Source organism: Cryptomeria japonica, chromosome 10 (genome assembly GCF_030272615.1).
Source record: "Cryptomeria japonica chromosome 10, Sugi_1.0, whole genome shotgun sequence".
NCBI lineage: Eukaryota > Viridiplantae > Streptophyta > Pinopsida > Cupressales > Cupressaceae > Cryptomeria > Cryptomeria japonica.
This window is the reverse complement of record NC_081414.1, coordinates 560,398,554-560,542,732: the sequence shown is the minus strand read 5'-3', so window position 1 is coordinate 560,542,732 and position 144,179 is coordinate 560,398,554. Positions and strand designations below refer to the sequence as shown.

The following is a 144,179-nucleotide window of genomic DNA, read 5'->3' as shown; positions in this document are numbered from 1 at the left end:
GTATAAATCTATGGTGTTATGGTGTTCATCTTTGTGGTCGCATTATTACTTATTGTTATCTGCCTTTATGGATACTGTTTGTTGTGTTTATAAGGTTAAAATTAAACATTCTAGTAGAACACTGATTCCCCCCCCCCTCTCAGTGTTCTTGGATCCCAACAATTGGTATCAGAGCCTAGTGCCTCAGAATAAGTCTAACAGCTTGAAGAAGATCCTATATCCAGAATCTATGGAGATGAGTTTGAGGAAGGAACTTCAAGTAGCTCTTGAAGACTATGATGCTAAAAGGTTGAGGAACGTGAAGCTACAAGATGAGCTGAGATCTGTGAAGGAATTCATTTTTACTCTGCAAGAGAGGTCATCTACACAAGCTAAAAGGAAAGAAATCTATGATAAATTACAAAATCAGGATGATGGAGAGAAAAATGCTTTAAAGGAACTATGTCAAAAGCTTAGTCAAAAAATGGTGTCATGAAAAATGAAATGCAAGCCCTAACTATGAGGATGTCCAAGGAGATTGAAGATTGGAAGAATGAAGAAAATCTTGCCAAATCTCTGAAAGATAGATCTGAAGAATGCATTAGGTTGGCGCATGAGAATGATATATTGAGAACTGAATTGGTACAATCTCAGAACAATGAGAAACAGTTGGAAAGAATGGCGACAGTCCTAAGAGGTGATCTAGATGCTGCAAATGAGTACAAAGATAAGTTCAAGGTTAGTTCTTCAAAGCTTGATGAGTTATTGAGGAATCAGAGTGACAGTGGAGACACTAGAGGTCTTGGATTTGAGCCTGGAGAAAGCTTTGGTACTGTAAATCAGGATGATACATCCAGTCAGAAGAACAATTAGGAGAATCCAGTAGACAACTGGAATCAAAGGTCATCCGTAAGGCAACCCAATGCACATAAATTTAATGGTAGATGCTTTGTTTGCAATAAGTTTGGTCGTATGGCAAGTCAATGCAGAAATAGAGTCGATCAAAATAATAATTCAGGTGTCGGTCAGTGTTTCAATTGCAAAAATCATGGTCATAGGATAGCAGATTGTAGAATGAATGTGAAATGTCATACATGTGGAAATTTTGGACATATGGCTAATCAATGTAGGTCAAGGAATGGTCAAGTTTACAATAAGGCAATTCAAAAGAACAATGTCACTTGTTATGCATGCAACAAAGTAGGACACATTGCTAAATTTTGCAGAAGCAAGAACCTACCGGCAGGAAATGACAAATCTAATGAGAAGGGAAAGCAAAAGGTTGATGATATTCAAAAGGAGCATGAGAAGAAGTGGGTTATGAAATCTGAGGATCAATCGGCTAAAGCATATACCCCGGTTACTCAACCGTCAGAGAAAAATTTTCTTGCACCTACAGGAAACTCATCTATTATCTAAGGCATTAGCCTTAGGGGGAGGAAAATTGAAGACAGATCTTGCATTTCCCCTGGTAGTGATCTGAAAACCTGTTTTAGATTTTGGAGAAGTCAGTTTGAAGGTTAATCGGCAAAGATTTGTTGGATCTTGGATCTTGGATTTGGATTGGTTTAACGGTAAGTCATCTTATGAGTTATGGTTTGGTCATACATCTACAGTTAAGTATTTCATAATCTTTGGTAGTGAATTGGAAAGTTTGATTTTAGATGTGATGAAAGGATATTTCTTGGTTATTCAATTGAAAGCAATGCATATAGATGTTATAACAAAAGATTGCAGAAAATCATGGAGAGTGTTACTGTCAAGGAGGATGAGTAGTACAGAGGTCAAATCAAAACTTATGAGAAAGAACCAGAAGTGGAAATGATCATAACTGATCTCGTAGCACCTGTACCAGAACAGAATGTTGAACCAGTTACTCCGGCAGTATCAGAAAATTCAACAATAACTGAAGATCAGAGCAGAGAAAGAGAAAGTCAGAATACTCCTAGGTATGTAAGGTTGAATCATTCAGAAGATCAAATCATTGGAGACAAGAGCAAAGGAGTGATGACAAGATGAAGGTTGGCAACTAATGAGGTATGCTTAATTTCTCTAATTGAACTAGCATCAGTAGATGAAGCATGTAAGGATTAATGTTGGATGAAAGCTATGGACTTTAGTTCCTCAGCCTTAAAATAAGAATGTTATTGGAACCACATGGGTTTTTAGGAATAAATTGAATGAAGATGGTCAAGTTGTGAGGAACAAGGCTAGATTGGTTTGCAAAGGATATTCTCAGAAGGAAGGAATTGATTATGATGAATCCTTGCTCCGGTAGCTAGGATTTTCAGGTATGGTTTATGGTTTATGATGACTTTACACTATGTGCATATTCAGATGTTGATTGGGCTGGAGATATAGATGACCGGAAAAGCACATCTGGTGAAGTTTTCTTTCTTGGAAAGAAACTTGTTTCATGGATCAGCAAGAAACATTCATGTACTTCTTTATCTACTGCTGAAGCTGAGTATGTTGTTGTTGCTATTAGTTGTACACAAGTTCTATGGATGAAGAAAATGTTGAAGGATATAAGGGTAGATTGTGATGAACCGGTAGTTATTAAATGTGATAACTCTGCTGCTATTGACATATCAAAGAATCCGGTATTTCATTCTAAGACAAAGCACATATAAATCAAGTATAACTTTTTGAAGGAAAAGGTGGAAAAAATAAGTCAGACTGGTTTATGTGAACACTAAAGAGAAGATTGCAGATATCTTCACTAAACCTTTGCCCAAGGAATCATTTGAGTACTTTAGAGACAGATTGCGGGTCTTTGCACCTCTGGTAAAGACTTAAGTGATGTTGATTGGCATCACTCTGGTATGCATTATCAGAACTATCATTCATTCAAGATTGATGAGTTGGTGCTACTACTCAGGGGAGTAGTCAGTTGTTTGGTTCAAAGGATCTATGGTTTTTCTTTGATGTTTATGTCAGATTTCTGGCATTGATGTCGAAGCGGGAGAGTTATTCATGTGAAAAATAGAGGTTAACAGAGATATCAATCACAGGGGGAGTTTGGTCTATGGGTTGGTTATTTGGTTCAGAACTTCAATGATATATCATTTGTGGGAGATTGTTGGATGTCTTCCATTGGGGGAGACTTGTTTGGCATTTCTTGGCACTTGGATGTTTTTCACATCTAGTTTTGCCATCAATGACAAAAGGGGAGATCGTTGGCAATTTGGAGGAATTGATTATGTGTTGCATTGATGTTTTTTATTGATGTCAACACTAGCTTGTTTGGTTGTCTACCGGGTTCTGGTAGAATGGTTGGATTGTGATGTTGATCTGGAGATCATCTTCGGTATTCTCTGATATGTCTAGATTGGTGGAATAAGTTTGGTTCGGTCATTCATGTCATTCAGATGCGTGTCACATTCATTTGCTTTAGGATTTGGTGATCTGGAAGCTATCATATGTTCTAGTAAGCCTTTTGGTTACCGGTAAGGGTTCTACTGACAGAGCTTTATTAAAGATCTTTTGATGGATTCGATAAGTGGTTTTGGTGCGGCTTCTAGAAGGTTTTCAGGATGTTGATGGTTATCAAGTTCGTGTTCCATTTGATCGATGGTGTTGTATTTAGCACCGGACCTATTATGTGTTATTTTGTTAGGTTATGGACCGATTTATGTAACGTGTTGGTGGATGCTCCCGATGCGTTACCGGTTGGATTTATTGCTTGGTTAATGTTGTTTCGGTCTTAGGCCAACTTGTGTTATCATTGGTTTGTGGGTTTATGTAATGAATTTATTGTATTATCTTTTAGGTGGCTGACCTAATTGTTTAGGTCCTAGGCTGGTATAAATACGATGTAAGATCTCTTTGTAGATCGTGGCATGTGGTCGTGGGTTATGGGATTATCTGTGTGTGAATAAATTTATAATCATATGCAGAGGTTTTGGTCGATCATAGGTGATCGAATTAGGTTTGTGAAAGAAGTTTAAGACCTTCGGCATTGAGCTTAAACCGGAACTGTACTCAGACATAGGAGATGATATTCTAGCAGTTCAATCTTCATTTTGGATTGTAGTCCAAAGTTTTCTATAGTCAGTGAGACTCCATTGGTGATGAGTAGTGTGTTCTAGGTTGTTGGCCTTCCTGCATGTGGAAGCCCCTTATTGTGATATTTATTCATCTTATCAATGTAAGATATTGTGGGTCTCCAATCCCACTGTGGTTTTTCCTCATTGGGTTTTTCCACGTATAAATTTGTGGTGTTATGATGTTCATCTTTGTGGTTGCATTATTACTTATTGTTATCTGCTTTTATGCATACCGGTTGCTAAGTTGTCGTGTTAATAAGGTTAAAATTAATCATTCCAGCAAAACACTAATTCACCTCCCCCCCTCCTCTCAATGTTGTTGGATCCCAACAACTCCTTGGGTGGAATTTTGACCCAGTCCTGGATTTTACGTAATTTCATGAATTCCATGGTACATGGATTTTGTAGCCCTCCTGACTCCTTGGGCAGAATTTTGACCTGGTCCTGGATTTTACGTAATTTCATGAATTCCACAACTCATGGATTTTGGCACCCTCTTGACTCCTTGGGCGGAATTTTGACCTAGTCCAGGATTTTACGTAATTTCATGAATTCCAAGAGACATGCATTTTGGTGCCCTCCAAGGATATGGGCACCATTTCACAGTGGCCAAGGATTTTACATCCTTTTCATGAATTCTGGACCACATATCAGGATGACATGCTTGGATTTTGAAGTGATTTTCTAGACATAGGTGATTTTACAGCTTTCCATTCATGGACTGAATATCCACACAGCCAAATTTCAATCACCCTGCCTGCTCTTTGATTTTCCAGATTTAGAAATGATCATGCATATATAGTCTTTAGTGTCAACTTGCAAGGACCTGTCATAAGCAAATTTTCCAGAAATAGAAACTTTTTCAAACTGTTAGCATTAGAGAAAGACGAGATGCAAGGACACTTTCTAAAAAATAGAAACTTAATAAAAATAGAAACTGCTAAAAAAGTAAGTTTGATTATCGGTGAAATGAAGACATTCCAGGAGGTAGTGAAATCCCTAAAAAATAGGAACTTTATAAAAATAGAAAGTTGCTTTGAATTTGCTCAAATTTCACATGTCAGATCCTTAAAGGACCCTAATACCAATTCTACGCTTATTTTTCTCAGAACCCTAAAATATAGGACTTAAGGCAAGAAACCCTAAAACAGTCAAAACAAGCCTAGACTTAGCCAAAATTGCCCAAACAAAAAGTAGGCTTCATCAAATTGATCCCACTCACTTGAAGACTTGGAGGATTGAAGAGACTGCCGCAAAGAGACCCAACAAATAAAAGCCAAAAGACCTAGAGGGCCTAAAAAGTAGGGAGTCCGCTTTTGCAATGGGGTGATGTGTGAAAACGTCACAACAAGTAGAAGGTGTACAACTTCCTCCACTAAGAGAGAGTAAATAGAGGGGGTTTTGAGAGGTGCATCTTCCAGAGTCTTTTTTGGGTGAAGGGTAGTATGATGTGATAAATTTGTAAGGAGGACTTATAATTGTAGAGGGACTTATGAATCTCTGAAGATCTCTTCAAAGAAGAGCATGGGATAGATTATTAGATGGCCTATGAGGATTTTACCTTGGGAAGAATGGAAAGATAAGAGGCTTAAAAAAATTCTTATCAAAGAATTAAAGAAGATCGAGGCTAGATTGGATGCAATAGAGATGGAGCAAAGAAAAGAAATTAAAAAGGATAGAAGAAAGTGTGAACAAAGATTACATGAAAAATGTATGATGACTAATGAAAGGTCTAAATTTGAGATGCATGACGAGAGGGTAGAATGATATCTTGAAGAAGGAGAAGAGAAAAATATCTCTCGTGAAATAGAGAGATCAAGTAAAGAGGGTAGCGAGAAGAAAGATGAAATTATGCATTAATAAAATCCTATGATGGGAAGGTTTTGGAAGGAAGAACATGTGGAAGAATCCCACACAATTGAAGTTGAAGGAAAGCAAGAAAGGAAGAGAAACATAAAGAAATAATGTATAAAGAAACAGGAGAGAAAGTAGATAGAATTGAAGTAAATGTCAATTTTTCAAATTTTGTTGAGTTTGGAATTGAAGTTAAATTCTTTTTTTTGAAAGAAATGGTGAAAGAATGTGGAGAAACAAGAGTGGTTAGGTGTAACAATCACAGGTTGCAAGATGAGCTACGGCGAGATTCTATTCATTTTGTTGACCTAAAACAAGAAAAGAATGAAGGAGAAATAGGTGAGAAAGATGTACAAATCATTGATTGCATAAATTTATTAGAGCTAATTTGTATGCAGGTGTTGAAGATATGAGATGGAGTGGGAAAAAATAATATTGGTGGGACTTAGATTATGCTAGATTGAATTTCATAAAATAAAGAAAGAGAGGAAGGATGATAGAAGGGAGATACATGAAGATACAAAGGCGAAGAAGAAAATTAAAAACAATAAAGAAGAATGGTGGATCCAAAATAAGCATACGGTTTTCAAATATTCACAAGTTACTCTCATAAGCATTTCTTCTTATCCAGGTTGTTTGATGTAGAAGCATCTGGGTGCACAAGCAATCTTGCACATCCAAAAATATGGTTTTTTTCTCTTTAATTATTTTTTTTTTGTGCATTGATTTTTTTGGGTCTTGCATGCAAATTTTTATTCAAATTTTACTCTCCTCTAGCTCTATTCAATGTTATTAAAATTGGGAGGTTATTTGGCTAAGTTGAAGCTAGTTATAATTGTCACATTTTATTTGTTATTTTCCAAAGTTGCAAAGGAGAAAAATCCCACGCCAAGGAAAGTCAAAGAATGGGGCTTTAATTTATACTTTTGAGCCATTGAAATTGGAATTTCTTCACCTATTTTTTCGTATGGACAACCCCAAATGCCTAGTGAAGGAGAGAGTTGAGCGTGCACATATTGGGCAATTCAGTGAGTGGTGCCAGAAAGATTGATGGAGGTAATTGTGTGGAGGCTTAACTAGGGGGATTCCCACACCAAGTAGAGGAGAAATGACAAATAATTTGCTAGTCTTGATAGAAAAAATTTGACACCCATATTGGGGAGACAAAGGAGATACTGGAAGTTGTAAAACAAAGACAAAAGAAGAGTGGAAGGTAGGAGCCAGTACTTGGGTGTGAGGAGGAGAATATACAGAGACAAATGAGTGAATTTTGAGTTGCATGTAGCTTTTTTTGGTGTGTTTAGACCAAATTTGCGGATAAGTTTACAACGTTTTTGGAAATGGCTTGTAATGGTTTCATGTAGCTTGTTTTGGTTGTAGAAATTGTGATTAAATATTTAATGCAATAAGTTCCAGCAAGTTGTATAGCCTGAGTTGCCCTGGTGGTGGAGAACTTGTGCTCTTGAAAGATAGGTCACAAGTTCAAATCCCACAAGGGAGTAGGGTATGTACACCTCTCCTGGTGCAGGCCAGGCTAAAAAACCCTGCGCTATTAAATTATCAAAAAAAAAAAAGAAGTTCCAGCAAGTTTATTTTCAAATTTGAATATTTTTTTTATGGATTATTATTCTTGCTCAAATTCATATATTAGTATTCTAAAATTTGAAGAGTTTGATTTCACTATTGCAACAATTGACAATCCTTCTTGATTTCTTAATTTTTAAATTGCTTCACAAACGCAGATAAATAAAAAATACACAAGCAAACATGCACGATGATGAAAAGATAATCATAATCTTGTCCCTAGTCGAACTAAAAACTAATTGATTGATTGACTAATGATGATGATACAATGTTGTTGATGTGGGAAGGGAACGTCCCAAAAATGTGAGGATTGGGAAAGACAAACATGATGATGATATTTGTAACTAAAATGGATCAAGGTTTACAACAAGATTGGAAACAAAATTAGGGGTTGTTTAGGATGATGCGTTAGATTGCATGGATTAGGATTGTTACATTTGGATGGACTACTTTTGGGATTGTCTAGATTGTGGGGGAATTTTTGTATAGGAAAATTTAAATCTTAGTTGGTGACAACGAGAACCAATTCCTGCAATGAGGATGAAAAGATAAGGGATTTATTAGGTAGAGGATGCAAGGATGATTAGGTGGTGAGTAGGAGACATGAGGATTATTGCATAAATTATTTAGGATGTGATCTCTAAGGACTATATCACATAGTAATAACTTGTTTTATTGAGGATATGAAGTTGGATAGTGCAATATAGGCAATGGCATGACTCTGAATGGTGTATGACCAAAGAATGGGCATGTCAATAGTTTGCCAGTGTAACACCCCGCTATGAGGCCCAGAGAACTTAAACAAATAAATCAATGGAAAAGCGAATGATTTTTTTTTAATAAAATATGACATACATAAGAATGGAGTCACATGATACTACAAGATAAAGATAAGATGTACAAACAATATCTAGCATTAGTCCTCAAGGCCCCACAATGATGTTACTCAAGAATAACATTAACCAAATATACAAGAACATATGAAACCTCATAAAATATGATAGCACTATCTACTACAAAAGATCATGATACATAGTACATTTCCATGAGAATATACATATGATCATCGGTTACATTATAGGTTATCCATAAGGATATAATCTCCAAGAGTACAAACAATGGAGTGAATACATAAATCTGGTACATAAAGGAAGTCTTCAATCTTCTCACGAGCCATCGCAAATATGATGCAAGATGAACCAAAACCCAATGGGTGCGAATAGCACTCCACCCAACCATGTGGTACCATTAGGTCCACCCCCCGTGCTAGGAGGTATCAGCCAAACCCAAGAGACCAAAGGAAGAATAAGAGGATACATATAACTCACACGAGGCTCACAAGGCTACTGTCACAAGAGACTCACAAGGATAAAATCACAGGAACTCAAAATTAAATCAACCAACTTCCAGAGGCCCAAGAAATCTACAGAAGGGCAAATCCAAGAGAAACCACTAGGTATGTAATAGGGAAGAGTGTCATCACTAGGTTGTCATGGGTTACCCTGGTGAGTCTTCACTAGGTCTCGGCCCCCATCCTGGGTTACCCCGGTAACCTCTACCAACACTTGGCCCCCGTACAAACACTAGTGGACCACACCAACCTTTCAAAGGGACAAGATTGGTAGATGCCATTCCAGGACTTCTCTCCTTACCCCAAACCTAAACAAGCATTTGAGAGTAAGAGAGGCACCAATTAATCTTTTTAATGTGATCTAGTTACCCTCCCCAGTTCATTATTTTAAATTTTCACTTGATTATAAAACTCTCATTGAGTTACCCTAGCGACCACTTTGGGTCCTGACCCCCAATGAAAGCCACTCCCCCTTAACTTGCACCTAGGAATCCAAAATTCAACACAAGGTCTATGACACCCAAAAACACCAAGAGTTTATACCCCTCAACCATATCAAGGTTGGTTGACTTGCTAGAACAGGATTACAAACAAGGAGGTCCTATGCAACAAGGAAAGATTTACTAGCATAGAAGTCATGCAGGTCACCAATCATAATGCATAAAAAGACGAAGAGAAACCATACACAATTAAGAACTCTAACATTATCCTAGCCTCTGGAACCTAAATGTATTTAGTAACATAACTGAGTATCCCACAATAATAGACAAGAATCAAAGCAATTATAGGGTCTCAAAATGCCAAACATAAAAGAATCCAATCTTAATATAACACTAAAAAGTCCAAAATAACTTCTATGCAACCATTAATTCAAATTAATATTAATTCCCAATAAACCAAATTTAAATCATCATAACTCATTTTATTCCTATTAATTTGCACAATAAAACTAACGTTTCATTATTCAAACATTTAAGATAACGTAATACATTATTACCATTTTTCTATCATGATTTTGATCAACAACGTATTAAAGAAAGAATCCAGAGTTCAAATGATAAAGTACATATATAATTGCAATATAAACATTAACAGATCTGAATTTGAACACATAAAACTGTGAAATGCATAATACCATAAGATCACACACACACACACACACACACACACACACACACACACACACACACACACACACACACACACACACACACACACATTTATTGTTAAGCAACTGTCAAAATTACCCAAACAAAATCGCAAACCACAGATTCAAACCCCGAGACAATGTCACAACGAATGCAGAGAGGGGAAGCCATGGGGGGTTTACCCATGGCTATGGGAAGATCCCTCCCCACGGCTGTGGGAAGGCTCCCCACTATTGTGGGTAGAGCCGCCCACAGTCATTGGTGGGATCCCCATCCATGGGCTCTCCCCACAGCTATGGGAATGGCTCCCCCCAGTCGTGGGTTTTCCCACGGCTGTGGGTCGTACCACCCACAGTGTGGGTAAACTCCCACGGAGCCCCACACCAAGCCGACACAAATAAATTTGTAGAACGAGAAATAATACACGAATTTATATTTACATAAATATGTATGTATGTATATATATATATATATATATATATATAGAGAGAGAGAGAGAGAGAGAGAGAGAGAGAGAGATTTTAACACTTAACAGACATAGTTTTCACAGAAAACATTCTGAGGTAAGAATTAAAAAAAAAATTACAAATCAAATTGATTTAACCCCAATTTTTTAGAAACAATTTAAAACTTACAAAACGAAGCCTCAGATGAAATCTTTTCCTGATAACAATTTTAGGCCCGGTATTAAAATTTGGAAATCTATAAACTCCAAATATCCCATAAACAGACAATTCCTTTCCATTTTCTCATTTCAGTAAAACCAACAGACTGATTTTTAATCAATTAAGAAGAAATTTTACATGCAGAAGAAAATAATCAAGAACCCTAGCTCTTTACGCTATCCAAAAAAATAGAGGCAGAAGCAATAATCGCAAGGCACCAATCCAGGATAGCTCCAATCCAAAAAATACAAACAAAATCTTCCAACTCCCTTCCTTTTGTTTTCTATTATCAATTTTGCAAATTCATTTTCAAAACCAGATTTCCCCAAATTCCTCTACTAAAACCACATATCCAAAAATCATACGCCCAGCAAATTCTTCACGGGAAAACCAAAAACTTTCTTCCCCCTTAATTTTTCCCAAAAACCAAAAGATATCCTTTTTTCCCAAAAGTAACTCCCCATACAAAAAGCATGCAAGATTCCTTTAATTAATTCCACTAATTTTATTTTTTTTGTAACTCCCCGCACATGCAAATTTGAATTTTGAAACAATTAAATATTAATTACCTTTAAAATTAATTTTCCATAAGAACAATAAAATCCCAATAATAAATATTTAATTTCCTTTTAATTAATTATTTTCAAAAGATAGAGCAGGTTAAATCACTTAGTTAATGTAATTGGCTTAATATAATATTACCCAATTTTTCCATTTTATTAATTAATTAATCATTAATACTCAAATACCTTTATATATATTAATATTAATACTTTCTTGCTAATATATAGGATAAACATCAAACTAAACACAAGGGTAATGGATAGAGTCTAACAAACATGAAAGGTCGACAGTATTAACACTGACATAACTGAACAACCAAAGTACAAGGATACCTGACAAGGATCTTGTTCCCGTAGGAACGATGGTCACATCAAGGGTCTGGTTGATCCACATCACCATTGGGTCATAAAGCATGCTCAAACATGAAGATTTAGGTGGAGTCGATGCTCGGTACTTGCAGCTGCATCACCAAAAAAACACATACATTTCTCCTATATTCACAGGCACACCGGTGGAGGAGAGTCGTGACATTCTGTGTCCCTCTGTGGTGGGTGATGGAAGATCATCCCTTCGCATCCCAAGCAGACTCGTACCAAAACAAGATATATCTCATACATAAAGTAGATATGTCAGTCCAAGGTCAGTACATAAGCATATAATCTAACATCTAAACATCCATAGAGATCAAATGCATAACCAATATAATAGCATAGAATCATGATAAAGATTATTACATTAGAGAGTATCATCCAGTCACATAAACAATAGAAGAGGTCAACTAGAGTCAAACTGGGTTAAAGAGAATTTGATCAAGGGAGAGGCATTATAGCCAAAGCATGTTTTAAGTCCTCAATCCTTATCAAGATCAAGTTGGTTAAAGAAGATATTTGAAAATGATGTGGGATGAATGGATGGAAATGTCATGACAACAAGTGTGATGGATGAGATAGTTTGCCTCCAAGTTTAATAATAACAAAGATAATATACTTTACACATGACATTTGTTTGTCAAGTTTTCATCATAGTTCTTGCCAAAAGCACCATGAGAATGGTTTTCACTATTGGATGATTATTTATCATTAGCTTTTTATTTTTTATTTTTTTTATTATCAAATATGACACATTTGTCAAGTTTTCATCATGGTGACTACTCCAATGTGTCATATCAATGGTTTTCACCAAAGGGCAATTTTCATCTTTACTATTTTTTTATATTTCAATGGCATTGATGTTCAAATGATCATTAACTATTTTAGTCCTCTTGATGGTGTTGATATAGATGGTTGTGTCATGATATGCCAATAGTTACCTGCATGAAGGAGTTGTTAAGATCATGATGCTTGCATGCAACCCATAGATGTTATCATGATCCTAGTTGATACTAGGGTTGGCCTTATCCAAATGTGCACATTGTTATGGAGTTCTAAGAGAGTCCTTATGATAAAGTGTTGCTACCAAGTGATGAATACTAAGAGGGGGGGGTGAATTAGTATGCCAAAAATCTTTGCACTTAAAGACTTTGCAAGATTGACAGTAAACTGATAAAACAATTTAGCAGACAAACCAGTTAACAAATATGCAAACCAAATAGCTAATAATGCATTCACCCACAGAAGCACAAACACCATAACACAAGAGATTTTGACCTGGAAACCCAAATGGGAAAAACCACGGTGAGATGGAACTCACAAGTAACTATCTACAGAATAGGAACCAGACCGGTTAAGATTAGACCAATTAAGGTCTTACAATGTTCTTTACCAAAACAGATCCTGTTAGGAATCTCAATCTCTGTTAGGAGATAAGTCCGATTAAAGACTACCTTGCTAGAGGCTTTTAGATCCACAGATGTGAACCACCTTGTTAGAGGATTTACAAAAGGCTTTTGGGCCTACCCAATTAAGGGCTACAGACTTGTCAAAGATGTGAGTAATCAACAAGTGTTTGATCTAGCTAATAGCACAGACTGCTCAGTTAGATCCTTGATAGCTTGTTCTTAATGCACTCCTGCATTACTTCAATCTTATACACATTCATATTCTCTCCAACTGCTCAACCACCTTAAACCCTAGCCGCAATAGCAACTATCGCAACAACAACAACATCAACAACCTAAAACCCTAGACGTGATGTCCTTATAAAGGAAACTGATTTCATGTCGGTCCAATAGGATTACATTACAATTTACTAGGTTCAATGAACCTAGACATACTTGGTACCACGACACAAAAAGCACCGTTAATGTGTTGGCACCATCAAACAATCGGTGGATGGTAACTCATCACAAAATTTCGGTTGGTAACTCATCACAGAGTATTGCCGGTTCATACAAAATGCCAGTTGCCGGTTTGACAAAAATGAAGACTGGTAAAAATGTGTTATGCCGCTTTAATCCCTCGAACCGCTTGGAGTCAACGTGCTGCTTCAGACCGGGAAACACATTATACAAAACATCAATAGTCTAAAGACTAGAATACAACATACCGGTTGGAACAAATACCGATTGTGCTCTAACTCATACATATAAAGAGGATCTCAATGCAAGTGTGTGTCCATCAATGACAATCACAACATAAACATCAAAAATGCCAACAATCTCCCCCTTTCGCATTGATGGCAACACTTAGGAAAATAAAAATTTTGACATCTAAGTGTTTTACAACAAAATCATGCCATTAGCAAAATTGCTCCCCCTAAGCATATACACTATCCCTTTAACAATACAATGTATATCACTTTTGCATATAGAGCATAAACATTGAGATATTCAGAGCATATAATCAAAATTTTGATTACCAGATACTTCTCCAAATAGAATTCTTCTCCCCCTTTGCCAACAATGACAAAGTACAACTGAACAACCCTGTTTTCATTTGATATTAAAAATAATAAAAGTTTATGACAACAAGGAATGATACTTGTCAAAAATAGATTTAAAGTCCTGCAAGAATTGTTTCATCGACAAAGACCAGGACTCAAGTAGGGAGGTGGCTACTTCTTGCTCTGTCTGCATCTGGGAGACCTATTCTTCCATGGCATCAATTGTGCTCATCTCCTGTGTAACTGTTAAGGCATCCAGGTTCAGATAGCGCTTCTGAAGAATTTGCAATCGTGGGAGTAGAGCTAGTTGTAGCTCCTGCAAATCTCTAGACCGAGTGTTGATCTCTTGCTCCATTTTTGCTGACTGGATGTGAAACCGTGAACAGTTTGCCCATAAGTTGTAAAGGAATCATAAGGCGGCTTGAATGTGCTTAAGTAGGATTGCAAGTCCGTTTCAAGTTTTTGCTTTTGAGCTAGCACATCATCATAGAACAAATGGGGTTGGCAAATCTTGCTAAGTAGCAAATTCCCCTCATCTAGAGCGTCCCTTATATCCTTTTGTTCTTTCTTCAGTTCAGTCTGGAGCTCATTCAACTTCTTCACCAGAGCTATATTAAGAGCTTTTTGATGCTCCTTCTTGACATTAGCCTTTGCTGCCTCTTCAAGGCTCTGCACCTAATCATCCACTACTGTGCATAGGAGCTTGAGTTTAGCTAGTGATGAATCAGTGTTAGGAAGATTTGTACCGGGTATCAAACCAGTAAGCGTATCCACAGCCGCTTGAATTACATCCTGCTCCTTTCGTCGAATGATTTCAAGGTGCTCTTGAGCTACCTTGATGCTCTGCATTAGCTCCGTTTCACTTGCAGACTCGAGATCGATAGGGTTGGAGAGATCAGTTGGTTTGGCTTGACTCTCGGTTGCCTTTGGAGTCTCCATCTAGGTGCTCTTCTCCGCTTCTCCTGCCTTGTCCTCTTCCACTTTCTTCTTCTCTGCTTCTCTCCTCTTCTCTGCTTCCTTATCCTCCTCTTCCTTCTTCCTTTTCTCTACTTCTCTCCTCTTTTTCTCTTCTTTTTCTTCCTCTTTCTTCTTCTTCTTCTCTGCTTCCTTCTTCTTCTCCTGTTCATTATCTTCTTCTTCCTTCTTTTTCTTTTCATCTTCTTGCTTCTTTTTCTCTTCTTCATCCTTCTTCTTTCTCTCCTCTTCATCTTTCTTCTTCTTCTCTTCTTCATCCTTCTTCTTTCTCTCCTCTTCATCTTTCTTCTTCTTCTCTTCTTCATCCCTTTTCCGCTTCTCTTATTCATCTTTTTTCCTCTGCTCTGCCTCTTCCTTTGCCGCTTCCTGTCTGTCCTCGGCTTGCTTATCAACTTGTTTAGCATGTTGCTTTTGTCCTATTGCCTCAGATGGTGTTTCCTAAGTAACATCCTCAATGTCCAGAGCATCGACATCAATGGTGTCGATTGGTTCAACTACCGGATTTCCTTCATCATCAAATACTTCATCCAGTTTGGATATAACCAATTCTTTTTCAACTTGTCGGTTGGCTAGACGCGCTTTGTGAGTCTGGATAGTGGTTCTCATATACAGATGAGTGTCTTTTTCGACATCATCAACTCTACCTTCTAACAGCCAGAGTCTTCTTCTTCTAGTGAAGAAGAGTCCTTTATTTTGGACAATAACATCAAACAATTCAGAATTTGACAAGTCGGGAAAGTACCGTGCAAAAATTTCTCCCTAATTTCCTGTTCCTTTTCTATGGCAATGCGTCATCTATTGTCTAATGACATATATAAAGAATCTGGTGTCTAAGACTTAATCTCTGAGGGTGACCGGTCATTAACACATAAATACTGAATTATTTCCTTTTCAACCGCTTCCTTTTCATCATCATTAAAGTCATCAAAACACTCAATTAAGTCATTTAGCACTTTTCTCCTAACATTATTTATTGTTCTTTGACAATGTGTCAAAGGTTTATAGGAAGATATATCTATATTTACCAGTGCAGATGATGTCGGTTCATTCTTTGTCTTCCTCTTTGCTTGACGTGTTTTCTTTGGCTTTTCCTCAGACACAGTTTCTTCTGAGTCTGGAGAGGTATTCCTTGTCTTCCTCTTTCTCTCAAACACTTTAGCCGGTGTTGCTTCCGGTTTCTTCTTGGCTAGTGACCGCTTGGTCACTTTTGGAATTGCAGTAGTAACTAGTGTTGATGTTGCAGGCAATGCCTTTGCCTTCTTTACTGCCGGTTCTTTTTCTTTCATTGATGGTGGTTCCTCAACCGGTGCTATCCTCTCTAGGTAGGTGTCGGTTCTCTTTGCCTTAGGATCAAGCGGTGAGGCAATAAGGGTAGAGGCATACCCTTCCAGCATATTGTACATCACCTCATAGCCCATTGGCTCCACTTCTTCCTGTCTAGGCTCAACAGCCTCCATTATGCATTTATCTACTTGGATGGTGAAGCATATGTCGTCTTCATATTTCTTGACGATGTCACCTGATATCCTCACTCTTTGGCTCATTTTCCTTCTGAACTCATCAAAGTACTTGTTCAGAACATCAGAGTAGCCGGTTCCAATTGCTTCAATGCTTTCCTTGATTTGCTTGGTAATTGGTTGGTCACCAGACCATTGGACATCTCCTACTCCTGGAAAGTAGCCTTGGAAATAGAAGAACAACCCAACCAGTAGTTGTCCAAACTTGAACCTAAGTGCATTATCCTATTTGATCAACTTTAGATTCAACAAGAGTTGTCTCTGCATACCGGTGCACAAATCAAACGATGCATCCTCCTTTATCATCCGGTAAGCGGCATTTACCACTGCAACAAATACAGAGTTAATTCTGCTGGCTAAGAATGTCTGGTATCCAATCACCATGCATGCATACTTCACCAGATCATCCTTGATAGAATTTACTATCATGCCTCGTGAGTCGCTCACTGAACTGGTGAGCTTGGAAATTTTAGTTTTGCTTACCATCCTCAGGGCTGGCACTTCCCCTATATTGTAGAATCTGGTGACTGCATGAATTGCCTGTGGCATGATATCATATGTTCTCTCCAAGTACATCTTATCACCATGGACTCTGCTCAGAATGATCCTTATATGATCCTCTGTAAAATCTTCCAGGAAGTAAACAGCATTGTGGAGCTTTTTCTTCTCCAAAATATTAAACTCCGGTTTGATCTTCTTATGTTTTCCACAAAATAAACCTAACTGGGTGTGGATAGCTAGAGACCCTAGGTCTTCTATCTTGCAATCTATGTAGTCAGAAATTCCCTCTTCTACTATCACACCAGCTGGAACTTGTGATAGGGCATTATACTTGGACTTCCGTTGAATAAAACTTGCAGACTCGACAAATGCACTAGAACTAGTATGAGATGCGGAAGCCATGATAGAAATCTTAAGAACTCGAGAAATACCTTTTGAAACACGTGAAATTAGGGCTTGCCGATTCTCCTTCACTTCACACTCTGTCGGTTGCTGAATCACCGCTTTGTGTTCTCCACTTGACCGTTTCCAGTTTGAATTTGAATGTCCTTCGCAGTTTCTCAATTTCTCAAAATCTCTGCTCAAATCGCCTTTTCGTCGCTCTACTCTTTGAAAAACTTTTCTTCGCTCGAAAACTGATAGTGAGAAATGATTTGAAAAATACTTTAAACATATTCCTCACCTACCGTCATTAATGCTCCTCCATTAGGGCGTAAACCCTAATTTGCCTTTTTACCATTTTTGGTCTTCTGCCAAACGACGGGTATCACATATCGGTTAAGGTCTTTTACCGGTGTAAACCGGGGGTTCGAAATATTTCGCCGTTTGCTCCCCCTAAGCTTTTCTGAAGCTTAGTTTGTCAGTTCCGTGATTTCCACACTAGGTGCAAAAATCGGTTCCTCTTGTAGCACCGTTGGTTTCTCCTTCCAGATTTTGTTCATGTCCGCTTGAACAGTGTCAACATCAATGTTTCCTTCTGGAGTGACCGGTATATCATCAGATATGTTCTTTCTTGACCTACAGAATTTGGCAATGTGACCTGGTTTGTTGCAGTGATAGCAGACCAATCCAGGTGCTCTCCAAGGTCCATTGTTCATGTTTCCATTCTTCCTTCTGCATGTTGTAGCAGTGTGACCATGACCATGATAGATCATACAATTTTCTCTCCATCTGGTTGCCGCTTGATAACCACCGCTTCTTAGCTGATGATTGAAGGCATTAAACCGGTTGTGATTCTGGTTCACAAAAGGTTCAAGACCAACTCCTTGGGTCCTCTGAGGATATCTTCCAGTGTTATTCATAATAGACCTTCATTCAGATGCTCTATGCCCATACTTGTTGCATGCATAACAGTTACCATCAAATCTATAGGATCTAGGCTTATCATTTAGGAAATAAGGAAAATTGTTGTAAGCCTTACTCCTACACACATTTGCAGTGTGTCCTTCTTTAAGACAGATGAAACAAACAGGTTTAAACTTTTGCTTACCTTTATCCTTTGATGTCGGTTGTTTCTTTGATGTTCCAGCATTTGTACCAGAGGTCTCACCTTCCTCATGACCGGAATAACCAAGTCCATTGGTATTCTTGACCAGTTTGGCAGATTAAAGCTTTTGCTCTAGCTTGACAGTACTCTTGTTGAACTTAGCAAGTATTTCCTTTGACTCGAAGAGTTCTTTGGAAATAGCAGCAATTGTTTCCAATAGGTTCTCATTCTCAGAGATGGCAGTGTTCAGTTCTCCTTGCATGTCTTCCTTTTCCACTTTGCTTGCATGGAGTTGAGCATTTAGGGCACTCATCTCTTGTTTCAGCTTGGAGATCTCATGATCTCTTTCTTTCACCAAATATTCAGCTTTCCTTCGGTTCTCAAGCTCTTGACACATCCGGATAGTCAATCCTTCCAATTCCTTTCTCAGGTTGGAGTTTGATTCATTCAACTTATTTACTTCAGCAATTAGGGCTTCCATGTCTGCTTCATCTGAAGAACTATTTTCAGATAGCTCCATCAACTTTTCTGCATGTTCTCTCCTTTTTGCTTAAGATGCCTTGTATTTGACCATAAGATCATCATAGGCTTGCTCAAACTGAGTGAGCCGGTGGGTAAGTTCCCTCAATGTGTATTCCCCCATATCTCTTTCCAAGTGGTTAAACTTATAGAAAGGTAGGCTCTGATACCAATTGATGAATACTAAGAGGGGGGGGTGAATTAGTATGCCAAAAATCTTTGCACTTAAACACTTTGCAAGACTGACAGTAAACCGGTAAAACAATTTAGCAGACAAACCGGTTAACAAATATGCAAACCAAATAGCTAATAATGCATTCACCCACAGAAGCACAAACACCATAACACAAGAGATTTTGACGTGGAAACCCAAATGGGAAAAACCACGGTGAGATGGAACTCACAAGTAACTATCTGCAGAATAGGAACCAGATCGGTTAAGGTCAGACTGGTTAAGGTCAGACCGGTTAAGGTCTTGCAATGTTCTTTACCAGAACAGATCCTGTTAGGAATCTCAATCTTTGTTAGGAGATAAGTCCGATTAAAGACTACCTTGCTAGAGGATTTTAGATCCACAGATGTGAGCCACCTTGTTAGAGGATTTACAAAAGGCTTTTGGGCCTACTCGGTTAAGGGCTACAGACTTGTCAAAGATGTGAGTAATCAACAAGTGTTTGATCTAGCTAATAGCACAGACTGCTCGGTTAGATCCTTGATAGCTCGTTCTTAATGCACTCCTGCATTACTTCAGTCTTCTACACATTCATATTCTCTCCAACTCCTCAACCACCTTAAACCCTAGCCGCAATAACAACTATCACAACAACAACAACATCAACAACCTAAAACCCTAGACATGATGTCCTTATAAAGGAATTGATTTCATGTCGGTCCAATAGGATTACATTACAATTTCCTAGGTTCAATGAACCTGGACATACTTGGTACCACGACACAAAAAGCACCGTTAATGTGTCGGCACCGTCAAACAATCGGTGGATGGTAACTCATCACAAAATGTCGGTTGGTAACTCATCACAGAGTATTACCGATTCATACAAAATGTTGGTTGTCGGTTTGACAAAAATGAAGACTAGTAAAAATGTGTTATGCCGCTTTAATCCCTCGAACCGCTTGAAGTCAACATGTCGCTTCAGACTGAGAAACACATTCTGCAAAACATCAATAGTCTAAAGACTATAATACAACATACCAGTTGGAACAAATACCAGTTGTTCTCTAACTCATACATATAAAGAGGATCTCAATGCAAGTGTGTGTCCATCAATGACAATCACAACATAAACATCAAAAATGCCAACACCAAGATGTGATAGATTTGTGAGGTAGAATTTTTGGATTTTAAGCAAGATCTATTATGATGGAGGTGTTAGATATTGAGGGATTATGTGGAATTTTGGAATGTAAGATTTTTTGTTTTCCAAACTTAGGATGGTGAACAATGGAGTTTAGAGTTGTATTGTGATTTCGTTGCCCCTTATATGAGCAAGGTACCACTAACATTGTTAAATTTATTTTTCAATGAATAGTCGAGACCTTGACATCTAGGATTTGCACAAAACTTTATTGGCTCTAAAATTCCTTGTTCATGTAGGCCTAATCCTTTTCCTTGATATATGATTTGATGGATTCTATTTTCAACGGGTTGATTATTGTTTTGGAAGAAAGATTCTAACCCATTGTCGTGTAGTTGGAAACCATCAATGCTTGGTATATTCTTTTCAGCAAGAAACTCTTATTTGAAAAAATTAGATGATTTTAGTTGATAGAATATTGGATGTTTATCCTTATTCATGCTTCTTGTTGCTTCATCATTTGGAATTTCGATGCAATTTGTAGTGGTATGTTTACATCCATTCATTAATTTGATTATCTATGTGTCCAAGGGAGGCAAGTGTCTCATCTTGAGAAATCAAGGTTATTGGAGTATTGATGTTATCAACTTCAATTTTGTGATCATGGATGTGATATAGATGGATGAGGGTATCTTGGATTTCTTGATCATATGTAGGATCATGTTCAAGGATTGGATGCACTTGGATGTCATAATCACATTAGACTATCATGGATTTCTTAATCATAGATAGGACCTTAATTGAAGATTGGATTAATAAAAATATCATGATGATCTATGGCGGATTCTTGGATGGACTCAAGATTTTGGAATGGCAATAATGGATTTTAGAGAGGTCTTGAGTAGGCTTAATCAATTATGAAGTGCATGATGGTGTTTGGTCTAAGGTCTCTTGATCAAGGACAACATCTTGATTTAGGATATGGTATATTTGGGTATGCTTTTCATCAAGTTTTTGACACATGCATATTTTATTGGATGATGTGAGTGTATTGGCATTTTTTGTTACTAGTGATTAGTATGTGAAGGGACTCTTTAAGTTGTGGAATTAGATCGGATAAGGAACTTTTATGTTCATGGATGTTGCATCTAATGGATTTGATGTATGTGAGAGGTTTGAAATTGAGGATGGCATACTTAACGAGATGTTTGGATGGGATAAGATTAATAATGTGGTGAGATGGCATAACCTTGCTTGTGTGTTGGAGCTTCAGATCTTTCACTACTAGTCCTGGAGAATACCCCTAAAGGTGTATTTATTGGATAGGTTTTTGAATTAGGACAAACTGAATTGCAAAGTTATGGATGAAGGATTCGAATAGGATATGGAGGCTACAAAGCTTTCTTGGTTTGATGGTGGGGATCGGGATTTGTGATGTGGATATGAGATAGGGATTAGGGATATGGTTTGGATTTGGAGGAAATGTTGGATAAAATATGGGTTTCCCTTATCAAAAGTGGGAGAAGGAGAACCAATGGATATATGTTAGGAATTAGTGGTGTAGATTGTGCTAGCTAGTTCTTGATATTGAGGTTTTTGATGGATGTGTGATTGAAGCTTATGACATTCTTTCTTAAGGCCATCACATCTAAGGATTGAAGGTATTCTTCTTTATCCATAATACTCTCATAGTTGTCATTAGACTCTGGTTGATCCACAAGACTAGCATCATCATCATCAAAAAAAGGGGTTTTTTATTGAACTGGGAAATTTATCAAACTAAGATGGAAGCAAGATTACATATTTGGATTAGGATATGCAATGGGGTAATTTTGAATATGGATGCAAGATTTGGTTGGATAAGTTGGTAAATATTTGGATTTGGATGCAAAGAATCATTAATCCTGGTGTTTATGGAGTGGATTTGTTAGGTGCGGTGGATAATGGTTGGTTTCTAAACCTTAATGAGAGATAAAGATAAACAAATAAGTATTTTTTGGTTTTTGGTGTTTGGATTTTTTTTGTTTATAAATTTTAAAGTCTTAAAATAAAAAAATAGATTAAAAAAACTATGGCTCAAAGGGATAGAGTATCGTTTTGGCTTAATGTGGAGATTCTAATCTAACAATGACAAACATGAAAAACACATGAACAATCCTAAAATTATTTAGGTGGGAGTTTCAATCCTTGTGGTCTCACAAATATGTTGTCTATCAAGTGGTGGATACTAAGGAAATGAAAGTTCATGTACCACCTACGCACACCTTACCTTGAAAGTCAAAGCCCTACACAAAGTAAGCTCCATCTAGCCAATCTAAAAGCACATTATGAGTAACTTCTTCAGCCTAATCGATATCCAATGATTGAAAGTTGAAAGTCTTAGACTAGGAAAATATTTGGTATATTGCAAGGGAATGCGAGGTTTAATCCATGAAAATGGAATTGCTATAATGTCAAATAATAGAAAGACAATGGTAATTGACCCTTCTCCTTCACTTCCCCAAAATATTAAGTTCTTAGAGGCTTAGCTCAAATAACAAAATTACAACTTCCAAGAGGTGTGCTTTCAATTCACCTTCTATTGTTTATACACTGGTAGAACATTAGAGTTGAAGTTGTCCCCTTGATGATGAAAACCAAGCCTTCTAATAAGAGACTTGGTAAAAAGTGGTATTTCTTTTTTTCAAGACCAAACAAGTGTTGAGAGAAAAGCATACACACTCACTCCTTCATAATTAAGAGATTGGTTTATCGATTAACCCAATTGAAATGTGAAGGTATGTTTTAATCATACAAATATGTGCTTTGGAGAAAATACAAAACGTACATAGTAAATAAAAACAAAAGTCTTCTTGAGGTCATCTTATAAAGCCACTAAGTCTTATAGCTTTTGTTCTTTGGCTCACAAGAATAATGATTTTCAAATTTCAATCTTTGGCCAAGGAAGAATGTTGCACTTAAAGGATTAGTCAAAACATGAAACAAAATATTTCAAAATAAAAAAATAGACTACACCATTAGATTATTCAAAAACAAATTGTTTTTTTATAAATCATGAAATTTTAATTTCATATGCAAAAGTTATGCTCAAAATAAAACACGTCTTTTGAACGAAAATATCTTCTTGCAAGTTCACAATGTAGAAAAGTAACAGTGTCTACCATGTTGGTCTCAAAACTAGCTTTCATATACCAATTTCATTTCAAACCACAATAGCGAGATTAATATAATGACTAGCTTGTTAGTGGATGTGGATGCAGCTAAACTACATATCAATATGGACTTAAATAATGGATTTTGACATAATAGACTTGCATAAAAACTTGATTGTTGTAAATGATGAAGGAAAAATGGTACTTGTAAACTTTTTTTGAAAATCAAATGGATGGATGAGGATAAGATTATACTTGAGTTAAGTAGATAGATTGTGGAGTCAACTCAATTGAAAATGAAAATTTGTCATTTTAAACTCTAATAAAGAAATGTTTGATGTATTAAATAGATAAATGAGAAGAAACTTCTAATTCGAAGACAATGTTTTTGATTAAGTAAAAACAGGTTTTTAAGGGACCCGAAACCTTGTACAAAATAGGTTTTAAAAGGGGTTCCTGCAACCCACAACATGAGATATTCAATCAAGTTCACAAAATGAAACAGATCCAAGACAAGACGAAACAAAATAAAGAAAGGGTATAGACCCCAAAGAGAAAAGTTGCTTGAAAAAAAAAACCAAACCATGAACCAACTACAGGCAGACCATAACAAACAAAGGGCAATAGAGAGAAAAAAGCAAAGAAAGTTCCAGCTACCCACGGGGCTAAAGACAACCCCCCTAACTTAGGATTTCCCTATGGAACCCTTCTTGTGGGATCAAAGGGTCATGTCAAAAGAGGGCGAGGACCGCTTAGAATGTTTGTCTTTAACCTTAATCCAACCGTCTTCAACTTTAGCACCCTCATCTTGCCACTCCAACGAATCTAGCGCTAGAAACCCAGCAACCATGGAGTGATCAGCATACGACGCAGCTCCAGTAGGGCTCGAGCAAAGGGACCGCACCAACAATCTCCCCAAAGACAGGGACAGCCCTAGCAGACCAATCAAATCCAGTAACCAAAGAGCCAGCAACATCGCCTTCATTCCTAACAGCAACAGGAGGGACAACCTCAACAGAAGAAACACCGGCCTGCAACCCACAACCCCTAGCAGCCACCTCAAGCCGCGAGGAAACAGAGCCACCCACCATGGGGGAAGCCACCCCATCTGTCAATAGTTTTGGTGAAAAATAGACAATGTTAACTAGTGAGAAAATAATTTAAAAATGGAGTTAATAGGTGAGGTGAAAAATAGACATTTTATTTATTTTCAAAAATGGATAATTAGCTCTCATAATTAAAAATAAAATATTATTTAATTAATAGGTAAAGTAAGGTTAGTGATAATAAATAATGTGATAAATGATATTTATTCATTAATGATAAATGATGTGATTGATGGTAATAAATTATTTAATTAATTAATGATCTAATGCGTGGCACTTAACGGCATCATGACTATTAAAATTTGAAATTGAGGAGAATAATTTGTGTCTACAACACCAACAAAGAGTATAGAGAGTCTACAACACCAACAAAGAGTATAGAGAGCCTTCTACTCACATTGGACATGAGGACCAAGCAAAATGAGCATATCTACTTAGCATGTTGAGTCCAAGATTCGACTGAATGCAATATTTTTCCTAATCAACCCTCCTTTCAATGCTAGATAGGACCCATGTGGGATCATATCAACCAAGATGGAAACCCTACCATTTTGCTTACAATCTACAAAAGTAGGACAAATCCACACAAACTCTACTACTCTAATTTCAAAATCTTTGTGAAAACCTGCAAATGTTAGTTATAGATGAGAATGGCCTTATTATTATAACTAGTATTACATACAATTAGTCAATGTCATGTACTATCATTGTGTGTTCTCTTTCAAGTCAATATGTGAATCTCAATGGATGATAACGGAAGCATTTTACGTTTTTTTTGTAATATTATTTATGATTAGATCTATGCAAAAATATTGTAATATTAATATAAATATATATATCTTCAATACTTATTTTTCAATGGATGAATTGATTTGTATCTATCAAATCTAATACAATCCTAATAATTAAATATGTAGGCTTGCAATGAAACATTGTGCAGCATCTTAGGTAATAAGATTAAACATATTGAAATTGCTTTGTGATAGAAGCATTAAGAAAAGAGAACGTATGGAACTAAGCTAAGGACTAGTGACAACAATCTAATATATGTGTGCTTGCATTAATCCCTAACAAGTGTTTAAAGGTGCTTGGACTAATTTCACATTGGTTTAAAATTCTAAATAAAATAATTATCAAAGTCTTTAATACTTTGCATGGATATATGATTTAGTTGTACTAGTCTTAATACCACAATGGTTAAACAAAATAAGTGTGATTATAAGGCAATATGTGATACAAATGCTTTGACAACTGAAAAAGAGACTAGAGGATGAAAAGCCCAACAATAAAACATTCACCTTCTTTCCTATGGCTAAAAACTATTAAAGGTATTTGTGCAGTAATTCAACCCCTTGACAATGTAGTGTGCTAATTGGGACCCCTTGACATTGTAAGTGGCAAATGTAGGGATACTTGTGTGCTAAAAGGATCTCATGTGTTGTTATCACCAACAAACAAATTATTAGAGGTTCTTATATGCTAACCGGGTCACCTTACATTATTATCTCCTTACTAATAGATGCTCGAAAATGCTTCTATGTTAAATAAATCCCCTTCACAACCAAAAAAATTTTTAAAAAAATTTTAAAGATCTCATACTAACAAATGCTTACAAATATTTGTGTCAAATGCATGCACTTGCATAGTAACTATTATCATGCTAGATGAAAAAATTAATGTCATTATTATACATGACTACATATTGCAATGCAAGCTAATGAGCCAATTGTTTATATTAAGGTGGGCACCAACTGCTGAGTGTAATATGCAGCCTTATTTGTGCTTTGATTTTTGATTTTTTTGTTTATGAATGTGTTTGCAATAGTTTTGTGATACCAAATAAAGTGCGGAAAATAAAGTAGGTTGCAGCAATTAAATGACTCATCAATAGAACAAAATTCAAAAATATATGAAGCTGATAATTCCAAAACTTATTTCTTATTTGATATTACAAAATTTCTCAAATATAAGAGCAAATCAAATCATTAAATAGCATCACATGTCTATTTCAAATATACCCAAAAAATGTAGCATTGAGATAGCATGAGTTGTTCATAAAATTTGCACTTTAGCACTCCAAAACTGGACACCACTCTTCAAAGACTTATCTAAAACTCTTATGGATGATAAAATAGGTTATTGCAGGTCCAAACACCTCCACAATAGCAACTTAACACCTTCCAAACTCTAGTCGCTCAACAAGCAAGATGTAAGAGTGTATGACCAACAAAAAGGGACTAGCAAACACACAACCACCTCAACAAATCTCCTTGTTCAGCCATAATGAATATTATCCAACACTCTAAAGCCCTGAGAAATGAAGAAGAAGAAACCAGAACTCCATTAAAGTTTAGTTGTGATCTGTGTATGAAATCAGCAAGTTATTCTCCAAATTATGTCTCTCAATAACGTGGAGAATGTTGTCTACAAAGTTTTTCGTCCTCACAAACCAAAGAAAACAATCTTCCTGAAAGAAATAACTATATCCAATATCAATATCAAAACATGTTTTCAAATGAGAACCCCAATCCTCCGAGCTATTTTAGGAAGAAAAAAAATGGCTGCTTTTTCAAAAAAAAAGTACTTTTTTGCTATTTTTGGAAGAGCATTTTTGTTTTTTCACAATTTCTTTGAAAAAGTACTTTCTTGCTTTTTCACTGGTTTTTCATAATTGTGTTTTTTTTCTTTTTCACTATCTTTTCATAAATGTGTTTTTTACTTTTATTTAATAAAAGTCACTTTTTTTTTAAACTCCCAATTTAGCATTAAATAATAAAGGTACAATCATTAAAATAAATAATTTAAAATAACAATAAAATTAAATCTTTAATTTGACTTTATTAATTAATAACTTATCATTATTTTATCTAAAACCACCAATTTATATAAAATGTTGAGATAGTCATCAAAACTAAACCCACGAACAATACTAAAAATAGTAACCTAATAGCTGACCCAATTGAGGTTGGCTTACTAAAAATAGGAAGTAATGGAAGACTAACCCAACATCACTCCAAAAGAGGGCATTCCACTCACAATTCCGATGGGAGCTCAACTAACCATCCATACTATCAAACTGTTGGATAAATTGTCTCCAAGGTTTCTTAACCCAAACTCAATAGCCTATGGGAACCAAGCGAATAGGCTAAACATCCACCAACTAAACTGATTAAAAGGGAACATTGCATTCGCCTTGAGATTGGGTTGGTTTTATGTGAAATATATGATCTCTCTATTTTGTCTATTGTAAATATTTTTTGGACACTAAAGAAATTAAAGCGAGTGTTTTGTTATAATTCCTTTTGCAACTCAATTAGCATTTATACCTATTAAACTCAAGGAATTGTTTTTGGATACTAGAGAAATTGAAGCAAGTGCTTTCTTATAATTCCTTTTGCAACTCAATTAGCATTTATACCTATTAAACTCAAGGAATTGAGTTGTATATTTTTCTTCTTGTGTTGATGGTTATTGAAGTAGAGTGGTCCCTAGGGGGTAGGTCATTAGTCATGGTGAAGTGTTTGTTAGTGTGTAACCTCAATTCAATTTCTTTGAGGGTTGGCAATCCACCTAGTACCATATTTTCAACAAGAGAGAGAGACGTCTCTCCATATTCAATCTCATGTTTACTAATAGACGATGGAGAAGTTACCAATTCTATTAAGCAAGCAAAAAAATGGCTATTGAAATATAGCTGCAAATAAAGCTTTGATAGTTGATATAAATATTATGGATCCCTAAAGAAAAACTTGACTAGTATTATTTGAATTCTTTGGATATTATTTAGTCAAGGTTAGGGTAGGCATTAACCATTCCCTTTGTTGTCTCCCTTATTGTAAGGAATCACTTTGGTGGAAAAGATTCTTCCAATATGGTTCCAAGAGATCTCCTTGATGCATATAACCATATGAATCCTTGTGAGCAATAGCCTATTGAAAGATAAAACATGTGATGTTTCCATGAGGGGATTTTGGCATATGGGCATCCTCACCATTTTTTACAAGAATATCCTTTTTTTCTTTTGATGTTGATTGCTTACAGAAACGCATTGCCTTTTTTCCTGGTCATCTCTTCTATTTTTGCCATCTCAGGGACATACCTTTCAACTCTGAGTTATTAGCTATTCCATTTGTTTGCACAAAATAATTTCATGAACAAAATTATCACAATTCATGTAAAATAGCTCCCAAAAACAAATATAACAAGTCTATAAGTCTTTGCAATACTATTTATAAGATATCTCTAAGGTCTTAATGAACAAAATCAAACCGCTTCTTCCCAAGTTTATCAGCCCTTCTCAAAAAGGCTGTCCCAGGTCGTCAAATCTTGGATGCGGCCATTGCTACTCACGAAATTATTCATTCCATAAACTAGAGAAGATCCCCAGGTATGGCCTTTAAACTGGACATCTCAAAACCCTGTGATAAAGTCAACTAGTGTTTCTTGTTTTAAACTCTCTCAAAATGTGGCTTTAATCCAAAAATTGTTGATATGATCCGGGAGTGTGTGTCTACGGTTCAGTTCTTTGTCTTGGTGAATGGGGTTCCTAGGGGTTACTTCAAAGCTGAAAAAGGTATCAGACAAGGAGACCCCCTGTCCCCCTATCTTTTTATTATGATTGCGGAGGTTTTGGGCAGAAATTTCTCGAATATGGTGGTCAATGGGAGAATACAAGGAATCAAAGTTGCTTCTACTATCCCCCCTTCTGTGATCCAGCAATTTGTGAATGACACCTTCCTATTTGGTAAATCCTCTGTGATAGAAACTAAACACTGGAAGAACCTGCTTTCTGAATATGCCTCTGCTTCAGGTCAATGTATCAACTACAATAAAAGTAATCTTTACTTTTTCAACACCCCTATTGACTTGCAGACTAAAATTCTTAATATTCTTGGGTGTCATTCTGCCAATTTACCTGGGTCTCCCTCTTACTGTCAAAGAGGTGACTCCGGCATTCTGGAATACTATCATTGAAAGAATACAGAAGAAACTCGTGGGTTGGAAGGGTAAATTCCTTAGTAGTGTGGGGAAGCTCCAGCTTCTTGCTACTTCCCTCTAGGATATCCCTGTTTATTTCCTTTCCCTATTCAAAATTTTGGGCTCTATAGGGGAAAAGTTTGAGAAGATTCAAAGAACCTTCCTCTAGACTGGTATGGAAGAAAAGAAACGCCTCTCACTGGTTAATTGGGATATTGTTTGCTTGCCTAAGACTATGGGTGATCTAGGTATCAGAAAGATAAATATCTTAAACAAGGCCTTAATTGCCAAAGTGGGCTGGAACTTGGCTAAAGGGGAGGCAAATTGGTGTAACATTATTAGGGCTAAGTACTTGGAAAGGGAACAATTTTGTTTCAACTTGGGTTCAATTGGCTTACCTTCTGGGTCTAAATTATGGAACATACTCAAGCTTAGACCTATTATCAGAGAGGGACTGAAATGGTGGATTGGAAATGGAAGAAAGATCAGATTTTGGGAGGATATGTGGCTAGAAAATAAACCTTTGGCTGAAACCCACTTCTACCAATTAATGTACATCCTAAAGGACCAATTTGGTGATTATATTGCTGACTACATTGTGCTGAGAAGAGGAAAGTGGAAAAACATCTCTCTGATCTTCATTGATTGGCCTAACCTCTTGCCTAAAGCTCTGGAACTCCAGGCCCTCATGCACATGTGGCAGATACCTCTGTCTTTCCATGAGGATAAATTCATCTGGAAGGGGACTCAGTTTGGGGATTTCTCGGTCAGGTCTGCTTACAGAAAACTTTTGAGATTCAATGGGGATATGGAATGCTGGAAAAAGATTTGGAACCCGCAACTTATACCAAAGATTATTTTTTTCTAGTGGACTCTCATGCATGTAAAAGCGTTGACTCAGGATAACTTAAGGAGAAGAGGCTTCCAATTACCTAACAGGTGTATCCTCTGTAAATCTGAGGAAGAATCTATCAACCATCTTTTTATCCACTACCCCTTTGTTAGACACTTGTGGACCATTATCTTTGAAAAATGTGGCCTCCAATGGGTTTTCCATGGTGACATACACCAGTTTGTGAATGAATGGTCATCACCTTCTCACCACCCCCTGGTCATACAACTATGGAAGCAGATCCCTCCTCATATATGTTGGAGTGTTTGGAAAGAAAGAAATAACAGAATCTTCAGAGATGCTGAAAACTCCACAAACAATGTTTTTAATAGTTGCTTCAAGATGATCATGGACAATATCTCGGTGGCTAGATGGAAAACCCCCTCCAACCCCCCTAACCCAGCTGACTGGAGGATTGTTGAACATTGGAAACTCCCCCCAGAGTTTAAGTTGTTCAACAACACTAAAAAGATCAATAGAAAAATGACCAAATGGAAAGCCCCAAGTCCCTCATGGCACAAATTAAACTTTGATGGGGCAGCCCACAATAATTGGCAAGTCGGAAGTGGTGTTATAAGAGATCATTAGGGTGGTCTTATCGCCGCCTTCGTTGGAAGCTTGAGGAACCATACTGTCAACCAAACCGAGGGAATGGCCCTTTTATGGGGAATGAAGTTCGTCATTGCTATAGGTATCAGACAACTTGAAATTGAAGGTGATTCAAAATAATTGTGGAGGCTATCAGTGGAAGATGTGCGGCGGGTTGGAAAGTGGAAGCGATGTTGAGGGATGTCGGAATACTCTTAGCTAACCTTGATAGTTTCACTATCCGCCATATTTACACAGAAGGGAATGCAACTATAGAAGGGAAGGCTTAGGGAGAGAGAGATTAAGTGCTAAAAATGTTTTCTCCCCCTCTGCTTTACCTCTTAATCTTTTGTAATCTAATGAGGATTATAAATTATCAAATTTTGAATTTGAAGTCGGAGCCCGCCAATTGCAGGGTGGATATGCCACGTGGCAGCATATGGCCTAGTCATCATTCCCAAAATAAATCAAGGGGGTTGGATAATGATTTTATCGAGAAAGGCAGTATTTTTTTAATCATCCGAATGATTGACATTGGCGATGACGAAGGCAACAACCTGTCTCGTCTAAGCAACATCGGGCGGATTGATGATTCACACGAGTGGAATAGATCTCGAGCTTGGGAGATTTGTTTAAACACAACTTGCAACAATCACGACGATTATTGCACTGCCTTATTTCGGAATTTGTTGGGTCTATTTCTGGACTCTTCCTTAGCTCTTGAGCGGCTCTGTATTTCCATTTCCCTGCATCCCATTACTACCATTAAGCTGGAAGAAGTGGATATGGGGGGGTGACAAACTGAGACTTGAACTGGATAAAACGGATGATTTCAAAGCCAGGCCAACGGTTTGGTTTGTGTGCATGGAAGGAGGGAAAGATAAGTTCATGGAGAGTATGAAAGGCAATGACGAGAGACTGTCTAAAGAGTTTGTGGCTTCCTGGGCGAATAGAAGGGTCACTATGGGTGGCATTTCGTTTGAAGTGAATGAGGAGATTATAGCTCAGGCGACGAACCTTTCCATGGAGGACCGAAAATGGAAAAAGCAAAGCCGTATCTCAGACACCACTAGTCTGAATCAATTCTTTCGCGATGGTGAGAACCCTGTGAAGCAAGCTGGTGGGTTCAATCATGAGGAGCTTCCACCGTCGTGGGACGAGATGTGCTACATCATTATGAAATATTTTACCCTCGAAGGGCGGTATGGAGTTTTCTATTACTACCACCTCCCTTTTCTCAATCATCTTAGGAATAGGGATCTTATTTCTATTCCGTTTTTTCTACTGCATTCTATGGTTGCTAATGTGAAAGATGTTGCTGAAGCAAAGAAGAAAATCAAGGATTATACTATTCTCCATCAAAGCCTTATCCTTCGCCTATACAATTTCCACCTAGCACTTTGCCCTCCCTACACGATTACTGTCCAAAATGTGCTTGAAAGCCAGTCCCCGCCCATGGCCACTGCTAATCCTGAAAAAAACCCTACTCTTTTGCTCGAACCTAGCTCCTCCAACAAGAAATGCAAAAAACTTGCCTACCACTCGAAGGACTCAAAACCCTTTGAGCCCAAAAAGGTGAAAATTTAGCAAATTGACTCTGATGTGGAGATCATTGATGAAGCTAACACTCCCCGTTGCTCTATGAGACGCATCCAAACCCCCTGAAAAAGATAAACCCTTAAAGGACCCCACCTCATCCCATGACACGGGTGATTCTGAGAATGCGGGTGACGATACCAACCCCTCTGGCAAAGTGGCCCCGTCCCACTCCACCCAGGTCTCTGAAAGCCTTAACAAATCTGTGAACCCGGCTGTTGACCCCAAGTCCTGTGCCAATTCTTCGTCCCCACCCTTAGGATCGAGAAAATGGTTATTGGGGAGGAAGCTAGCAGTATCAAGGAAGAAGCGAACGGCAAGCTACTAGAATTGGAAAAGAAAGTGGACGCCCTGAATGAGAAAATGCAAGAAATTGTCAGCAGAGCGGATTTCATTGAAAAAAGGCTTCATGAGGTCACCAAGTTCACGCTGAAAGTCATGCACAATTATGCGACCACCCTTTGTCTTTTGCAGAAGAACACTCAAAAAGGAAAACGAAAAGAGGAAGAGGACTACAAAGACCTCTTTACATTTCTCACCAAAGAATGGGCTAGGAGACTCCTACCCAAGATCAATCATGGCAAAAAGAAATAAAGATGTTTGCTACTTGGTGGTTTTTTGAGTTTTTGGATGGCCTCGATGGGCTTAGCGTTTTTAGTTATGATTATAATCTTTGTTGGTTAATCTCGGACTTGGTTATCTTTAACCCTGTGTGGCATATATTACTATTTACTAAAGACTCTGTTAAACTCTGTTAATACGGTTAGTATGTTTAAGGTTTTTGATAGAGGAAAGTTTTTGGAGGCTATGACTTTGCTGTTTTTCTGCTAACAGTTGTTCTTCTACTGTTAATGTGACTGTATTTGGGTCAGCCCCCTAGTTTTAGCTGCTTTTAATATCAAAAACAAGCCAGAGCTTCAGCAGAAGGTATAGAATGCATAATAAGAATCATTACCATCATTAACATATATCACCTAAAATTCCAACAAGATGGTGTATCATGTTTAAATTTTATTGACTTGTGTGCCTATAATCACACATTACTTAAAGCATGCTATAGAGAACCCTAAAATTTGGTCATAGAATAGTTTAAGTGCATAATAAACCTGTATCATCATCAATAATAAGATCCCCATTTCTAAATCATCTATGATGATTGAAAAAAACTTCTTCACAGTCCTTGGAATAGTTGAATTTTATATTACATCTAGAATATAGGTTAGTAATAATTAACGTTAGTTGAGAAATAAAAGTTAAGCTCACAAATTATTAAGTTCGGAGTTTTTTCCCAAAGGCAATTGAATAGAGTGGTTGATGCAAAGGAAAAATTAAACAACTTTATAAGCCAATACATATGAACAATGTAAAAACCCCAATCAAATAAATATATTATATAGTATTTTATATCTGCAACAATGGCCTGATAATGGTGTAATAAAATATGTTTTTCTCTATCAATTTCAATTTGGTATCAAAGCCTTAATGACACCAGGCCTGTATAAAACCAATGGAGATGAAAAGTTTGCTGGCAAATAAGGATGTAGTGGCATTGAAAATTGTTGTATGCTGAGAAGTTTGTGATCTTGGAATTTGAAACTTATACCCTGGTATAAAAAACCTATATGGTGTGCTGGAATTTATTGAGAAATGAACAATATTTCTAGTGCTAGGCATGAAAAATGGAATAAATGTTGCTGGGAGATGAAATCTTTTTAAAGGCATTGAACTTGCTGATAGGCATTTATTCTTATTGCTTAGCATTGAAATATATGTTTAAATCTACCTGGTGTGATAAAAGGTGTGGAAGTCTTTTTTTTCGCTTAAGGTGTTGAAATAGTTGGTGATTGTTCTATTTATGCTCACAATGGCTTTTGCCACTTCAATTATTGAGTTTTCTACACTTTCTACAGAGGCATTAACATCGGCTGGTAAAAAATGTGAAAACAGTTAATTAGTTGCTGGTATAAGGCATTGGAACAGGTGACACATCATAATGGAGTTTTCAGAATTTGTCATGTCTAATAAGTTAAACTATGTCCAGCCAGAGCATATATGCTTCAGAAAGGCATTCACATTTGAGGATTGGTGTGAAAAAAAGAGAAGAATGTAGTTTCAATGGTGCAAGCATCCCATGAGTGCACAACAGAAGCTTGGAAGCGCTTCAATGGAGATAAAGCGCTTCAATGGAGATAGAGACATAGGCACAGACTCTGTAAGATCCTAAAAAATGCAATAGTGAAGGTGCATCACTTTTATCATGATGTTTTATATTTCTTGATGATTTAGGGATTGTTTGTTTTACTCCACCTCTCAAAGTCACAGTAAAACTGAGACAAAATTTGTTATTCGGAATGTTCAAAGAGATTGTTGGCTGCATTGGTAAAAGCATTTACTTGGAACTTATAGATATAAGATGCAAGCTCCTTAGATCATCTTTTATGCACCATAAAAAATACATGTCCATCCATTTGGGAGGTATAAGGTTTATAGTTTTGCCATTCTAAAAAATTATTGTAATTAGAGATATAAAGTGATTAGCATATGGATGTCTTATCAGTCGAAACTGACACCTGTTATTTTTGGCATTTAACAATGGCAACATAGTGCTTGTACTTTTGAGGTCATCCTCGCCACACTTGCAGAGCCTCCAAGACTCAACATGATTGCACTATCGGAGTGTCTATTGCAACACTGAGTGGATAAAATGTAACAGAGGCCACAGAGGAGTCTGGAAGACAAAGAAGGTTGGAGGATTTCCACATCTTGAGCTAGCTTCTTGCTCTGAGACGGTAGATTGTTTGTGAAGCACCATCACATTTGTGTCCCTTCATGGAGTAAGGGAGGGCTTGGCAGCTTCATTTGTTGTATCTATAAATATTTGAGTATGTCTCAATCCAAAGACTTGGTGATTTATATTTATGGATAGTTGAGTATGTCAGATTTCATAGACCTGGAGGTGTATACCTGTGGATAGTTGGGCATGTCTTGATCCATAAAAGAAATGTTGTTCTGGATAAACGAGTATACCTTGATTCACAAGAGGAGTGGTGTACTTGTGAATGGTCAAGTATATCTCAATTCACAAGCATTGTTAGACAGTCAGGACATCAGCTAATATGACCAGTTTGGTGTGTTCTGAGTGAGTGAGGGGACTTGGTAGGGGCACTTAACAAATTTCCAGATGAGCTGCTGAGTTCAGTCCATGTAGTGTTCTGTCCTTTGTTCAGATTGATGTAATTAGGGGGTTAAGGGGGGAGGTTGGATTCTATATAACATCTAGAATAGAGGTTAGTATGAAACAATTGTAAGATTAATTGAGTAAAGTTGGTAAAAATTAATGTTAGTTTCGCAATCAAAGCTAAATGTTAGCAAATAATTAAGTTCGGGGTTATTTCCTCTCGGCAGTTGAATAGAGTGATTGCTGCACAGAAAAAATCAAATGGCTTTATAAGCCAATACATGTGAACAATGTAATAATCCAAATGAAATAAAAATATTATATAGCATTTTATGTCTGCATTGTGCAACAGTAATCTGATAATGGTGTAATAATCTATGTTTTTCTCTTTCAATTTCAATTAGAATGAGTACTGGAATGTAAGTTCTGTTCAATTCCTACAAGCAATGTAAAATTTAATACGTTCAAACTCTAAACAACAAAAGCCATAATTTTCAAATTTCACCCAAACAAAGGAACAGTTTGTAACTTGAATTCATATGACAAAATTCTGCTTATAAATGTAATATATGCAATAAATAATAAATCGTTGACTGCATGTATTTGAAACTTATATACATGTAAGATCATTATAGCTAAACCAACCTCAATACAAAAGATATCCAACAAAATTACCTTGTGTAAGTGCACTGATGCTCAAAATTTACATAGTTAAAAAGTATAAAGTGGTGCCAGTTGCAATATTAAAAAAAGGGGAAAGCCTTAATCTTAGGTGGCTTGTGACAATCAGAGCGAGCCCATCCAACCTTACTATAGCCATTGTCATAGACGACCATGTACCCCTGCAAAGATATGTCTGCAAAGCAAATATTGCAAATTCAGAAACTTGAGATAAAGCGTAACTGTTCTGCCACCCTATGTGTTGAAAAATAAGGTAGTTTCAAATGTTGTACAAGTATCCAGAGAAACAAACATTACAGACTGCAAGTATCTACCCTCATGTTTACCAGCATCTCTTGTATGTGCGGTCAAAACAAGTACTACAACAGAAAGCATGCAAGTTCCAAGCATCCTAAATGAGCGTCTCACCACACAAGAAGGGATGCAAAAGAGATGAAACAAAAACATATATTCCCAAAACATATGCTAAGATTCCTAATTAATTTACCTCCAATTATGTTGTATTCCCCATTATTCACTCGACTTCCATCGAGTATCCCCAAACAGACATTACCCTGTGACTGTTAAAAGAACAGTAAGTTAAGTACTAAAGTTTGAACATATACCTTCCTATAGTAGGCTCGTACATGTATAAACACAAAAAAATAGTATCGATGATATTTATTGAGGTTTCTGCATGCTTACACTAATGACCAAATAACCTTCTGGGAGAATGTCAAATTTCTTAGACTTGATAAGCCAAGGGCTGCTTCCAAAATCCAAAGTTAATGGCTTGAAATAATGTCTCACGTCTGCTACAGACCTGTTGTGTTACAATATTAAATCAGCATGCATAAATTTTGTACAGAAAATAACAAAATAAGATGAAGATTACAGGAACTTCAATAGTTACGTATGTGAAAAAAAAAATTCACTGTCCATCCAATTTACATACTTGATAGGATGAGGACCTTGCCAACAAACTGGCAAAGTTGGATCAGATAAATCTTGTGTTAACCTTCCAAAAAGGCTCTCTTTAATCTGTTTGATCAAGTAGTGAAATTCAAAATAAGGCCAGGGCAGATCACGTTATTGATGGTATATTGTTATACAGTTATACTTGACTGATGGTACTCACCATTGAAACAAATGCAACATAAGCTTGATGAGTGAAGTATGTAAAAGAGCTGCCACTATCAAATACAACTCCTCCTAGGTTGCTTTCAGTGCCAGTATAAGCAAGCAGCCTATTTCCAAGTTTCATATTTGGATAGCCCACGTGATATAGTTTCCTGACGAACACAAATAAATATTTCATTGGAAAAGAAATTTGCATATTTAATTTAAAATACTATGACAGATTTGCAAGTATAATTCAACTTACATTGAAGGCTTGCCCTGCATTTGCACCCAAGTTATTCCCCATGGTACAAGGTCGTTGCCAAAAAACATGTAACCTCCACCTCTTTCATCTCCAGCAATACAATGACCAATCACATTCTTAACAAGTCCATTCCTAGCCAGCTGTGATGGCAGACTGATCTGAGCACTGCTAAGCCCCAAAACTCCATCTGTTTTTGCAGGTGAAGTTGCCAGAGAACCCTGCTGATCATATGCACACCTGTTTCAAAATTATAGACAATATATTTAGTGTCAGCAAATACTGTCTATAAGACCTTCAAAAGACATCATCATTTCATTATACAGTTTGATAATGTCTGACAAATGCTTGTCCTACCCAAAAGCCAAACTTGTTCGAACGATGGAGCCATTAGTAAGTAAGACTGTAGCACTGTCTTTTACAAGGACTCCCATGGAAGAGCTATGATCAGCATACTCTATTTCATAATCACACTGCTGAGCAGGGCTTTTGCACTCATAGTTGTGAGTTGCTTGCACACCCATACAAATTGGAGCTGTGCAAGATATAAGTTTGCCTCCCTTGGGATCGTACAAAGGGTGTGGTCCCTGTATAGAAGGCTCCACTTAGATACCCTGCATAAGTATTTGCCCACATATCTAGAAAAGATGCCAATTCTTTACTACAACTTTCAAAATTAGATTACTACAACTAGGAACCAACTTATCTCCTAAATACTTGCTTTCATGGAATTTGCTTACTAATGACTTGCCTGTGAATATTAAAATTTAAAATTTATACATGCCTTAACATGGTTATTCAAATTTAGCTCAAAAAGATGGAAAATAGAAAATGCAAGATACTCCTTAACACCAACATCCCTATTCTCACATATTTATTGCTCAAAACATACCACAAAATCTTGAGATATTGAACATCTACAATCAAACATCAATCCATAAACTCAAGGATTTACCTTGGCACAACTTCTGCAGGGAGCAGCACACTGAAGCCATGTCAAATCGCTACCAGTATCCACATCAAGGTGATAGGGCTTTGGTGGATTTCCAATAAGCATAGAAACGTAGTAAAGCCTGTTATAAAAAAAAAATCAACCCAATAAAGCTCTACAAGTGTTACCATATATAAAACGAAAACGCTACTCATTACTGACATGCAATGACCAAGTTGATTGTCTAAGCTGCATCATCTCTAAATTATTGTCTCTCTAATATTTGATAATAGAATGGAATTTTTGAAGAATTTTTGTAGTTAAAACATTCAAAAGTATTTAACAAAAGAGTTAGTTCTAACTTTAATTTTTAACAATAATTACACATTTTGATAGGATCCCAAGAAATTTCCAGGAAGCAACACTCTAAATCGATAGAATCTAGATGTGTTATATGTGGAATCAAATATTTAAGAATAATCAGAAACAATAAATAACATTCATGGAATAATGCATATGAAGTTATTAGACCTGTAACAGCAAACTATATAATTTGAACATTCTCGACATGGTATACTCTCAAATAGATGTATGGCTACATATCTTCTTCTCTCTAGGTCTTGCTTATGCTTATTATCCATCTAGAAGTATATACACAATCACGCAATGCCACAAAAGAAAAAGAATAATTAGGGAAGATGAAACAGTTGCTCTTCCATGGGCAAGTCTTCCCCTTCCATTGGTTCAGCTGAGCTCTGACGACTGTAGTGGTCATATGGAGGTCTCCATTCCTCTAAGGACAAGAACAGCAACAGTGTTGAGACTTGGTGATATCACATGTATAGAGTTGACTTTAGTGGCTTAGACCATAAATAGTTGAGGCCATGACCTGTCCAATGGTATATGTCATATAAAGTTTGATATGCATGCCGATGGCACCATACTCTATCTTCCTAGGATGCCCTACATCACTGGAACTATAAATGTGGCATCTAGTGAAGAAGGAATAGTGATCTTGGAGGTACTACAAACCACTAGAGGCAGTTTTGAATTGCCACGAACCATAGAAAACGAGTTTGTATTGCTGCAGGCCGCCATGAGAATGGGCTTGGTGGTATAATTGGGGAAAGGTTTCGAAATAACACTAAAAACAATTTTTAAAGGGGGCATAAGTTTGTAAGTATACAATAGATTGGCATAAATAGCGTCCTTGCAGCAACATCTAGAGGTGGAATGGGAAAATAAATGTTCAACCTAGAAAATAATGCTTTAAAACATGAGCAAACCACAACCGGATTGATCTTAACAATTCAAATTGGATTTTCCTTTATCTTGCATTCAAATTAGACTTTTCTAGGATTCACCAATTAAATTGCTTCTATAATATATAGAAACTTCGGCTGCAGACAATAATTTGTAATGCACCCATCTGGTACAGAAAAATGGAGATTTTATGAAATGAAATTAAAACTTGCAAAGCCCCAAAACAATAGAAATTACAGCCTAATAAACAATATGAAGTACCAAATTTTGGTTTTTCTAGGATTTGAGGAAAGAATATATTGCAGAATGAGATGAAATCCTGTATCTAATTTATTTTCTTCACATTGGTCTTGCTGCTGGTAGAGGAGCCTAGCTGTCTTCAGGGGCATGGAAGAATGGCTGGAGAGGAGAAACACAGGAGAAAGAGAAAAGTTGAGATATAATTGAAGAATTATGCCATAAGATCAAATATTTTAATAAAGGAAACCTGGATCCAAAATTTTCACAAAAAAAAGGACACAAAGGTCAATAGGTGATCTATAAGAATATTCTTATGTGCGATTCACGAAGATAAATATACATTTTGTGTCGTTCCCAAGCTCTATGATACTGAAACAACTAGGATCCAAATTAATATTATTACAGCTTTATGGCTGCTATCTAGATTACCATATCCATTATGCAATTGTGTACATGATCACATATATTGCCTACATTCATTGCATGGCATATTTCATATTCCTATGCTACTACCAGCATGTGAGTTCTTTACAAGACCAATAAAGCTTCATTATTTAACTTATCTGAGATTAAATTTAACTTCTATTTGCTGCTATAGAAACCACTCTTAAGTGCTTGAGCTAGTGAAGGAGTTCTTGGAATGAAAGGAAGCAAGATATAAGTCTCAAACATTGAAAGAAAAAAAAATGTGGATTTAGCCTGGTGAAGCTGATATGGAAACTTCAAAAGAGTGAAGCTATGCTTCCTTGTCTCCACGGTCATCTTGCAATTTCTTATAAGCCAATTGCTCAAATTGTTTCTTTGCATGCATTGCAACTTTTGTGAGAAACTTTACAATGCTCTCAATTGCTTCTTTAACCAAAATTATTGACTGTTACACTTAGCTATTCTCAGCTTGCACAGCTATCTTCTCCCTCCTGAACTCTGAATCAGAGCCCCAGTTCCCTCTTTAATTCAGCAACCAGCCATTGAAACCCCTTCTTTGATGTCAAGAAGATATATTTAAGGGAACGAGCAAAAGAGTCATACAGAGAATTCTTCTAAATGCCCTCCTTATCGACTCCTTCCTCCCTGAAGAGACAAAAGGCAAAATGCTTCAACTTTCTTTTGGACATTTTTTTGCTGTGTATGCCACATGGAATGGTTTCATATCCAGTCAAACACATCTTGGTAACCTTGTTCAATGATGATGGTTGCATGCTTGGCCAAGATTATCACTCGAATTTCATTCCTAATTGAATTACCACTTTGAACCTTTTTCTCAATCAGTGTGGCTCCATCAACAATAGGATGGAAGACCCAACTTATTATGTTCCTTTAGATTACCAATATTTGTCGTATCCCATTGGGTTACATGTAGTTTGTGTGTAACCTGCACTTATAATTGTATTGGATTTAAAGCCCTAATAGGCCAGCCGTCAGCCCCTATTGTAACTTCTTGATAGGTGTATAGAATCTATATATAGAAACAATACCTCCGACTTTATGAAAGCAATTCATTCAATTGTGTGATCATTTTAATTTTTATACAGTAAATTCTTCTTTAGGCATCTCTCAAGTCTCAACACCTCCATGTATTGATATTCTTAAATTTGCTTGTGGAAATTCTTATTTGATTGAATATGGACCTATATTTTAAATCTCACATGGTATCAGAGCATAGGGACTAAAACTCCTTAGGTGTCACTCCTTTGCTGCTGAAGATCCACAGAGAAGGGACAAATCAACAGTGCCAAGTCACAATTTTATTTCTTTGTAAAGCATTGATTTTATTAAGAATAATGAGATCCAATGAAATTCATGGGCAAAGGGCATATTCTGACCACTAACCTGCATTCCTTGAAAAGGCTGGAAGCAGGAGGAACTTGTTCCAACAAAATTAGGTTCAGGAGGCTCTCCTGACACCGTATAGTCTGTTTAGGAGAATTCAAATTTCTGGAGGAAGTCTCATGAAAGTCCAGCATCAGTAAAATCTGATTTGATATTTGGATACTTGCCAGAAAATAGCAAGGGTCCATACATTGTTTGTGGCAAATTTCATTCAGTTAGGCCTCCAAAATTGTCTCAAGAAGAGTTTTACGGTTAGTAGCCTTAGAACTAGTAAGTGGTTGCATTAAGGACCAGGTACAAAGCTATTCAACGAACAGAAACATATTATATTATATTAGTGACAACCAAGAGCTTCAAAATTAGGCACAATAGTGATCACATGTGTGACCATCGGCAGAGGGTAAAGGTGCCACTGGTGGATTTGTCACTGACAGTTGAGAAAACTGCTGTTTGCCTATACTTAGCTGAGCATGTGGGCATAGTCCACTTGGCAAGCATTTCCAAGAGAATTCATTAGGGATAAAGGCCAAGGATTCAATCCATACCAACCCCCTTGGATATTTTGTTGGTCATGCCTGCATTGACAATGAAATGGTGTGGAAGTGGCAATTTGTCAAGGTGCCACATGGCACCATCTAATTAAGATTGTATAGTCAAGGTGGAAAATTAGTAAAATTTCAAAAAATCCTATAAATTTAAGATTTAAAGGTTGACATGCATCTGAGTAACACCGGGCCAATTTTTGAAGAATAATACCAGTTTACCTAGTCAGCCCAGTCAGCAAATAGCAATAGGACAAGTGGTAATCTAGTCAGCAAGAGCTAGATAGCTAAGTCAGCACATAACCAGTCAAGAGTAGGTTAATGAATTAGAGTGTGATGATTGGAGAGCAATAAGTGGTGAGATCAAGCAATTTCCCATCATTTTCAAATTTTGAATTTTTACATCTTGAATTTGAAACTTGTATTGTTTTTACGGGGAGGTTACCATTTGGTACATGATCTTTCAGAGGCCATATAACTTGTTATATGGACTTTGATCAAACATATTTTCAAAATGTTAGAAAGAGATTATAGGGCGCTTTGTAGTTATACTGTTTTGGTCAGCATACATACTTCTTCAGTAATCTTAGTTTCTGTGAAGATGGAGATGATTCCAAGGATCCCTGTGTTGACAGAACATAATTATCAGGCATGTGAATCTTCCATTCAAATTCCTTTGGAGACCAAGGGACTGGAAAGAAGATGCTTATAACAACCGAAAGGATCAATCTACTGGATTTTTGTCCATCCTTATTTCAACTGAGCTCAATTTCATCTTAAGGAATCAAAAACTCTTACAGTTATGTTGTATCTGTTGAAGAAATTGTTTGGGCAAGTTGATGAGCCAAGGTTTCACAGATTTAAATGTGAGCTTTGTGTTCTTGATGCACTGGTGATTAACAGGACTGAAGATTACTTGGTTCATTTGAAGGATTTTGTTTTAACTAAAGGAATACTGCAAACTTACAAAGATTGCAACAAGGACGGTGAAATCATTGAGATTGTCCATGGGAGCTTGAAGTCATCTTCTGATATTTTTCTATGTCCATTCTTCTCTACAGAATGAATTATGAAGATGGAAGGAAAGACAAGGTCTTTTGTTAGATTGTGCTCTTTACTAGTTGCAGCACAGGAGCAGCTAGCCAACAAGAGTGTGCTTGGTTCATGGTAGCAAGCTCATTTAAGGCTAATTCAAGGGAAATGTGAAGTAAACCTTTAAGATAAACCAAGGAAGTAACAGCAATGAGAGCAAGACTAGTTCTCACAATGGTGATCTCAAGAGTGATCAAAAGGGCAAGAAGAAGAAGCAGATGGAATGTACCTATTGTGGCAAGCTTGGACATGTTGAGAGCACCTGATAAAAGAAGCTATAGGATTTTACAGGGGAGTTCAAGGAACAAGGACTGCTAGGGAAAGGACAATGAGTAAGTTAAGAGAGTCCTTGTAGCTTATACTTCTCATGCTTTTCATACACAAACATCCAAGCGCGAGTTTGTTTTGAATTCTAGTTGCACACATCATATGGCCAATGATGGAAATTTGCTCCAAACACTTGGCAAATCAGATGATTCAGCTCTTCCTATTGTTCATAGTGATGATATAGTGCTAGAAGATGATACATAAGGAGCTTACCCACATTTTGAATTTGAGCATATATTTATAAATAGTTTATCAAATAATGAAACCAGGTAGTATAAGCAACAATTTTCAAGTGACAACAAGTGGTAGTCTTGACGAGAAAACTAAGGCTTACACATTTAAAGATTTCAATAATGTTCCAAAGGATCAAGGTCTAGATTCTAAATGCACTAGTGGCTAATGCCCAGAGCACCTGAATTTCATAAGCATGCAGCTAATTCGCTGAAAGGATATCATCCATGGATTACCTTTTGTTGATCCATGTTTAGTCCTAAATGTATAGTTGGTGGATAATCAGTTAACACAGTATTCCCTGCACATACCAAGCATTCATGGAACAGAACAATGTACCTTACAACATTTGATGCCAATGATAATAGATAGACCAGAAAGTTATATCTTTATTCCAATGTCCAGAATTGTTCATACATAATCCCCCCTGCCGAGGTTCCAACCCAACAATATATAGACCCGACGGTGCCAACCGTCACCAACTCCCAACTACCCTACGGGAACCTCTCGGCAACAGCAAAACATAAACACACTTATAATTATTATTCGTACTAACATACGTATTTACCCCTAACATTAGCCCCCCCAAAAACATAGTTGTCTTCCAGACGACTCAGACAAGAGAAAATGAAAAACATAGCTAAGACCGAGAAGAGGGAGGAGGCGTCCCTGTAGTGGTCGCGAGAGGCAACTGCTGTCCGGCCTGGAGTCTCAGGTTCTTTTCTGCTACTAACTGCCGTTCCTGAGCTTTCTTTACCATGTGAGCAGCTTCCATTAGCTTTTTATCTTTTTGCTCCAACTGGGAAGTGAGCTCCACCACCTGGGTTGCCAATGCATGTGCCTCCTTCTCCTGCATGCTGCAGCGGGCCTCACATGTAGTCATCTTCATTTCCATCTCCTTTCTCAAGCTCTTTTCAACTGTGACCAACTCCGTCTATTTCCTGCTTTCTTTTTCCAGGGTTACTATGTACATCTGTTGGGCCTCTTTCTCCGCTTGATGTTGCCACATCTGTAAGTACACCTCTCGAAAAGTTCCCTCCATACTGCGGAAGGTGGTGCCTAAGGTGCCTGAGCCTCCTATCAAGCGCCTATAGGTCCAGTTCTGAATCATCTCAGGTGTACTATTATCCGGCCATCCCTGCTGCTCAAGATGCTGTGTGAACTCCTCTTTGCACCCCTGGGCCATGAAATGGCACAGTTGTGTAGCGTCCGCTGAATTACCGGCCTCCGTCTGTCCAATAAGCTGAGCCATGCCGCGTGCAATATCCGAGAGTCCTTGTAGCTTTGCCAGGAATCGTTTGAGTGAGCCTGTTGGGTCATTCGGATCAGGTAGTGTGATGTGGAGTCCAGTGAGAGTCCCCTCCAGGTCACTGCTCCGCCCGTCCCTTCCCTACTGCTCCTGATCAGTAGGTCTTCCCTCATCTGGGACAGTAACCTCTCTATCTAGAATCACGCCTGGCCCGATGGTCATGTTATGTGGTGCGGGGGAGGGGGGAAGGTGTGGGGCGAGCGCGAACTGTCCCAGCCATCCATCCAGCGAAGCGTCTATATCCTCATCTGTCATAGTATCCAAGGCTGCCTCTAAGTTAGCTGATGTCGTACCAATCTCTACTGCCATCGTACCAGTCCCCGTTCCCGCCGTACTAGTTCCTGCTGCCGCTGTACCGGTCTCTGTTGTCATCGTACCAGTTCCTACTTCTGTCGTACCAGTTTCTGATGTACCAGTTTATGTTGCCGCCATACCAGTTTTTGTACTAGTACGGCTAAACTGATCTGTGGCAACGATACTCGTCGTTGTGTCGGCAGCTCCCCTTCCCCAATCTTCTGGAATAATACCCCCACGGGTCGTACATCTCCTACTAGGCTGGCGACTGCAAGCGCCTCCTGAGGTACCAAGTGTGCCGAGGCCAATTTTGAGGGCGTAAACTTTACCCTCGTGCTCTTCCATTGTGCTCGCAATCCCCCTTGTTGCTCCCTCTTCTTCATCTTCTTCCTGTTGACACGACTCTGTTTCCTCCTCCTCTACGGTGGTGTGTTCCGACAGATGGAATCCTTCATCCCCACTTTCCAGTTCTTCCGTTTCTTCCGCTTCCTCGGACTCCTTGGCACTGCTTACCTCTTCCACTTCCACAGATGTGTCTAGCTTCCTCCTCTTCCGTGTGGGCTGCGCTATGTCGCCAAGGATGTCCAGGTGAATGTAGTAGTACATAGTGGGTTTATTTGGTTCGACCCGTCCGTGAGGTTCAAACGTCCCCCAATCCTCTAGTGGTACCTGTAGGCGTACTGCATCTAGGAACAAACTGATGGCATGATGGCACATGTAGAATGCTTTGTGCTCTAATCTCAAGAAGTCGTGAATGAGTTCTGCCAGAAGTTGCCCCCAGTTGTACACTTTCCCGCATCAGATCCCGTTCATTAACCCAATCATCCATATGGCGATATCTGAGGCCTAGCTGGCCCCTATCAGGCAGCTTTTAACCAAGTCCATCAACATCCTCCACTCTCCTAGTGCGATAAAACCACGCTTCATTCCTCTATTGTCGACCCAGTCGCTCTTCCACTGTTCTTCTATGAGGTCGTCTCGGCACACCAGGTCTATCAACCATTTTTTCTTTTCTCTGATAAGGTTTTTGGTTGGTTTGGCAGTAGCTGCTCCTTTATCCGGTATGCCAAATACACGCCTAAAATCCTCAAGTTTAAATGAAACCCACACTATGTGCCCTTGAAACTGGATGACCGAAGCTCGTTCGTGAGGGTTATACCTAGATACCATAGTCCGTAGGACTGGAACTCTTTAATGTTAAATATGGGCATCTGCACAGCGTGGTCAACCTGTGCTTTTTTAAGCGATTCCTTCATCACATGGTCTGGAGGGTTTTCCTCCCACCAGGTACGGCATTCACTGCCAGTCACACTCTCGAATGCTACGTTTGCGGCTATGAGTTCCTTTGAGTCCTTCGTTACCTTCAGTCTGCTCTTGGTTTTCCTGCTGCTGGCAGGCTTTATGGCAGTCATGGTTGTACTGCAATTGCCTTTCTCTGCTCTTCTACCCATACCTCTTTCTGAGTTGATATTATAACCGCCTGACAGATTGTCTCGCCAGTTGGTGCGGCCCATTGTGTCACTTTTCGCTTCCTTGTACGGCCTCCCTATTGGTCCTGCTGAATGCCTACCGTACGGATATTTTTGCCTGTCCACCTAGTACCTTACGTCGTACGGATCTCCCTGTCTATCTGACTGATGTCGTACGCCGTACGGACTTTGCCTTATGGGTGGGGTTGATGCTGATTGTCGTACGGATGTTGCTGGCCGTACGGATACTGTTGGTCGTACAGATGTTGCTGGCCGTACGGATACTGTTGGTCGTACGAATGCCTCTGTCAGTCTGGCAACTGTCACTGCTTGTTGCCGTACGGATATCTCTGTTGCCGCTGTTGATTGCTGTACGGATATCTTTGCTCTGTACGTACTGGCGAAAATGGGTTGTACACTATACGGTGGGGGCTGCCTTTGGAGGTTATGGACGTACGGTACTACCAGTTGGTAATGCCTTGCTTCTCCTAAGCCATACTTGTACGGCAGGTGGTCTACTTTTCCTGGTCCAATTCCAATCCCTGTATGTCGTACACCGTACGGAGCCTGTGTGTCGTGCCTGTGATCCCCTTCCGATGAGTGTTGTATACTGTACGGTATGACCTCTGTGTTGCACTGTGGACTCTTTCTTGCACGTCGTACGTAGTACGGTATAGCCTTCAGATTTTCGTGCCCTCTTGATCGTTCACTCCATGCACTATGCGGAATTGTCCCCTCATGTGCGTTCGTACACGTACTCCTGACTGTTGTCTCTGTCCTTGCAGCATTCCCCTGATCCGTACGTTGTACTACTTCCCTTCGTACGCCCAGTCTTGTCTGTCTGTCAGGTCCATCATCCTGCGTTGTGTCTAATGAGGCTTTGTGGGGGTTTTTATAAGCTTTTCCCTTCGCCAAAATTAGGGTTATGTAAAAATGCCTTATCAATTTAATATAAAATAATTGTTTCTTCAGTAGTCTTACTTTTTCCCTATTATTTTTACTTCTACTTGCCTAGTTTTTTAATTTGTTCCTACCTGCTGATTGAGTTTCGAACGAACTTGCTTTTTTCCAGTACCTCTCTTCCTCACCCTTCCAAGCCTCTAGTTTTTCTAGTCGTTTTGTTTCTTTCATCTGGCATGGCTTTTTCAATATTAGCTTCCACGCCTTTAATTTGCCCAAGTACCTTTTGGCCTGATTGTGCTCTCTGGCTGGCCTCCTGCAAGTTCCTGGCCAGTTTACTATATTTGTTTTTCCAGTTGCAAAGTTTCCCTGTCTCCTTTGTTTCCATCTGGTTGGCCTATTACTTTGCTCTTTCCTCCCTTCCTTCCTTGGTTCGACATTCCTCGTCTTATCCTCCTTCCATTTCTTGTTTAGTTCCCATTCGGAGTCTCCCTCCTCATTGTTCCTCCTCTTCACTCCTGGTGTATTGTTGGGTGTCCTCATTTTTATTTCTGAGTCATGCAACCAAGTACACACATGTAGTAGTCTTTTGTAGCATTCTTGGGCGCAGCAGGTCCCTACGTATTCCAGGTCCCATATTTTGTCCACCAGTGGTGCGGGTCCCACACCCTTGTAGCGGTCATCAATGTACCGGTCCCCGTATTGGTGGTACCATTTTACTATTTCTTCGTCGATTTCCGATGGTCCAGTCGGGTTGGGAATCACCCGATATAATGAGTTAGGTCCGGCTTCCACCTCGCCTGCTCCGAACGCGATGACAAATAGATCCTCTGTCTTCAGTACCATTTTTAAACATGGTCCTAGGGTTGCCCCATATTCTTCCAGGTTGAGTTCTTCCTCTAGGTCTCCCAGCTCCCCTTCTTTAAGCGGGTTCTCAATTTTCCTCCGAGCTTTTGCTTCTTCGTCAATGTCATATGCCACGTACCCTTCCCGAGCTCCTTCATATGGCGCCCGTTTTTTCCAATATCCCGAGACCCGTACCCACACAGCTGGGTCTCCGAAATACGCATTCGTGAGATGTTTGTGAATCCTGGGAACTGCTACACCTTCCACCCTTTTTGGTACAAGTCGTTCTTCCATGGCCGATAAGGGCTTTGCCCAGTCTTCATCCCTCTGGTAGGGTTCCTCTTGTACTACCGGGTCTTCCTTGATCTCCTTGTCTTGACCAATGGTCCAATGTCCTCTCGTGGCATATCCTAGCATGTTGATCCCAATCACAGGTTTATTTCTTTCCCTGTAGATTTTTAACTTGGAACCATTCATAGGGTCCCTGATCGGATTGTTATCCAGAGTTGCGAGTTTCACTGATCCGTTACTGCCGACCTCTCTGATTTTATAGGGCCCGAGCCAACGGACCTTGAACTTAACTCCGACCGTTATACTTCAAAACTAACTGTCTCGGTCGGAAGTTGGCTTTCCGCAAATGCTGGTCGTGCCAATGCTTTCGCCGACGTTGTGCCACCTCAGTCGCCCATTGTGCCATCAGTCTCCGTTCATCCAGCTTTACCAACCCATCCAACCTTGCATTCATGCTTTCGGTGTCCCCGCCACCCAAAGGCTTGGCACGGTGTACTCGACCGGTACCACTACCTCCTGCCCATACATGAGTTGGAACGGTGTATGCCCGGTAGTGACTTTGTATGTTGTACAGTAGGCCCATAGCACGGCTGGTAGTCTTTCCTCCCAGTCCTCTTGTTCCACCCCACATGACTTGTAAATTATTGATACCAACACTTTGTTGGTTGCCTCTACCTATCCATTAGCACAGGGATAGTACGAGCTGGATAGGTTATGGAATATTTTAAATTCCACAGTCATGGTACGGATTACCTGATTGACGAAGTGCACTCCTCTGTCACTAGTGATTCGAAGTGGTATCCCGTACCTGGTGACAATCTGTTCGTACAAGAACCGTGCCGTACTCAAAGCTGTGTCATCGGGCAAGGCCCTAGCTTCTCCCCACTTAGTGAGGTATTCCGTGGCCACCACAATGTACTTGCACCGGTGTAGGCTACTCGGTTTCAGGGGTCCCACAAAGTCCAGACCCCATCGTTCGAATAGTTCTTGCGGCTGGGAAGGAAAGAGGGGCATGAAGTCCCTCTTGAGAGGTTTTCCGGCTCGTTGACAGGTGTCGCATCCAATCACGCACTCCCGAGCGTCCGTGTGTAGAGTTGGCCACCATAGCCTTGCCAGAAGCACTTTCCTGGCGGTTGCATCTGGTCCCATATGTCCACCTGCCAATCCGTCGTGTGCCTCCTTTAGTACACCGCGAACTTCTTCCTCCATGACACACCTCCTCAAGATTTGGTCGAGGCCCATCTTATATAGAAGTCCATTAATTAGTTGGAAGGTTTTGCTCTTTAGTGCCAATTTCCTCACTTGGAAATGTGGAAGTAGATAGGTACTGCCCTATCTTTTCATACCAAGTTGGTAGTATTGCAATTTGGAACAAGTGTGCATCTGGAAAGTCTTCGTTTACTCCCTCGGCCGGTTCTCCTGATCTGATCCTTGATAGTTGATCTGCTATCACATGGGACTTCCCTGGCCGTATGACAATGGTGAAGGTGAATTCTTGTAACAGCAATAGCCACCAACTTACCCTCCCTTGGATGATTGGTTTATTCAATAGGTACATTAGTGCCTGGTGGTCCACATAAAATGTGAACGGTGTGGCCAACAAGTAGTGTCGGAACTTCTGGAGTGCATATACCATCCCTAGTGCCTCTCGTTCCGTTGTGCTATAGTTTCTTTCTGCTTTTAACAGGAGTCGACTTGCAAAGAAGACGGAATGGTCTAGTCCTTGTGCCCCTACCTGGGCGAGGGTAGCACCAATTGCAAAGTTGGAGGCGTCCATGTGCACGTGAAATGCTTTGTTCCAGTCTAGGTATACCAGTATCGATGAAATCACTAGTCGGTCCTTCAATTCCGTGAAAGCTTCTTCTTGCTCTGTACCCCATACAAACGGCTCTCCCTTCCTTGTCAATTTATCTAATGGCCACGACACCTGCGCAAAGCCCTTAATGAACCTTCGGTAGTAGCCCACGTGGTCGAGGAATGATTTCACCCCTGTTACATTCGTTGGACTTTCCATGTTGACAATTACTCCTATCTTGTCTGGGTCTGTCTTCAATCCTTCCTTACAGACGATGTGGCCTAGTAGTTTCCCCTGTGGTACCATGAATCTGCACTTCTTTGGGTTCAGGGCTAGCCTAGCCCTCCGACATCTTTCCATGCACTCTCCCAAAGCCTTCAAATGGGTGTCCTAGTCGCTGAAAATCGACCAGTCATCCAGGAATGCTCTGAAATTTCCTACTGACATCTTGTCAAAAATGTGCAGAATTATTCGCTAGAAGATGGTGGGCACACTGCATAGCCCGAAGGGCATGCGGTTATAGGCGTACACTCCTTCCTCCACCACGAATGTGGTCTTCAGCTTATCCTCCTCCGCGATACTTATCTGGTTGTACCCGGAGAACCCATCCAGGAACGTGTACATCTCGTGCCCGGCGACTTCTTCCAGGATACTGTCAGTGAATGGGATCGGAAGTGGATCCTTTATGGTTACTGCATTTAGGTACCTTAAGTCCACACATATCCTTATCTGATTAGCTTCTTTTTTAAGGGAGATGACTATTGGGGAGACCCAGTCACTTGTCTCCACTTTGAATATAATCCCTGCTTCTAGCATTTTGTTGATCTCCTCATTGACTCTGGCTACGTAGTTTTTGTTCATCCTATACGGCCTCCTTCGTACCGGTTGGGCTCCTGGTACGAGGGTTATGCGATGCACGCATAGCTCCAGCAATACTCCTTTCAAGTCTTTGTAGGTCCAAGCGAAGACATCTTTATATTCCAGAAATATCTTGAAGGTTGTTGCCTTCAATACCGGGTTCCAGTCATCTCCTACCAGTATCATCTGAGGTACTGCTTCGTTGCCTAGATTAATCTTCTCCACATCTCGTTCCTCGTACTTGATGGGTTTATCCCTTTCAAACTGGTGTGCTGGCGTGTCATCCACTCTTGCCATTCCTTCTTGATATCTACCATACTATGGGGGAAAGGATTGTTCCTCCGTCCCCCCGCTTGCTTCTCCTAACTCACATATTTGTAGCATATGACATTCCGGGTGGAAGACCTCATAGTCCTCCATTTGCCAATGAAAAAGTCCTGCCATCGAACTGGCTCCATCCTCCAAACACCCGTCTAATTCCAGTACTACTTCGTCGGGCTCTTTTCCGCCTCTACCTCCTTCAAAGCCCCACTCCCATCGATTGGAATCTTCTGAATCGAAGTCTGATGACGCGAGCTCTTCACTGACGGACTGGTTCTTGAGATCAATTACATACTTATGACCGTCACTCTTGATTGAGAGCGTATTTCTTTTCCAGTTATGATTAGCTTTAGCCATGATCAACCACCCCCTTCCTAGAAGAGCGTCGTACGCTTTCCTTTCCAACGGGATGACTACAAAATCTAGGAGAAACTGTTGTGTCCCGATTACCACCTTTTGTGCCATGAGGGTGCCGAGGGGCTTGATGCCATGTTGGTCGGCACCCACCAGGTGGAAGGTTGGTGGCCAGAAGGTAGGCTTGCCCAGGCTTCGCCAGGTACCCTCTGGTAGTACGTTGACTCCGGACCCGCCATCAACAATAGTGTTAGTAAGCTTCTGCCCCATTATATCCATCTCTACTACTGTTGGTTTCCGTCCAGCGCCCACCGCGAGTAGCATAGGATTCATGGCGTCCGTACCAGATTCCTTCACTGGGTCTGTACTACATGGGTCCGCCATTGTTTGGTGTTCCTGTCTAGGGGTAGTGTCCATGGTTATATTCATCAAAGCCATCCGTATCTGTGGCATGGTCTACAGAAGGTCGTACACCCGTACGGGTACTATGGTTTGTAACATCTGCTTGATGATAGTTTTTTTTGGTTCCTGCCGGAACGGCGTATCGGCGACCAAGTGCGAGGCCCTCCGCTCTTCAGCCATTGCCCGTTGGATATCTACCCTTGCCTCCTAAAGTCTTTCTTTTTCTGTGCAAGGGTCGAGGTACATGGCTTTCTTGCTTTGCAACCTTGTGATTGCCAGTACGTCTTCCTTTGATCCCTCTACATCGAGCATGTTCACCCCTTTTTGCTTTGGACAATCTATGTCCTCGTAATTCCCTGGACCGCACCATCTACACAACAAAATTCCTCCATCGCCTCCATTTTGGCATTCTTGGGCAAAGTGACCCCATTCGTTGCACTTCTTGCACTGAATCATGGGTCGTCCCTTCCCGTCGTATTGAATTCTGCTCCTTGGTGTGTTATTATTAGATCTGTTGTTCCCCCACTGATTGTTTCTGTACCCTCCGGGTGAGTCGTCAAGGTTTGTTGTTGGCCTTCGAGGTGTTGCTAGTGGCGTGGTTTGGTCGGGCTAGGCGTAGAGCACTTGTGTACTCCGTGCCTTCAAGTTGTACGGCCATTCCTTGGTGGAATGTCCCGTTATTTGGCAGATGTCACAAAAGGCTTTACAGGGACACCCTCCTTTGGTGTGCCCTTCGGTCTTGCAGCCAGTAAACCATAGTTCTTTCCCTTCCCTACTACTTTCTTTGTCCCCTTTTAACTCCTTCATCATCCTTATCATATCCTTGCGGAGTGCTTGCACTGTTTTTGATCCTCCGTCGCTATCGTCGTCTGTACTGTCACCATCGCTGCTCCGTCGCTTCCCCCAAGATATCTTGTTTTCACTTTCAATATCCATGGCGCGATTGTATGCTTCATCGTACAATGGCGGAGGTACTACTTTCATCGTCCTTCTCAGGAATGGTACCAATCCTTCCACGAACCATCGCTTCTTGAGGCCATCTACCTGCTGGTTCTCCATTTTGTTCAATAGTTCCCTCAATCGTCTGTTATAAGCACGTACGCTTTCGTTTTTTCCTTGTTTGGTGTTGTAAATTTCCGCCACAATCTTGTTGTCGTCCCGTAGGAGTTTGAATTCTTCCTCAAAGGTCGCCTTCAGATTGCTCCAGGATGTTTTATGCTGAGCATCAAGGTCTGTGTACCAGTCAATAGCTATTCTTCGCAAAGTGGTTGGAAATGCCTTCACCCAGTAGTCCCGGTCGTCCTGGCCATTTGCTTCCCAGATGGTGATGCATGTCTTGCAATGCCGTACGGGATCCTCTGATCCATCACCCATGAATCTTGGAAGTTTTTGTTTCTCCGAGGTGTGTGCCATCGTTCTTTTCTGTGCGGTTTTATGTAGTGCCTGGAAATGGCTATATGTCGAGAAGGTACTATGTGTCTGGGTGGTGTCATACGCTCTTGGTCTGGTTGGGTCCCTGCCAACTGGGCTTTGATCACCTTCACTTCTATAGTCCCTCCTTCCCAGGGTTTCCAGATCCGATCTTCCTATTTTGATGCCTTATGACAAGGACAAGTTTTGAATACCGAACAACGATGCTTCGAAAATAGTGGCGATTTCCTCGTGCAGGTCTTGTACCGCCTTCTCTCCTTGTTCGGAAGATTCCGATTGGGAGCTTTGTGATTCGGTTCCGGAGTCTTCTCCATTCAACGTCGAGTGTGGGGCCTGGTTGGCGAGATCTTCCTCCGCTACATCTGGAAGTGGCAGGTTCCTGGCGACCTCGGCCAACTCCTTCCACATACACGGTTTTTGCCTCTCCCGACTACGACTCCGACTCACACTCTGACTTTTGTTGGGTTTCTCCGAACTCCTTGAGTCGGCAACCTCTCTTAGTCGCCGTCTCCTATCAGCCTGTTCTTTTATGCGGAGGGATCGCCATACAGTTCCCTCATTTACTCCTTCGGTAGCAGTGGTACGTCTGTCTTTGTTCGGCCATAGGGGCATCAAGTGCCAGAGGTACGGCACTGACTGGCCTCCCTCTCCTCTTCCTCCCTACGTCTCCATTCCTCGTACTGTCGAAGGACTTGTTGCCGCCGAAGTTCCTTTGTTGTTTCTTCTCTTTGGTTTTGTCGTGCAATCAAGTTTCTGGCAAGTAACCTTGGAATGCTCCCAAGGAGGTCAAAGACGGGGGTGCTGACGGTGAGTTCACCATGTACCATGCCTTCCGAGACGACTCTCTCCTGAGCCTCCCGCTGCACGTACTGCGTGACCGACACGTCCCACAACTCTAGCAAGTCCGCCGTCAACTGATCCTCTCGTTCCTCTTCCGCGGTATTCTCCTCGTACGTGTCGCTGTCCACGACAATTAATTGCTGGTCGAACGGTCGGCCCATTAATTGCTTCCGCCTGCCGCCATAGTTATGTCCAGGTTCGTTCAGGCAACGGCACCAAAATGTTTAGTCCTAAATGTATAGTTGGTGGATAATCAGTTAACACAGTATTCCCTACACATACCAAGCATTCATGGAACAGATCAATGTACCTTACAACATTTGATGCCAATGATAATAGATAGACCGGAAAGTTATATCTTTATTCCAATGTCCAGAATTGTTCATACATAATCCCCCCTGCCGAGGTTCCAACCCAACAATATAAAGACCCGACGGTTGGCCAAGATGCCAACCGTCACCAACTCCCAACTACCCGACAAGAACCTCTCGGCAACAGCAAAACATAAACACACTTATAATTATTATTCGTACTAACATACGTATTTACCCCTAACAATCCATCCACAGACGTGCAAAGGATGTGTTGTAACAAGCATCATCAGCAAAATTTCAAGAGGAGGAAGGCATTGTGTGCTAAGGTGAATCTAGAGATTGCTTATTTTTATAAGTGCACTATGAATCACCCATCTCTTGCAAGGTCAAGGAATATTCTGACCTTCACTGATGATTTCTTTAGGTACACTTAAATTTATTGCATGAGACCTAAGTAACAAGCTTTGGAGAAATTCATTGGGTGGAGAACTTTGGAGAAATTCATTAAGTGGAGAGGCTTGGTGAAAAACAATCCAAGCATATCGTCAAATATGTGGGATCAGACTGTGGAGAAAAGTATGTTAATCAGACATTAAAAGTGTATTGTTCCAAGCATGGTAGTGTGACCGTTGCCCATAATTGCCAATCAAATGTTATTGCAAAAGGAAGAATAGGCTTTGGTTGAGATGGCACGTTCTATGCTACAAGCCAAAGGATTACATGATAGACCTTATTCCCAAGAAAGTTGTTCATGATATGATACCATATGAAAAAAGGTGGTTGCAAACTTATTATTGGTAATATGATGGATTCATTTAAGAATTCTTCCAAGCACATGGATACTCCCATCCAGATTATTAATGCAGATATGCATCAAACACCCAATTCCACCAAGATTACTCTTTATTGGGGTATATTTATAAGTTTATTTCTCATTTTCTTTTAACACAAGAGAAGCCTGTTCATAGGCTAACAAAATCATAGTGACATTTCATGTTCCCCGAGTACACATCCCCAAGACTTTTACCCCATTCCCAGAGCAGGGTAGGCCCCCCTACCATCCCCTAGATGACACCCCATGTAAGAGGCCACCCCTGTTTCAACCCAATTTTTTTTTCCCTGTTTTGACAATGTTTGACATTCACTGTTCTGTAACTTCTGACTAGCAGATTCTGGGATATTGTGTTCTGAGATCATATTGGAAAGTGCATCACAGTTTACTTAAGACAGATTGCAGAAATAAATCTGTCTACAGAGTGGAAACAATTACAAATTTAAGTCTGGTATGTATAAGCTTGTTCTCCAATGACTGAAATAAATATGGACATTAACAGTTTTGAGCAATGAAATGGCAAAACAAGTCTGTTCTGGGAATCGCTTGTAAACTGAAAACACAAAAACAAGCGTAATTCACAAATCAACACCATAAACATCTATTCTCCTACCTCACATCTGCCCAGAAAAGAGTGTTTTAGACCTTAGGAAATCCTTGTGCCTGAGAATGAATCTGGAATCCTCACATCCCTTGAAAGACATGCCCATCGACTCCAAACAAAATTGCCAAGCTGAAGGGAAAGATCACAGCCAAGGTATGTGTTGATGTGCTTTTCTAGCACAATCGAACACAGAATAAAATACCAAAGGTATTCTATCCTCTCTTGATCAAAATCTGCTCCAAAAATCTTTCAAAAATCTGTGGCACTTTTCTGATAAATGATAACTGTGCTTGCTTGGGAGACAAATAAACAAAAAATCCAATTGGATGGTTGATCAAATGAAATGATCAACCATCCTCTTTATAGGCATTAATTTACTTGAATTGATGTGTCTTTTAGTTCTCTATGTTCTTCTCAAAGCCGACCTGTTTTCTTTTAAAATGTTTTATTTTATTTAAATTTCCTTTCGAATTTTCCCATTGCACCGATTCCCAATGATGATAACTGATATTGATATGAAATGTTTTATTTTATTTTAAAGTTTTTTTAGCGATTTTGAATTTTCAATGCCCTTTTGGTTAAATGCGATGTTCTTTATCCTTTGGGTCCACGTTGGCATTTCTCTCCTTGCTGGCTTTCTACGTTAACCTTAATTCTTTTCCATCCTTATCAGGTGCTTTGGAAGGGGAGGTAAGATGTGATCGGTCTTATTATTTATTTTTTTAAACATTTCTTTTAATGTGTGAGCCCTTTCTTCATCCTAGCTGGCGCAAATTCTCTTCCATGCTCGGTGAGTGCTTTGAACTTAAGCATAACATGCAGCAGTGGGGGAGGCATAAGGGATATTGATAGAGCACATGCCGCATGGAGAGAGGTGGTCAAGGATGTGCTTAGCAAATGTGCCACTATCAGGAGTTGGAGAGGATGTAAGGAAGGAACATGCCACGATGAGAGAGAGGTAAGGAAGGTCAGTGAGGAAAGAGGTGTCGTGGTGGAGAGGAAGCAAGGGATGTGAGGTAGGGATATGTCGCGGTAAAGGGGTAGGTGAAGGATGTGGGGAGGAAGCATGTGTCGTGAGGAAGATAGGGGTGCGGAATGTAGGAGGGTGATGGGGTATAAGGGAATAAAAGGAGTTGGCGGTGGGTGTAAAATGGAAGTTTGGGAGATATAAGGTAGTGAAGGATGGGATGGGGTATATGGGGATAGTGAATTAAGTTCAAGATATGATGGGGAGTGAAGGTAGGAGATGGGGATAGGTAGGTGAAGTAAGGGTAAAGGGTATTGAGGTGAAAGTTTAGGATATGATGTAAGAAATGGAAGGGTAGTGGTAGGTGAAGGGTTAGGATAGGATAGGAAGGTAAGTGGGTTAAAAAATATGGTAAATGGAAGATGGGAGGTATAAGGGATAATGAAAGGTAAGAAAGTAAAGTAGGTTAAGGGATGGGGATGGATGGAAGAAGGTAATGAGGGATGTGGAAGCGTAGAAAGGTAGGAGGTTAAGGGAAGGGAGAAAGAATGTAAGGAGATAGTAGGAGATGGAAGTGGAAGTAGGAAGGTAGGGGATGATGAATGGATGAAGGGACGATGGAGGTGGATGGACAGAAGGGAGGATGAAGGGAAAGGGATGAAGGATGTCACAGCTAGGGAACATGTGAAGATATGGATATGAAATGGAGGATATGGGATGGAGGGAAGGATGGAAGAAAGATGTGCTTCATCTCTTATAATCCAAAACTTTCTCACACTTAGGCAATTTTCACATGACAACACCACTTCAAGCTCAAGCAATCGAATTCGAATCTCTCAAATAACTGCCTCTCAACCTTGATCGTAATCACCAATCCAATTTTTCTAGAAGCTAATATGACTCATTTCATCCTAAGGAGAGACCTGGAATACTACTAAGCTGCCCAAAACTTGAAACTGCCAGCAAAAAGGGGGTCTCCATCTGCGATGGGGCGATGTGTGAAATAGTCACAACAGTATGGTACTCGGCACATTCATGCCATGACGTAAAAGTTACTTCCAGCCAATCAAAATGCTCAGCACCTAGCTCCCACAACTTCACCAACTTCAAATTTGTCTTTATTTTATTCAAACCATTCTCCTTTTTATAGTGCCAGATATGGAGGGCCTACGAGTTTGTCTTATTTGCTGGTCCTTGACTCTTTACCTCTGCGGTAGACTTCCAATGCCACGTCCTGCTTCAATATTCACTTTTAACTTTACATGCGCGACTCATACTGTAAACTTAGAACCACGCAACCTTTCCAGCTACCAAGCTCAACTTATCAAAGGTAAATTCTATCTCAACAACTCACTGGATGAACCATATTGACCCCTTATCGCTGCTTACTCATCCATGACTCTGCACAAATTGGACTCACATCCAGATTGAAGATTTTGGTAGCCTTTATTTTGTTCACAATTTGGACAGCGGCCTTAGTGGTATGACGTCTTGCTAAAGGTGTTGCGCCTATTTCCAAAAAAAGGCCACATTGGCAGATAAAAGAAATATTTCAATCTCCCTTAATGAAATCAACTCCCTTTATTAACTTCTTTTTGTGGTGCATCCTTCAAAACTTAGAACGGTTGGGTTTGCCAAGAAGTTAACATAATGTTATATTTAAATCCTATTCTTCAGCACCTCAACACAAGAAAGCTTCTACTCCCACACATACACACAACACAAAAATCATTCATTTATTTTGAAGACAGAATTTCTAAACCTGGCAACCTGAAATGATAAATCGATTTCTTTGAATCCTGCAAATTTCAACACAAATGTGAACCCCTTCTGGATTCGCCCTTGTACCAAGAACAAGGGTTTTCGTTTCCGCTCAAACTTTCAACACCCTGTTGATCCCTGTGTGGAACTGCTCTGTTGAAGATAGAGGATTTTCGTCCTTAGCTCCAATAAACCATTGGAGTTTTTGTCCTGCTAGCAAGAGTTTTGGCCACAGGCACAAACCTCTGAATCTCTGTAGAGGAACAAGTAAGCTTTTGAATTCTTCTATATATAACAAATGAGACCTCAACCTTCTTTTATAAACATCCTGAGAACTTTCCGAAAAGTGCAATATAAAATCACTTTATATCTAATTAAGCCTTATACCCCCGAAAAGTGCAATATAATCTCACTTTATAATTTAATTAAGCCTCATATCCCCGAAAAGTGATTTATTTAAATATTTAATTACTTTGGGCACTTGAGTCACAAGGTTAAGCGTCCAAAATTTAAACTTTCCATTCTCAGTTCTACGAGTTATTATACTAAGGTGCCCATTAAATTATTTTAATTAAAATGGCAAACTTAGTAAAATTAATTAAATATAGCTCAATATTACACGCAAGTTGTGGAAACAGTCGAAAAGCATCGTAATCGAAAACTAACTACACGAGTGATACCGAAAATGAATGATGATAATCAGACCCAACCGACAGAGTACACTCTAAGGAGCTTGAAGCACACACCAGAAGCCAAAAATAACCTCAGAAAGTGCCCTCTAAGTCCTCTAGGCGATCTGAGCTCGCTGGTAACATCAAATAACTACACTGTAAAGGCTGATACACACCTAGAAGGTCAGAGCCAATTGCAAAGCAAGAGAACCCAAAAATGGGGACATTACATCTATTCCAACTTTCCACCAACTATATAATTTATTTCTAACTCCCTTTTATAGTTAGTTTAAATGTCACATATATTATTTCTAGCTTAATTTATATCTTTCCACTTACTTTTTTTTTTAAATCTATAAACCCACTTGTATATGGTATAACAATACTTAAATCACTAATCTATCAACCGACTTGTCTATGGTATAACAATACTTAAATCACTAACTTATAAATGCTTCATCACTCAAGGTGGAGGCTTCTTCAATTGTGTGCTTTGAGCAATGTTCCCCAAGTACACGTCCCCAAGATTTATACCCCATTCCCAAAACAGGGATGTTCGCATGGCAACAAGATAGGGACAAAAGGTCACCCTGCCATCCCCTGCATGACACCCCAATCAGGACAAATCCCCAAAATGGCCTTGCATATACAGGGATGTCCTTGGGGATGTTTCTCTCTAGGGGGGCATCCAAGCATCTCTTGCCATCCTTGGGGTGGTTGGGGAACATACAAATGTCCTTTGACTGCCCCGAATACGGGAGGTCCCCACACATTAAGAAAACAGACTTCTAAATTGGAAAAACAATTAGAAGTTAAAAGAAAAACATAAATTCTTAACCCTGAACCTAATAGATGATCTCACCAAGGCCCCCCAAACTTACAAACTTATAAAAATCCTAGCCTGTAATCTATTACAACTGCCAAAAGAGGAAGAGAGCAAGAAATCATCACCTGCAGATTATAAAAAAAGTCACTTAACTGCAACATAAGTCACCTGGTGGTGGTGGATGATGATGACCAGCTAATCTGGAAACTTACTGCAGATGGTAAATTTTCTGTTGCCTCTCTCTATAATCAGCAGTTCTCTAATCAGGAGAGCCCTTGCTGGGCTAAGGCTTGGGTGAGAGGCCTTATTCCCAAAATTAATATTTTTTTCTGGACTGTCCTTCAAAATAAAATTTTGACTATTGATAACCTCAAAACTAGAGGATTCTGTATGCCTAGTATTTGTCATCTTTGTATGCAGAATGAGGAAACCATTAATCACTTGTTTATCCATTGTCCCTTCTCTGCTGATATCTGGGCTAGATGTCTGGATAACTTCAATATCAGTTGGGTCTTTCCGGAATCAGTCCAAGATGTTTTTAATTCCTGGCATCACCCTTTGAGGAATAAGTCTGTTATTTTGTTATGGAGATTGGCGTTACCTCATATTTGTTGGGGAATATGGAAAGAGAGAAATGAAAGAGTCTTCAGAGATAAGGCTTCAAAAGCTCAAATTATTTTTGAGAAAATCAAAAGATATATGGTGGAGAATATCTACATCACTGGTGGAACAGCCAACCCCAAAGATCAAGATGAACATATCATTTTCAAGAATTGGAGATTAAAGGGAAGTGACATCTTTCAGGCCAACCCTAGAGAAGATGTGAAATGGGAAAGCCCTCCTCATGGATGGCTGAAAATTAACTTCGATGGCGCTTCCAAGGGCAACCCTGGCAATGTGGGGTGTGGTGTGGTTTGAAGGGATGAATGGGGAATATGCAAAACCATCAAATGTATTCCTATTGGTAGTCAAACTAATCATGTTGTTGAGGCCATTGTTCCTTATCATGGGTTGGTTCTTGCTAAGGAAGCCAATTGTACCAGATTTTGGTTTGAAGGTGATTCTTTGAACATTATAAACTGTTTGAATAATGTTTTCCCGCCCTCTTGGTCTATACACAATGCCATCAAAGCCGCGAAGGAAATTAGTGAAACCTTTGATATGTGTGTTTTTACACATGTTTATAGGGAAGCCAACACGTGTGCTGATTGGGCTGCCAACCTGGCTTTGTCGTTCTGATAAAATCATTACCCTTTATGGTGAGAGTAATCTTGCGTGTGAGGCGAAATCTATGTTTGAACTGGACCGTATCCAGATGAAGCAACGTGGCATCGCCAATCATAATTCTTAATGCCTTTTCCTCTTTTTTTGATGATTGATCACCACGGCGGTGTTGATTATTTATTTAATAGTCATTTCAAATTTACTAGGCACGGATTCTGGGTTGGTTTTCAGAACAAGAACAGATACCAAAGAGGAAATAATTGAGCCGAGATTAGGAAAACCAGTGAATTCGAGGGAAATATGGGAGGTAATAAAAAGAGGTTTGAACCTACTTCTTGCTCGGACTGGAAGAAAAACAATGATGTCTGGGAGATTCTTCAAGAGGGAGGCTTAAGTGTTTTCATGGAGAGGCTCTGCGGCAAAGACCCTACAGTTACCAAGCATTTCATAAAAAATTGGAAGAATGGCAAGGTTCTGGTTGGTACCCAGATGATGATGGTGGATGAAGACATCATTGCTGAAGCTACGGGGATGGTTAAAGATGGTATCAAGTTTTATAGAGATCGAAATGTTTCTGATAAGGCGGCGGATAGATTTCCTATCCGGATGGAGAAAAAAAGAAATTGGTGAAGGTGGATAACTCCTACCACTCCCCTAAGTGTATTTGTAGGCCATGGAGGTTTGTGCTGTTTGCTACCATCAGCTACATTACTCTGGATGGAAGATTCACAAGGGCTTATGGGCACCATTTTGTGTTGCTCAATCAATTCCGCCATGGTGAAAAGGTAAGTCTGCCTTATTATTTAGCTTGTTCTATGGATCATACCATTAAAGAAATGCAGAAAGACCCTCAAGGTGACCATGCTCTCCATCAGGGTCTTATGGTTTTAGTTTACAAGTTATTGAAAGGGAAATCCATTGAGAAACCCATTAGAGGTAAAAATACCAGGGATGATGACACGGAAAGTGAGTATAGTGGTTTCAACCTCGACTCAGAAACTGAAGGTGAGTCTAAGGACCTCAGCAAAAAGGGGAAGACTAAGGGGAAAAGAAAGAGGACTGTTGTCGAATCTGACCTCTCGGACTCTGAAGATGAGTCTTTTGATGAGAAATTCATTAAAAGCAAGAAAGGAAAGGGAGTGGGAAAACAAACCCAAAGGAACAAGAATACCCGTAAGAGTACTAACAAGGTTAAAAGGCAGATACTGATTTCTTCTGATGAGGATGCCGAGGCGGATAAAAATGACAATATGAAGGGTAAGGAGGAGGATGAGATTCCAGATGAGGATTGTGGTGAGGATATGAGTACTCAAGGTGTGCAAAATGAGGGCCAAGAGAATAAAATGGGAAATCCAAGCGACTGTCATGGGGATAATGATGGCATCAAGGGATTTTGTGAAACTATCAGCAAAATGGCGAAAGATATTAGCAATCTAAAGACTGACCTTAATGTTATTAAAAATGCTACGATAGGCGAAAAGCCTCTTTCTGAAAATGTTAAAGAATTAGTGGTTGCAATTAACAATGTTGAAGCTATTGAGGCCATGGTCGGTAAAATTCTTGAAACAGAAAAGAAGGTGAAGGAGCTGGAAGGGAATAAAGAGGCGAATGGGCTGGAAACTGCCATGAACAACCTAGCCAATAGAGTCGACAAGATGGAATTAACTGTGAAGAGGATTGCTGAGCAAAATTTCCAGATTCTTAAGGCCTCTGTGGATAATATGAATATCCTAATTAACAGATTTGATCACATTAAAGATAAGGAGGGCAACAAGGACCAAATGGAGAAAAAGGGTCATGAGAAGAGAACTAGGGCCAACACCAGGAAACGGGGTGACATCAAGGGACGAGAGCTGGATGAATTGAAGAACTCTGCAGACAACATGAAGCAGATGGTGGTTCATGCAGAAGATATTATAAAAAATATTTAGCTGTCTCTGTCTCTGTCTTTGTACTTGTGTTGTCCTTTTGCTATCCTTTGGCTGTCTTAGTGCAGCTTTCTGTGTTTTGTGTTCCCTTTTTGTTTTGGTTGGGAACTGTTTCTTGTTTGGGCGATCAGGCACGGTTTATTCCTCTTTAATGCTTTATCTTTCTCTTGGTATGTATTAAGGTTTCGGGTTCCTTTCAAAAACCTATTTTTACTTAATCAAAACATAAAAAATAAATATTAAATTGAGAAGGGTAAAAAAAAAAGCTACATTCCATAGGGACACATCCCCACCCTGTTGTCCAATGTCACAGTCTCCACTGCTATCCCAAGGACAACAAGGGTTGTCCCTAGTTATCCCAGCCACTTAACTATAGCCAAAAAAAAAGTTATGTTCCATAGAGACGCATTCCTACTCCTCTATCCCATGTTGTTGTCTCCAATGCCTTCCCAAGCACAGCAGAGGATGTCCATAGCTATCCCCTGTCCTCTAGGGAAATTGGGATACATCCCTGTTTTTTTCAAAACAATCAATTATTTTCAAATAAAAAAATGAGAGAGAGAAAAGTGTAAAATTCTTCATTTTTTTCATTGTGTTGTAAACTTGGAGCATGGTGATGTTATGTTCATCAAGAGAACAATTTGGATTGTTGAGTGGTATTGTTCAATTGTTTGAATTTATAGTATAAAAGATTGGGCATATCATATGTTCAATGCTTCTATTTTTTTTGCTAAAGCTAGGGGCCATTGTAGTTATTAAGTATACATTCTTTTGTCTCCATCACTATTTACAATATATATCAGAGTTGCCGGAAACTCCTTTGTCCCTCCCCGGGAACGTGTTTCCCTGTATCCGTTCCCGTTTCTGAAACAGATACGTATCCGATACAGCCCAGATACACGTTGAATATTGTACCCACGCATGCCCAAAAATCCTAGATTTCCAACCATGCTAAATACTAATGTGATTTGATTTTTTTTTTAAATTGACATAAATCTTCCTAAATTTAATTTTAAAAAACTTCTTTAATGCATTTTTTTTAAAAAAAGGTATCAACAAAACCTACACCAAATGAAATGTTTTTCTATTTCAGTGAACCCATTTTTTGGGTTATCTTCCAATGCAACTCTTCTATTTTTGCATATTGTAAAATGTTAAATCAACTTATCATTATTTATGTAGAAATTATGTGTCTATATTGCTTTTGAAGTAATGAAAATCTCCTCAAATAACTTAGAAAATTGTGTTGAATATATGTGTATGTGTTTTTTATGAATGACGTGTCCAGCCGTATCCATATTGGGGGTCTTAAAAAACAGCCGTATCCATATCTGTATCCAATACCGTATCCGTATCCAATACCGTATCCGTATCGGATACCATATACGTGTCCATGCAACTTTGATATATATACTAGGTATTTTGCAGCCAAATATTTTAGATCTTTATTAAATGTGATATTTGAGAAAGGTTGAAGCTTAAACATAGCTTTCATTTGCTAAACTCGAATTAGGTATCATCATGTTAGACTTGAAATTGGATGCTGCGATTCAACAAATGTTTCATCATTTCTTGGTTACCATCAAGATACACCATAAAGAAACTATATCTTCTTGCATGCAAACCATTATGGCCTTAATCATTAATGAAAGTGATGCTATCTTCGAGCCCATTTTATCTATGTTGTTGGTTGTTTTGAAGCAAAAACGGGATAATTCTTCAACTGCATATGAGTTGGTCAGCAATGTGTTCAAACAATGTGAGAAGCTGAAACATTATTTGGTTAATGAGGAGCAGGTGGAAATAAAGGAGTCCATCACAAAGCATTTGGATAGAGAGATTGCCTCATCTCATGAGGAATGTATTATTGAGCCCCAAGATGACTCATTAGGCATGTATGCAGCTACTGTCGATTAGATTGTGCATGAAGGAAAAGACAAAATGGCAACTTTCAGTACAAGTTCGGATTTATCCACTGAGGTTTCTGAGACTATTGACAGACTTCATGATTACAGTGGAGCAGATGTAAGTGATGAGTTCACTAATCTATTTTCAGATGAAGAACGTGTTGAAGGTGGGAACATTGAAGTTTATAAACCAGCTGATAGTGACAATCTCTTATCACACTTTAGTGATGACAGCTCAGTGGAGTGTTTGGTTGACTTCCAAACTAAACCCATGGAGGAGAGTGTTCATGATGACATTAGTATTGATGACTTGTTGAGACATTTGTTTAGAGATTCAATCACACATGAGGTTCATATTTTCTCTGAACAAAGCAATCAGCCCTTAAGTCCTTTTTGATCTGGGTGTGTTGGCACCAGTATGAAAAAGAACCTTCTTGGGATGAATTTCCTTTTGATTATAGTGTTGTTCCAACTTCATCTCAATAGTTATGTATGGAGGATGGCATTGAGGAAGCTGATTTTGAGAGGTTTAATCTTGAAAACATATCAGACTTATTATTGCATGGAGCTGATCTTGAGCAAAGGTCTACTGATTTGGTTGATTTGGATCCACAACTTACTGTTGAAAATGGTAAAGGAGAGGCACATGAGACTTGGGACAGCCATGGAGTAACTACTAGAAGGTATGAAGAGAGTTCAGATTTTGGTATTCATCATAGCAGCAGTTCACTATCCTTGCATGATCATGATTGAAAGAATCAATTCTTGGTGTTCGTTAAAAGTGAAGTGCAAGTTTTATCTGAACTGGATGGCACACATAGGCTTGTGGGAGACTTGATTGAAAATTTATCAAGAAGTCAAGTGAGCAGATTATCTCCCTTGTTGATTTGCAAAAGATTAAGAGTACTATGGAGGAAGTAAAATCAGCCTACTTGCATGTGATCCATGATAGAGATATGGCAACCAAGATTGCAGATGAAGCATTATCTATGTCTAGGGGGGGCAAAGGGGGAGGTTAGCGAGCTCACCATTGAGCTTAATTTCATGTAACTTGCTTTGGAAAGTGTCCAAAAGGCACTTCTTGAAGCAGAAGAACAGCTCTATGAGGCCAAACAATTCAAGGAACAGAAGAATAAAGAAAGAGCAAGGGAAATTAAACAGGTAATTGAAGAACTTAATAGAATTCAAGAGGAGTTTGAACTAGCACATTGTCCCAAGAAATCAGAAAATGTAAGTTTGGAGCATAAGGATTATGATAGCAATTGGTTGGTCGCTAATCCATTGTTTGAAATGGGTGCTGATATGACATTTGATTATCCACTCTTCGAGTTGGATGAGGGAGCTCTTTCCAATTTCAGCAATGTGGTTGGAGTTGATCACAGGATTTGGGACCCAAGTGCAGTCTTCAACTGTGAGATGTTGACTAGGGATTGGAGTTGTGGACAAAACTCTAGAGCTGGTACTGCTGTCCACTTTCCAATCGGCCTACACAGGACTTTCAGTTCTTGACACGCAGATGAGTTTGTATGCCATCCCAATCCAATAATGGAGAATTTTGTGGTTGAAATTGGTTCGTAGAGGTAATTTGATTATAGAAGAAGTCTTTTCAGCCATTTCCATGCTCACATCTCCTATGTTTTCAGGGTAATTGAAATTCATATTGATAGCCGCTGCCCTTGCATTTTCGTGCTATTTATGCCGACTTCAATCTACGAGCAGATAGATTTTGAGTGCTTGCAGGATTTATGGCAGCCGGTTGAGGGAGTTGTTCTGGACATAGTTCAGTTATTTTTTTCTTCCAACTTGGTGAGTGATGGATATCACAGCCAATTTATGGTGTTGGTATGCATATCTTTAGATGATGCTTTGTTGATTGCAGAGGGTTGGGTGTGTTGGTGTGTTTGGAATAACCCCTTTGACACTTGGAGATTTAGTGTCAATGATGTGTTATTAGTTTATAACCGTAGAGGCAGTCCCAGGATACCTAGTTTCAGGATTGTTAGTGTTGTCATCTTCTTTATCAGCCACTTGTCAAGGATTGATTTGATTCATTTTTGGGACATCATGTGGAGATATGTTGAGGATTACGTTTTGGGGTTGGGAAGGTTATCTTTCCTGTTGCCCAGGAAGTATAAGGCAGTGAGATAGCAAATGCAGATCTTACTATGATGTTTCAGCAGAAGATGTTTCATGGTATAGGTTTCAGTCCTTACAGGTATTCAATTTAGGTTTTGATGATGGTTACAATTTGGGGTTACGGGAAAGGAGAGTGAAGGTTTGACTCGATGGATTTATGGATATAATCAAAGCGGTGTAACATCAGCATGGTGGGATCTTTCTGACATAGACATAGAACCCTGGGATCACATGTTGTAGTCTGGATCAATCTAGTGACTTTGATGTTGTGCAGGCATAGCTTGAGGACAAGCAATCGTTGGGAAGGGAGGACTATAATGTCCCCATTTTAGGGTTCTCTTGCATTGCAGTGGGCTCTAACCCTCTCGGTGGAGGTTTGCTCTAACCCTCTTCGTGGGGGTTTGTCTTCTCTAAGGGGTTATTAGATGTTGCTAGTGAGCTCAAATAGTCCTGAGGACACTTATGCCAATTTTTGGGGTGATTTCCAACTTCTGGTGTGTTATCTCAAAAAATCTTGGAGAGGGCGTCTATTTATAAAAAGTTGCCTGATTGGCTTGATTTCTCATTATTCTTTATCAAGATCACTCCAATGCAATCAGATTTCAATTCTGAAGCTTTCTTATGGTTTCTGCAAAATGGGTGCATTAATGGCTTTATTTTAATCATTTTACTAGGGATGCTTAAATTTTATTAAAATATTTTAAAAGCACCTTTGTGTTATAGCTCGTTAGAACTGGGATGAATTTTTTTAAATCATGGATGCATAAAACAAGGACCTTGCATGTTAAATTATCATTAATAAAAAGGTCTTTCCGGAGCTAAAATGGAGTTTTAATCAAAAAAGTGAATTTTAAATTGTCTTTTCTGGAAGTTTGGCGAGAAAAAATATACAAGGCATTTGAAAGGCTCTTTTGGCATTATGCAGATTGCGTTATTTCTCTCTAGTGAAACCCTTGGGTTTTGAAGATTGAACACAGTTCGCCTCAGCCTTTTGGAGGTCGAAAACCCTCTTGAAGAAGATTGGCTACGGTTGTGAGAGATCCTCCCTAGTCAATGTTGTGTAGCTCATTTAGAGTTGCAGCTTGAGCAATACAAAGATTTGTGGGCAATGATTTGATACTAAAAGAGAAAAAATTTCTAAGTTTGCTTGTGCAAAATAAATTTAAGGTTTTGAGGATTTGGATTTTTGGTGAGAAGATTATATTTCCAGTTCAATTCATTTTGCTGAAGAGATTTCTCGATGAAAGGGATGATTTTATCATACATATATACTACTGTCTTAAGCTGCCAGCACCCATTCATTGGATTAATATTCCAAAAAGGCTGACACGCAATTTCAATTTACCTTTAAAGAGTCGACATTGTTTAAGATATTGTTTCAGCTCTTTTTAAAAAGCCAGGGGTGCTCACATTTGTCTTTTTCTGTGATGTGGATAAGAATGTTGATACTGAAAGAAGATTAGATGATGCCCCTCTCATCATATTCCCACCGTCAGATTTTGCATTAATATGTGAAAGGTTTATTTTAAGAACAGCAGCACTTCTCTTTATGGGCCATGAGGAATTAGTAGAGGTATCGTGAGGTGAAGAATGCTTATTTGTTGGGGGTGATGTGGAGGTGGGTGAAAAGGAAGTGATTTGTTGGAGAAATTACAGCTGTTGTTTGGAAGAATTTGTATGATTTAAAATTGTCTAGGTGGCACAATAAAGTTATATGCCTAGTCTTTAATCCCACCTAAGTATCGTCTCGCAAAAGAGGCTTGAGCATCAGCCATAAGGGAGTCAACTCCGTGCTACACACAGCTGACAGAGATACGACGTGGAGCCCCTTTCATCAAATCACAGCTCAGCAAAGGTAGTCCACCAAGGGAGGTCATGGAAAATAAGGAGGATATACTTGCACCAAGGCTGAGGACTTTGACCATTGCCTCAACCAAGAATTAATTACTGGATGATGTATCTTGCAAGTGGTGAATGAGTGAATTTGTAGAGTTTGAAAGGCATGTGAAAATCATAATTCTGAGCATAACCTTCCAGAATAGCAGGGCGCTGGTTATTAAGCTACAGCAGCAAAGAAAGGGACAGTTCAAACCATTGTGAGGTTAATCAAGTGTTAGTGTAAGGAAAGAGCAAGTCATGGGAATTTTCTGAGCATTTCCTGTGGTTGGGTGCAGACCTGAGCGATTTCCCATTGCTATTCCATTGCCAGCGATCAAGTCTACGCTAAGTTATTAGCTCTGCAGAGTCACATGGCAGATACAAGCAGAAATCTTTCTGCCATCAGTTCCATAATGGTCAATTGAAGAGGTCAGAAATATCAAATTGTAACCTGTTTTTTCTGAGTATGAAGTTGCTGTAATGTTCATTTGACTAAAGTAAATCAATTATGTTATTTGGGCAAAGCAGTCTTAAATCTGAATTTAATTGTCATTGACTGTATTGCATCCTTTCTAATTCTGAGCAACAAATGCTGATATCATTATATCAACTTCTAAACTAGCAACACATGGTGACAAACTGAAACGCTCATCCTTGCAAGCAAACCATACATTTATGGAGGTAGGCAAACTGTTTGACATTATGTCTGAGGACTGAACTCGAGAAGAGGAGAAAAAAATTGGTTAGCAAACAGGATATGTGAAATTGTTTTTGGGCAAGAAAACCCCTTCTGGAGTAGTTGCAGCATCAAAAATAGCCACTAATGGCACATCGAGTCATGTAGGGAGGTAGGTGGGAGTGAGCATAGCAAAAACACTGGAATTTTAGAGTTTAGGGGTCGGAGATACCTCGTGACTCTTACCACTTGTTAAAGATCGAAGTTTGAGGATACCATAAGAAAAAGGTACTCAGATAAGGAAAAGTTAAAAACTCCAACAAAAATGAGGGAAAGAGAGAAGTTTGGCGAAAAGGGACGACAAGATGGCAAACTCCAAAATCGCAACAAGATAAAAAAAATGAAGGCAAGGAAAGATATGGGAATAGAGGACATGACAATAGGTGGGAGTGAACACAGCAAAAAGGCGAAAATATCGGAGTTTTGAGGTCACAGATACCTCATGACTCTGAAAACTTGTTAAGGATTGAGTTAAGGGGTACCACAAGAAAGTTACTTGGGCAAAGAAAAGTTTGAAACTTTAACGAAACAAGGGAAAGAGCAAGGTTTGGCAAAAAGGGATGATATGATGGACCACATCGAAATCTTGAAAAAAGAGGGGAATGTTCCCGATTCGTGGCTGGGTCGGCCAGCACCAATACCATTAATTAACTAAATAATAAAGTAAATTTATGAAAAACTAGAATTATTAAATAAATTTTATTTCACCTAGCCGAACTGTTTTAGCCGCTCTTGGGTAGGTTTGGTTTTGGAGCCGACTTATGTGGAATTGATATATATAGGTGATTGCTGGGTTGTTTAGGCATCTAAGGTTTCTTATGCCTCTTGCATTAAACAAATGCATTGGATGCTCAGATGCAAACCTGAGTGTCTGGAACTGGTAGCACGTAGCCCCTGCCAGCAATACCATTAAAGTTTTCCATTGTTTCATGCCAATGCTGTTATCCATTATTACATTAAAAAATCTGACTATACCTGATCTACGCACTACACACGTTCAGAGAACACGGAGATATTAAGCAAAGCGGACTCGGCTACAGCTCCTGAGGAGAATCTGTGTTATGTTCCAGACTGGGTGCGAATTGGTGATTAATTATGTTTGTAATAACAGATCTGGTTGGGCTGGATGTGAGTGGAATTGAATCACCCAAAACTGAAGTCAAGGAGATCTCAGCTACTGCCTGCACCTCTAGACGCAAGCACATTTTTGAACATCATGCCCGGAAAGTGGGGCTCAATATTACTTCTTTTTGACATTGACTGAGTCAGTCTTACAAATGTGAGAATTCTGCATGTTTGCTGGTGATTGGTATGTCAGGCTGTATAACTTCAGAATTGCCTCTGTAGTAAGAAGTTTCTGAACATTGGTCAGATATATGTATATATCTTCTAAAATATTACACAAGTTTTTGTAGTTTGGTACATCTGCAATAATATTGTGGATATGTTGAATTAATCCATTGCATGAATCTGAGTTGTAAGGTTGTCTCTGTTTAAAGAATACTATCTCAATTTCATATTTTTAATCAGGATTTGCAAAATAACAAATTAATATCTTTCAAATGAAGGCGGGGAAACTTATGGGAAAAGGGTACATGACAAACTTCTATCACCTCATATCATTTTCCTGAACCTAGGTGTAATATCAAAGTACATCTCCAACATTAAAAGCTACTCTGATTGTCATAGAGCTAAGTTACCGGTTTGGGTTTGGGCTCAGGTTCGAACATGCGAACCCGGTCCGTGGGTTTGGCAAAAATTTTTTGCCCTTTGGGTTCGTGGATGGGTTAGGTATTGTCAGCTGACATCATATACAAAAGCACCAAACACCATAAACCCATCAATAGCTGAGTTTAGGTCCCCAGCCAAGTAATCCTAGCACCCATGTGCTTAGTGCTAAAACCATCATAAAAAAATTCTCAAACCAAAAGAATCATGTATAGTTTATTAACAAGTGCAAGGAATTTCCATTAAAATCATAAAACTTACAATGCTTTCCCAGTCCATAGATGGTCACCTTTTACAATCAACCTCGAAGCCAACTAAAAATATCCTTAAGGAAAACCAACGAGTATGACTCAAATTCACCTCCTAAAGGTAGGAAAAAACATATACATGCCAATCAACCCTGTACCAACTAGGATCTAGCAATGTAATAAATTAATACACAAGCCCTACATGCAACAACAATTCTTTGGAACGAATGAAATCAAACTTATCTCAAGTCCCCATTCCAAGATTATTGCATTATAATCTTCAATAAAACAACCCATAGAAACAAGCACACACCCATGTGAAGATTTCATAACTTCACCTGTGTCATGTGCCAATGCCCTCGAAAGAGAAAAGGAAAGGTATCATGAAGAAGAAACTTCCAGATGAATGAATGAAATTTCACCCTTAAATCCCTTCACGAGCAATAAATTCCATTTAGAACTTAATAACAGGCAAACTGATATTTCACAATTATTACTAGAAGCATTGATAGGAGGGGAAGCAATCTTTTCGTTCAATGCAATCAAGTGAAACTGGGTGGGAGCCAAAATTAACCAAAGGCTAACAGAACACCAATATGAAAGAAAAGGCAACATCACATATTATTTAAAGATTTTGCCAAGCCAGCTTGGTGGTAGAAAACATTTTCATTCAACATATGGATATGTAGTTCAATAGATAAGAAAAACTTTATTTTGAGGTCCTTAAGACTAAGAGTAAATAGTCAAGGTTGGAATTCAACAACTAAAAACATATTCAAAGGATATCAAAAGTCACTTTAGAACAGGACCACACTCTAAAATTAAACAAAAAGATAAGGAAGAAACAAACAATAATGGAATATCTAAATAATTACTTCCCTCCCAAGGGTTGAGCTTAATTGGTTGAAACATTGAGTTCTCATTGTGGAAACCCAAGTTCAAATCCGAAAGGGGCATCTAATATGGAATTTTAAGTTGTGAAACTTGATCTTCCATAGTTGGCTTCTAGTGTGGAGGTGGTTTCTAAATAAGTGGATTTCTAAGTTGTGACTCTTGGTCTTCCATAGGTGGTCTCTAGTGTGGTTGCTCAAAAGGAGCTAGCATTAGTCTCATTGTTGTGCTCACAAGAGCTTGTATTGATCTCATGTTGATGCTTGTATGAGCAAAATATTTGTAACCAATTATCAATATAAAAAAAATATTGCTTCTACCACTACACAATCAAAATGAAGATTAGTGGACCTTGCTACCACTATTGATTTACGCTCAAACAGGTTTGGGGGATTTTTTGGCCCCAATGAGGTTTGCTCAAAGAGACAAGTGTAAGGCCCCCAAAACTAACCACAAGCAATAGAAGAGGGGGAAAACAAACAATGTGGAGAACCAAAGACACAAATAAGTCTCAATTGTCTCCCTTGCAACCATGCCAAGAATCACATATAACAAACCCCAAGGGTAAAGAGTAAATTGTAAGGAAGAATTGCGATGCACCTCATTGATTCTAGCAACACCCAAAGCTTCATTGACTCAAAGTTGGTGAAACCTATAGGCTTAAAGACTCAAACTTGATGACATTTGTGGGCATGTAGCTTGCTCTTCAACACTAAGACTATAATTGAATGTACCAAGCAGTCGATGGGCTGAAATTGTAGTTGGATAGCCATGAATTGAACTCTGATTTTATTGTGAAGCCAGAAAAAGTGAATGTAGTTATGCTGGCAAAGTGTTGAAATCTTTGAGAAATTTCAAGTAGATCTTGATAAGTTGTATATGAAATTTGAGGAATGACAACATCTGATAAGAGTTAGAGGTCTGCAAGAAAATCTGAATAAACTAATTGCAACTCGTACAATAGGTATATAACTTGAAAAAGGCTTATCTTGTTATACTTTTCGATTTTTAATTTTTTAGTTGTACAAAGGGCCTACATGAAATGAAAGTTTTTAATTATGTTCACAAGACCGAGCAATCTATGGGACCTAAGAATTGATGCATAGCAAGAAAAAAAAAAGTCCCCAACAACCTACAACGCTTATTTTTTTTCTGCTAATGGATCTTTTGCTATGAATTTTGATCAAGTAATCTACTATTTTGCTATCCACTCCTCTTCAAACAAAGTTGTTAAAGATTGTACTTTTAGAGTATTAGCATAGTTGACTTGCATATTCTCATGTGTCATATGCTCCAAGATATAATTCCATTCCATATCCACTAATCCTAATGTGCAAAGGCAACAATGTAATGTCCCTTTCTGAAATTTTTTATGAAATAATGGATTTGAAGCACGAGCAACCATATTCACCAAAGAACATACAAACAAACTATATCCCACAGCAAAAAAATTATTAAACTCATCACACACACACACACACACACACACACACAAGAACATACAAACAAACTATATCCCACAGCAAAAAAATTATTAAACTCATCACACACACACACACACACACACACACATAACTTACACATTTGAATCATAGCACTCATATTGATATCAGCACATTAAATGGGATTGTTTACAATCATTATAACAGGAACACACCACAATAACAACAATGCTCATACTAACTCACTAAACTTTCCTACAATGCCTTGAAGCTTTGATGCACTCCCTAAGTGTGAATACCCTAATAGAAGCAAAGGGTTATAGGCCTATGATTCCAGAATCAATGGGGATTCATCCACTATTCAGTCTCTTATGGAGTTTCATCCATAGAAGATTGAACACAAAGTGCCCAGAAATATATAACATAACCTCCTAATTAAGCAAAGTTTCCTAGTTCAATATGCTATCCATTCAAGGATTAATTAGATGGCCAAGACCCAAGCGGGTGCCAAGGCCAAAATTTGAATGTCACACACTACCATAGGTTGACCTCACGACCTTCCAATTTTCCTGCCATTCCACATGCTAGAATTCTGCCTGACATTCCACATGCTACCATTGCTCCTTTTGTCTTTTTGTTTGTCGGTCGCACCCCAAATCCCCAACTTGTGTTTCTTAGGCACGTGTCGAGCCTCACCCCCAACCCCCAACAAGCCTTTTAAAATTTGCAATTGTAGATTCGGGCTCTCTCTTCTCCCGACTTGGCACAAGTTAGGTTGAAGCCCCAACCCCCAATCCCGATGTGTCATTGAGTTGACTCCCTCCTCGTGCTCTAGCATGGGTCAAGCGATATCCCCAAACCTTAATCCCCAACAACCATCTACCATGAGTCAAGCCTCGACCCTAATCTTTGATCTCTAACATTTTCTTGGTGTTATCCCATTGGCATCCAGACGTCTAATCGCCGATGTCTTCCTAGTATAAGTCAAGCAGCAGCCCCAAACCCCAATCTCCAAAAAGGGGCATGAAAAGTCCTCCCTCCCCAAGATTTCCTCAAACAATGCAAATTGGGATGCTTAAGTATCTCATGCTAATGAGTTGAATCATGATACTATTCATAGAGCCTAGATCTTGTACCTGTTAGATGATGCATCTTCTGCCAAAGATGCCCTATGCAAACCTGAATGTTTAAATGCCACCATGCCAATATGAATCCTACTGTAATGCTCATGTAATCTAGATCGTGTACCTTCTTATCAAGCAGTGAAGGCAACCAACTACCCATATCTGGTGAATGAGCATATCCACTAACTCACATAAGACCAAGAGCTGCTCTATGCATTTGCCACCATGTTTTTGCTACATCGATCTGATCTCTAGATAAGTACAATAATAATTCCCTTGAGTTCCAATGGATCCTATCATTGTACTATAGGCTGGGACCCTTATGAATGTGGACCACTCAGCGTCCATATCAAATGGAATGAAGTTGCAACAACCAAAATTTATTCCAAAACTCATACAAAACAACAGCGCAATAGTTGAAACAATTGTTTCTTGCAACTGCTATGACTGAAAAATTTTACAGACAACACAGTTCATGAAAGTTTTCCAAAAATCTGCAATCCAACAGCTGGATGTGATTGACAATAACAGTCTAAAATCAAAAACCTTGAAAATTAGCAGTATTAAAATGGTACAATAGTTGCGATACTGAAATCTCTTGCAAGAATCAACAACATGGAAACTAGAAACAACCAATACAATGCCTCAAAATATCCCAACAGCAACATCATGGTGAAAACCACTTAATCCTATGACTGAATACACCTGTATGGGCTCCTTGCCTTTAAACTTTATCTTTATTATGTATCTTTCAAGGGGATATGACCAATGTTTGTCAATTATGATATTCACCTTTCCAAACTAGTGTAACAAGATTTATCTGGGACTCCAAAGACTCTTCCCATATTGCACCAAGCTTTACCACTTGAAAGATGGTCTATATCAGATTGTATATAGGCTGGAAGATGGCTGTCACAGTCATATTTGGCTTGGAATCTCCCTTCAAACAATGGACTATTGGCACTTAATATTCCCAAGGAATAAGACTTTTAACACAAGCATGAGGCAAAAGGATCTTCCCTTAAACATCTCTGTAATAGTACATTTCTCCACTCAGAATCAAAAATGTAACAGTTAGAAACCACCCTGTACTAGCTGCAAACACCTCAACAATGATAGTGGTCTGGAGGTTCCACTGTGTGACTGAAAATTCTTCTTTGGCTGCTAGGAAAGTGTGCAAATTTACTGGAGATGCTGTGAGTAGCACATCCAAAATCTAAAACCATACTTCGAATGGCCCTTGGCTCATATCTTTTGCAACCAATACTCATCCCAACTATGTCAAATTGATGTTCCTCAATCGAGGAATTCCATTCAACATTTATCCTCTTTGGTGGGCAATTTAGAAGTCCAATATTGAGCATGATCAAAACAGGCCAAATACTACTAAAGTCAAACACCTTACCATTGGAAGAAATAGTGACTGTCACCAACAATCTTTCATCCATGGGTCCATGCAACTTTTGAGATCTTCTTCAGTGCCTGAAAGTTCTACCCCCTCTCCCTTGGGTTTTAACTCCATAGTGGACTCTATCATTGGATGTATCCTTGGCATGCCCCATATTATGTTGAACTATCCTATGACATACAAGTCATTGTACTCCATGAATCCATCTACTACGCTGCCATGATGTTGTGCCCACTTGTTCTTCTTATGTGATGAAAGACCTAAAACATCTCGCTTGAGCTGGAAACAAATCATCACAGTTTACTTGGCACCTTATCCACATCAGTGCTAGGATGGTTGGACCGATTGCCCCCATAACAGAGCCTTCCCACTAGCATTACCATGCAAGGGAATCTTCTCAAAATGTATCACTCCAGTATTGCCTACAACTTGAAACGTCAAAACCAACACTATTAAAATAATGTAACACCTGTAAGTATGACAAAACTGTGCAAAAATTGGCTGATTATTGTAAGGATGGTAAATAGCCATACATAGACTAAGAACTCTCCATTAGAAGCTACCAACTATAAATTGCTCTTCATCATAACTAGGAATCCTTGCAAAATCACATGTGAAAGCCAATGGAGTAAATGAAGCACCTGCTAACAATGATGGCAGTAATATTAGGACTGGAAACTAGATCCATCGCTTTCCTAGGAATGCTTTTGCTGGGGTGTAAGGATACCATCTTATCATAGCCCCAATGCCTTGTGCTTTTTTGGAGATCAAGCATCCCATGTTGCTCATGTTGTGCTACCCTCTCATACGACAGAATTTCTCCTTGGAACCTTCCAATGAAAACACCATGCATCCTCAACTCGTGATGATATTCTCTGCTCAACAATAGCCTTGAAAAATCAAGTGTCACACAATTCCAATCCAAGGCAAACCAAGTACAGCTCCTGATAGATGATTTACCTTTGAATAAAATTGTAGTTGTTTCCAAATTGAAATTCCACACAAAAGTCTTTGCATATCACATGTTCACCCAAAATGGTAACCAATCACTCTACTTTTGTGATGCTTGGAATTTGGGGTGTCTCGTTCTTCATGAATCCTCCAATTTACTTGTAGTTTGAAATACAGAACACCATACCAAGCTTAGTCACAAAATCATGCACATCAAAATGACACATGTTTTTCTTACTTCCGTCTAGCATCAAACTCCCAGAGTGACTATCTCCATTTGGCCTTTAGGTGTAGTGAAGTGACAACTTGGTGAATGCCTCCATTGCCTTTCATGTCCATGTAGGCCTCTCTTGGATCTATCATGTGTGAACTAGTGGTCCCCTTTTCATGACTACCAAACTAACCCATCAACAAGCTCATCAAAATTGGAGCAAAAGAGTTTGAATGTTTCCTAATCAACCTCTATGTAGCAAATGTGTATCATCATGGAGTTTCCTTCCCTCATATCAGCAATTGCCAAAAGGGCAAAGGAGTTGGAAATTGTACAATCCATTTTGAGCAAATATCATTTTGCAGATCTCCATCAAGCCTTTGATCAACCTATAAGATCTCATTAGGAGGATGCATCAACATGCTAGTCCCATAATATAAGTCTCCATACATCTCACACTTGCTCATGATCCTGCTTAACCCCTGTGTTGTTGGTGTGTAAGGGATGGAAAGTCTAAAATCAACAGTAGAGTAGCTCCATCAAACACATGGTCTCCTAGATCTCACGCCATTGCACGTGAATGTCCTTGATCCTGCTAAAAATAATCCCCACACCCCAAGCTAAAGGGGTATAACTTCCATTTCTCCAATGTAGGGTTTTCATGATCAACTTGCGATTCCTCTTCATCGAGGTCAATCAAATTCAAAGCATAACTGATATCTTGCAAATCATCATCACATGGTCCAATCATTCTCATACAATACAATTCATCATTACATGGCGCAATTATTTCTATACCTATAAATTGGGTGGATGTTTTTTTGACATCAATTGCAATTAATGACACATCTTCAACACACAATGCCGACTCTTCATTAGAGACGATGCTAGTTGAAATTGAACCTCGCTATCTTCTATTATTGAAGTGTCCTCTTGTTTGACATCCTGTGACTCTGTTTTTTCTTCTTGCTCTATTATCACAACTTCTTTCTTGACCTCTTCTTGTGTTTTTGGCTTTGGTGTATTATTCACTATTTCAAGTTCCACAATCTTGGGCTCTCCCTCTTTCAAGAATGATCCTTTTGGCTCTTGCTCCTTGAACTATTCTAAATCTTCCTTCTTTTTTCTCCCTCTTCTCATGTAGTTTCATGTCATCATCTCATAATACTCAACAAAAGACATGTCTTGACCAATGGAAAAATCGAAGCCCATATATTTAGCATGATATCTCACCAATGTTGTATTATTCTCCTCTCGTTTTAAAATTTTGGCTTTGAATCTAAATGTCATTAAACCCATAGCTTCTTTTTCTCTTCTCCCAATTTCCCTATCACTTATTTGCATGACCTCCCATAACCACACACTCACAAGCTAGCAGGAAAGGTGCTTTGGTACCACTATAATGTCCCTTTCAAAAAAATTTAATGAAATAATAGATTTGAAGCACAAGCAACAATATTCACCAGATAACATACACACAAACTACATCCCACAGCAGAAAATTAATTAACCTCGTAACACACAGAACTTGTACAATTGAAACATAGCACTTATATTGATATCTTCACAATAATTGCGATTGTTTATGATCATTATAACTGCAACACACCACAATAACAACAATGCTCATACTGACTCACTGAACTTTCCTACAATGCCTTGAAGCTCTAATGCACTCCCTAAGTGAGAATGTCCTCACAAAACCAAAGGGTTTTCATCCTATGATTCCAACAATCAATGGGGTTTCGTCCACTAATCACAATCTCCTATGGGGTTTTGTCCACAAAAGATTGAACGCAAAGTGCCAAGAAATACATAACATAGCCTAATGGTTACAATTGCAAAATTTCCTAGTTTTAATATGCAATCCATTCAAGGATTAAATTAGTCGGCCAAGACCCAAGATGGCTCCAAGGGAAAAATTTGAATGTCACACGCCACCACAAGTTCACCTCATGGTCTTGCAATCTTCCCACCATTCCACACGCTCCTATTCTTCCTTTTGTCTTGTTGGGCATGATTGCGTCCCCGATCCTTGACTTGTGGTTCCTAGGCACATGTCAAGCCTCACCCTCGACCCCCGACAAGCCCTTAAGATTCTCAATCAAAGATGCAAGCTCTCTTCCCTCTTGACTTGGCATGGGTTAGGTTGCTAAGTCGACTCCCTCACACTCTAGTGCATAGGTCGGGCAGTATCCCCAAACTCCAATCCCCCAACAGCCATTTGGCATGCATCAAGCCTCGACATTGATCTTAAATCTCTAACATTTTCCTAGCAAGACCCCAATAGCAATCCCGACCTCTAATCGTTGATTTCTTCCTAGCATGAGTCAAGCAATAGCCCCAATCCCTAATCTCTAAAAAGGACCATGACAAACAAACCCTATCAACCCACTCCTCTTTGAGTATTTTCCACCTCCCTATTTTGCACCTAAAATGGTGTGAGCTAGTTCTTAGCTAGGTTATTAGCATTTTAGCTTTCCATTTTATCTCTACTCATATATGGTGCTTTTGCTCATGGTCACATGTGGGATTGAATTGCTTGACATAATATGCTCTTTTTCACCCAAGTTGTTTTGTCCACGTGACTACTTTGACTTTCTCTCTCACAAACCTTTTGATTTCCACATATGCATTTGGGCACTCTTGCATGTTAATTCCCCATTTGCACATCCACTTCAAATTTTGCTTCATCCACTTGTTCTTTATTTTATTTAACTTTTCCTCCATTGATATTGTGAGCCAGCAGTGTCCTTCCATGTTCTCTATTCTTTTCAAATATCCAAGCAGCCAAGTCACCACCGCCACTTCAACTGGAAAGGCTCCAGCCTTGGCTAAGACAATCTCATATGAGACCTTGGCTTTTATTTTGAAATTGTTTGTAATTAAATGTCTTTGTAACCTTTCTATTTGCCTCCATTTCAATGTTGATGCATTGCTACCCCAAACTTCACACCCATATAGACCACCAAAATAATGTCTTTTTTGTTTTTCAATCTCATAGCTTTTCTAATTTACATATGTTTTGAAGTATGTATACAGCTTTCCATTCCCCTTGTATCTTTTTTGTTCTATAAGTCTCCCAACTAAGGCTGTTGCAAAAATCAAGACCTAAATGGTTGTCTTCGTTTACCACTTGCAAAGGGCTTCCTTCAAACTAAAAATTTGTTTGCTTCTTTTTTCTTCTCAAGGTAAAAATCATGACCTTGATTTTGTCGATGTTCACTTGCATTCCCACCTCCTATCATAATAGTTCTAGAGCTCTTCTCAAGGTAAAAATCATGACCTTGATTTTGTCGATGCTCACTTGTATTCCCACCTCCTATCATAATAGTTCTAGGGCTCTCTGGTGTTCTTGCAAACAAAGTGTCATTTTTGCCCTTAAGATGAGGTCATCCACATAGAACATTAACTTCACCACAAATGTGGCTACATGAACATCCCCACCATCTGACGTGTCTATCCACTCCTCAAACTTATCTACATATAGACAACACAAAGTGAGGAAAAATGGGCACCCTTGTTTGACTCTGAAGTCACTCCCAAAACACTCTGATAAACCATCCTTTGTTCTAATTTTGGCTTGAACCTGATCATGTAGCATATGGACTACTACCCTATATTTTTCTAGTATTTCCAATTCTTCCATTCTGCCCTAGTGCTTACTTCTAGGCACCATGTAAAATGCCTTTTTCAAATCAGCAAAACAGCGAACAACCTCTTCCCCCTTGTTTTTACCAAATGTCTCAAAGTGATGTAGTGGTCAATTGTAGAGTGCCTTAGCTTGAAAGTTGTTCACCCTTTCGCCCTCTTACCTTCCTTTTCTGCCCAAAGGCTAATTTTACACTCCATCATACTTGCAAATAGTTTTCCAAATAGTAGATTAAGCATTATAGCACAATAGTTTGTAGGGTTGTTGGCATCCCTAATTTGAGGAGACGAATGACAACATTGGTGGTCAAATTTGTTGGGAAACTATCTCGAATGACCCCATTAAATATTCTTTTGATGTTCAATGCAAGAGCTTCCAAGCCCCATTTCAAGAATTCAACCTATAACCCATCTATGTTCCAAGCTTTGTCCACCACGAACTTTTTGATTCCTTCTTTTCTATCAATTGTGGAGAAGAGTTTAGCCCTAGTAAATCTTTATTTGGGTTTTTTCATATAGCATTTTTGCATAATTGAGCCACTGGACGTCTATGATACTGTTCTCAGCACTTGTTTAGTCTGCTGCAATTCTGTCCAAAAACCTTCGGATTATGCTTCCTTAAAGAAAATAACTCCTTCCTCCTTATTTTCATTATTCTTCTTTTTCAGTTCCCTCTATTTTTTTCCTACAATCTTTTACTCGCTTTTTTCCTTAGATTTTGAACATTATTTTTGCTGCCTTGCAATCTTCATCATACCACAGATTTGCTGGAAAGATGTCTGATACCTATTCTGGCCCTAGTTCGTTTGCATGTAATGAGAGATTTGTGGATTATTACCATCAGTTATCACTGCCAGTATCTTTTATTTCCTGTTGCTGTTAGTCAAGCAAAATCTAATAATGTGAAAATGCAAAATCTAATAAAAGGAAATGAAATGCTGCAGCTGATTAACGAGTACGCAATAAGGCTTTTAAAGTTTACGATCTCTAGCACAGACTACCACCAGTTAGGAGGCAAAAGCACATCATCGGGTTGATCAATTGACCAATGCGTCGGTACTTCAAAAGAATGATTTTCAATCTACATCACAGCTTTCCAAACCCATCATTCCCCCTCTGGATTCTCAGAAATGCTACAATGGAAACTCCTGAAATACAACACACAGCACCGTAATTGCTTGGGACAGAGCAGTTCAAGAAGGGGGGAATGTTACAATTTAGAGATAGTCAACTTCAATATTAGTTTTATTCATGTTGTATGCCTCCATTGCGAACTCTATGTGACCATTGTAATCGTTGCTAATATCCACACATTATATTTATTTTTATATCCCAATAAACAATATAGATTAAAATCCCCTTCCAACACTCATCCAAGATCCCATACAAACTATATTCCTAAATTTTCAAACCAGTACAATTAAACATTTTCAGTTTTCTAATTGAAATATAAACAAATTCACAAACTATCACCTTATGAACAAGCTTCGACAGTCCTCAAAAAAACAAAAATGAACGAGCATAGACAGCATGGAAGGGATCTACGACATACCCATCTGGAAAGACATCGCCCTTGATAGGAAAAACAGTAGAAGAATTCACAGAATCGACAGATGAAACTTTAACACCCTTATTCCTGACCACATCCCTCTCCACAAACATACCCAACTTAAATTGAGGATTATCTCCCACGGGACCATGATAGTCAACTCCATACTTAGGATACAGCTCATACACCCCGGTCTTCTTATCATCCTCTTCTTTGTTGGATTCATCAAAATTAGAAGACCACTGCCAAATTGCCAGGGCTAATGCCCCAGCCAACAGAATAGCAGGCACCTTCCTGAGATTAAGGCCCCTCCTGCTTAACAAATACCTTCTGGAATTTGAACTGGGTATCTGCTGCTGATGAGGAATTTGCTGCTGACGCCGCAATACAGAACCCCATCTGACAATAAAAGCTGACCAAATTGTTTTTCCTTCAGATGGATTGTCTGGAGGGGGCAAGGAAATTATGACCACCCCTTTCAATTCAGGCTGCTGCAATGACGAAGCCATATGGGCAAATGTTTATACACAGAATATGTATAAACCCCACTTTAGCTGACCCCCATCAGAGGATGAATATACGCAGGACTTCAGTAGTACCCAAACTTCTTATGTAAGACTTCTGACTATTTCCCGCCTGGATGAGAGAGTAGCAAATTTCTACGAAATGTAGCCTTGTGGGACCCACTATGTCACACTCTGCTTCCCGAATTCACACAGGTGTTTTAAGCATGACGGGCGTGTAGCCATATTTGAACGTTTTAACTGTAAAAATACAATCACAAATTTCTTAACTCTATCAATTGAATTATGAAATCCAACTCCTGACATGGAAATTGAACCAAAAATGGTATGTTTGCAGGCATATTATTAAGACATTTTTGTTATTATTAGTTCTTAACAGATATATCGGGATTAATAGAAATATTATTAATTGTAATAAGGTATGGAGTGTGATGGTGTGAATATATTGAAAAAAAAATATAGCTTAAATTTCACAGCTATTTATATGCCATAATATTGATATTTAATAAATAAATTGAAATAAAAACATATAATTAAAATCCTTTTTTTAGGAAAAAAAATATATATATTTTTTAATATAAATTTAAAAATAAAAACAAAAAAAACATTTAAGTTGTCATCATCAAATGATAGTAATTGCTATATCTATCTTTAGAAAAATCTATATAAAATTAAAAAATATCAATTATTTTTATCAAAAAAAATATATTTTTATATTTCATATGAATGCCATTTTTAATATTTATTTTTAAAAAAATTAAAAATTTAATTATATTTTATTTAACACGAGAGATTTATGTAAAAAAGAGTCATTTTTATTTACTTAGGAATTATTTTATAGTTAGTATATTATTTAAAGTTCGTTTTATTTAATTTTATTCACTTGATAGCTATTTTATGATTTTAATTTTTAATTTTTATTATTTTTGTATGTGGGCTCTATAATTTTTTTAAAATAGTTTTTGTTAACACACTCACATCTTACCTAGTCATGTAAAACCCCACAAATAACCCTAAAAGATAAGAGCAAAATATACAAAAAATGCATGGAAATACTTTTTTGAAGTAATAAAGTGTTATCATGCATTGCATATACAAGTAAAGTGCTCAAGCTCAAGATAAGGTCAACTATATTTTAACCAACTATGTGCATGTGGAAGTCTAAACTCTTGAAACTCCATCTGAGATAGCTCAAGTCGCCTCTAAGGGTTCCCTGGCATCGCCACCTTAGCAACGCATCCAAGACTGGATCAACAACACATGACTCAATAGGAGATGACTAAATCAACCTCCAACACTAAACCATGCACATTTATGTTCATTTTAAAAACACCAATTGAAATATTCCTATGACAACATCATGATACATCAAGAATAGAGAAACATAAGAGATCATACATCATACCTAATTCCAACACCGGTGCATGTAAAGCAATACCAATACATATCCAATGATAATTATTACATCCATCTCCATTTGGAGTGTTTCAATACATACAAGACCAATGATACAACACATGTCTCCATATACAAATGATTACATCATACGAGAAAGAGAAGAGAATGAGAAGAATCCAGTGTTGAGGATGGAGGTAAAATCCATTGAGCGAGTTATGAACCAAATCCTCTAATCCTCAACGATGGTTGGCAACGCCACCCGACCATGTGGTACCCTTAGGTCCACCACACATGCTCATGGAGATAGTCACACAGCCCAAACAGACATACAAGGGAGAGCAATGGGTATACACAAGAGACAAACATGGAGCAAGTACTCGACATGAACATAACACCCAACAAGAGTCATAATGCCACAAAAATATGGAAATTCCAACAATGCATTAGGGTAAAAGTACCGATCGGTGTCACACTTTGGGCCAACCAAATAGTTCCAACCGGAAGGGTTCTGGCTGGACCTATGTGGCAATGATGTGGTAGCTGCGTGGCATCAGGGTTTCGGTCAGAATCAGAACACTGGCAATATATAAGGTCCAAAATAGGGTTTACCCCTTATTTTCCACTGAGCAGAGAAGAGATGAGCAAGCTAGGAGGAGAAAGGGGCTAACGGGGCTAATGTTTTTTTTAATAGTTGACTTAAAGATTTTGTTTTTGATAGATAATGGGCCTTTGGCCGAATAATTGTAGTAATTGAATGAAATTACATAAAGTTTACAACCTGATTCAGCTTGGGCACCGGTAGGAAAGAATCGAGCAAAGAAAATATCTGGTCTTGCCCAAGGAATAAATTTCCTGGAAATAATCAAATTAAATACAATAAGTGGTCGATTGTCGTTCCAGAACAATACATTTGATATTTCCTATCAAATACATCATACTAATTCCAGTGATGATGGTTGCAGAATTTAATTGCAATAGTGCCATATTCTGATAATGATGGGATGGGGCAGTTCTGATAAAACATGTCAAATACCTCCACCTGAATCCTGCAAAACCAAATTGCCAAAACAAACTATGCATACCTCCTACATACTGTTAGACTAGTCTCAATCAAAAAGTATATGCAACTATAACCAGACATATTGAATTCCTCTATTTTATCTAAATAGAAACATTTTCCATAGCTTTCCAATGTGAAAACGCACCAAAAGATTGCCCATAAAAGATCATATTACTCTCGAGCCAACCTGGCCAATTCTTAACAACATATACAAGAGCAAATCGAAGTATAAAAAGTCCCAAAGAAAGATTTAGCTAGTAAGATCTGTTGAATCTAAGTAAACATAGTATATCCCTGTCTAAGGCCATGACAGTCGTAGACTAATTTAAGAAGCCTAGCCAAAGTAAAACTGACAAAGAAAGCAAAAAAACAAACCTGCAACAAACTACAGAGGAGAAAAGGATATATATGTGTGTGTGTGTTTGTGTGAATATAAAAATATAAATATATCTCTACACATAAACAAAGATGAAGAGCAAACAAACAAATAGGGGAACAAGAGCCAGAGCAAGTGTCAAACGGATGTATGAACATGTTTATATATATATTCACAAATTCGTCTACTTATGGAGTGAGTAAAAGGGCCATGGTATGGGTGGGCCAAGTCCAATAGGCCAGACCGTCTGTATATATATATATATATATATATATATATATATATATATATATATATATATATACATCCAATTCAAAGAAGGCTTGCAATTAAACTCGAGACGAAAGGAACAAAAATACTTAAGAATTTAAACAAACTAACCATAATCTGCTAAGCGTCAATAAGCATTATCATAAACAACCCATATGTCTACATTGCATTCAACAGAACTTAAAGCAAAAGATGGCATTAGGTATCAAAGTTATCCCAGTGGATCCAAAAGAGACAATATAGTTTAGAGTATGTAGAAGGATAAACAATAAGCTACCCTAAAGATAGAAAGCAAGCCCTAGGATTCAGAAGAAGCTAGATTCCTTTTCATTCGAGTCTTGCTTACCGACGGTCCTGGATTACTAGAGGATTCTCCTGGGCTAGGTGCAGAAGCAAAGGGGAGCTCTACGTCGTCAGGCACTACTATAATGCCTTCTGCCTCCAGATAGTTAGCTAGCCATCTTTTACATGTCGGTCTTTTAACATGCAAAAGCCACATAAGAAAGTAGAAATTTTGCTGCCTTATTAAAATATAAGCAACGAAGTCAACCTCATCTTCGATTTCCAAGATTGGAAATATTGGCACTAGTTTGTTCTTCCACACGAACCTGTCGTAGTGCTTTGGTTTAGGGATGGTTAAATCATCAGTCACATTAATGACAACCCTATCCAATTCACCCAACAAGTCCTTCTTGAAAACACTTATGCATAATTTCTTAACCACCTCCCTATCCTTCTCAAAGTGCATGGCCACCGCAGGAAACATCGCAGCTATGTCAGAATTGGCCCTAGTTCGGTCTTCGTTCTTAATATACTCTTCTCCTAATGTTTTCTTTACCACCCGAATAACCAGGTCATGAGGAAAGGCGAGAATGCCTCTCAATCTGTCCTCTTTGATTTCTCCTATGAATGTCATTTGTCTCTTAAGCCCTACTAGTCTCACCGGTGTGTCCATGTTATTTCTCAGCTCGCACACAGAACAATAGACGACACAATTTACACTGAAAGATTTGACTACTTCTTAAAGAAGATGATGAGAAGCCAATACCTTAGTTATTGTGCAAATAAAACCGCCATAAATGATAGTACCGCTAACTTGAAAAACCTACTAAATCACTCAGGAGTGTCAGTGAAGTAAGAATGAAGGGCTATGATGCTTGGATATTGTCGAGAAACAATCTCCAAGATCAAGGTAATTAATACTGATGCTCTGCAAAAAGGATTAGAAAATCTGTTTGATGGCAACACACACAAGAGCACAAGAAACAAACGTTAGTGTTAGCAACAAAAGATTATCCTAAACAGGCATATCAAGAGAGATATTAAGCATGAAATAGAAAGCATATAAACATAAAATGAAATAGCTAATCAAGATGCTCATAGTTGCTCCTCCCTTGTTCCTCTCCTCTCCAAGTCCCAAATGAGTGTAGCTCTCAGCAGCTTTTTGCACTATGGATGCTTATGGAGGATTGAGATTTAATACTAAGCTTCAAATATGAAATGAAAAGCTAAATACTATGCTAGAGTAGATAGTGATGCTATGAAAAAGCTCTATGCTAATGCCAGTATAACAACAATACTCTAAAATGCTTCTCCTTTTGCTTGAGGAGAAGGGTTCTATTTATAGAAGAAATAGGGAAATGAAGGGTTAAGATTGAGCAATCTTAACAAGGGTTAGGATTGAAAGTTGGGGATCCATGTGCACAATTGGCACCAATAAAATGGTGACAAGTGTCAACATAGGATTGGGTTGAGAGAAGAGGTTGGAGGCATTAAAGGCCTGAGAAGACCTCATGGTTATCTAGAAGGTAAGGGTCAAGTCTAAATTAGGATTACCCACTGGATTAGGAGTTAATGCAAGGATAAACCTTTGTGCAAATGATTAAGAGATAATCATGGTCAAAGCATTAATGGCCTGATGAGACCTTTGGGTTGGGTAGAGGTTGAGTCAAAACAAATGTTTTAACCATGTGGGAGGGTTTGAGGTAACCATTAATGGTTATTGGAGACTTTGGGGATTAAGTGGTTGAAGGTTGAAAGCCTTCAATGGTTATCAAAGACTTTGAGCCATTTAGTGGTTGAAGGTTGGAAGCTTTCAAAGGTTATCCAAGACTTTGAGGGTTAATTTGTTGAACACACAAAGCATTAATTGTTTTTCAAAGACTTTGGAGTCTTTGAGAAGTGACTCCAATTTTCTTAGGAATGTGACAATATTTAGGGGATGGATTAGGCTAATTAGGAAGGGTTTAGAAGAATCTAGAAGGGGTTTAGGCATACAAGTGGATTTTGTAGGAAAATGCAAGTGGGAGAAATTTTGGTATTTTCAATTAAAATAAAATCATTTATTTCAATTAAATGGTGTAATTTGCATTTGGATAAATATTTAAATAAATATTAATTTATTTAAATGAGAAAAAGAAGATAAAGCATTAAAATGCTTGAAGACTTTGAGGGAAACCGTTAAAGGCTTGAAGACTTTAAAGAAAGCCATTAAAGTCTTAAGAAGACTATAGAAGGAAGCCATCAAGTTTGAAGACTTTAAAGCCATCAAGTTTGACTACTTTAAGGGAAACCATTAAAGGTTTCAAGTGGGTGAGGATAAATAGGATTTTAAATAAATAATTTATTTAAAATAGTTGTGCAACTTGTTTTTGTAGGAAAATACAAGTGGGTGGAGGATAAAGGTGATTTAAATAAATTATTTATTTAAAATAATTGTGCAACTTGCATTTGTAGGAAAATGCAAGTGGGTGGAGGATAAAGGTGATTTAAATAAATTATTTATTTAAAATAATTGTGCAACTTGCATTTGTAGGAAAATGCAAGTGGGTGGAGGATAAAGGTGATTTAAATAAATGATTTATTTATTTAAATGTGAGAGGTGGGATTTTGGGGGTTTTAAATAAATATTAATTTATTTAAATGTGAGAGGTGGGATTTTGGGGGATTTAAATAAATATTAATTTATTTAAATGTGAGAGGTGGGATTTTGGGGGATTTAAATAAATATTAATTTATTTAAATGTGAGAGAAGATTTAATTAAACAAATATGATTTATTTATTTAATTAATGGTATGAATTTGGTTAAGTGAATTAAATCAAATAAATTGAATAATTTATTTAATTAATAGGAGAAGAGCGTTAAGATGAATTAATTAAATATTAATTTAATTAATTATTAATTGATGGTTAAATAATCAAATAAATACTAAGTATTCATTTAATCAAGTGGACAGATTTATGTGACTACAAATACCAACGACGATACTTGAAATTCCAACGTACTCATATTACTCTAAAAACAGCTAGCATGCATGACATGAAGAAAGTCTAATAAATGACCCCTATAAATGTCGTCGTAGCACGAAAGGAACAATAAATAATAAAACATATATATGTGTGTGTGTGTGTGTATTTAAAAATAGCTAAATGAAATATGTGTGTGTGTGTGTGTGTGCATACATATTGTAGACACTTAAAAATAATTATTTTAATTATTTTTAATTCTTCGCATAATTAATTATGTTAATTCAAATTCCTCTCAATATTAATTAAATATAATTAATATTGTCACTATAGCATATGATTGATTTATTAATAAATCAATCCCTTTCTTTATTCTTCTAAAAAAAATCAAATCCTCACAAATCTTCCTCTTAGCTAATTAATTTCAATTAATTAGTTAACCTACGTGATTCCTACAAATCATCTTCTTAATTCATTCTTCTAGAAACTCCCTAAACTCACTTAACATTATTCTTCTAATTTTTTTAATTCCCTCCACTCATTCTCTCTCCTAGTCAAATTCTCCTACAAATATTAATCCCACCTAACATTTCCTCTAATCCCCCTCCTAATGAGTCGTTAATGGTTAATCAGCATGATTAGCCACAAAGTCAACTCTTTGTCTTTTTCATCCAGCCACTAGCTTTATATGCTCTTTTCCTAGGTAAATGTAAGATTTTCGAAATCATACATTCCTCTAGGCATCCCCTCTCCCAAGGAATTTTTAATTCCTTTTTATTCCTCCAATCCCCATGATATCCTTTTTTGGAGAATTTTTAATTCCTCCAATGCATCTTGTGGAGTGGAGATATGAAATGCATTTAAGGCATATTTCTTAGTCTCCACACCCTCTCTTGGACCTTGTGTGAGCTCACAAATAAATCTTAGCCCTTCATCTCGAATTCATCCTAGCCATCTGTTTTCCTCTCCTCTTCCTATAAAATAGGGCTCCATCCCTTCATTCAAAACATCTTGAAATCCAGTAAGTTTATGCTGCCCTTTTGAGCCCAGGAAATCATCTTGACAACTTGATCATCTCATTCTTATCATTTTTTCAAATCCATTCCATTTGTGCACAACATTGGAGAGCCATCCACATTCAGCAATCAAAGGAGCACATCAAGTTGAGCATTATCAAGGGGCGCCTTCACTTCATCAAGCTCAATCCGAAGGAGAAGGTAAAATAGCAAGGTGAAATGGTCTTTTAATGATATTTTAGCATTCTGCATGTTTATTTCATTATGTTTTGATCATTTGACCTTCAAATCTATTTTCCCCTCTTCATTTTGGCACGCCTGGTGGGACCCACGTCCCTAAGAACTAATGTTTTTTTTTTAGGTTTTTGTGAGTTGTGAGACGCAGGTTCCAGAATAGCGCAACTGCAGAAAAAAAAAATTCTTTTTTTTGCAGGTTCCAAAATAGCAGCTCTGTATTTCTGCGCAACAGCTTCTTGTCTGTTTCTGTTTCGTTTTTGTTTCTGTTCTTTTTTTGTTTCTGTTTCAGTTTCAGCACGATAGCTCTGCGATTAGCGCGAGCGTTTTTGTGGGAATTTGAATTCCTGTTATCCAATCTGTTATTTGCTCTGTTATCTGCTCTGTTTAATTATAATATGTGTGAAAGTAGGAGAGTATGATCTTGTCTATATAGACAATCAGAAATTTAGACCTTTCACTTTTCTATTCTATTTAGCGCGACTGTATGCTCTGACCGCAGGAAAGTGTGAAAATAGGAGAGTATGCTCTTGTCTATCTAGACAATCAGAAATCCGGACCTTTGACACTTTTCTATCTGTTTAGTGCTACTGTCTGCTCTGTTAATATGTTTGAAATTTTTAGACTCTAATTGTAGTCTGCATTTTTTTTTTTTTCTGTTATCTGCTTTGTTTAAATATAATCTGTTTGACCGCAAGAAAGTGTGAAAATAGGAGAGTATGCTCTTGTCTATCTAGAAAATCAGAAATCCGGACCTTTGCCACTTTTCTATCTGTTTAGTGCTATTGTCTGCTCTGTTAATCTGTCTGAAAGTTTTAGGCGCTAACTGTAGTCTGTATTTCTTTTTTTTCATTTCCTGTTATATGCTCTGTTTAAAGATAATCTGTCTGACCGCAAGAAAGTGTGAAAGTAGGAGATTATGCTCTTGTCTATCTAGATAATCAGAAATTCAGACCTTTGACATTTTTTTTTTTATTTTGTTAAATTTAAGGTTTCTGCTCTGTTAAATCTAGGGTTTCTGTTTGCTCTGTTAAATCTAAGGTTAAAAAAAAAAAAAATGTTTTTTGCCATATCTTCTTTATCTTGACTCCATTTTCCTCCAAATTTCACCAGATTCTTCACATTGCCATTTTCTACATTTCCTTCCTTTACCCATTTACCCATCAAAGCTTTCTTCAAATCCACATTTATCATTAGTAAAAAAAAATTTATTCATGTTTTTCTATTCATTCCCAAAAAATCAAAAAAATTAATATTTTTGTCATTTTGTTGTTTTTTGCAGGACGCTTGTTAAAGACTCTATTTTTCCAAACTACTAATCAAGTTGTTTTGCAGGACGCTTTTTTAAGAGTCCATTTTTCAAACTACTAATCAAGTGGTTTTGCAGGTTGCCTAGCTGATTCAACCAAATATTGTGCATTTATTTAAATTAGGCACCTAAATATTAATTAAAATGGAATGAACCATTGTCTTATGTGTCTTTAAGAAAAGCGTAAAGGTAGGAAAGTATGCTCTCGTCTTACTAGATGATCAGAAATCCAGACCCTCCAACCTTTTCTTGTTTGATTGTGTGTTTACCTCTAGCGGGTCTGCCCTCCCAACTTGCTCTTTGAGAAGGTAAGAGGGGAACGACCCAAGTGAGTACACCCGGACCTGGGGTTCCCAACTCACTATAATAAATAGGCCATTGACTACGAAAGGGTTAATGGTTGGGGCTATATGAGAGTTCACTCTCACATGGGGTGCTTAGTAGGATCCTAGAGATCTCAATCACGCTTGCATGACTACTAAGTTCTTGGTGCTTCGTTGGGCTATAGGCCTCAATTGCGCTTGTGCAACTTCGAAGGGTAGCTTTTAACGGGAAGACTTACTAAACACCTTGTTCATAGTGGCCAAAAACCTTCTAGTCGTTGGTGCAGGAGGTCGGACCTCTGAAGCGACCCATATTCTTACAGCCCTTGGTAGAGACACAAAGTTCATCACGAGGAGTTTTCATGGAAATTGATGCTTGGCTGCCCCGAGAAGTGAGTGTCGTGGAGGGGAGCCAGTGGGGTCAAGCATCTAAGTGTCTGCTCTGGGTAAGCGTAGATGGGAAACCAATTGAGATTCAATGACTATTGTCCTTGCCAGCCTTAAGAATGTTGTATATGAGCATGAGTGTCTTTGATATAATATGCATATGATCACTGTGTTTGCTTTGTTTGATATATACTTGCCAAGAGTAGACTAAAAACACATCACTATCCCCAAACACTTTGCAAAAACATTTGTCAAGACACAAACAATTGTCCAAGTCATTACCCACACAAAGTCCAAAATTGCGTCAAAACTCTGTCCATCCCATTTTTCATAAGCCCAAGAGAGAAGCTAAGAGTTTATCCTCTACGTCAACATTCAAGTTTGTCCTTTGAAACACCTATTATCATCCAAATCAAGGTGGTCATATCCCTTCATACAACTTGTCATTCAAATCGATCCTCCATTAAGTGGTATTCATGTCAAAGACAACCTAGTTATCAAGTTTCTTCTAAACCATCACTACCATACCTTCTTCATCAATCATCCTCAAATTTCTTAAATCCTTTCATCACAAATTTCTCAAATCCTTTCATCACAAATTTCTTAAGTCCTTTCATCCTCAAATTTCTTAAATCCTTTCATCACAAATTTCTCAAGTCTTTTCATCCTGAAATTTCTTAAATTTTTTTTTTTTTCATCACAAATTTCTCAAGTCTTTTCATCCTCAAATTTCTTAAGTCCTTTCATCCTCAATTTTTTTAAATCCTTTCATCACAAATTTCTTAAATCCTTTCATCACAAATTTCTTAAGTCCTTTCATCACATTTTTCTTAAGTCTTTTCATCACAAATATCGTGTATGGTCGCAACTCGATCCCAAAAGAAAAAGATGGCTGAACAACAATATGGTATGTCAGACATTGGTGTCCTATATGAAGATCTCACACAAGATCATACACAAAGTGGGCAACCTAGCGATCAAGATCAAAGTCAAAATCTTGACATGGTTAACCAAGATGAACTTTGTCCGGAAGTGCAAACTTTCCTAGCGGATTCTTATAACCAAGAGATGATGAAAAAGTTTATTAAACACAATCCTACTGCACTTCTGAAAATTCTACTTGAACATGGAGCTCAACTTTCGCTTGAATTTAACAGATCCGCTCTCACCCAACAACCACAAGGAGACCTCGCTCCCACACAAAGTGTTGCACCTACTATTCAAACTCAATCAATTGCAGCCCCATCAATCATCCAGGCTTAATCAATGCCACCCGCGGTACCTCCCACCGTGGTTTCCATCCCACCTTCTTCCTCCTTACCATCCATACCACTATCAAATCCGATCTCATCCATTCTCCAACAAACTTCTATACCACCTCCTTCTATTCAACCACAAATTTCTATTCCACAAACTTCCCTTCCTCCCAACAATGTCGCAAATTTTATCCGGGCCATATTCAATCCCGTCACAACAGTTGGCGGACCGCAACCAACTGTCCCTCAAACCCCAGCGACATCGGTCATCACATCCCACGTTCCCACCTCCTCATCATATCAATATATTGGTGGTGGTGCACCTTCTTTGGTTCATCCAATTCTTGGGGCAAATATAATTCATCAATATCAAAGTCCACAACAAGACTTCATCAAGGACATGAAACAAAGGACTAATAAAAGGAAAACTTACTCATTCAAAGAGTTTTGCCCTTGTCCTTATGACCCATCTATATCAGTTGCACCATATCCCCCGGGATTTGAGATCCCTGAATTCACCAAGTATGAAGGCAAAAGAGATCCCCCTGACCATGTCCAAGAATTTCACATCTTATGTCAAGAAGTCTCCTATAGTGACCTTTATCTTCGCAGACTCTTTCCCAAGAGTCTCACGGGAGACGCCTTGGCATGGTTGTCATCTTTACCACGAGGTTCCATTGTCTCTTTTCCAGACTTGGTAGAAAAATTTGTGGCCCACTATGCATACAACATGGGTAGTGATGTATCTATGATGGACTTATGTAATACAAAACAAAGGCCCAGAGAAACCTTCACCAATTTCTTACAAAGATGGCGACATCTTATCAAGAAATTTCAGTGGGACATGCCAGAACAACATCAAATTGAGCTATTCCAAAAGAACTTGGTGCCTGAACTTTCAAGACCTTTAATATCTCAATGTATCAAATCCTTGCAAAAATTGACAGATAAGGGCCTTGCCCTCGAACGTGTCTTGTTGAAGGAAGGAACCTTGAAACATTACCAGAAATCAACACAGTTTTTCCTCTTATTATAACGACAAGCCAAAATTCTGGTCCAAAAACAAAAATGTGGTCAATGATGGTATAACTGATGCAAAGCGGGTCCAAACCGTGGCCGCTCCCCCAAAATCCACCACCAACAATCATCAATTCAACAACCAAAATCAATACCAAAAACCTCACAACAATGTCTCAATCCAGGGACGACCACCCTGATCGAATAACAGGACTCCAAGAGATTTCACTCCTCTGGCTGAGCCTATTGAAGTGGTGTTTCAAAAACTTGTCCAAGCAGGTATAGTGGTTTTTCCAATCACTCGCCCGTTTGACCCCAATCAACCTAAACCAAGATGGTATAATGAAAATGAGTATTGTGAATACCATCGTATCAAGGGACATGATACACAAAAGTGTATGAAACTGAAGATCTACATACAAGATCTCATTGATAGAGGTGAGATTGAGATAGCAAATACAAAACCTAGTAATAACAATGACAAACTCAAAATGTACCAGGAACCCTTCCCGAAGCATGATAAAGGAAAAGGCTCATCATCTAACGCAATGGGTTATGACTATGCTAATCACGTAACCAGTTTTGATTTTTTGGTAGGTCGCATTGAACCTGCAGACAATAATGTCGATGTCATAACCATCCAAGGAGTTAATCCTCCTTCCCAAAGTAGACCAAATCCTGCTCGGATAATCATTCAAGGTGCCACGCCTTCCACCTCCCATTTCCAGAATGACTGCAAAGCAACTACACGCTGAGGAAGAGTCACCATCCAAGGAGTTCCTCCCCCACCCATGTCTGCCACCTGCCGATATGATCTCTTTGATCAACTTGAGAAGACACCTACGCAGATCTCCATTTTGGAACTTCTCAAGACCTCCCTGGTCCATAAAGAAATTTTGGAACAAGCCCTTCTCCAATCACGCGTTCCAGATAACTTCAACGCCACCCAATTCCAAGCCCTCATTGGAAACCTTGTTGCCCAACAACACATTGTATTTAACTCCAAAGATGCTCTTGCAGATGAAGACCATAACAAACCTTTACACATCGAAGCTCTTGTCCACAAGCACAAGGTCAAACGTGTCTTGATAGATGGTGGGTTCGAGCTCAATCTGTGTACATACAAATTAATAAAACAATTGGGACTTTCTGAGGATCTGATAGACACATCAGGAAGGATCACAATAAAGGCATATGATGATGCAGAAAGAATTTCAAAGGGCATGATCACCTTACTTCTTCAAGTGGGCCCCATTACAATTGAAACCCCTTGCCAAGTACTAGATCTTGACCTCCCCTACAACATTCTCCTCGAGAGGCCATGGATTCATTCCTTGCAGCCCGTACCCTCCACCTATCACCAATGCATCAAATTCCCCTATAACGGAAGAGAGATCACTATCAAAGGTGATCCCCAACCTTTTCAATATTGCAAACTATTAGAGGGGAAGCATCTGTATCATTGCCCACTAAATAGATCCTTGCCAACGCCTCCATCTGATACATCAAATGTTGCCTCCACATCATCCCAACCAGATAATCAAATCAAGATCTTGGACACTGGTTGTGGAGAATACAAATTGGAGGACGTCTTATTAATAAGCAACCTCCCTCTCTCTCCTAAGTCATTTGGCAAACCAAAAGAGATAAAAAAGGACCCAAAACCAGTCATACAATGCCAAAACACCACCTTCCAGCAATGGGGCCCACTTGATAATGAGAGCCTCGAAGCAAATATCTCTTCATGGTTGTACCGGGAAGAAGATGAAGATCCAACAAGAATATCCAAAGAAATGTACCCAAAAGCATCTGCCATAGTTAAAAAAATGGGTTACAAAGGACACGGCCTGGGACCAGAGGAGAAAGGACGAAAAACACCCATAAATCCTATCTCCTATAGATACAATAGAGGCTTGGGGTACACCCAGGTGTCTAAGATTACTATCGCTGGTGCCCCTTCTAGTCCTTCTTCGAATATCGAAAGCGCTGACAAAGAGGAATTCCATGAAATGCCTTATGAATATGAGAAAGATATCTTCTTGGACACTTACATCAATACCATCACCCTTGTAACCCCTCCCACTTCACATGAGCTACATCTTGTCCATCCTGAACTCATTGACTGGGGCCAACGAGACAAACCCACTTTAGATATCTGCGCCGATGATAATGCCCTCATTGCTCTCCTAACAGTGCAAAATATGGAAGATTGTAGCAAAATCGAGGGTATTCAACTACACGAAAAGGGATACTTTGGTAGTCAAGTCAATGTCCTTAGCCACAAAAAAGATAATAAAAGAAAAAGATATGATTCCCTAGGTGAAAACCTCCCTGAGGCGCCTTTGGATGAACAAGAAATAAAAACAAAGGGCATATCTGAAAGTGAAAACCTAGAAAAGGCACTTGACGATGAGAGATTTGACCTCCCTACCATTGGTTACCTTCTACAGGACAAATCAAATTTGTTGATAAAGAAACAGATAGCATCAACATGGGCACCGAAGTCATTCCAAAAAATGTGCTCATTGCCAAATCCCTCACAAAAATCGAGAAACAAGACTTCATCAACTCCCTTACAGAGGTAAAAATTATTTTTGCATGGTCCTATTCCGATATGTCAAGGTTGGACCCTGCCTTGGTGGTTCACAATCTCGCCATCCGCTTAGATGCAAAACCTGTAAAACAAAAATTGCGCAAAATGCACCCACATATTGCACTCCTGGTCAAGGCAGAACTCCAAAAGTTGTTAGACGTAGAATTTATCAAACCAATTGATTATGCTGAATAGGTCTCCAACATTGTACCTGTCGGCAAACCTGCTGGGGGCATCCACATCTGCACAGATTTTCGAGATCTAAATAAAGCTTGTCCTAAAGATGATTTCCCGCTCCCCAATATAGACATGATTGTGGACCTTACAGCAGGACATGAAATGTTATCACTAATGGATGGGTTTTCTGGATACAACCAAATTAGGATAGCAGATGAGGATTAGCATAAAACTGCATTCACAACACCATGGGGTACCTTCTGTTACCGGGTCATGCCTTTTGGCCTTAAAATGTTGGAGCTACGTATCAACGGGCAATGACAACAATTTTTCATGACCTCTTGCACAAAATTATGGAGGACTACGTGGATGATCTGCTAGGAAAATCCAAGACAAGACAAGAACACATCCCCATTTTAAAACAGATCTTCGAAAGATTATAAAAATACAAGCTGCGCCTAAATCCCAGAAAGTGTGTGTTTAGCGTCACATCGAGAAAACTACTGGGATTCATTGTTTCCCGCAGAGGCATCGAGGTTGATCCTGCAAAGGTAAAAGCTATTATGGAAATGCCTTCGCTAAAAACTCTCAAACAACTGTGCAGTCTCCAAGGAAAACTCCAGTCTGTCAGGCGTTTCATTTCATAGCTAGCAGACAAGTGCCATCCATTTGCACACCTGTTGCGTAAAGACACAAAACTTAAATGAGATTACCTATGTCAAAAGGCCTTTGAGAAATTAAAAGAATATCTAGCATCACCTCTCGTATTGATGCCTCCTGCTCCTGGAAAACCCCTTATTTTGTATATATGTGCTACTGCAGTGGCATTAGGGGCATTATTGGCGCAAACAGATGATCAAGGGAAGGAACACGCCATTTAATACATCAGTCGGACGTTGGCAGGATATGAACTCAATTACACCCCCATTGAAAGAGCATGTTTGGCATTAGTGTTCAGCACACAGAAACTATGACACTATATGCTAAATAATAAGACAAAATTAATTGCTAAAATTGATCCACTTAAATATCTCTTGTCCAAAGCTGCTCTCACTGGCAAAACCGCCAAATGGGTCATGCTCTTAAGCGAGTTTGACATTGAATATGTGGACAAAAAGGCAATCAAGGGACAAGTCATTGCAGATCAGTTGGCTGAAGCTCCACTTCCAGGCGACCATCCTCTTCTCACAAAATTACTAGATGAGTTCATTATGACTGTTACCACATCCTCCACATGGAAATTGTATTTTGATGGCTCCTACACTCGAAATGGATCGGGGGCAGGAATATTATTTGTCACATCTCAAGGAGATGGCATCCCCAAATCATACAAGATAGCCTTTGCATGTACTAATAACATAGCAGAATACGAGGCCCTCATCATAGGTTTACGCTTGGCTATCCACTGGAAAATAAAGGAATTACAAGTCTATGGCAATTCTCAACTCATCATAAAACAAGTCAATGATAAATACCAGACAAAAGATGATAAACTCCTTCCCTACCATACCATGGTCGAAGATCTTAAGCAACATTTCACGATAATCAAGTTTGACCAAATCCCATGAACAATCAACAGGGCTACAGATGCAATGGCCACCATTGGCTCCCTCCTTCAAATGCCAGCACACAGTCAAAAGTGCGAGTTCTTGGTCGAGCAATTGCTTATACCGGCATACGACTTACCAGAGTCTGAAATGGTGTGTGTTCTAATTGGTCCCGAGTCCCCTTAGTACCAAGAAACCTTCGCTTTCCTCAAAGACAACACCATTCCCCCACACCTCACCAAAACCCAACAACAAACCTTCATCCGCCGATGTGCCCGTTACACCATCCTTGCAGACACCTTGTTCAGAAGGCATTTTGATGGTTCCCTCCTAAGGTGTTTAGATAAACAAGAAGCAGAATGGGCATTATGCAAAGTACACGAGGGTATCTGTGGGGCACACTCAAGTGGACTCACATTGGCTAAAAAAAATTTGAGAACAGGATACTATTGGCCTAAAATGGAAGAAGATGCATACAATTATGTGAAGAAATGCATCCCTTGCCAGCAGCATGACGACAAGATTCGTGCACCCTCACAAGAATTGCAGCCATTCATTACACCATGGCCCTTCTCGTAGTGGGGGCTCGATCTCATTGGGAAAATCCACCCTTCATCTTCCAACGGACATAAATTCATTATCACCGCCACTGAATACTTCACCAAGTGGGTAGAGGCTATCCCTCTTACTTTCACCACCGACAAGCAAATATCTAAATTCATCCTGAACTACTTAATCTGCCGATATGGCATCCCAAAAGTTATCATCACAGATAATGGTAAACAATTTAAGAACCAGGATGTCAAAGAACTCTGCCAAAAATTCAACATCCAACACCGCTTCTCCACTCCATATTACCCCCAAGGCAATGGCCAAGCTGAGGCTTCTAATAAAACCCTAATAAAAATCCTCAAAAAGACAGTCAATGAAGCGGGCCGTGATTGACACCTCCAAATCCATCCTGCATTGTGGGCCTACCGCACTTCCATCCGCACCCCCACAGGCGCCACTCCTTATTCTCTAGTATTTGGTTCCAAGCCATCCTTCCCTTTGAGATCGAGATCCCCTCTCTAAGGGTATCGCTGCAAAACATCCTACCAGAGGAAGAATACAGAATTGCCTGCTTACAAGAGCTAGAATTGTTAGATGAAAGGCGCCTCAAGGCCTTGAATCATCTCCGAGTATATCAAAACCGTTTGCGCATGAGTTATCATAAAAAATTCAGAACCCGAGAATTCCAAGTTGGTGATCTTGTCCTCATGGAAAATCAGAAAAATCTACAAGAAAGAGAAAAGAAAGGCAAGTTCAAGCCTAATTGGCTTGGACCATATGTAATCACAGCGAAATATGGATCAGGAGCTTATCAATTGGCTACTCCTGAAGGCGATCCTTTGGATGATCCAATGAATATCATGCACCTCAAAAGATTTTATGCTTAGTCCTCAGAAAGTCTTAAATTATCAAAAAAAAAAATCAAGAATTTTTTTTTTAAAAAAATGAGAAAAAGATTCTGAAAAAATCATCACTTTGGTGAAAACTTGGCAAATAGGCACCTTATGACACAAAAAAATTAAAAAAAAAAGGAAAAGAAAGAAAAAATAATTTGTCCATTAGTGAAAACCACTTGGTGGCGCTATGGACAAGTACCTTGGTGAAAACCTCTGTGCAGACGCCAAGGTAAATAACCAGATCCACTATCTATCATGTCGATACTACAAATCATCTGCCATCCAGCCCACCCATGCGCAACATTCCTTCTTTTCCGCCTCCAAATAAAACATGTGTATGATGATGAAGTCTTCGCCTGAGTCATGAACAAAGAATGTCCCATTGAAACTGAGATTTTATGCCTCTGTGTGTAAGCTTTAAGAAGTCTTGAGAAACAATCCCAAGTCCATCCTAGTTCTACTCTTGGCAAGAGGTATCATGTGGTCACAAGGAAGAGACTTGTTAGATTTTGTTAGATCTTTTCATATAGGCTTGCATCTTTTTCCGTACGACTGCCACTATTTACGACTACTTGGGTTCTTCCATATCCAGGTACGTTATGATAGGTGCATACTGGGGCATATTTCATAGTATGGCATGTTTTGGATCCTTCTTGTATAAATCGATGACCTGGTACTAGTGTTTATCAACACTTACCTTCTCGTGTACAAGAGGTATCGGTGTGTTTGAGGGTTTCCTTGCACGAACCCACAACTCTATATTAGTGTTTCTTAACACTTACATTGTTGTGTGCAAGAAATTCCCGTTTGTTTACAGAGTCAGTCCACGCCCTGCATTTCTCATGGCATCCTGATTTCTATAATCAATGGTGCAAGTCACTCAGGGCAACATCAAACTAGGTTAGCTCTCCACATTTGTTGTGCACAAAATCTCACCATCATTCCATCAAATCCTAAACTCAATAATCCCATGGAGTTCTCAATTGCCCCCATTTTCCTCTGCGGTCTCGCATCTCGTATTCTTCTTTCCAAATACCTCACGACTGCTTCATATTTGTTCCTCATCTATCTCTTCCACCCTAATTTTTCTTCCTCTATTTTTTCCTCACATAATCAATTCTGATTCTGAATCACGTCTTATACAGGATGAATCCTTCCTGAAACTAGATGCTCTGATCATGTCTTATACAGGATGAATCCTTCCTGAAACCAGACGTTGTGATCAATCATGTCTTATACAGGATGAATCCTTCCTGAAACTAGACATTGTGATCAATCATGTCTTATACAGGATGAATCCTTCCTGAAACCAGACGTTGTGATCTGATCATGTCTTAAACATGATGAATCCTTCCTGAAACCAGACGTTGTGATCAGTCATGTCTTATACAGGATGTATCCTTCCTGAAACCAGACACTCTGATCATGTCTTATACAGGATGAATCCTTCCTGAAACTAGATGTTGTGATCAATCATGTCTTATACAGGATGAATCCTTCTTGAAACCAGACGTTGTGATCTGATCATGTCTTATACAGGATGAATCCTTCCTGAAACCAGACGTTGTGATCAGTCATGTCTTATACAGGATGTATCCTTCCTGAAACCAGACACTCTGATCATGTCTTATACAGGATGAATTCTTCCTGAAACTAGATATTGTGATCAATCATGTCTTATACAGGATGAATCCTTCCTGAAACCAGACACTTTGATCATCTTTGTCTTATATAGGATGAATTCTTCTTGAAACTAGATTGAATCTAGATCTTATCAATCGAATCAAATCAAATCTATCGGGATATTAATTTCGCAAAACTCCAAAGATCAAATACCTCAATTGATCTCCCAAGGGGGCATCACCATACCATAATCTATCAATCAAGAGCCAGGGCATCCTATCAGACTAATATCGGCATCAAAACAAGATTATTCTTTGAATCAATGTGTCATCACACCTCGCTTCAAATAGGGGCAAAATGTAGACACTTAAAAATAATTATTTTAATTATTTTTAATTCCTCGCATAATTAATTATGTTAATTCAAATTCCTCTCAATATTAATTAAATATAATTAATATTGTCACTATAGCATATGATTGATTGATTAATAAATCAATCCCTTTCTTTATTCTTCTAAAAAAATCAAATCCTCACAAATCTTCCTCTTAGCTAATTAATTTCAATTAATCAGTTAACCTACATGATTCTTACAAATTATCTTCTTAATTCATTCTTCTAGAAACTCCCTAAACTCACTTAACATTATTCTTCTAATTTTTTTTATTCCCACCACTCATTCTCTCTCCTAGTCAAAATCTCCTACAAATATTAATCCCACCTAACATTTCCTCTAATCCCCCTCCTAATGAGTCGTTAATGGTTAATCAGCATGATTAACCACAAAGTCAACTCTTTGTCCTTTTCATCCAGCCACTAGCTTTAAATGCTCTTTTCCTAGGTGAATGTAAGATTTTTGAAATCACACATTCCTCTAGGCATCCCCTCTCCCAAGGAATTTTTAATTCCTTTTTATTCGTCCAATCCCCATGATATCCTTTTTTGGAGAATTTTTAATTCCTCCAATGCATCTTGTGGAGTGTGGAGATACAAAATGCCTTTAAGGCATATTTTTTAGTCTCCACACCCTCTCTTGGACCTTATGTGAGCTCACAAGTAAATCTTAGCCCTTCATCTTGAATTCATCCTAGCCATCCGTTTCCCTCTCCTCTTCCTATAAAATAGGGCTCCATCCCTTCATTCAAAACATCTTGAAATCCAATAAGTTTATGCTACCCTTTTGAGCCCAGGAAACCATCTTGACAACTTGATCATCTCATTCTTATCATTTTTTCAAATCCATTCCATTTGTGCACAACATTGGAGAGCCATCCACATCCAGCAATCAAATGAGCACATCAAGTGGAGCATTATCAAGGGGCGTCTTCACTTCATCAAGCTCAATCTGGAGGAGAAGGTAAAATAGCAAGATGAAATGGTCTTTTAATGATATTTTAACATTCTGCATGTTTATTTCGTTATGTTTTGATCATTTGACCTTCAAATCTGTTTTCCCCTCTTCACACACACACACACACACATATTGATCTGAATTATTTTGTCAATTCAGAGTACAATACCCAAGGCAAAATTTGTGGTATTGTAAACACATAATAAATCATATAAAATTTCATTTCATTGAAAATATGTAAGAACCATACAATTTTTGGCAAACTTTGTGAAAGAGAGTTGTATGCCCTTGAATTTATCCCATTTGGGCAAACTCTGTAAAAGAGAGTTGTATGCCTGGAATGTATCCAATTTGGGCAAACTCTGTAAAAGAGAGTTGTATGCATGAGCTTGTACAATTTAGGGAATCTTGTGAAGGAGCGTATGCCTATAACTCTAACTCCATAACTCTCCAACTCCTTGCAATTGGATTCGAATTGGGCTTATTTATAAGCTTTCAAAGAAGCTGAACAACCACCACATTTATGTCCTCATCAGAAGTCCAAAAGACAATCCAATATTGAAAGGTTATTACATTTATATGAGGACAAAAATTAATTAGAGATTAAAATATTTAATACTCTCACTTATTTCTGATCATTACTCCCTTCTTGAAAGGCAATGGGCCCCATTGCTCGATCATCTTCCAAATAAAATTTTGCCATGTAACTTGAAAGTGCTATTGAGACTCTCGAGAGAATAATCGCTTCTTCTTGATCTGTTGTAACAACAGGAGCCTGGTCAGCTTGAGGCGTAGCGGCTACTGGTTCCTTGGTAGATGTTGCAGTAGCTTCCTCATTTCCTTATGTTGAAGACGAAGACAAGGAAGAGTTTGGTGTAGTATGGGCAGCGGCTCATTGGCCGTAGATGCATCTGCAACGATCTAAAATGGCTTTGATACCACTGATCTGAATTATTTTGTCAATTCAGAGGACAATACCCAAAGCAGAATTTGTGGTATTGTAAACACATAACAAATCATATAAAATTTCATTTCATTGAAAATATGTAAGAACCATACAATTTTTGGCAAACTCTGTGAAAGAGAGTTGTGTGCCCTTGAATTTATCCCATTTGGGCAAACTCTGTAAAAGAGAGTTGTATGCCTGGAATGTATCCAATTTGGGCAAACTCTGTAAAAGAGAGTTGTATGCCTGAGCCTGTACAATTTAGGCAATCTCGTGAAGGAGTGTATGCCTATAACTCTAACTCCATAACTCTCCAACTCCTTGCAATTGGATTCGAATTGGGCTTATTTATAAGCTTTCAAAGAAGTTGAACAACCACCACATTTGTGTCCTCATCGGAAGTCGAAAAGACAATCCAGAATTGAAAGGTTATTACATTTATATGAGGACAAAAATTAATTAAAGATTAAAATATTTAATACTCTCACTTATTTATGATCACACACACACATATATATGTATATGTATATGTATATGTATATGTATATGTATATGTATGTGTATGTATATATCTCTCTCTCTCTATATATATATATATACATATACATATACATATATATATATACACACACACACATATATATATATATACATATGCATACATACACATACATACACATACACATACACATACACATACATATATGTGTGTGTGTGTGTGTGTGTGTGTGTGTATTTATATGTATGTATATACATACATATGTATATGTATATATATACATACATTTGCATGAAGATTGCATTAATGAAATGTTATGTTGTCATTGATGTCAATTATTAACCAGTAAGTGAGCTTGTGAAGGAAACCAGTATTACTAGAGATGAAGTGAGATCAACTGGTAAACCTTACCTATTGATATGATAAACCCTAGTCGATGAAGTTTGGTGAATCAGTTGTATTGGTTTATGATCAAATGATGAGCGGTAATGATTATGACACATATGCATGTTGTATGAGAAGAGTTTCAAATGGTTTTTGGCACATAGAGATAACGGTTTTTGTCTTGGGAATGAGCAAGTTCATTGCATGTAATGTAAACCGCGTGATGAGTTACAATGTTCAATGAAGCGATGATCAAGGAGCGGTCAAGGATATCTTGAATGTTGTGCAATGATTATTATGTAATCCAACGGTCATACTTGAATCGATTTGTTTGTAATATCTATGAGAGAATTAGGGTTGTGTTGTGTTACTGACCTATTGATTTGTTTGAAAGGTCGATGAATTATTTTGTTGAAGCGTTGGCAATTTGTAGTTGAGAGTAAGAGAGAGTGGTTGTCGAACCAGATGATGTATCTACAGTATGTGTAAAGGCAAATAGGAGCATGAAAAGGATCTGAACAAGCAAGTGTAGTGCTATTCAAACATATCAACAAACCCCTGTTGTTTTCTAATAATTACAACAGTCAAATCCTCTAACTGGGTAAGCTCTAACAGGCTTAGTGTTATTCAAATCCTCTAACCAGGTGGTCCATTAGCTTGGATTTCAAATCCTCTACCGAGGTTACTCCTAACAGGGTATTGCTTCTAATAGGGCATTATAGTCAATCCCTTAACCGGGTGGTCCCTAATAGGATATGTTCTTAATAGGACTTATTGTAAGGCTTTAATAGGATAGGCTCCTAACAGGGAGAACTTCAAAAGAGTTCAGAATACTTGTGGGTATTCATCCCCACCATGGTTTTTTCTCATTTGGGTTTCCATGTCAAAAATACTATGTCAAGTGGTGAATGTTTTTGTGGTTATGTTTACTATGGTTAATTTGCTTAACTGCTAAATCCACTTTGATATGTTATGTTAACCAGCAATAATCTGAAATATGTTTTACTTATGTTAGTAAAATATTTGAATGATTCAGTTAAAAGGTTTTGACAGTTTCAAAGATGTTTTACTGTTAGTCTGTTATAACAGTTAACCGGTTTAACTTGTCAGTAATATTGCATTTGAAGTTCAGTGTTTAAGCCAATTAGTTTAGAGTTTGCTTTGAGAGGTTGATTTTTGAGATTGGTGAAAGTAGATACAATTTTCTATCTACTGATTCACTCCCCCCCCCTCTTATTAGTTTACCAGATACTTATTATTTCATCATACCATCAATAAGTATGTGTATATATATAAGGTAAAAGGACTACTCAACCAATCCCTACTTTTTCTTCCCAAACACCATCAACACCTTGGTTTGCTAAGGAGTCCGCAACCATATTTCCTTCCCTATAAATGTGATTGATTGTAGTGTTTTTTAAGTATTTGAGCAACTCTGTGGCTCTAGAAACTAGATTGTTTAATTTCTAGTTTGGAGTTTTGCCTGTCCTAATTACATTAATGGTGATACCTGAATCTACTTCTATCTCCAATATTCTGATGTTTAAATCTTTACATAAGAGGAGGTCTAAGATAAGAGATTCTAGTTCTGCCTCATTGTTTGTAGCCAAGCCTATGGGTTTGGAAAATTGTGCCACTATTGATCCATCCCAAAGGTGGATCACTCCTCCTATTCTTGCAATGCCAAGGTTGCCTCTAGAGGCACCATCAAAACTTAGTTTGAACCAACCTTTACTTGTCCTAGATCATCTGCATTCTTTCCTTAAAGTCAAAGATTTAGCTCCCCCAGGCCATAGATGGGAGGAATTGCAAGTCCATTCCAACACTTTCTAAGTTGTTCATCCCTCGTCGTAAAAGGAAGATTATTGTTTGACCATTTTTTAATTTGTTGTTAGCTACTTCTATGATAGATGCTTCTATTTTATTCCATAGTCGATCATGGGGCAAGGCCTTATCTTTAAAGATCCTTCTATTCCTTTCCTTCCATATTTCCCATAAGAGGATCGACGGGGAAATAATCCAGAGTAGTCCATAAAGACCAGATTTTAAATGGGATGGCCAACATAGAAAAAGATCCATCAAATGGTTGGGGAGGGTAGTAACCCAGTTTAATTTATTAATTAAATGAATCCAACATATATTAGTATAATTGCATCCAAGGAGCAAATGGTCCACAATTTCTTCATTGCTGAGACACAGGGGACATCTACTAGGCCCTCCATAACCTAGCTTCTTGAACCAGTCTGATGTCAATATCCTCTTCTGTATTGTTGTCCATAAGAAAAGACCTGCTTTCAGGAGACACAGTTTGTCCCAACATAGTGTAATAGGTAGCTATGTTTAGAGGGGTTAAAGCTTATTGTAGAGGGAATTATATCCCTCCTTGACTCTGTATTCTCCCGTAGGAGAGTTGGACCATATAAGACAATCATCTTTATTGGTAACTGTTAAATTTCTTTGTGCGAGTATCTATGCAAGTTGTTTACCCTCCTCAAGAGATAAGCCCGGGTCATCAGATGATTTCCATCTCCAGCCCAGGGCTGGGTTGACTGGATGGCTGACAATATATTAATCAGCCACAGTATTACCAATTATGTCTACCAATCTATTTATTAAATTTGATCATTAAGGACTGCATGAATTGGTGGGCATCCCCCCCACGAGTCTTCCCAAAATAGTGCTTTTGGTGCAGGAGCACCTAAGGGTTGAAATGCCCTTGACCAATTTTGACTTTTGAGACCCTCCTGTGGTCATTTAAATATTTGTTTGGTTGTTTTCTTTGTAGTTTTTGAGTTTTTATGCTATCCCGCGAACCCGATAGGAAAGTGATAGCCGATAACAAGTGAGAAAGTCATGCAATTTCCAAAAGGATCGAACAACTGTCACTAGACTATGACGAGAAAATGGTCGAAGATTATCTGCCGTGACTTGGCGACCATGGTGGGACCCAACGAAAAAGAAGAGCATTCTAGGTGGTTAGAGAGGTCATGCTGAGATGTCAAGGTAGAGCCCCTGGAACCAATCAGTGAATGCCACGTGGCAAAGCACAAAAGAGAGATCGAGCAGATCGGACGATCGGATTGAGCATTTTGGGCAGTTAGAGAGGTCGTGCTAAGATGTCAGGGTAGAGCCCCCAGAACCAATCAATGAATGCCACATGGCGAAGCACAAAAGATAGATCGAGCAGATCAGACGATCGGATTAGCTTTTCGATCATCTTCCCAAAGACCGATAGAAAGGCCCAACAAGCGGAGAAAGGCATCATCTATTGGACAAAGGGATTTCTTGCTATCCCGACGCCCGATGGAGAAAGTGCGAAAGGTGAACATTGTCATCGGTCATCGGAAGTAATGTTTTGAAGACTTCTCGATGACCCGATAGGAAGTGTGGAGTGCAGAAAGTTGACATTGGCAGTTGGAAGCCAGGTTCTGTGGCTACGCCGATGGACCATTTTGTAACTATTTTTCAATTTGAAACCATCTATGTTTCACAATGGATGGAATGTTTAAAAGACCCAATGGGCATTTGTAAAGGGTTGGATGTTGGTTGTTGAAATGTTGAAGCACTAAAAGAAATACATACAGTTTATTTTCTGGTTTTCTATCGTTGTACTATTTATTTTGATTAAGTTTTTCATTACAGTTTTGTAATTAAAGTTCCTTTTTGTTGTTCATTTCTATTTTGATCTCATTGTGTAAATATGGCTCTGTCTTGAACCTCCACCATGGGATCCACACGACTATTGGAGTTCTTTAGGAAGAGCCAAAAATGTACAATAGAAGTAGAGTAGTAGTAGGAGGAAGCCAGAAAATGGCAATCGCCATTTCTGCATACTGAACCTAGGCGAGCTTGATGGTAGTTCGGCTAGGTATCAGTAATTGATTGAGATAACTTGCAGGGGAAGGAAATTGATGAGAACTGGAAGAAGATCCAGAAGGCTACAAGCCTGAGATTGAAACATCGAGTAATCAAGAGGAAAGTTTGCTAAACCAAACAAGATGGGTGGTTTTGCAAAGAGTCAAGAATGAGTGTGTCCTTCACCCCTGCAAGGATATAGTGAGAGAGCTTAAATTGTGAGCTTGAGGTTGGTGTTAAGAAAACAAATGGTAGGGAAGCACCTAGAAGTCTAGAAGAGTAGACTTGGAACCCGGAAGGGAAAGAAACAAACCGTCAAGAAATTTAATTGATGGTTAAATAGGTAGCCTCCCCATCATATTGGTATTATAGTGAGTTTAGAATTGGGAAGAAAGTAGTTGATGACTGATACTGAATCAGTAGGAGACAATAGTCGCAGAATGGTGACTAATGCAAAGTTAACTAAGAAGGTAGAAGATCAGGAGGAAGACAATAGACTCCTGAGAGAAAGATTAGCACAACTGGAGAGTAAACTAGACATAGTTGAGGATAAAACTGAGAAAGTAACAATCCAGGTCAATGAAGGGAAGGGTAAAGAACCAGTAGAAGAGGATAGGATACCAGAACCAGACCCTGTTCTACCCGAAGAACCTTTCCTGAAAGCAATTAAAGCTTTAGGAGGAAAATCTTTAGGAGTGCCACTTTTTCATGGGAAAATGGAGCTTGAAGTAGTTATTGAATGGATTGAAGGAATGGAGAATCACTTTGAGTGTGATGGAATCAGTGAAGCCCAAAAGGTGAAGGTATCTAAGTCTAGATTGAGAGGAGCAACCTTAACTTGGTGGAAATTTGTCCAAGAAGATAGGCAAAAAGAGGGTAAGAACCCCATAGCTACTTGGAAGGGCATGTTAGCCAAAGTGAGGGAAACCTATATCCCTGAAGATTATGAGATCCAGTTGCACAAGAGGAGACAAAATTTGAGGCAAAGAGACTTGGATGTGAGCAGCTACACTGAGAAATTTCAGAAGTTGTGTCTGAGATCCAAGGTGGTAGAGGATGAGAGCATCAAGGTAGCTAGATACTTGAATGGCTTGAGATGGAATCTTCAAGAGGATTTGAGTTTGTTAAGTCCTAACACCATGCATAAGTGCTATCGGTTGGCACTAAAGGTGGAGAAAAGAGCAAGAACAAAGCAACCGAGGAAGAGGCAGAGGAAAAGATGGTAGAGGCCAAAGAGGTAGTTTGGTGGAAGAGGAATAGATCAAAGGTCCCAAGGAGAGTCCAAACTTATAGAGATAAGTGAGGATTCACATAGCAAGAGCAGCTATAGAGGAAGGGGATCATCTAGCAACCCAGGAAAAGGTATATCTAGTGGACCGGGAAGAGGGTCCTACTTCTCCACCATGAAGTATTACAATTGCCAAAAGTTGGGTCACCCTGCCTATAGATGTCCAGAGAAATCCTCTTCATCTCAAGGAAGTGAAAGAAGAGTGACATATGCACAAGAAGATGCGGAAAACAACAAGACACAAGATGTGAGCTTAGCTCCTGAAGATGGAGAAAATTTAATGATGAGAAGAGCCTTGATTAAGGATCCAATCAAAGAAGAACCAACTCAAAGAAGAGCTTTGTTTAGAATCAAATGCAAGGTCCTTGGTAAGGTTTGTAGAGTGGTGATAGACTTGGGGTCTACTGACAATATTATGTTAGAGGAAGCGGTAAGTAAACTGAAATTGAAAATAATTCCACATAGTAATCCATATAGGGTCACTTGGCTCAACAAGGAGCAACATGTGGTAGTGAATGAACAAACATGGGTTGAGTTCAACATAGGTAGTTATAAGGATAAAGTCTTGTGTGACATCCTGCCCATGGATGCTTGTCATCTACTTCTTGGTAGACCATGGCAGTTTGATAGAAAGGTCATTCATAATGGAGAGGAGAACTCTTATTATTTTCAAAAGAATGGAGTTACATACCACATTCAGTCCCTAATTGATGAAGGAGAGAGCAACAAAACTAAAGGCCCAAATGTGTCATTGGTGAGTGAAAAAGAGTTCATTAACACTCTCAAGGAAGGAGAAGGAGTGGGATTTTCTCTTATAGTAAAACCAAAGAAAGCAAAGCAAGAAAAGAAGGTTCAAATACCTCATGAAGTGCAACAGATTCTAGACAATTTCAAAACAATCATAAGTGATGGAGCACTAGCAACCCTACCTCCCATTAGAGCCATTAGCCATTAGATTGATTTTATTCCTGGAGCATCATTACCCAACAAAGTAGCCTATAAGATGACTCCCGAATAGAACAAGGAAGTGGCTAGACAAGTCCAAGAATTGTTGGACCAAGGATTGATAAAGAAGAGTATAAGTCCTTGTGTCGTACCTTCAGTGTTAGCACCTAAGAAAGGAGGAACGTGAAGGTTATGCACAGATTCAAGAGCCATAAATAGAATCACTATCAGGTACAAATTTCCCATCCCAAGAATTGAAGACTTGATGAATTGCTTGGGAGGTGCAAAGTATTTCACTAAGATTGATCTCAAGAGTGGATGCCACCAGATTAGAATAAAAGAAGGCGATGAATGGAAAACAACCTTCAAAACCAATGAAGAACTTTATGAGTGGCTTGTTATGCCATTCGGTCTTAGTAATGCTCCTAGTACATTCATGAGACTCATGAATGAAGTGCTTAAATATTTTATTGGTAAATTTGTTGTTGTATACTTAGATGACATCTTGATTTTCAGTAGAATTAAAGAGGAATATCTAGAGCATCTTAGTATTGTATTGCAAAAAATTGTATGATGAGCAACTAACAATAAACTTGGAGAAGTGTGAGTTTATGAAGCAGGAACTTGTCTATCTCGGATTTGTAGTTTCAGGAGGAGATTTGAAGATGAACACATCAAAGGTGGAAGCCATCACAAATTGGCCAACACCAAAGACAACGAGTGCAGTAAGAAGTTTTCATGGTTTGGCACAGTTCTACAGGAAGTTTATCAGAGGATTCGGTGAGATTTGTGCACCCATGTTGGATACCATCAAAGGAGGAGTTAAGACTAAGTTTTAGTGGACCAATGAAGCTAACAAAGGGTTTGAACTTTTGAAACAAAAGGTAGCTACACAACCAGTACTCATTCTTCCTAGTCTTGACAAGTTGTTCACAATTGAATGTGATGCCAGTAATATAGCAGTTGGTGTTGTTTTGAGTCAAGAGAATAGACCTATAGCTTTCTTTAGTGAGAAGCTCAATGATGCCAAGAAGAAGTATTCATCCTATGATCTCGAGCTGTATGCTCTTGTTCAAGCTCTTAGGAAGTGGAGGCACTACTTGTTACCTAAGGAGTTTGTTATTTACACAGATAATCAAGCTTTAAGTTTTCTGAATTCACAAGATAAGTTGAGTCATAGGCATGTTAAATGGGTTGAGTATCTACATTCATATACTTTTTCTATTAAGCATAAGAAAGGACAGTGTAATAAAGTAGCAGATGCTTTGAGTAGAAGGCTACTAACAGTGCAAGAAGTGCAGATTCAAAGTATTGGAGTTGATTACTTCAAGGATTTGTACCCCAAGGATGAAGATTTTCCAGTCATTTACAAGGTTTGTCAAGAATTTCAGAATCACTTTCATAGTGAATATGTTGACTTTACTTTGCAGAATGGTTTGTTGTTTAAAGGTGGATAATTGTGTGTTCCCAAACGATCAATGAGGGAAAATCTGATCCAAGAAAAACACAATGGATATTTGAGTGGTCATTTTGGCCTTAATAAGACATTGGAACTTGTTCAAAGGTTCTACTATTGGCCCATAATGCAGATTGATATCATAAGGTATGTTGAGCAGTGTATGGTTTGTCAGAAAACTAAAGGCACATCTACTAATACTGGTCTTTATCAGCCATTGCCTATTCCTACAAGGCCATGGGAATGTGTGAGTATGGATTTTGTGGTTGGATTACCCAAAACAAAGCTTGGTTGTGATAGCATTTTTGTTGTTGTTGACAGATTCAGTAAAATGGTACATTTTATTCCTTGTAAAACTACTCATGATGCTAGTCACATTGCACACTTGTTTTTCAAAGAGGTTATTAGAATCCACGGTTTGCCAGTTAGTATTGTTTCAGATAGAGATGTCAAATTCCTTGGACATTTTTGGAAAACTCTTTGGAAAAGACTAGGAACTAATTTGTCTTTTGGTTTAGCCTATCATCCCCAAATAGATGGTCAAAAAGAGGTGGTTAATAGGACACTTGGAAACCTTTTAAGGTGTTTGACCAAAGAGTATGGACAAAGTTGGGATTAGGTTCTTCACTAGGTAGAGTTTGCGTACAATGACAGTGTCAACAGGTCTACTGGGAAGAGTCCTTTTGAGATAGTGTATGGTATGCACCCATGAGGTGTTATGGAATTACGAGACCTTGGTAATTTGTTGTATAGAAGTGGTCAAGCTAATGATGTCACTCAATCTATGAAGGAGGTTCATGACCAAGTCAGGCGAACTCTCCAAGATTCTTCACAGAAAGTTAAAGCTAGAGTTGATGCCACACGGAGAGATGTGCAATTTTCAGTTGGAGATTTGGTGATGGTACATTTGAACAAGGCTCAACTTCAGAAAGGGATTCCCAACAAGATACAAATGAGGAGAATAGGCCCATATAAAGTTTTAGCCAAGTATGGCTCTAATGCCTATAAGATTGATTTGCCATCTAATATTGCTTTGTCTCCCATTTTCAATATTGCAGATTTGGTTGTCTACAAGGGACAACTTCCCATGGAGGATGCGCTAGTTTCAGATGTTCAACAGTCACTTGTCGATCTGCAATTACTTTCTTCTTCCATGCCTCAGACTGAGAAAGTGTTAGATTCTCGCATTCTCAAGAAGACTAGACAACAGGTCTACATGGAACATTTGGTGAAATGGATGCATAAACTTGATTCTAAAGTGACTTGGGTCCCTGAATCAGACTTTGTGAAGTCAAGAATTGATCTTTCCTTGCTGCTGAGCGCAATCACTTGACTTCTTTGTTTTTGGGGGAGTATGGTGCAGGAGCACCTAAGGGTTGAAATGCCCTTGACCAATTTTGACTTTCGAGACCCTCCCGTAGTCATGTAGATATTTGTTTGGTTGTTTTCTTTGCATTTTTTGAGTTTTTATGCTATCCCACGGACCCGATAGGAAAGTGATAGCCGATAACAAGTGAGCGAGTCCTGTAGCTTCCAAAAGGATCGAACGACTGTCGCTAGACCGTGATGGGAAAATGATCAAAGAATATTTGTCGCGACTTGGCGACCATGATGGGACCCAGCGAAAAAGAAGAGCATTTCAGACAGTTAGAGAGGTCGTGCTGAGATGTCAGGGTAGAGCCCCTGGAACCAATTAGTGAATGCCATGTGGTGAAGCACGAAAGAGAGATCGAGTAGATTGGACGATCGAATTGAGCATTCCAGGTGGTTAGAGAGGTCATGCTAAGATGTCAGGGTAGAGCCCTCGAAACCAATCAATGAATGCCACATGGCGAAGCACAAAAGAGAGATCGAGCAGATCGGACGATCGGATTATCTTTTCAGTTATCTTCCTGAAGACTGATAGAAACACCTAGCAAGCGGAGAAAGGCATCGACTATTAGACGAAGGGATTTCTTTCTATCCCGATGCCCGATGGAGAAAGTGCGAAAGGTGAACATTGTCATCGGTCATCAGAAGTGTGTGGGGGAAAAAGTGACACTAAGCAAACATGCTCTAATCTCACTTTCAATCACACACTTGTGGAATACAAAAGAGCCTAGAGGTATCACACAATTGGCTACTTCTTTTTGTGGAAGAGAGAGCCACGGGCTACCTATTAGGATTTCTATTCCTTCGTTGCAAATGATAGATAGAATGATGCAAGTTCAACTATTAACCCTAAAGTGTAAGTATGAACTAGTAACTTTGAGCACAAGATTGTAGAATTGAGATTTAATGATGAACAATTGTAAGGATAAGAGGAGAAATGTAAATGTGTACCTTGAATGGATTTGATTCTGCAAGATCTGCCGCTGAAGCCGGAAGCCTGAAATACTGAAGTTGCTACCTCTGAAACTGCTAAAATTCACTGAAATGGACAGGGACCAGGGCGCTTAGCGCCCCTGTCCTAGCAGGGCCAGGGCACCCCACGCCCCTGTCCTAGCAGGACCAGGGCGCCCCACGCCCCTGTCCTAGCTTTCTGGGTTGGAATTTGGTGTGAAGTTCTGTCTCGGTCCGCTTCTGTCGGATCTGCAACTTGCGGCGTCCTTCGAATTTGAAAATCTGCACTTATATCTGGAAAGGGTTGTAGGTGGCTATATAGGGTTTTGCCTTAGTCAAACCCCCGCTTTGGTGATTTCCACCTCCACGAATAGCCAAGTTGTATAGTAAAAGTTGTGTGTGCAGACCTTGTGTGTGTGCAAGATCCTAAAATGAAAGTAAGCAAACTAGAGCAACGTATAAAGTAAACCCTAATTGCTTGTAATTAACAAAGTAAAATGCTCTAATTCAAGATGCAAAGTGATCTAAAGCATGAGTGCAAAGGATGTAATGAAGCTTGTGCAAAGATATGAAAACAACATGAAACCATACCCAACCCCAAGGGAGGGGTACAAGCCAATCTTCAGTCAGTGATCTCTTATTGTTCTTCTATGTCTTCAAAGCCCTAAGTTGATGAATGAAATTGAATGCTTGATTAATGGATGTTGAGTTTTGCTGAAGATCCCACAAGACTTTCTCTTTTGCTACAATGCCTTCCTTCTTGTTGCTTGTTGTTGTTGTCTCCATGCATGATTCTTCCTTATATGTCTCTTATCTATCTATCTATCTTCAATTGAGAAAAGAGAGTCTTTATATAGGAAACCCTAGGTCTTAATTTCACTTTAGGCCGACTTAGAGATTGAATCTCCCGCCAATTTCTTGGGGTTAAGCTTTATTTTATGATTGGATCGCGCTCCTAAAATTTCAGGAAAAGTGTCCGGGACCATGTGCACTCCGGGCGCCATGGTCCCGACAAATTTTCACCAAATTTTCAGGGCCGTCGGATATGATGATTTTAGAGCGAATCCCGAAGTTACAGGTGATTTCAAGATGTTTTGACCCCCGAAATCAGGCCTTAAAGTTCAAAATAGGACCTAATTAGGGTTTTAGATTAAATGATGTATTGGAAGAATAAAATAAAAGGGGCACACTTTAATGAAAAGGGCCCAACTTTATGATATGGGAGATGATAAAATAGAACCTTAGACCTAATTAATTTAATTAATTAAGTGCTAAAGGGGAAATGCAATGCAAAATGCAAAATGCGTCAAGACGGGTGCTAAACTAGGTGTGAAATTGTACCACCCTAGCAAGTGCGTACAATTTACGACGCTACAAGAAGTAATGTTTTGAAGACTTCTCGATGACCTGATAGGAAGTGTGGAGTGCAAAAAGTCAACATTGGCAGTTGGAAGCCAAGTTCTGTGGCTACGTCGATGGACCATTTTGTAACTGTTTTTCAGTTTGAAATAGTCTGTTTTTTACGACGGATGGAATGTTTAAAAGACCCAAAGGGCATTTGTAAAGGTTTGGATGTTGGTTGTTGAAAGGTTGAAGCACTAAAAGAAATACATACAGTCTGTTTTCTAGTTTTCTATTGTTGTACTATTTATTTTGATTAAGTTTTTCATTACAGTTCCTTTTTGTTGTTCATTTCTGTTTTGATCTCACTGTGTAAATATGGCTTTGTCTTGAACCTCCACTGTGGGATCCATGCGACTATTGGAGTTCTTCAGGAAGAGCCAAAAAATGTATAGTAGAAGTAGAGTAGTAGTAGTAGGAAGCCAAAAAATGGCAATCGCCATTTCTGCATACTGAACCTAGGCGAGCTTGACGGTAGTCTGGCTAGGTATCAGTAATTGATTGAGATAACTTGCAGGGGAAGGAAATTGCTGAGAACTGGAAGAAGATCCAGAAGGCTACAAGCCTAAGATTGAAACACTGAGTAATCAAGAGGAAAGTTTTCTAAACCAAACAAGATGGGTGGTTTTGCAAAGAGTCAAGAATGAGTGCATCCTTCACCCCTGCAAGGATATAGTGAGTGAGCTTACTTTGTGAGCTTGAGGTTGGTTTTAAGCAAACAAATGGTAGGGAAGCACCTAGAAGTCTAGAAGAGTAGACTTGGAACCCGGAAGGGATAGAAACAAACCATCAAGAAATTTAATTGATGGTTAAATAGGTAGCCTCCCCATCAGCTTTGTTCCCAGTCCCTATATTCCAGGAAAGATCATGAATGAGATCATCCCTACAGTTGATCATAAAATTCCAAATTCTAGAACCATGGGGGGGATTAATTGTTCTAAAGATGCTAGTGGGGTCTGAAGAATCTAAATATTTGCTGGCTAAAACTTTCACCCATCTTCTATATGGTTCCTTGTAAATTTTCTATACTAGCTTGGCCCCTAGAGCCTTATTTTGTAACTCCTAGTTTCTTAGCCCTATTCCACCTTGATCCTTGGGTCTGTAGAGTTTCTCCCATGCAATAATTGCAAATTTCTTCTTGTCTACTAGTTCTTGCCAGAAAAAGGTTTCTGAGTTTTGGTCCAGATTCTTTTTCGCTGCTTTTGGCAAAAGAAAATAGGTCATTTGATACTGGGGAAGGGCTGAGAGAACAAAACAAAGCATTATTACTCTACCAGCTACTAATAGCCATTTACCTTTCCAGCTTTGGAGTTTTTGATATAGCTTGGTCAGAATATGCCCCCATAGATTGGATGACCTATGCCCTTTGTCCACGGGTAGGCCTAGATATTTACAAGGGAGCATCCCAATCTGGAAGCCTAAAATACTGACAATATGTTTGGATAGCTTCTCCTTTGTATTGAATAAATACAGGTTTGATTTATCTTTATTAACCTTTTTACCCGAGGCTCTGGAAAACCAATCTAGGATAATGTTAAAGTTTCTAGCTTCTACCAGGCTACTCTTCCCAAAGGGAAGGGTATCATCAACAAATTGTTGATGAGTGATGGGAGGAATACTACTGGAGATTTTGATTTCATCAATATTGCTCAATTCTTGAGATTTATGAATGGTCCTACCTAAAGCTTCAACCATTATGATGCAGAGAAAGGGTGATAATGGATCTCCTTGTCTCAATCCTCTTGACATATCAAAGAAGCCTTCTGGATGTCCATTGACCAGGACTAAGACCTTGGTTATTGAGATGCATTCATAGATTAAGTTGATCCAGACTTTTCTAAAACCAAAAGCTTCTAGGCATTTGCAAAGAAACCTCCAGTTTAGCATATCATATGCTTTCTTAATGTCTAAATTGATGAACATACTAGCTTGATCATTATTTTTAACAGAGTGCATTGCCTCCTGTGCAATGAAGACTCCATAAAAAATAGACCTACCGAGCACAAAACCTGTTTGTTCTTCAGAGATGATGCTTGAAAGTACCATTTTTAGCCGATTGGCTAAAACTTTCAAAAAGATTTTATAAATGGTGTTACAGAGTGAAATAGGTCTAAAATCGCTCATACTATCCACTATCTCCTTTTTGGGGATAAGGGCTAAGAAAGTGTGGTTTGTCTCTTTAAGAAATCTGCCAGACTGCCTTGCACCTTACCAAAGCTTCCACTAATTCATCACCTATAATATGTCAGCACTTTTGGAAGAAGCACGCTGGGAAACTGTCTGGACCAGGTGCCTTGTCAGGGTGAAATTGGAACAGGGCTTCTTCTATCTCTAACTTGGTAAAATTTTACTTAAGAAGTACGTTTTGATTACCATTAATAATTTTGGGAATATTGTTGATCAGACTGGTCTAGGCTGTCAAATCCGAGATAAGTTCTTTACTTAGTAAGTTATGAAAGAAGGAGACCACCTCAAATGCTATACTTTCAGGCTCTTCTAATATAACCCCAACCTCACTTCTAATATTGGTTAGTTTATTAATTTTGTTTCTACTTTTTGCAGTAGCATGAAAAAACTTGGTATTTTGATCTCCTTCCGAGATCCAAGTCGCCCTAGACTTTTGTCTCCGATACCATTCTTCCTTTGACAAAATTTCTTCATGTCCACGGAGATGTTGTTTTGGTTCATGCCTTCCCCGATAACTTTGTCATTAAGTTGTGCTAAGGTTGTTTCTACATCCCTTTTATTGACAAAGATATCTCCAAACTTGTCCTTATTCCATTTAACAAGTTTACTCTTACAATATTTAATTTTGGTAATAAAACAGTATAATTTCGATCACGTTACTTCTACTTCTTTCCACCAAATTCCAATGTTTTTCATGAAAGAATCATCCTTTATCCATATTTTTTCAAATTTGAAAGGACACATCTTAGGCTTGACATTTTCCTCAATGGTTAATTGGACTGGGAAGTGATCAGAGCCCGATATGGGGAGAATTGAGGCCTTAAAAATATAGTTGAAGGTTAAAATATCACCTCTGAATAGAAACCTATCTAATCTTTCTGCCATGTTACTGAAACCCTGCCTTCTATTATTCCAAGTAAAGATGCCATTATCTGCTTTTATGTCTACCATATTGTGATTATTAATCCATTCTTTGAAATCTACTAAAATTCAGTGTTCTCTTCGTAGACCACCTTTTTTTTAGAGAGATCAGAGATAGCGTTAAAATATCCTCCTAAAAAGAAATTCCACTCCAGATGGGAAGTTAGTATTGTTCCTATTTCATTCCACAATATTGCTTTCTCATGTGTCAAAACAGGACTGTAAACATTAAAAAGAATAAATTTTAAATTGCAGCTCAAATGTTTGACAACCACCCAATTCTTGTTACTGGCTACCGAATTGACTATAATCTGCCTAGGGTCCCATATAATTCCCAAGCCCCTAGAGGCTCCCAATATAGGTATTGCATCCAGTTCTAGAAGACCCAATTTCTTCCTGAAGATTCCGATTTCCGATTGACTGAGTTTTGTTTCCTGGATTAAGGCTAGATCTATTTTTGAAGGAGAAATACAACGCTTTAGAATGCGTTGCTTGTTAGGGGCATCTAACATTCCATGTTAGGACCTTCATAACTGTGTGGGAAGGAACTTCCCCTTCCGTGCATTCATGATCGATGTTATTTTTGTCTGCCCGATGGCTTCCCCTGCCATATTCCTAAGTTCAACTATGGATTTCCTTCCTTTCTTCTTTGGAATTAAACCATAATCAGATTTAGTTTTCTTTCCCAAACAAGGACCTAACCCCAGCTTGATCTCACTTAAGGCTTTGCCCTCAGCTCCAGGGGATTGACTTCTGAGAGGAGTTGGCTCATCTTCATTTATGTCAGTAAATTGGTCAAAAGGGCAACCCATCCCAAATGCATGGTCTAGATCATTCAGTAACTGGTCGTTATCCACAATCTTATTGAATTCCATTTGTTGTTCAAGTAAGTTCAATTGCTCTTGCACATCAGCTTTGAGTTCTTTTGCACCAAATAACAAACTTTAACGTTCTGCTTTACTATTGAGATGGTCAACCCTAATGTCATCATTACTATTAAGACTTCAGGCTCCTTCACCTGAGAAGCCTAAAGGGGTATCTTAATTGATGCCTTCAACTAGATTTTGTGCTTGAGCCTCATAAATGTCCAACCCTAGTTGAGTTGGAGGCAAGGGATTAACTCCTTCCCACTTAGATTTATCCAATTCATGACTCGTTTCCAACCCCAGCAAAATAATTTCATTTAAAGGATTTTCCCTGAATACCTTGTTGTCGAGTTGGGGAAGGTGACTCTTTTCTGATATCTGAGAAAAGGATACTAAGGGCACTGAATGGATATCATCATGGGATTCCAGATAGAAACCACCTTTGTTTTCCATGAATTTAACAATGATTCTAGGGAATGTCTGTGATTCTGTTTCGATTTGATTGGACTCTTCAATCCTAGAGTCTTTAATTAAAATATCAGATATATCAATAACCCCATTATAAAGGGATGGATTAATAGTCCAAGATCCTCGACCTGATAGAATTTCTACCGGATCGAAAGATTTAACATCTGATTATAACCCTATAAGCAATTTTATATGTATGTACTGGTCTTCCCTATCAAGACCTTCGCATCCAATGTAGGTGCCCAAATTTTGAACTATAATTTCTAAAATTTGAGGGAAATGATATTCTACAGGGAGAGGGCCCAAATCCACCCATCTCTGAATCCTAATAGGCCTAAAAGCATACAGATCAAAATTTGGATACCATTCCATAAAAGAAAAGCAATGCCCCTAAAATAATCTAACTTTGCTCGAAAGAATTTCTTTTTTAGTGCTTAAATTCTTACACAAAAGGAATAAAACATCATTGTCAAGATGATAAATACTTACCTCTCGGGGAAACCATGAATACCACCAGTCAATTACTTCTCGATCTAGGAAATCCTTACCGTTCAATTTAACTAGAAGCCCTAGCTTGTAATACAGATTCCACATTGGATCAAGTATTGTTAAGGATAATTTGACTGTATTATTGACTTTTGGTTGAGAAACTAGTTCCTTGTTAGCATTTTTGGGTGAAAAAACCCTATCTTTCCCTAGAGGAACCGCATTCGAACCTGAAACTGGAGGATACCCCAGATTCTGGCCTTTGTTTGGCCTAGGTTTCCTTTTAATTTTACCTTCTTTTTTATTAAAAGGTCTATTAACCTCAACATTGGATTTTAGGTGGGTATTCGGGCGGGCCGGGGCGCATTTATCCACCCAAACCCCATTTTCAAACACCCATTGAGGGCGATGAATGTTATTCAGACTCGATTTTGGAAGATTCACAATAGAGGATTTTTTGAGCTTGCTTCCTTCTGTTACTGAATCATGCCATGAATTTCTAGGGTAGAAAGAATGCCCTTCATGTGAGATATTCCCACGGGGATCAACATGACCTTGTAGAGCCTGAATGTTGTTCCTTCTTTTCTGTTTCTTTCTAACCACGGTCTGCCAATCCCCGCAGGTGTCGCTCCAGGAGGAAGCTGCTTTGTGAAGATGGTGCTGTGTTGTTCGTATTTTTTGCATAAAGCAGAGTTACTGGACTTAAATATATTAATGTTTAAATTTTATAGGTTTTTTAAATATTTTTTTATAATGTATTAATTCTTTAAATTTTAAATGGATATAATGTATTAGTTTTTAATTTTTTTAATGGATAATAATGTATTATTTTTTAATTTATTTAATAGATAATAATGCATTAGTTTCTAAATTTTGTAATGGATAATAATTTATTAGTTTTTATATTATTTTAATGGGTAATAATGTATTTAAAGGATAAAATATTTTCTACACAAATTAACAAAAACCTTTTTAGACAACCACACGAAATATATAACATAAAACCTCTTAAGTCCCTATTATGACATAAAACCCATTAAGGACCTATTATGACCTTTTGGGCATAAAATCCCATTAAGGGCCTATTATGACATAAAACCACTTAAGACCCCTTAAGATTACCTATTATGACATAAATCCCCTTAAGACGACCTATTATGACAGTATACCCCTTAGTAGGACCTGTTAAGGGGTATTATGTCATAATAAGACCCATTATGACATAATAGGATCGATTATCACATAATTGGACCTATTATGACATAAAACTCCTTAAGATCCCTTGAGATCACCTATTATGATCCTATTATGTGATGATTGGTCCTATTATGCCATACTAGGTCCTATTACGTCATACTAGGTCCTATTATGTCATAATAGGTCATGTTATGACATAATAGGACCTGTTACGATATAATATTAACTACTGTGACATAAAACCAAGTACAACCCCTTAAGATGACCTATTATGGTTCTATTATGTCATAATAGGTCCTACAATGTTTATGACATAATAGGACCGATCATGACATAATAGGACCTGTTATGACATAATAGGACCTGTTATGACATAATAGGACCTGTTATGACATAATAGGACCTGTTATGACATAATAGGACCTGTTATGACATAATAGGACCTATTATCACATAATGGTATTATGGCATTTAATAGGACCTGTTATCACATAATAGTCTTATGGCATTTAATAGGACCTATTATGACATTGTACCCCTTAGTAGGACCTGTTAAGAGGTACTATGTCATAATAGGATCTATTATGACATAAGAGGATTGATTGTCACAAAATAAGACCTATTATGACATAATAGGTGGACTATAATGTCATAATACCCCTTAACAAGACCTATTACATGATATCTTTTGACCCTATTAAACACTTAAGACCCCTTAATACATCCTAGTATGTATCCTTGAACCCTTTTTGACCCCAATGCTACATATGTTTAAATGTTAAATACATACATGTATAGTTAGATGTTTAAATGTTTAAATTTCTTTTTGATATGTTTAAATGTTATGTATATGTTCTAGATGTTTTCAATCTTCTGCATAAATGTTATACATGTATATTTAGATGTTAAAATGTTATCGTAGGACCCCTTAGTACATCTTAGGACCTCTTAAGACACTTAGGGCCTATTACTACATAATAGGACCCATTGAGACATAAAACCCCTTAAGACCCCTTAAGTTCACCTATTATGATCCTATTTTATGATTATAAGTGTTATTGTGTGATTATAGGTCCTATTATGAGACCCCTTAAGGTCACCTATTATGTCCTTATTATGTGATAATAAGTGCTATTGTGTGATTATAGGTCCTATTATGACATTATGTGATAATAAGTTCTATTGTGTGATTATAGGTCCTATTATGTCATAATAGGACCTATAATCACACAATAGCACTTATTATCACAAAATAGGATCATAATAGGTGATCTTAAGGGGTATTACGATATTATAGGACCTATTATGTCATAATAGGACCTATTATGACATAATAGGACTTGTTATGACATATTACGACTTGTTATGACATAATACGACCTATTGTCACTTAATAGGTTGTCTTAAGGGGTTCTAAGGGGTTTTATGTCATAATAGGTCCTATTATGTCATAATAGGTGATCTTAAGGGGTCTTATATGATACCAGGTCCTATTATGTCATATTATGACCTACTATGACACAATATGACCTATTTTCACACAATAGGACCTATTATCACACAATAAGACCTATTATTTCACAATAGGCCTTATTATCACACAATAGGAGCGATTATTCCACAATAGGCCTTATTATCACACAATAGGACCTATTATGTCGCAATAGGTCCTATTATCCAACAATAGGACCTATTATGTCATATTAGGACCTATTATGTAATAATCAGTCCTATTATGTCATAATAGGTCCAATTATGTAATAATCGGTCCTATTATGACTTAATACCCCTTAACAGGTCCTATTAAGGGGTATAATGGCATAATAGGTCACCTTAAGGGGTTTTATGTCATAATAGGTCATCTTAAGGGGTCTTAAGTGTTTTTTATGTCATAATAGGTCCCTAATGGGGTTTTATGTCATAATAGGTCATATCTTCAAATGAAATTTCATTGAAAAGAGAATCTTCCATCCCTTTTGGTGGATATTGATGAGAGTTGTCTGCCTTCTTTGCCTTCGAAGTCCTAAGTTTTTCCTTCTGATCATACTCTTTAGCTTTGCCTCAACCTTGCATTTTGCTTAGAATTGTTAATAAGTATGCATTGTTGGTGGGATGATGTTCAGGGTCTGTTTTTTGGCCTCTTTACTTCATTGCATTAATTTTGCATGCTTGTTCATAATTACAAGGGATGTGCTGGTCGGTTCTTAGCTCTTGAGCTGATTTGTTATATGGGGTGTCGTATTGATTAAGGGGATCTTCTCTAATTTCATTATCATGTCTTCTGTACTGTTATGTTCGCACAATATTCATTGTTTTATGATTGTCTTCCTCAAATGTGGCGGCTTGTGTGTGCTTGTTGGTACGATGATTGGGATATGGATCATGTGGATCTCTGATTTTGTATCATTTTCTATCATATTTGTGTCATTCTTTGGCTACTTGTGCGATAAGCTTTCTTATTAATGATGCCTCTCTTCTCTTTTATGTGTTCGTGACATTTTGCTTTGTGTCTTATTTGTCCTTTGCAATTTCTTGTGATGGACGCTACTGGTTACATAATTTCTTTGTCTGTTAAGAATTGTGATTTTTCAGGATCCTCATGCCTTTGACGATGAGAAGCTTGGTAGGCTATTTAAACTTCATTCTTCGGAGTTTTCTATTGCTATTTGTAAGGTGGCAGGCAGACGGTGGTTGGTGGAAAATGCTAATATTTTCCTTGCTGAAGTTGCTTCTCATTTTATTACTGTGTGTATGGATATGCTCTTGGATGCTTCTTTGGTTTAGACATTATTGGACGCATACTTTCATCCCTCTTTTTATTTTGCTTCTGATATGGATAATGCTCTATCTTCTTATCGTTTTGAGCTTGGTGATTTTCCTTATGGTGGTTTTTTATCTCGGTCTAAATTACTATCTAATGACTAGCATTGTGAATTACTTTCACTCTTGAGAGGTGGTTTGATTTCTGACATATATGATGACACAATGTTTGCTCTTGTAGCTTTTTTAGATCCTGTTTCTCTAGACACTTTGGCTACGGCTGTAAGTGTTTTTTCAGGTATACATTTCCTCCTTGATTCTATGAAGGTAGTTATGTGTCTTCCGAGTTTGGTGGAGCCTCTGCAGGTAGTTGCTCTGGATATTCAGGTTCTGGCTACTTCCCAGTTTGAGAGGATGCTGCCCCCTCCAGAGGAGGACTCTAGTACTTGGTTTCTGCACTTTTGATGCTTGTTTGCTTCGCCTCTTCTTTGGCAATTTTGTATTTGGTACACAGATTTTGGGGGACTGGGTATCATTTTTGCATTCGGTGTTGGCTTATATGGCCTTTTTGGGTTGGGATTGGGCTGGTTTGGATATTTCACTTCTCTACTTCAATGTAATCGATCATATTATCTTCCCAATGAGATTTTTATGAGCAAGACCAAAGGTTTTCTTTGCCTGGTTCTTTCCTACCGGTTCTCTTTGAACCAAGATTGTATAAATTTATAATTAATAAAATTAGTGGTTCTCCACTTTTATTGAAAAATAATAATTAATAAAATAATCATATTTTTAATAAAACATTTAAAATGCACAAATAAATGAAGACCCACCTCTTTGATGTCATGGCATGGTGATTTCGATTATAATTGGGGGAAACACGATAAGGTTTTCATTGGTATTTTGGAGGGTTTTGTTGCTACTTTCTGAGGTTCATGGGTGAAAATGACCTATACAACCATTTAAAAAAAAATATTATAAAAAAATGTGATCAGGTTTTTTTGCTTTAAAAAAAACTCGATCATGTTTTTTTTATAAGTTTAACATGTACATGGTTTAAATTAAAAAACCCACACATGTTAAGGCTCAAATTTTTTGAGTTGTAATGCATTTGGGTTTTTTGAATTTTTAGAGAACTCGAACATGTTAGCTGCATTTTTTGTTTTTTTAAGGTGGGTGGCCTTTTTTCTCACCATATTAGTGCACATACCCTCTAGTGTCATTAGTATGAGTCAAAGTATTCCTAGTCTGCAATGTGCTTGTCTATGAAAAGGGATAATATCATCGCCTTGGTCTTATCGTACCTTGGTGCAAATATATCTATTTGCAAAATAAAAATGCTTTATGATTGTAATTTTGCACAACTGAAAGTAAAATGAAATCTCAAAGTCTAATTAGTTTATTAATTTTCTATTAGACAATCAAATGTACAACTCATCTCATCCAATCAATCAAGCTTATCTATATCTGATATCGAAACAAAGAAGATGTTAATTAAGTAATGAAGGAATGTGTGAGGGATGAATGCATGTATGGTATGGGGGCCTTCATTGCAATGGTGAAGCCCGAAGAAGGATTTGTGGCAAAGGACGATGAATGACTTCACATTGTAGAGTTCACTCTACCATTGAGGTCTTTCCTTTTATGGAGTGCATTTGGTGATAAGGAGGAACATTCTGTAGAAGCCTAACTGGGTTGGGGTTTTATCAAATATTATTTTTGGGATAGAGAGCGAGAGGTGTAGAGGTTGGGTTTTGAGGTAGTGAAGAACACAAAGAAGAGACAAAAGTTCAAGAAGGAAGACTACTGGGTGAGGGTGCTGCAACTTGAAGAGAAGAAATCTTAAAACATAATGATGATATTAGTTATTGAAATTTCATTTTTGGCACTAGATCGAGTCTGGAAATTTAATAATTTTGTATAATTTGGAAGTAGTGGAATCTGCTTGTAGGCATAATTACAACCATTTACTCAACCATATTAATCAGTATGGCCTAATGCTTAGTATTGAAAGGAATGATTGTTTGTAGTTTGTTATGGGTGTATTGTTAGTTTTTTGTTATGATCTATTTCAAAGTGAAACCACTGGTTTGAGGTCACAAATCTATATTTTCTAAATTTTGTACGAACTTTAGTAATCTAATACAAATCATATTTACCAATAAAAGAAACATAATAACCACATCATTACATTGCATCATAAAATCATAAAATAGAATCATAACATCATAATCATGTCGCATAAGTAGAGAAATCATACATCAAAACACCATCACATAAGCATCATATAGGAAGCTACAAAGAGCAATGGAGGTAACCAAGGTGTTTACATGAAGATGATATTGTTGTTATGTTTCTTATTTTCTTGCATTTGTCTTACATACTTCATTGTTGAGATTAGGATCTTGTGTGATTTCTAGGGTTTTGTTGTTAAACTACCATTGATTTACACTAGTTTATTTCCTATCTTATATTTTGGCATATTAGGGCAGGAACTGCATCAAAATTCTTCAATTTTTTTTTATAAATAATGTTGAAACACATTGTCTTAAAGAGGGGAAAAATATAGACACTGAAAATTGTCCATCGCCTAATTGTAACAATTTTTTAAATTATTCCTATAAATTAATTAAATAATTTTATAATTTTATCAAGTTATTTCTCCATTTCAAATTCAAATTTAAAATCTCCCTTTATAGTACAATTAAATGCTTTTTAATTATTTAATTATTGCAATTCCTTCCAATATTAATTAAATTATTTTATTATTTACTTAATTTATTCTTGTACAATAATTAACCAATATTTATTATTTAATTATTTAATTCTTCTTTCTCTCTCCTTATCGATTAAATAATTTTATTTAATTAATTCTTTTCTTCCAGTATCCTATAATTAAATAATTATTTTAATTATTTGATTAGCTAACCATGTCTTTAATTTCTCTAAATATATTTCTTCTAAAATAAATCAAGTCAAAATTTTATTTATTTCATTTCCTCATGTATGTGATTAAATAATTTTTAAATTATTGAATCTTATATCTTCACTCTCTTTTCTTAATTGCCACACACTCTTAGTCTTCCAATTAAATAATTCAGTCTTATACAATTATGCATTCAAAATTCTCTTCAACACTTGATCAATTAACTCCTAATTACAACCTTTAATTCATCTCATTCATTCTTGTCTATTGATCTTCTATCTATCTCATGCAATCTCCACCATTAATCGATATTAAAGGCAATCTATAAATCAATCATCCATCATCATCATCATCATTTGACAACCATAGTCTTTGAGCTTTCGTGCAATTGTGTTGCGAATATAGTGCTACGTATAATTATGAGAGTAACATACCATCATTTCAAGGAAGCTATAAAGAGCAATGGAGATAAACAAGATGCTTGCATGAAAGTGATATTGTTGTTATATTTATTATTTTCTTGCATTTTCCTTATATACTTCCTTGTTGAGATTAGAGTACAGTGTGAATCCTAGGGTTTATGGTTAATTTGCTTAAAGATTCATACAATTCAATTTATTGTCTATATTCTTTGGCACATCTAGTGGGACACACATCCTTGAAATTAACATTTTTGTGATATTTTTAATTTCAACAAGTTATAGGTCAAAATAATGCATTTGATTACTTCCACAACACGTTTGAGCACTTAAACATATTTGCATTGTAATTAGTTGCATTTGATCAGTTTTGATTGTGGATTTTGTTGTTTTTTTGCGATTTTTCTTGTAAAATTTGTATTGTTCCTTCATCAGTAGCATTTTTTGTTTTAAAATATGTATTGTTCCTTTATCAATAGCAAGTTTTATATGAAGTATTTTGTAAAACGGTTTCTAAGTTTTGAAGATCGAACTCTGAGTTTTCTAAAATATTTTATAGTTTAAAATTTTGTTAAGGTTTGTCACAATTTTAATATCGTTGTTGCTATTTTAAAATTTGTATTATTTTTTTATCAATAGAAAATTTCACACGTAGTATTTTGTAAATTGGTTTCTAGGTTTTGAAGATCTTAGTTTGAGCTTTCTAGAACATTTTATGGTTTTAAATTTCATTAATATTTGAGGAAGTTATTGTACTTTTAATATTGTTGTTGTAATTTTTCAATCCAATGACATACAAATGATTATTGTTACTGGTTTTTGGTCAAAAGATATGGGGTTGAGTCCAAAAACATGGTTTTTTCATTTTTTGCATGGATTTACTTTTAAAACAAAGAATTTAAATTTTTTATTTATTATATTTTGTTGCATTTGATTTTTTAAACTAACTCTTGATCAATATTTTTGGCCACAGACAAAATCTGTGTAGCTACTTGGCAATCGTTGGGAAGACCTTGATCTTAAGATTATTGACATATCTTTTACAGGATCATGTGTTTGTTATTTTTAGCTAGCTAACACTTCAATATTTTAAAGAAAAAGAACCATGTCTACTAGATTTGGTTCCTTGCACATTTTTGTAATCCCAGAGTTGTTGGTGCATACCTTCTCTCCTAACATGATCATGCAACCTTTGGTGCAATAGAAACACCTACTTGGGTATTTCATCACCCCACAATTCAACCTCAACCATGTTTCTTAGCGAGGTATATAAAGGGGGAAGAGAATAATTTATACCTCAATGAGTGGCTAGCATCATTCGTAGCCAAGCCAAGCCACAAGAACATTGAGTTGTTGAGACTTGTTTGGTGAGGAAAGTGGGGGAGACACCCCAATCTCAAGCTATTAAAGATGGGCTCTATGTTCATGAAAATCCCCCACTATGAACCATTATTTTTAGAATCCTAGGAGCCATCATTCATTACTCTAAGTGGTGCAAGTCATTGCTGAGAAGAGAAAGTGCTTACATTTGTGTCGATATAGGGTCTAATTTGGTCAAGACTTGTCCTCCAAGGTGATGTGTGGTGGTACATGACACACATTCTCTATTTGACCTTTGCATAGTAATATGACACTAAGGGGACCAACATCACCATTCCTAGTAGGGTGGGGATAGAAGTCAGCCTTGTAAGTCCACGAGGAGTAACACATGTATCTGAATAATTAGGCTATGCTTGTCTTATGACTATCTTCAATTATGAAACACCAATGATACCATTGGCCTTAGTATCTTGAAAAAAGTCAGTCAACCATTTTTTCTTCAATGTTTTCACGCCAAACATATAAAATAAATATTTATCCTACACAAAATTTGTAAAATTTGGCCAGAACATCGCAACTAAACTATTATGTCACACATTTGAGCTATCTGTACCATCATAAATTATAACCCTACATTATTTACACCACCTTTTATGCCTCTATTTTAGTGTGCCCTATCTTAATCTCTCCTAGGTCCATTTTTGACCTTTTTACCTCAAATCTGATGTCATATATCTGCACGAAGAACTAAACTTATGCCTTGGGTTGTGCACCCTTATCTTCTACTAATTTTCCCTATTTTTGGTGGACCATAACACCTAGGGAATCATGGTCCCAGGATGATGGCTCTTGGGGCATCCCGGTCCTCCTTAAATCAGACCTAATTTAAATGGATCGTTGCACTTCCCCTCTCTGGTGATCTCAATTCTCAATGTTTTAATTTGACCATTGGGGGTCGACCTAATTGGTAAATTACCTTGGGAACCATATATAAGAGCATTCCTTGTATTCATTGTGATATATCACACACACCCATCATTCATGCATCAACATCAATCATCTTCAATAATTCAAAGACAATTAGCCGGGTGATTGATAGTGGGGAGCACTTACTGGGTCCTTCAAGGAAACATCTCATCCCACTATATCCTTCAAGCGTCTTGGAGCAACAAATCTACAAAAATCTTCATGCAAGCATGTGTATTTGATTAGGTCATTCATGTTCATGTTATGTCAAGTCATGCTATTTGATGAACACTTGTGATCACATCTAAAGAGAATTGCATCATCATCCATTATCAATTGTAGCAAATATGAGCTATATCCTTTAGTATTTATTTAAATATTTCCATTACAATTTTAATTTAATTAGGGTCAATTCCAAACTCGGGTTTTTAGCTAAGGAAAACCCTATCAACAATACTATTTCCCTTCTTTATGTATTTAGACAATAGATCCAAGAGCCATAGATACAAACTTTGATAAAGGAGACGACGATAATCAAATCTAACTTTTGAAGAGGAAAAAATCAAAGGACTAAGATGAAATAATTGTGATAGTCCTAGGAATTTTTGACAACCTTCTGAAAACAAAGTTTGTATGACATCGTGATTCCAAAAGATTCTAATTTGTCTGCACCTGACATTAGGGATTGAGATGCAAATTGCCACACAATCCTACACTTTTAGGAAAAACTTACTATCATAGGAGCTTCTCTAATTCTCCTATTCAGATATTGCTTTGTGCTTCTATATCTCATCTCCAACTTGTTGTTTATGTTGTTTCATGTCAGTTCTTCATAATTTATCCTATATTTAGCATTCAAATATATTTAAATCAATATCAATTAGACAAAGGAAAAATAACTTGATCTACATTCAATCTTCTCGCACTAGACCAATTGAGTTCTCCCTTCCTTTAATGTTTTGTTTGGAAAGATAGGTTATTTCCTAGTTTACAAGGCTTAACTTGTAAAACCATAATTTTCCATCAATTAAATTTTGATGAACCCGAGCCTTGCAAACTAGGAAATGACCTAACTTTTCATCCTTTACACTATCAAATAATGAAACTAAATCATTATGTCATGCATATGGGTTATCTTGTCACACAATTGTTTTCCATAAAATGCATCTATCCTACCAATTTTCATTTTGAAATTGGTCACTTTTTTTAGTAGAATACTGCAACTAATCCTTCTTGAGATAAATTTATAGCATTTTTTACCACAATTGAGATTTTCCCTGATGTAACTATTTCAGACTGACAAATTAGGGTTTTATCTTGGGATTCCAAAGTTTAGAGATCATACCTATTTTTACAAAGAAACCAGATGTAGAGACCTGATACTTAGTATAAAATATTAGTATAGAAATCACAACTTGCATATCCTTACATTCACTTATCTTAGAAACACATCCGTTAAATTAAACTTTCATTGAACATTCATCCAACATTGAAAGATCAACAAACCAATGATATTAAAATTAGAAAACCAGTTAGATCCAAATTAAACCTTAGTTTTTCATTAGATGTCTTGATCTCACACCATCCCATATCTCACATCAGTTGGGCTTTGACTCATCAGTCTATTATAGGTTTGACTCTTATCAATATTTTGGGACTCTACTCATCAGTTTAGTATAGGTTTGATACTCATCAATCTTAAATCTTAAACATTGTCACTTTCACGTGTAGCAATTTCCTTTGTTTACTTTGGTCTAGCATTACATAAATATCCCAGAAAAACATTCATAAAACCGATAAAATCCAAAGACATTATTTAGATTAGATTCATACCCATAACATTCTTAGCATTCATACACACCGTTGATAGTCTCTAGGTTTCTTGTATGCTTGCTATAACAAGGTCACAAAGCAAAGAGTAAACAAATCCCACAAATAAACATCATGGATTGGTTTGAAAAAATGACTATGGAAGTTAAAACATGTATACCTATAATTGAAAGAACATCACCTTTGTTCTCCTATGAGACCATACAATCACAATCGACCTATCATTCATATCAATCTGAATTACACATGTCCTAAAATTATCTAAGCTTATATTCCACCTTCAACCAATCTCCACTTTGTTTCTCAAAACATGCATCAACAATCTCCTCCACCCACTTACCACAATGTTTTACCTACCTACTATAAAATACCTTCAAATCCTCCATCACAATCCAACTTTTTCAAAATAAGTTCATCCATTGAGGCTATTATAAACTATTTGTTGCAAAATATCATTTTCACAACAACAACTGGCTAACATAGCACAATCCCAATCTACTATCACTTCATACATTGTCACAACCCTAAAATTTCTCCACATAAAATTTATTAATTAGTAAATGTTATGTAATTATTTAATTAGTTGAGATATTTTTTATGTTAATTATTTCCTTATATAATTGCTTGAGTGGGCATGTTAGTTGCCTTCAACTCTTTTTATAAAAAAATAAACTATGTCCACTTCAACTACAAATAGTACCACTACTCGGTGGTGTCAAGGACCCCACTCCCTATTTATAGGACTCGACTATCTTATGCATGCAACACATAAGTTTTACCAGGCCCCCCCTATGAAAAGAAGAATATGCATGAAGAGAGAAAGGTTAAGAAAGTTTCTATGTAGTTTGACATGCATTCTCTTAGCTACTTCCATCTCACTTTTTGTGTGGATATATTTGGATGGAAAAATTGAGAATCTATAAAAAGAAATAGAGAGGATGTGTTTGGGATGCATTGCTTGGAGGTAAGAAAGGGAATATACAAGGGTTTGTAGGAAAAAATAGGAGATTGGAAGCCTTTAGTTAAAGAATAGAAAATAAATATATATTAATTTGGTGTAAGAATCTTGGGTGGAATAGTCTTGTGTACTTTAATTAAGATCATTCAACCCCATATGGAGGGGAATAATAGGCTTGGATTATGTAGCAGATGCATCAAATAAGCATAAGGAATTCCTTTGTGATGGAAGGTGTCTAGAACTTGGAGATTGGGCACAAAGTACATTGGGAGGGACAAATTGTAACACAAGGTGACCGATATGAAAAAAATTATGGTCCTCATGCATAACCATGAAACCATCTATCAAATGCATAACATGAATCTTCCTAGAAAACATTTGTCTCATACAATATTGATCATTAACAATGGAAGGGATTTCAAACCTTGGTCTAATAATGGCGCTCACTTAGTATTTGCAATATAATTTCTAGATCCATTTTTATATGTCATTCCACTATTTACATGATCAATATTTGAAAGACCAAGCCTCTACAATTCAAGGTGATGTTCATCAAAAGGTCATAGGAGAGAATGGAGGAAGGAGAGGAGAGCCATGATTGTGGTAGATGTAAGGTCTTATCACTAATTTCTCTTGGCATGTAAAGAGATCATATTTCAATAGTTGTGTTACTATGCAAGATCATAATGAATATGCCATATAATTGTACTTATGTTTGGATTGAACACCTTATGTTAAATTGGGTTACAATAAGCCTTTACCCTCAACTATAATTTAGCATTTGTAAGTAATGGTAATAGTATTACATGATCATCTTTATTTTCCTTTTGACCATGTTATAGTGGGTCGTTTTATTTTTATTTATAAGATGGTAGATTCTTATAACTACTCTCATGCATTAAGTTTTTGTAGTGATATCAATAACACCTTGCATGCAAGTCTATCAATGCATTTCTAGCTATAATGTTTGACAAATCCACCTTCCATTATGATTGTATGGATGTTTTTACCTATCTTTCTCCACAATACTTGAGATTTCACCTTTAATCACATATTTAATCCATTGGTTTGCTTGAGATTAACCTTGAATTCTTATGTTATGCAAGAGTTATTGCATAATCATTACCATCGATCTTGTCTACATATAGAAGCCATTCTAATTTATCTGACTAGCTAAAACCAAATCACATGCTTTCTCATTTTTGGTATAATGAGATTATGTTATATAGTTGTTAGGTAATGTAGTTAGTGCACAACTTCTTAGATCCATCATAATGGGATAATGTGCGTTCTTTATCATGCGAGTAGACTATCAAATGTTTTATAATTACTTTCATTTTCCTTCACTTTTTTATGCATTAAATCTTTTTGATTGCTAAAAAATCCTCCTTATCTATAGAAAGTGGTAAGTATCTACTGAATAATGAAACATATATGTTTTTTTGCCTTAGTACTTACCTTTTGAAACCTAGACAAGTAAGTCTCAATATTATACTCTTTACTTGGTCAAGTAAAAGGCTTATTGATTCTATAAGCCAATTATATAACATTATATTTATGGGTTTAGTTAATAAACATATAAAGTAGGCATTTTACCTAAATTAATCAGTATCAAAACTATTTAAATTTTTTTATTAATTAATACAATGATGATTTGCTATCATTAACATAGAATGTATGTACAAGGATTATACTAATATATGTATCAATCTTTTGAAATGCAAGGAACATAACCATATTGTTGTTTAGAAAAGGAAATCATTAAATAAATGTTCAATTATTGTTATTTCACAATATAGCCTAATACTAAATGTGATTTTTTACTTTATTCCACAATTATATTATATTTTGTCATGTTGTTAAGGATTCTCTCTATGTTAGTTTGTTGTAACTCTTCATTATTTAAGGGAAAATGTTAAGGTGAAGTAGCAAAAATATGTTCATTAGATAAACATAGAATACTTAGGGATTTATTTAGAAAGTATCCTTGATTTCTCTTGAATGAATTATTATGAAAAAAAAAATCTACAATGTTAATTTAGGTTGACTATAGTAAGGTTCCTTATTTTAGAATAATTACAATATGCATATGAATTAAATTTATTCATTGATGGTCAAGATGACAAAGGAACTGATAGATTTTGCAATATGGCGAGAAATGGGGTTATCTTGAAACAAGATTTTATTTATATATTCTTGAAATTTATTAATTGATGAATAAAATTGATTATCACTTATGCTTAGAGATTCACAATTATATATTTTCTTAGGATGATTGAGTCCAGAATAACAATGAAGTGTTAAGATATTACCTAGACATTGTAATACCTTTTGTACATCAATCTAACACTCTATGAAAGTGTGAGTATATTCCATGGACATTGTTAGTTAGGTGTTCAATTATTAAGGAAAATTAATGTCTTAATTAAGTTTATGTTGTGTTATGTTTAAACATTGGTAACACGAAGACAATTGTTCTAGTGTAAGTTCTCATAGATATTGTCAAAATGTTGGTTTCCTTACCTTATTAGATTGCATTTGGCTCACAAATTGCAATTTTTAATAAATTTTAATAAATGTGTTTGAGAAGTTTGTTGGCCATTTGGAGGAATTGATTATGTGTTGCATTGATGTTTTTGTCATTGATGTCAACACTAGCTGTTTTGGTTGTTTACCGATATCCTTTTGGTCCCGATAAGTTGTTTGGTTTCTAGCCGGTAAGATCATGATGATCTGGTATACTCCGGTATGCTTTGGCTTATGGAATTGGCTTGGATATGCTATTCATGCTACTCAGATTCATGTTCAATTAGTTGGTTTTGATTTGGTGATCGGATGCTATCTTATATGCTGGTAAGCCTGGTTTGTTGATCCGGTGAGGGTTTCACCAACAGAGCTTTGTTGAAGATATTTTGATGTTATGCATAAGTGGTGTTGGTGCAACTTGTAGTAGAGATTCAGGATGCTGATGGTGATCGTGTTCAAGAATTGACTGATTGGGATCATTTCTTTAGCGTGTGTGGACCTAAATTGGGTCCGATTCTATCTAGGTTATGGACCGACTTAATGTAACATGTTGTTGGGACTTCTCGATATGTTTCTGGGATGTCTTATGGGTTGGATAATATTTGTTTGGCCTTTGGTCGACATGTTTTGTAATTATGTAATTTCTTTATTGTCTGGTGGCCGAGCTTATTGTTTATGGTCGAGGGTTTGTATATATATGTGTATGATCTCATTGTAGATCATGATGGAATATATAGGATGGTATAGGAGAGAATAATGTAATAATCATTCATGCTGAGGATTTGGCCGATCATTGGTGAGCGAGTTGGGTTTATGCAAGAGGATTGAGTCCTCCAGTATTGAGCTTAATCGAAACTATATTCAGGCATAGGAGATGCTATCATTGCAATTCATTGTTCCTTTTGGATTGTAGTCTAGATTTTTATGTAGTCAGTGAGACTCCTTTTGTAATGAGCAGTGTGCTCTAGGCTGTTGGCCTTCCTACAAGTGCAGGCCCCTCAATTTGTAATCACATACTTACTATAGAAGTATTATCTGACTGTGGGTAGGCTTCCCATCGTGGTTTTTCCCTTTATCGGGTTTTCCATGTACAAATCTTGATGTCATGTGGATGGTATCTATTCTCTAATTGTTTCTTGTGCTTAATTGGTATATCTGCTATTTCGGTAATTGGTTTATGCATTCTGGTATTGATCTTATGTATTCTAGTATTAAATTTTAATTGCTTAAGGTTCTGATAATCTGGTGACAACTGATTCACCCCCCTCTTAGTTGTCTTCTGGTTATTTGAACTGTCTAACAATGTAATTGCTATCTCAAAATGATTTTAGATAGTTAAGCAAGGATTGTTGCTTTTGTCTTCATATTTATGTTATTTGCATATTGTTTGCCCGTGATATCATTACATTAGTGTTAGAATGTACATATATCATATCGTACAAATTCCATTACTTTTGCCAATATTGCATTCCTAGCCTTCCTTGTGTTGGGCTGGGTATCTTTTGTGTCATGAAAGATTTCAAGAAGTAATGCAATTGAAATAGAATGATTATTGTTCTACATGTGTGATGCCAAAAAGAAAGTAAATTTTTATTATTTATGTTGCATGAACAATTGATGGTTTATTTTTTCTTAATAATATTATCATTCTTCACTAAGACTATGAGTATTTATCGAAATCAAGTTTGAATTCATGATTGAGGATGATTGATGTTTTACATTACATAGTGTTAAAGTCTTTTAGACTAATTTTTTTGCCTTGTATTTGGACATGTTCTCTAACACATCTTGGTTGTAGTATACCCAAGGTGTTTTCTATAATTTTACTCCCTCAATGTGACTAGAGTTAGTCACATAATTTACGTGAACAATTTTCAAGTTTGATGATTATTTCAGTTATTGATGAAATTTTGAATTTTCATTCGGGCTAGCTTTCAAATATTAAAATTTATTGTGATAAAATAGTCACCAAAACCTTTTATTTATCTATCTAGTGATTTTTGGACATACTTATTGATTTTGTACATATTTTATGACTTTGAGTTGAAATTTGTGAACTCCTATTTTGAGTTTTTTTTAACATTCTTATGATGACTAGGCAATGTGATTCATGTGACTAGTCTTGTGATGTGATATTGATATACTCTATAATGTTCATTATGAACGCTGATAGAATTCTCAAGGGAGTAGATAGTGGTGAACATACCAATATTAAAATTGTATTAGTATTATGATTGAGAAAAACATATTGTTTTTATGAAGTCTCAAAAAATGTAGAACATTGTGTGAAGTAATTAATGTTTCAAGTGATGCATGTTGAGGTGGATTATTTTGCTAAGAAAGGTGGTTATCTTCATGTGTGTTTTGAGTTTACATTTTAGATATTGGTGCCATATATGGAATAACAGAGAAGGATAATCCTCTTTTCAAGATCGTATGATATTTTAAAATTACTTTGATCAAAGTCATGTATTCATTGAAATAGATGAATCAACCTAGCAAATTATAAATTATGTTTCTATTCCATATCCTAATATAGGACATTGCATTTCATTTAAACAAATGCATGCAGATATATAAATTTATGCTGGATTCCATCATGCATATGTTTCCAAGGTTCTAGGCATTGTAGGGCCAGGTATTCTTCAAGTAGGAAGAATTCTAAGGAAGCGTAAGCTTCGTGGTTGGACAAAAAACTATCAAAACCATGTTCTTGTCTCTTGAACTTGTGGTTGATTCATTGATTATTTTTATATGTATTACTTATATTTTCTCATTATTAAGTAAAATTGACTACAAGGCATCAAAGCCTCAATTGTACTATTTGCATATCTCATTTCATGTGCTAGTACCTAGATTAGGCGCCTTTACACTTGAGGTGTAATATAATATTTAAATATATTTATTAAAATTATCTTATTCCATCTCCACATTAATGAAGATTTGAGCATTTAATTATTTTATGAGATATTTAAGGGTTGCATACCTTAAAATTGTGGATTTGCATTCTTATTATTGTAACAAGATGGCCATGAGAGCCCAGGTCACATAAATAGCAAGGTGGATCCTCTAACCGTGTAGGTGATTTGTGAGTATGTATGGAGGAACTATGAACACACCTAAGTACCACATGTTAAAGGGTATATGTATGAATGATTTATTTTTTAATATTTATATATGATCATGTTGTGATCTAGATTAAAGTTGTTCTTCTTTAAAAAATTATAATCCTTAAATGATCATTTTTGCCTTAAACTATTGAACATTGAAATGATCTCTCCATGGGATATTGATATACGTGGATGAGCTAAAACTACTGCAAGTGTGTATAAGGACATGTCAGGAATGTCAATAATAAATACCTAGTAATGTTCAACTCATTGAATTGCTAGGGTATGGTAAGCAGAGGTGTGAATGTGCATTAATGAGATTTTGAAGTTATAGTTAACATGCAAAAATTGTTTCTGCTTGTTTAAGCATTGAGCTAAGTAAATCTTATTGGACATGAAGAAATATTTTGAGGAATCTTTGATTTTGATTGCAAGTGTTAGCATATGATGAACCAATATGTTGATATGATGATAATGTATGTTGTCATTGATGTCAATAAGTGCAAGTGAACCGGTATGCAGATTGGAAGAAGTTGGTGAACCAATATGAAGAGATGCAGTGAACCGGTGTCGAGGTTTCACTGAGTGTGACTACTAGTTGGTAGTTTTAGCTCTAGGGTTTCCGGTTTGGCAATCCATCTTGTGTGATGCAACCGACGACATTATGTGATGAGTTAGCTAAGAGATGAAGATGAGATTGAGATGCCACGTCAACTTTGTGCACGTGAAGGATTTCCTTGAGGATTCTGCATGTGAAGATTGACTGCATTAAATGTCTACCTCGGGAATGAACATTCTTCCTAGCGGTATGAGAAGAAAGCATGACGAGTTACTGATTTCTATGTGGGTGAAGAATGGACGATGCAGAATGACTTGTGATCTGTTTGAGATTGATTCACTCTATGGAAAGTGTTTGGATGGTCAGGATTTGACCGACTGCAATAGTAAACCTAAAATCTTAGGGTTTAGGGTTTATGCTACTGACCTAATTGTTGTCTATAAGGTCGATGATGTTTGTTATTGTAAGTTATTGGCAAAAGTTATGTGTGTATTCGAGTGATGAGATACTTGCCAGACTAGTGAGAGAAAATTGCAGAGTGTGATTGCAAAGTAGAGGAACTGAAAAGGATCCACATTAGCATCTAGTGCTGTTATCAGATCAAAGTTTTACCTATTGTCTTCTAACCATTTCAACAGAAGGAAAATCCCTTTTCCGGGTAGCTTTAACATGCTTACTGTAAATCCTCTAACCAGGTGACTCAAGTTCATTGAGTTCTTTAAATCCTCTAGCAAGGTAACCTTTAACAGGGTATATAGCCATCCCTTAACTGGGTGATCTTTAACAGGACTGGTTCCTAGCAGAACCTTATTGTAAAGTCTTTAACTGGACTAGGCTCCTAACAGAGCGAGCTTCAAAAGAGTTCAAAACAAGCTTGTGGGTATTCATCCACACCGTGGTTTTTCCCATTTGGGTTTCCACGTGAAAAATTTGTGTCATGAGTTGTGCATTTTTCATGCGATGATTAAGTATTCTTTGTTTAAGTGAGTATGCATGCAGAGCTAATGGTTATGGTATTGTTGATACACCACATGCATATGTTTATGGGTGAAGTAGTTATCAAGTATTAAATGTATTTGAAGTGTTTAGTTTTACCGATATATGTTGTCTGAAGTCTTACTGTGTTTAACCGGTATTGCCATGGTTAAGTTCAGTGATGAAGACAACCGATTAGTGTTGTTTTAACTTGATAAGTTGTGGAGAAGTTTTTGTATGTACTAATTCACCCCCCCCTCTCAGTACCGGTTAGGTATCTGTTGTTCATCATTATTCATCACATGTCAGGAATGTCAATAATAAATACCTAGTAATTTTCAACTCATCGAATTGCTAGGGTATGGTAAGAAGAGGTGTGAATGTGCGTTAATGAGATTTTGAAGTTATAGAAAACATGCAAAAATTGTTTCTACTTGTTTAAGCATTGTGCTAAGTAAATCTTATTGGACATGAAGAAATATTTTGAGGAATCTTTGATTTTGATTTCAATTATGGACACTAACATGAACTAATGTTTTAGTATTGTTTTCATGAGTGCGGCAGACATGTTAGCACCATCACAAGGAAGAGAACATTGGTGGAGAAGAGGTAGCCTAGCTTTGTGAAACTAAATGGCAATAATGGAATTCACACACTCACTTATGATTGTCTTTGAGAATGATTATTTGATCAACATACATATTTGCAAAAATGATTGTATGTGTTTGCATTATCTTGAGTGTTTGCAAAATGAAAGTTGTTTGCATTTAGTTAAAGAAAATACTATGTTTGGTATGAATCTTGTTGACCTTATTTTTGGTATGATGATAGACTTTGATTGATGCATCCGGAAAATGCATTCTTTTAGGAGGGAAGTATGTCACAACCCTAAAATTTCTCCACATTGAATTTATTATTTATTAAATATTATGTAATTATTAAATTATTTGAAATATTTTTTATATTAATCATTTCCCTAGATAATTGCATGAGTGGAATTTTGTAGTGTTGTAAATTGTACTCCCTTAATTATGGAGTCCAAT

The 144,179-nt window shown here is 37.8% G+C and overlaps 1 protein-coding gene across 1 annotated transcript; it reads right to left on the bottom strand.

Annotated features, from left to right (window-relative positions):
• Window positions 1-36,338: 36,338 nt before the first annotated feature.
• Window positions 36,339-85,177, bottom strand: LOC131060736 (aspartyl protease APCB1). Its single transcript, XM_057994095.2, has 9 exons — window positions 84,415-85,177; window positions 38,814-38,931; window positions 38,216-38,445; window positions 37,862-38,098; window positions 37,616-37,769; window positions 37,433-37,518; window positions 37,183-37,300; window positions 36,986-37,058; window positions 36,339-36,673 (listed from the first exon to the last, which is right to left on the bottom strand). The coding sequence occupies exons 1-9, from the start codon at window positions 84,918-84,920 to the stop codon at window positions 36,561-36,563; spliced, it is 1,635 nt and encodes a 544-aa protein (XP_057850078.1). The 5' UTR covers window positions 84,921-85,177; the 3' UTR covers window positions 36,339-36,560.
• Between the last annotated feature and the right edge of the window lie 59,002 nt (window positions 85,178-144,179).

Bases quoted from the DNA above. Each gene is read 5' to 3' on its own strand.
- LOC131060736 (XM_057994095.2), bottom strand. From the start codon at position 84,920: ATGGCTTCGTCATTGCAGCAGCCTGAATTGAAAGGGGTGGTCATAATT. The intron at 38,446-38,813 runs GTAAATCCTTGA...CCTTCTATACAG, and splicing joins CCTGCAGAAGTTGTGCCAAG to GGACCACACCCTTTGTACGA. The intron at 38,099-38,215 runs GTAGGACAAGCA...ATTTTGAAACAG, and splicing joins CGAACAAGTTTGGCTTTTGG to GTGTGCATATGATCAGCAGG.